The 120,305-nt window shown below is 34.7% G+C and overlaps 23 protein-coding genes and 1 long non-coding RNA gene across 38 annotated transcripts; 14 read left to right on the forward strand and 10 right to left on the reverse strand.

Annotated features, from left to right (window-relative positions):
- The first annotated feature begins 1,535 nt into the window (after positions 1-1,535).
- LOC102611726 (folate-biopterin transporter 1, chloroplastic) lies at positions 1,536-5,721 on the forward strand. Its single transcript, XM_006489351.4, has 9 exons — positions 1,536-1,857; positions 2,571-2,806; positions 3,156-3,220; positions 3,324-3,486; positions 3,816-3,964; positions 4,052-4,306; positions 4,436-4,604; positions 4,688-4,780; positions 5,174-5,721. The coding sequence occupies exons 1-9, from the start codon at positions 1,587-1,589 to the stop codon at positions 5,471-5,473; spliced, it is 1,701 nt and encodes a 566-aa protein (XP_006489414.2). The 5' UTR covers positions 1,536-1,586; the 3' UTR covers positions 5,474-5,721.
- Positions 5,722-16,613: 10,892 nt separating this feature from the next.
- Positions 16,614-17,350, forward strand: LOC102611425 (hypothetical protein). The gene has a single exon (XM_006489350.4). It carries the CDS (start codon positions 16,860-16,862, stop codon positions 17,205-17,207), a length of 348 nt encoding a protein of 115 aa, XP_006489413.1. The 5' UTR covers positions 16,614-16,859; the 3' UTR covers positions 17,208-17,350.
- A 5,529-nt stretch (positions 17,351-22,879) lies between these two features.
- Positions 22,880-24,479, forward strand: LOC102613223 (uncharacterized). Its single transcript, XM_006489527.4, has 3 exons — positions 22,880-23,594; positions 23,675-23,821; positions 23,928-24,479. The coding sequence occupies exons 1-3, from the start codon at positions 22,944-22,946 to the stop codon at positions 24,213-24,215; spliced, it is 1,086 nt and encodes a 361-aa protein (XP_006489590.2). The 5' UTR covers positions 22,880-22,943; the 3' UTR covers positions 24,216-24,479.
- Positions 24,480-24,664: 185 nt separating this feature from the next.
- LOC102611137 (pentatricopeptide repeat-containing protein At4g14820) lies at positions 24,665-27,188 on the reverse strand. Its single transcript, XM_006489349.4, has 2 exons — positions 26,455-27,188; positions 24,665-26,371 (listed from the first exon to the last, which is right to left on the reverse strand). The coding sequence occupies exons 1-2, from the start codon at positions 27,027-27,029 to the stop codon at positions 24,778-24,780; spliced, it is 2,169 nt and encodes a 722-aa protein (XP_006489412.2). The 5' UTR covers positions 27,030-27,188; the 3' UTR covers positions 24,665-24,777.
- Positions 27,189-29,083: 1,895 nt separating this feature from the next.
- Positions 29,084-32,098, forward strand: LOC102610645 (uncharacterized). 3 transcript variants are annotated; one of them, XM_052441844.1, is made up of 6 exons: positions 29,084-29,268; positions 29,633-29,738; positions 30,164-30,208; positions 30,332-30,440; positions 30,922-31,213; positions 31,750-32,098. In XM_052441844.1, the coding sequence occupies exons 1-6, from the start codon at positions 29,221-29,223 to the stop codon at positions 31,903-31,905; spliced, it is 756 nt and encodes a 251-aa protein (XP_052297804.1). In that variant the 5' UTR covers positions 29,084-29,220; the 3' UTR covers positions 31,906-32,098. The 3 variants fall into 3 exon arrangements, with proteins under 3 accessions (XP_052297804.1, XP_006489410.2, XP_052297808.1); XM_006489347.3 differs by having other exon boundaries at positions 29,086-29,268; positions 31,686-32,098; XM_052441848.1 differs by having other exon boundaries at positions 29,088-29,268; positions 31,477-32,098.
- A 2,213-nt stretch (positions 32,099-34,311) lies between these two features.
- LOC102610341 (hypothetical protein) lies at positions 34,312-35,508 on the forward strand. The gene has a single exon (XM_006489346.4). The coding sequence runs from the start codon at positions 34,488-34,490 to the stop codon at positions 35,220-35,222; it is 735 nt and encodes a 244-aa protein (XP_006489409.1). The 5' UTR covers positions 34,312-34,487; the 3' UTR covers positions 35,223-35,508.
- A 1,456-nt stretch (positions 35,509-36,964) lies between these two features.
- On the reverse strand, positions 36,965-41,741 carry LOC102609438 (protein OBERON 1). Of its 8 annotated transcripts, none has more exons than XM_015533666.3 (7): positions 41,586-41,741; positions 41,341-41,493; positions 40,852-40,949; positions 40,188-40,674; positions 38,970-39,538; positions 38,788-38,854; positions 36,965-37,854 (listed from the first exon to the last, which is right to left on the reverse strand). In XM_015533666.3, exons 4-7 carry the CDS (start codon positions 40,585-40,587, stop codon positions 37,415-37,417), a joined length of 1,476 nt encoding a protein of 491 aa, XP_015389152.1. In that variant the 5' UTR covers positions 40,588-40,674; positions 40,852-40,949; positions 41,341-41,493; positions 41,586-41,741; the 3' UTR covers positions 36,965-37,414. The 8 variants fall into 8 exon arrangements, with proteins under 8 accessions (XP_015389152.1, XP_024958381.1, XP_052291287.1 ...); XM_025102613.2 differs by having other exon boundaries at positions 41,341-41,415; positions 41,586-41,660; XM_052435327.1 differs by lacking the exon at positions 40,852-40,949 and having other exon boundaries at positions 41,370-41,493.
- A 1,947-nt stretch (positions 41,742-43,688) lies between these two features.
- On the reverse strand, positions 43,689-46,687 carry LOC102609149 (uncharacterized). The gene is given in 5 exon segments (XM_025092199.2): positions 43,689-43,974; positions 43,976-44,253; positions 44,471-44,896; positions 45,268-45,593; positions 46,450-46,687. Coding segments are annotated over 5 exon segments (1,152 nt in total). The 5' UTR covers positions 46,482-46,687; the 3' UTR covers positions 43,689-43,884.
- A 1,732-nt stretch (positions 46,688-48,419) lies between these two features.
- LOC127903789 (uncharacterized) lies at positions 48,420-50,238 on the reverse strand. Its single transcript, XM_052444753.1, has 3 exons — positions 49,699-50,238; positions 49,474-49,565; positions 48,420-48,669 (listed from the first exon to the last, which is right to left on the reverse strand). The coding sequence occupies exons 1-3, from the start codon at positions 49,913-49,915 to the stop codon at positions 48,616-48,618; spliced, it is 363 nt and encodes a 120-aa protein (XP_052300713.1). The 5' UTR covers positions 49,916-50,238; the 3' UTR covers positions 48,420-48,615.
- A 484-nt stretch (positions 50,239-50,722) lies between these two features.
- Positions 50,723-55,162, forward strand: LOC102608673 (pentatricopeptide repeat-containing protein At4g14850). 2 transcript variants are annotated; one of them, XM_006489340.4, is made up of 4 exons: positions 50,723-52,422; positions 53,125-53,753; positions 54,328-54,420; positions 54,550-55,162. In XM_006489340.4, exons 1-2 carry the CDS (start codon positions 50,828-50,830, stop codon positions 53,588-53,590), a joined length of 2,061 nt encoding a protein of 686 aa, XP_006489403.2. In that variant the 5' UTR covers positions 50,723-50,827; the 3' UTR covers positions 53,591-53,753; positions 54,328-54,420; positions 54,550-55,162. The 2 variants fall into 2 exon arrangements, with proteins under 2 accessions (XP_006489403.2, XP_024947997.2); XM_025092229.2 differs by having other exon boundaries at positions 54,328-55,162.
- Positions 55,163-56,015: 853 nt separating this feature from the next.
- On the forward strand, positions 56,016-57,194 carry LOC127902405 (uncharacterized). Its single transcript, XR_008054731.1, has 3 exons — positions 56,016-56,648; positions 56,731-56,812; positions 56,982-57,194. It is a non-coding gene; the product is annotated as an uncharacterized LOC127902405 (long non-coding RNA).
- A 908-nt stretch (positions 57,195-58,102) lies between these two features.
- On the forward strand, positions 58,103-70,994 carry LOC102608378 (uncharacterized). 2 transcript variants are annotated; one of them, XM_006489339.4, is made up of 4 exons: positions 58,118-58,419; positions 58,538-58,768; positions 70,418-70,493; positions 70,778-70,994. In XM_006489339.4, exons 1-4 carry the CDS (start codon positions 58,336-58,338, stop codon positions 70,813-70,815), a joined length of 429 nt encoding a protein of 142 aa, XP_006489402.1. In that variant the 5' UTR covers positions 58,118-58,335; the 3' UTR covers positions 70,816-70,994. The 2 variants fall into 2 exon arrangements, with proteins under 2 accessions (XP_024947959.2, XP_006489402.1); XM_025092191.2 differs by lacking the exons at positions 70,418-70,493; positions 70,778-70,994 and adding an exon at positions 68,418-68,979 and having other exon boundaries at positions 58,103-58,419.
- A 601-nt stretch (positions 70,995-71,595) lies between these two features.
- Positions 71,596-72,942, forward strand: LOC102608083 (late embryogenesis abundant protein D-34-like). 2 transcript variants are annotated; one of them, XM_025092190.2, is made up of 3 exons: positions 71,596-72,003; positions 72,203-72,475; positions 72,574-72,942. In XM_025092190.2, the coding sequence occupies exons 1-3, from the start codon at positions 71,647-71,649 to the stop codon at positions 72,736-72,738; spliced, it is 795 nt and encodes a 264-aa protein (XP_024947958.2). In that variant the 5' UTR covers positions 71,596-71,646; the 3' UTR covers positions 72,739-72,942. The 2 variants fall into 2 exon arrangements, with proteins under 2 accessions (XP_024947958.2, XP_006489401.2); XM_006489338.4 differs by having other exon boundaries at positions 71,597-71,970.
- Positions 72,943-74,102: 1,160 nt separating this feature from the next.
- Positions 74,103-77,430, reverse strand: LOC127902320 (zinc finger BED domain-containing protein RICESLEEPER 2-like). The gene is made up of 3 exons (XM_052441186.1): positions 76,795-77,430; positions 74,273-76,300; positions 74,103-74,166 (listed from the first exon to the last, which is right to left on the reverse strand). The coding sequence occupies exon 2, from the start codon at positions 75,441-75,443 to the stop codon at positions 74,514-74,516; it is 930 nt and encodes a 309-aa protein (XP_052297146.1). The 5' UTR covers positions 75,444-76,300; positions 76,795-77,430; the 3' UTR covers positions 74,103-74,166; positions 74,273-74,513.
- Positions 77,431-80,285: 2,855 nt separating this feature from the next.
- On the forward strand, positions 80,286-82,220 carry LOC102607787 (late embryogenesis abundant protein D-34-like). The gene is made up of 3 exons (XM_006489337.4): positions 80,286-80,709; positions 81,265-81,552; positions 81,656-82,220. The coding sequence occupies exons 1-3, from the start codon at positions 80,377-80,379 to the stop codon at positions 81,818-81,820; spliced, it is 786 nt and encodes a 261-aa protein (XP_006489400.2). The 5' UTR covers positions 80,286-80,376; the 3' UTR covers positions 81,821-82,220.
- Positions 82,221-85,078: 2,858 nt separating this feature from the next.
- On the forward strand, positions 85,079-86,167 carry LOC102607495 (hypothetical protein). The gene has a single exon (XM_006489336.4). It carries the CDS (start codon positions 85,267-85,269, stop codon positions 85,900-85,902), a length of 636 nt encoding a protein of 211 aa, XP_006489399.2. The 5' UTR covers positions 85,079-85,266; the 3' UTR covers positions 85,903-86,167.
- Positions 86,168-89,632: 3,465 nt separating this feature from the next.
- Positions 89,633-91,093, forward strand: LOC102607200 (preprotein translocase subunit SECE1). The gene has a single exon (XM_052440240.1). The coding sequence runs from the start codon at positions 89,739-89,741 to the stop codon at positions 90,372-90,374; it is 636 nt and encodes a 211-aa protein (XP_052296200.1). The 5' UTR covers positions 89,633-89,738; the 3' UTR covers positions 90,375-91,093.
- Positions 90,944-92,664, forward strand: LOC127901939 (protein FAR1-RELATED SEQUENCE 5-like). The gene is made up of 2 exons (XM_052440235.1): positions 90,944-91,093; positions 91,462-92,664. The coding sequence occupies exon 2, from the start codon at positions 91,473-91,475 to the stop codon at positions 92,589-92,591; it is 1,119 nt and encodes a 372-aa protein (XP_052296195.1). The 5' UTR covers positions 90,944-91,093; positions 91,462-91,472; the 3' UTR covers positions 92,592-92,664.
- Positions 92,665-96,611: 3,947 nt separating this feature from the next.
- LOC102606705 (prefoldin subunit 2) lies at positions 96,612-98,404 on the reverse strand. Its single transcript, XM_006489333.3, has 2 exons — positions 98,216-98,404; positions 96,612-97,366 (listed from the first exon to the last, which is right to left on the reverse strand). The coding sequence occupies exon 2, from the start codon at positions 97,360-97,362 to the stop codon at positions 96,916-96,918; it is 447 nt and encodes a 148-aa protein (XP_006489396.1). The 5' UTR covers positions 97,363-97,366; positions 98,216-98,404; the 3' UTR covers positions 96,612-96,915.
- A 935-nt stretch (positions 98,405-99,339) lies between these two features.
- On the reverse strand, positions 99,340-101,032 carry LOC102631304 (uncharacterized). Its single transcript, XM_006489332.4, has 2 exons — positions 100,865-101,032; positions 99,340-100,421 (listed from the first exon to the last, which is right to left on the reverse strand). Exon 2 carries the CDS (start codon positions 100,301-100,303, stop codon positions 99,587-99,589), a length of 717 nt encoding a protein of 238 aa, XP_006489395.1. The 5' UTR covers positions 100,304-100,421; positions 100,865-101,032; the 3' UTR covers positions 99,340-99,586.
- Positions 101,033-102,153: 1,121 nt separating this feature from the next.
- Positions 102,154-106,444, reverse strand: LOC102630395 (cysteine synthase-like). Of its 3 annotated transcripts, none has more exons than XM_006489328.4 (11): positions 106,285-106,444; positions 105,824-105,877; positions 105,623-105,732; positions 105,378-105,435; positions 104,903-105,166; positions 104,689-104,826; positions 104,490-104,541; positions 103,613-103,692; positions 102,990-103,049; positions 102,763-102,843; positions 102,154-102,588 (listed from the first exon to the last, which is right to left on the reverse strand). In XM_006489328.4, exons 2-11 carry the CDS (start codon positions 105,863-105,865, stop codon positions 102,496-102,498), a joined length of 978 nt encoding a protein of 325 aa, XP_006489391.2. In that variant the 5' UTR covers positions 105,866-105,877; positions 106,285-106,444; the 3' UTR covers positions 102,154-102,495. The 3 variants fall into 3 exon arrangements, with proteins under 3 accessions (XP_006489391.2, XP_006489392.2, XP_024958603.2); XM_006489329.4 differs by having other exon boundaries at positions 106,408-106,429; XM_025102835.2 differs by lacking the exon at positions 105,623-105,732 and having other exon boundaries at positions 106,285-106,391.
- Positions 106,445-106,960: 516 nt separating this feature from the next.
- Positions 106,961-107,666, forward strand: LOC102630095 (ferredoxin C 1, chloroplastic). Its single transcript, XM_006489327.4, has one exon. The coding sequence runs from the start codon at positions 107,071-107,073 to the stop codon at positions 107,527-107,529; it is 459 nt and encodes a 152-aa protein (XP_006489390.2). The 5' UTR covers positions 106,961-107,070; the 3' UTR covers positions 107,530-107,666.
- Positions 107,642-109,484, reverse strand: LOC102629801 (uncharacterized). Its single transcript, XM_006489326.4, has one exon. The coding sequence runs from the start codon at positions 109,019-109,021 to the stop codon at positions 107,948-107,950; it is 1,074 nt and encodes a 357-aa protein (XP_006489389.2). The 5' UTR covers positions 109,022-109,484; the 3' UTR covers positions 107,642-107,947.
- Positions 109,485-113,091: 3,607 nt separating this feature from the next.
- On the reverse strand, positions 113,092-116,544 carry LOC102629518 (FRIGIDA-like protein 4a). Its single transcript, XM_006489325.4, has 3 exons — positions 115,545-116,544; positions 114,284-114,459; positions 113,092-113,863 (listed from the first exon to the last, which is right to left on the reverse strand). The coding sequence occupies exons 1-3, from the start codon at positions 116,434-116,436 to the stop codon at positions 113,384-113,386; spliced, it is 1,548 nt and encodes a 515-aa protein (XP_006489388.1). The 5' UTR covers positions 116,437-116,544; the 3' UTR covers positions 113,092-113,383.
- Between the last annotated feature and the right edge of the window lie 3,761 nt (positions 116,545-120,305).

Below are 120,305 nucleotides of genomic sequence, written 5' to 3' on the forward strand. Positions count from 1 at the left end.
GAACTTACCATTAGAATTATGTTGTGTATTTTTTGTCAAATTATATCTTTTCGATAGCTTAATCAGAAAATAAAAAATATAAAATGGAAAGTCGATTAAAAAAATTTTAAAAATGAAACAACTAATTTATTTGCAAAAATAATACAAATTATCATTTAGATAAAGCAGTGTGACATAATATTGTTGTCAAAGTATTGTTTCTTATCAATTCAGTACTTGTCATGTGAATATACATATTATTATAATTGGTTGAAATGTATGCGTGGTACAAAAATGAATAGAAAAAGAATAATGCTCTAAGAGCACCCTAGATTTTTTTCGTCAAAATAGACGTATTGTAGTTTAATCAAATAAATCATGTTATATACTAGTGGCAAAGCTAGCAATATTTTTCTAGATGGACTGATTTTTTTTTTTTTTTTGTTTCAATAGAAGTGCTTTCCTCTTCTAAGACCCATTAAGTCCCCTTACTTGGTGTATCTTTAATTTCCTATGAAATTATTAAATTTAGATATGATGAAATATAATAAAAAATATGTTAAACGCTAAAAAATAAAAAGACATACAAAATATTATTTAATTATAAAATTACCTCTTTTTATTGGAATTTGTATTTGCGCTTTGATTTTAATTTTGAAAGTCCAAACTTTGACAGGAAGATATTAGAAGATGAGAGCTTGAAGTTGATATAGGATAAATTCTAAAAAGAATTTAATAATAGTTGAAAAGGTTGTGTAACTAATTAATATAAAAAAACATTATATAGGTATCAATAAGGATAATTTCGTAACTAAATAAATTCTTTTTTAGAGGGTTAGGTCTCTATGAGCTACGTCTCTAATTATGCCTATGAAAAATGAATGATAATTTTTAGAATAAATGTATATAATAAGATTTTTTTTCGGTTAAATTTTTAAGAAAATGTGGTGTGCCATAATTTGTAGGGGTGAGGAAAAATTCTCAAACCAAAATCCAACTAATTAGTTTAGTTTTGAGAATAGGCTCACGGAGTCACGGTCAATTCTCCACTTAGGATAGTTTTTGAAAATAAATAATGTTATATTTACTAAGTTTGAATACTTAATTGGAATACGCACTGATATGCCACCAATCATTTAATGTTATGTGTATAATGTTAGTTGATTTTATTATTAATTTATTATTTTTACAATTCACTCACACATAAGATGCTATATCATTAAGTATTCTATTGAGTATCTAAAGTAAGTAATTACTTTGATAAAAAAATAGAACTAAAATAAAAGAAAATATTATAAAATTTAAAAATTGAATTGAATCCATTCGGTTCCCCCATAACGGTTTGAGTCATGATCGGATTCTGAACTGATTTTATGGGGCATTTGTGGGGTCCCCTGAACTGGACTCTCTTCTTGATTGGGCCTTTAAGCTTTCACAACAGCCCATTTGCTGATCCATAGCATCTTCTGGATCCTCTTAGCTGTCTATTACATGTCCCCTTTTTTTTATCAAATTTAAGGAAAAAAAAGATCATTAAAAACACCCACTTAACAGGGACATTTACGTCATTTGACGCAACAACGGTCCATCTAAAACTGAAGTACATCATGCCTCTTAAAGAAAATATTAAAATGTCTTCCTTAGCATTTTCAACAATCTCAATCTTACCCTCGCAAAATGAAATTTTCTCATTGACCTCCCTCTCTTCTCCTCTCCTCTCTCGGATCCACAGGCGACCACTCACTCACATCGCCGGAGCACGACGTTCATATCGCCGCAAACCGTTCAAGAAAAAGGACATGTCAGTTGCCGTTCCGATTACGGCACCCTCCCTTCGACGAGATAAAAGCGAAAAGTCGCTTCTCGATTACGAGAGTGGTACGTTTGTGGTCTCTCTTCACTGCCGGTTATTTTCATTTATTTTACGCGTGTAATTTTGGAATTTGAAGCATGATTAGCAGATTTGTAGAAATTTAGGAAGATAATGTTGGTTTACTGGTGTTAATTAAGAAAAAATTAAATTTAGGTGCATTCGTCGAACCTTTAGTTCAGAGAAATTGAATAGATTATAACTACGCTCACAATCCTCATCCTCTAGCATGGGATCATCATAGGGCTTGCTGATCACACTGATTGCTAATATTTAAGTTATTTGATAATTATATTAGAGTTTTTTCGCTGCTTATGAAAAATGATTCGCTATTTGACAACAGTAACTTTAAATCTGTCAGAAGCTGGTATCATCTGTAGAGCAAGATTTGAGGAATATGATGCAGTTTTCAGGTCTTATTTGTCTAGTAGGAATTATGTTTTCAGGCCTTATTTGTCCGGTATTCATGCATCATCGAAGCCATTAAGGAGACGTGAAGAAATGTTGTACGAATTAATAGCTTGTTACTCTATTCTTTTGTTTGACTATAGGCACTTCAGGCTCAGTGTGCATGTGTTTCAATGCAAGTATACTATGGAAATTTAAGTGTTTGTGGGACAGTGCAACATGAGAACATCTTCTATCTTGCTCTCCCTCTTCTTCACTCCCTCCCCTTCCCTTGTGCTCAACTTCTCACACTGTTTATACATGTTTGATCCAGGTGCTGGAAAAGGGGACATGTTAACAAGAGATACTGAAGGAGAAATGAGCACTCCTAGCAAATCTAGTCCGCATGAAAGTAGATATCTTAGTAATGGAGCCAAATTCTTTGGGGTTGATTTGTCTCCAGATAATTTTGCAGTTGCTATGGTATATTTTGTGCAAGGTGTTTTAGGTCTTGCAAGGCTTGCTGTAAACTTTTACTTGAAAGATGATCTGCATTTAGATCCCGCAGAGGTATGCTTCCTTAATTTTCCTTTTTCTGCTAATTATGAGAGAGATCATGGTGTTTATTTGGTTGCATCCCTTATGCAAAATTTTTGTAGAAAGTTCTTATGTGATCCTTTTTTTAAAATCATGCTATGCATCAAATGAAGGCGATGTACATTATTCCTTACATTATGGGTCAATTTAGCAGTTTTCCAGAAATCTATGTCAAATTAATTGCGCGCGCGCACACACACACATGTATGTATGTAGGTAGGTATGTATGTACACACACACATATATATACATATATATATGAATGTATATATGAATTTATCTTAATTTCTTTGGGACTGACAAATTATATGTGTTTGACTAGACAGCTGTGATATCTGGTTTTTCTTCATTACCTTGGCTTATTAAACCTCTTTATGGGTTCATTAGGTATGTATTCAATCACAATACGTGTACCATTCTTCCTTCAGCTTACTTGGGAGGTACCTTTTGGTTGTTGGATTTCCTTCTGAATAATTGTTTGGCTATTCAGTGATTCTCTCCCACTTTTTGGGTACCGGAGGAGATCATACTTGGTTCTATCAGGGCTACTTGGTGCACTCTCATGGAGTTTGATGGCAACTATTGTTGAGAGCAAATATAGTGCTGCCTTGAGCATACTTCTTGGTTCTCTTTCCGTTGCCTTCTCAGATGTTGTAAGTTTCTTCTGCTTCATGAATATAGAATTTGCTTAGCCATGGATGTTAATCATTCTATTGGATGAATAGTTCTTCGATAAACCTTTGTTGATGTAATTTTTATATTTCAAGTCTTATACCTTTGGATATTAGTGATCTAATTCAAGGTGGTAGGATGTTAATTGTTGCTATGGATGGTTAACTGTTTTAGAAGCTTTTGATTGTAATTTTGCATTTCAAATTGCTAGGTTTTTGAGCGGGGAAACAAATCTGTATTAATTAGTTTCATTCTTATCAGTTTGGAGTCCTAATTCTTGAATCATGGCATGAACTGATATTTGGTGTAGGTTGTAGATTCCATGGTTGTGGAAAGGGCTCGTGGTGAGTCACAAAGTGTATCAGGATCTCTTCAGTCATTATGTTGGGGATCATCTGCTTTTGGTGGAATAGTGAGCTCATACTTTAGTGGTTCAATGGTAGATGCTTATGGTGTAAGGTACCAAGGTGGTTGATTGAGACTGTAATTTTCCATGTCTGGTTTTATTTCACATTCTTTTCTTTGGTGACATTTATAATGTGACAGGTTTGTTTTTGGTGTCACGGCACTGCTACCACTGATAACATCAGGAGTTGCTGTTCTTGTAAAAGAACAACAAGTGCTTGGTCCATCAAGGAGGCAGAACCTTCCTCTGGGAGATCCTAGCTTTTTTGAAAGCTCAAAACAGAACATGTTTCAGTTGTGGGAGGCTGTGAAGCAGCCTAACGTGTTTCTTCCAACTTTATTTGTTTTCCTGTGGCAGGCAACTCCACACTCAGACTCTGCCATGTTTTATTTCACGTACGTGCAGTTCATGTGTACATAAACTTTATTTACTCCACTTTCGTTTATGATAGCTATGAATTCTTCTCACTTTAATAATGGTACTAGACATCCCAAATTTGTGACAAATTCATTTGTTGGCTTCAGCACGAATGAACTTGGTTTCACCCCAGAGTTTCTAGGACGTGTCAAGTTTGTTACCTCGGTGGCTTCATTGCTTGGTGTTGGACTGTATAATGGATTTCTGAAAAATGTTCCGCTACGAAAGATTTTTCTTGCAAACACCATTTTTGGTACAGCTCTTGGGATGACTCAGGTTTGTATCTGTTGACATTCCACAAGGCTTTTGTACTTATTTTACTTCTTCAGACTTCATAATTATTGCTTTTACTTTGATAGGTTTTCCTTGTTACTGGATTAAATCGGAAGTTTGGGATAAGTGATGAGTGGTTTGCAATTGGAGATTCTTTGATACTAACAGTTCTTAGTCAGGTAGTGCAATCTTTTTCCACCATGCAATAGCTCATTTGTAATTAAGCATCATGATTTTGGATTCATTTGTGCATACATCATTTTGAGGCAAAAGTGTTCGAAACTGGATAGTACAAGACTTTTGGGGAAGAGCTTGTAAGTGATTCTTTGCTCAAAGCTAGTATTTTTCTTAGAAGAAACAAAGAAGCCATTTTTAATCAATTTTTACCAGCCGGGGGGAAAAAAAAGTTAGATATGCCGAATGCAAGCCTGCTTTTCATGAATCTGATGTAAAACACATGCATGTAAACAGCTTTGTTCTTCCTTGGTGCTAATTTCACTGCTCATATAGTTTGCTTCTGTTTTTGCACAAAATCACTTTATACAATATTAACTCTTTGAGTTTCAATGTAGGCTTCTTTCATGCCTGTGCTTGTGCTAGCAGCAAGACTATGTCCAGAAGGCATGGAAGCGACACTTTTTGCAACCCTCATGTCCATATCAAATGGAGGTAGCGTTCTTGGGGGCCTTTTAGGTGCTGGTTTGACACAGCTCTTTGGCGTCACCAAGGACAGTTTTGATAACTTGGCGACTTTGATAATTCTATGCAACCTCAGTTCATTGTTGCCGTTACCTCTCATTGGCCTGCTTCCCCAGGACAGTCCAGATTCCACTTCGAAGGAGAGTGAGGATATTGAGATGAAATCTAATTGAAATCATAGGCATCACCAGTCTGTGATTTATTTAAAATTTTTTACTTTTTTGTCGGTTAATGTTTACAAACTTAAAAAATACAACACGCGGGGAGAGGGAAAGTCGTAAATGCTGGGGGTATGATGATTCGTCGAAATAACAGTGTTTTTGGGGCTGACATTGAAATTGTTCAAACCCACTATTTACACACGGGGATAAGCCCATTTTCCTGGATAAATTATAGAATAATTTTGATATATTATAATCAATTAATGCATACATGATATATGTGGTTAAATTTAATATAATTATTATTTAATAATTTTTTAAAATAAATATTTATGTCATAAAATTATTTATTTATTGTAGGATATAATATCTCTAATATATTTTAAAAATTTTCCTCAATTTAGATTCTGACAAATCAGTTTACTGTTATTTCCGTTCGTCTTTTTTTTTTTTTTAATTTGTTTGGGGAACTCGCGATATTTTTTCATAAACCTTGCCGTGGGCTCCCACAGTTTTTTGTATTGGACAAAACAGCAGCCCGATTCCCATGTGAGCAATTAGCGGCGCTGTTTTATTGAAACGCGGGCAGGTGTATCCAATAGGAAATATGTAGTCAAAAGGAAAAAAAAAAAGAAATGAAATATTTTCCATCCACTACGTAGGTGGCTGTTGTGGCAAATTTTGGATTTTCTCCTTTTCAATGGTTTATGGAGATCAATATTTGATAGTTTATTTATTATTAATGTTTAAAGTTTGATAATTACGAGCTAAAAACATATTCACAACCAGTTAACCTAAATTCATGAACGAATCTTTTTATAAAAAGCCTAACCCTGTTTAGATGAACCCTCAGTTAATGAATTTTTTACCTAATACGTATATGAATTATGAATATTGAGAATAATCTAATTGATTTTAGCCCCTTTTTTTTTCATTTAAAGATCAGATCCACCTCACATCAAACACTCTGTCATTACGAAACATCATAGTTGAAGGTGTAGGAACTTGAACCACGATAAATAAGTTATTTATCAATAAAATTAAATTATTAAACCTTGTACTCTTATCTCATGGTTGACCGACTCACATGCCTATCGCTGGCTACTCTGAGACCAAATGTGAAATGCTGAGAATGTAAGGACATCATTTTCCCATTTATCCTCAATTCCTCATGTGTTTCACTTTCAGATTTGAGGGCTGCCTAAGGAGGGTTATGACTTATGAGAAAGGGACAGCCATGCATGGCTCAACAATCGTCAGCCTCTTTCTCTTCCTCCTCTTCTTTCAAGTTCCAACAATGGCAGGCTGCCAGGCTTGTTGTGCATTGCACGTGGTGGGCCCTTTGAATTATCCATTGCGTTGTCATATCCCTCTCCTCTTTTTGTTCTGTCAAATTTCGCCCACTATTGATTGTGGATTCTCTTACTATTTGACAATTTTAAATCAACTTGGCTCATGCCATTGCCGCTCCACCAAAGAAACTACTTCATTTTTCTAAAAAAAATGACACCTAAACATCTAACTAATATACACGTAGACTATTAATATTTAAGGAGTGGACACATAACCCTCTAATCACATTAGTCTTATATTTTGAGATTTATTTATCCATTCTTAAAACGTTGTAATTCACATGTTCATTATGACAAATCTTAAAAGTCATGGTGTCCTTATCCTTTCTTTCTTCCCCCTTCTTCCCCATCTAAATGTGTTTAGTACTGATTGTTAGAATCCTTTAATAAGATCTTACGTACCTTGGCCAAATATTTAAATCAATCTTCTGTTATCGATTTCTGATAAATTTTAATGTTATCATAACATTCTACTATCTTATAAGAGATGTTATATGTATTTTTTTTTTTTACCATAGGTTTCATTAAAATTTCTTACAAATTTATTTTGATAATATTCATAAGGGTATCGTAATGTAAACATTCTTTAAGATTCTACTATGATATTTGTAATTTTGAGTTTGTTTAGGAAAGCCGAGATTTGATATGATCACTGTGTCAATGTGGCGGATTTGTCGAATTCTAGCCGTGGATCCTTGACCATACAGCTGCGTGTGAAATTCGAATCATATGATAGTGGTTAGAGATAAAAAGAATTTGCATTACTGCAAATCAGAAAGTGTTAAATACAAGAAAGCATCATTATTGTTTATATACACGAATTCTACATTTCAAAATCTTAATAATATATATTGCAAGAACGGTTCAAGGAAAAGTTGATAAGCAACAGATCACTTTCTTTTTAATTCCATCATCCAATTATATACTTTTCTATTCACTCATGCATTTGGGTATTGTAAAGCTTGCATATGTTTGTTTCATTAATAACAATTTATAAAAGAAATAATAGTATATGAGTGATTGGGTATTGGCACACTGGATTCTTCATTGTACAGACAGCAAGCAATTAAACAAACATCCTAAAACTTTTAGTATGAGAAAGAAGATGGGAGTTGAAGTAGTTGTTGAGTCTGTAATGATTGAACCTGATTTAATTAAAAAAGGGAAAGATACCAAAATAAAATAATAATAACCAAAATGTCCCACATAATGTGAAACTAGGACATTCAACACAGTTTCACAACCGATAATATGCCAACCCTTTAGCAATCCTAGTCCTTTGATCAACATATATGCAACCAAAATTATTTATAGTTTATTAGAAGCATTCTATATAGTTAAATTGTTAAATATTTATTGTTTCATCTTTATCACTGAAATTAATTAGACACTCAGGCAAAGGAGATTAATAAGAAATTATTATAAATATATAATTAAATGAATTCACTTGACATTTAGATGAATCCTAATTACTTTAATAATCTGTGTAGTAATACTAAATAATCTATTATTAAAAGAACAACTGTGATAATGACAATAATTAAAGCGTATATAGATTTATTATGATCAATAAGAGTTTGTGATTATAATCAATCAACAACTAATTATAAGCACACAAACTTATGAAATAATTAAGCATATAATATGCATGCTTGTTATCTTATGAGAAAGGAAACCAAATTGTTAAGGATATAATACCAGTTGAGTAACTGCAAATGCCAAATGATTGACTGCAATTGGTTTGAAGGTAAGGGCATGTGGGTTGCCATGTGAAGTGCATTAAATTTTTGAACAAACTCAGCCTCCCACTAAATTTTTAACATACTTGCATATGATAATGGAGGAAAAAAACAAGACCCCATGTGAGAATCATTGACCATCAGAACAATGCATATAGAGCTAAAACTTATTTATATTTGAAGTTAATGATTGTGCAGAAGAAGATTAGTGAACTTAATTAATTAAATGATTACACACACACAACCAATTACAACGCAGGTGAATTCAATTAATTTATTTTCTTGCTTTTTACATCTTTGTAAATGGCTTGGCTAGCCTGAATCTTGAGCCAAGTCTAAGCTAATTATTGTGAAGCAATCCTGTATGTCTACACAGAACATATATAATCCATCGTCCAGTAAAAAAAAAAAATTCTCTTAATTCACTTCAATGACATCATCAATTAAAACCCTGCAAATTACGAAAAATAGTCAGTTGGTCTCTTACAATGAAAAAATGTTTGACACTTAATTTTAAGAAGAAAAATACTCCAAAGTTGATTACTTTCGAGTCCAGTAGGGTTAGGAATTAATTTAATTCTCAATAGTTATCATATTTTTAAAGAATGACCTAAAACAGTCATATCATTATTTCTATTAATGCAAGTGCGAGGGTTCTTTCTCTGTCTCTCTCTCTTTCTTTTTCATGCAAATAAGCTGTTAATTCATATGCTTTTATTGTTAATTGAGTACTCACTCTATTAAATTACATTGTTTCATAGTAAATTAAATACTGATTCTACTAAATTATATGACTTAATAATGTATTCGCATTAAAAAAAAAAAAAGAGAGCGTTTGCATGAGAAAATGACTATATATGTATGTGTGTATCCTTAAATTGGAAATGTCAACAGCAGCAAACCTATATATTCTTCTTTTTTATTCATATACAAAATTTTCAAAATATTAATCTTTTGGATCAACTTTTGACCGGCCTCTTCGAAGACATGGATATGAAAGAGCACAGTGGCCATTGGAATTGCCGCACATCTACCGAACAAATTCTCGCGTGTTGGTTCGCGTGACAATGATCAAAGTTTATGTGGTCGATATATACATTGATACTTGGATATATCATAAATATATGTATTTTGTGGGGTTAAAGCTTCAGGGCTGATCAGGCTGAGCAAGAACAAGATTAACCCCACATGATAGGCATGGCCTTCTCTCTCTCTCTCTCTCTCTCTCTCTTCATTAAGGACAATGTTTGAATATGCTGTTTTATGATTTCACATGCTTTGACAATATTTGGGTGGTGACCAATAGGTTCATGTAACCTGTTTTTGGTTCACACAAAGCATGCAACTTGCTAACTTGAATTGGGTTAGTTAATTAATGCTTATATATGTATAGAATAATTTTTTAATTAGGGATTTTTAAATTATTTGATGTAGGATGCCTGTGTATTACAAGCGAGGTATTTTTTGGAGGACATAATTTAGATTATATGTGTCTATTTTCGGCGTATAATATACTATTTCGAAACTTACATTGTTTTACCTTGTGGTCAAACTAAAAATTTCATTTCTTTCATGGTTGTTTATCAGCTTTAAGATATTTTCTTATTTTACCTATTTCTTCTAGAAGTTTATCTTTTTTTTTTAGAATTCAGATTTGAATACTCTTTGTTTTCCTCTTCTTATTTTGATTAGTACAATTTCATTATAAAATAATATTTTAGATTTGTCTATTTTGGTAAATCCACAATATTTAGGGTTATTATATAAAGGGGTCAAAACCCTAACTTTGTCAATTCAGAATTATTCAATAAACTTCTTTAATCAAAAATTTTATTTCAACTATTTTCAACCAGTTTACATTCCGTTTCGTCATTGTTAAAGTAAGAGATAAGTTAAAAGACCAAAAAATAAAAAAACAAAAAACACACACACTATTTCCATCTAATACACTACGTAACAAAGTACACTGTACATTAGAGTATATGTTTTGTTTGTCTTTTACATTATCTCTTACTTTAATAACTTAAGACATCTCTTTTAGGACATCACAAATCCTTCACAAATTTTAATTACAGATTAAAAATTTGTTATGTGTGTGTGTTGTATATGTATACACAAAAATTTTAAAGTTTAAGATTTTACACTAGATCGGCACTATATATATATATATATATAGGAAGAGAGAGTCAGTGAGTGACACATACACACAATTGATCGTGTGAGCGATGTGCTCATCTTATGGTGGGTGATGTCACCACGTAGCAGTATCTTATTACAATACTACGGATCCCACGACATAGCCTCTTAATAAGAGACTCCTACGTCGCGACGTCACTGACGTCATCATTACCCTCTATATATAAACACACACACACATTGCTAATATTTAGCCATGACATTAATTAGGGTTTGAGATAAGATGAGTCGATGAGTACCAAGAGTAGTATATCTGTCTAATCAGCCACATATATGTCTAATTAATTCACTACATACCATTGTTCTAGCAAGGAGTTAAATATTAATTCTACTAGACAACACACCAACTAAATCCCAGCTACTTCTGATTAGACATGTCTCATGAGTCATGCACCAAGCATTAGTAAGACGATGGGGTTAGGGTTCTTCGCTTATTTTAATAATTACCTTAGTTTTAATTTGAAGGTGTTAACATGTGATTATTATTAATAATGTATGATTTTGTTAACTAAATGGTAACAACAGCTCATGCTTCATGCATGAGAGGATCTGAGAAAGGATTTTATTCCAAATACATCTCTTCCTTTGTATATAGGGTAGAAATCTCCATTATCAAGTACAGATTTCGAAGTATGTTTGGCAGACTTATTCTGAATTAATTATGCAATAATTGCAAATCCAAGTTACGTTGAGTGTAACTTGCGCCTTTCACAGCAACAGTACCATTAGTGGGATCGGGTACTGTTGTTGTGAGAGGCCCATAAGTTACACCCAACGTAACTTAGAGACTCCCGTATACGTATACCGCTTTGAGTTTATATGTACTCAGAGTAAGGGCTAGCTCACTTTTACAAAGCAGTTGCTTTGAAAAAGTAAGTGATGCATGATATGACATGCAAAACAGGTTTGTGGATGATATGATCAGATGGGCCATCAAAATTTTGTTTTGGTATATGATTATAGATTCCAACAATGAATTATTGCAGTCATATGTGCTTTCTCTTGCTCTCCTTGTTCAAGCATTTTCTTATGTCCATTTATGTATAAAACGACTAAGAAAAGCCATTTCTTTCATCTTGGTCACTTTTGCTTACTATTAGTGTCCTCTTAATTCAGTAACTTACGAACGAGAGTATAAATATCTCGAGCAGAATAAAGTTTTGGCCAGTACTCTTTCTTTTATTGAATTTTTGTGGTCATATGTATTTTTCCCTTGCATTAAGATTTAAGAACAGTTTAGTTAAATAAAAAATTCTTTTACTAACCATCTTATTCTTGATAATGAATGATTTGCCGTAATGAATTAACATAATCCCTAACTTATTTCAATAAATAAAAATATGTTGCTACCTCAATTATTTGAATCGTCTAGTTGTATCAATAAAAAAATGTCTATATGCTAGTCTCTAACTAGCTACGCTATGAGTAATAGTACCTCTAGGGACATAATATTATCTCACAACATCTTCATCAATAGATTTTCTTGTCAAAGGAGAAGTAAGATTTTGTTTAATAAGGAGTACAAGTTTTTGTCATTCAAGCAAAAAAGTTTACACTAATAATTGATGAATAAAAAATTAAAAGAAACATAAGGATATATAAAAGATCATGTGCATTTGTGCAATAAATCAGTTTATTCTTTGTGTTGGGGACTTCATTAAAGTTTTAGTAATTGATGGATGGGCCAATTTTCTCGAGAGAAAATCTTTTAAAAGATCTTCTAAATCAAGAGTGAGTGGTGTAATTAAAAATAATGATATGTTTATAAAATTGATACATAATTTTTATATTATAAATAATGTATACGTCACTAATTAATAATTATCACGTGTTAGGTAATAATTGATTTTAAGGTTATTATTAGATGCAAAAATACTAGAATACATTAAAAATACTAGAATATATAAGAGGTAATACAATCAACTAATGTATGTATGATATATGTAATTAAATTTAATATAAGTATATAACTACCATTTATATGATAATTTTTCGAAATAAACACATCATGTCATAACATGATTTACTTATCGTATGATTGAGATAATATCTCTAATATATTTTAAAATTTCTCGATGAGATGTATCTCAACTTTATATACATATTATTACTTTTTATGTCATATCAAATGTTACAAATATATCTCAACTTAAGTCTGTCATTACTATGCAATAAATTAAGTTTGTTTTTGCAACCTCTTTGATTCATTAGTTCAAAGTTAATGTAACCATTATTAATTATATATGCTTAGTTAGTTGACTTCTCATAATTGTGCACGTTGAGTAGAAAGAATTCTTTTAATAAAGTACATTAGTAATTACACCAACTCAATAATTAACTTCATTTAAAGAATTAAGGCTAAACATACATTATGAGATCATTCTTGAGTGAAAGCTAATCACGTTGTTTGCTTTCTAAGAAAGAATGGTGCAGATACATCTATTCCCTTTGGTACTACATGTTGCAAGGGTGACAAGAAGTTGATTGCAACTAAAAATATTAATGTAATGGTTTAATAATTTTTCTCAAAATGGACAAAATATTAGAAAAAAGAATTTTAAAAAGTTTCAAAATATAATATGATCACGTAAATGTTGGGGGGGGGGTGTGTTTGTCTATATATATTTCAGATTTTATGAAGACAAAGGTTCACATATAATTATTAATTAGAAAATAGATTAATAATTGGCATATTAAATAAATTTTGTGAATTGAGTGAGCTTGAATTTATAGCATGACTACTTATATTCATCGACTCTTAGAAACTTTAAGTATCTTATTAGAGTAATATTACACATATTAGAACAGCTGCCTTTAGAGTATTTAAGACCCTAGATGAACATTTTTTTGAGGCACACTTTCAGTTAGTAACTTCAATACTTAAAGAAATATAAAACAGGTCAAAATTCATTAAAGATCCTAAAAAAATTTAAAAAACAAATTCTAAAAAATGGTCAAGAAGATATTTTATTACTTCTACTAGAATATTTAGAATAGTAGCACTTAGAAAGTTGAGATAATGAATTGATGATCAAATGATGACTATGAGCTTTGTATTTAAGAAACTAATTTTTTTTTTAAAGCAAGCCAATGAATGCAATAATTTTATTTAATAGAGAAGTGAGAAAGAAATTTTACTAAAAATCAAAAATAAAAATTCTAGCATTAAATAATTATTTTTTTTAGGAAACTAAAAATGTAAAAAAATGATAATTTTTTTTGTTTGAAAGACTAATAATAAATAAATAAATTAAGGGTTAGATAAAATTATTAATTATATCTTCAGCATTGAGGTTATAAAATATATATTTTGTATAGAAAAATGAATATTAATTACAGGATAATTATTGATTAGAGAGCTATCTAAAAATAGGCTTAATTTCTACTATAGGTAACTTCAAAAAATTCATTACTTAAGAGTATTGAAAATACTCAAAAAACAAGACTTTCCTAAAATATATGCCTTAGGCAACCACCTTATTCACTTATTGCTTATACTATTATACTTAAAGACACTCTTATAGAATGACTTATAATAATTATTGTATCATCTCTTTCAAGAAACTTTTATGAACGAAAATTATCAAGTATGTTTATGTGCTTTTAATATATGGACATAAGCAATTGTAAGTGACTAATTGATAACGATAAAAAAAAATTACAAACTCTAATGCACTGCAAAGGGACAAAAAATCCCATTGCAGTTTGTTATTCTTTAGCATTAGTATTAGATAATTCCATCATGTACATTGCAAAGAAATTGATATTACATATTCTCAAATTTATCTCAAAGGATTCATTCTAGATGCAATGGTGCATTAGGGTTTGACTATGGTACTCATGGGATACCATACCTCATCCTTGTAGAGTTGGACCCTTAAAAAAAAATTGTGAAAAATCATCTATCATCATTTGAGATAACTCTTTCAAGATAAGTTTTCAGATATTCACTGTTATTGTTTAAAAAAATGAAGACTTGGCATGCCACCTTATTAAATTTTATATAAATCTTTTAGGATAAGTTTTGAGATATTTGGTATTATTATTCAAAAGATTGCGGATTTTTATTGACCTTTGTGTTCTTACAGTTTCCTTCCACTCATGTCCAAATAATGCAGTTACCAAATCTTAACTCAGATTAGCAAAAAAGCAGCCAATGCTATTCGGACACCTGGCCTAATTAGAGAAGTTTGATATAAATTTAAGTCATCAAGACTAGTAACTACAGATTACAGTGAAGTGAAAGCAACCCTGTGTATCTGGAAGACTGGGATGAAAGTAGCCCTCAACCAACCACGATCATCTTTTTCTGTATCATTCTTCAATAATAGATAGCTTCCCTTTTCATGAATGATGCTAAGACAATATCAGTATCACGTCATGAGAAAAGAAAATAAACAACCATTTTTTTATTTTATTTTAGAAAACGATTGCAGATTAAAAATAGAACAATGCTTTGTTCATGGTGATTTATTTATTAATTTTTTTTCATTTAATTATACAAAAATTTTGATGCATTTGGCTAAAACAACATGCAGCACATACGTGCAAAATTTGACTACAGAACATGAACATACCTTCTCCATTGAAAAAAAAACATGTTTAGTCGTTTAAATCAGGCCAAAAAGTTGTTAAAATTATTGCAAAACACCTTGAAAGCAAGTTCCATATACTATATCCTTGTTGTCAATTTCACTTGTTTTGTCACGTTCGAGTGCTATCAAAGTGTCAAGTGTCCATGTCCACGACTTGTGGGGCAAAAAAATGCTTGTTTTTTCCCATGTAATCAAGCCTTAACTAGATGGAACCATATATTAGCAGCAGCAATTAATTGAGGGGAATACAAATTTTTAGATAGATTTTAACAAATTGCTTAAGACGCCGTTAATAACTATTACATGAAGCAGAAAGCCAGAAAGCACAAAGAGATGATTAAGATTATAACTCTTGCAATTTGATTTAAGAGTAAAACTAAGTAAACATAGCATTATTGATTAATAAAATAGGCAAGCTCAAATATTAATTACATTAAAATCTTAATAATTCAAAATAAAAATAACAAAATAAACAACATTTAAACTAGATAATTAAATGAAAAGATAAAATGACATAAACGTTTATAAAATAACCAAAATGATATATATATATATATATAATTGGCCAAAATCTAAAGCAACTCATGGAAAAAGCACAAGTTTTCTAGATTTCGTTAAGAACTTCAAAACGATATATTAACAATAAAAAAAATTTAACATTGCACGTAAAATTTGGCCATGAATTCGAACTACACTACATGTGACATGTCCTACTACATCATAACCCAATTTCGGCGATATATCGGAACTATGCTATGTATCCTACATCATAGCCCATTGCAAATTTACAGCCATCCGATTAATTATAGGCTGTTGAACCACCCAAGTCTGCTAGGTCAAGAAAGTGTGACAATGATGTTGACTTATTTGCGATTGGAGGTTGATCCACAACATAAAAGTTTAATATATAGATCAATTAATTATTAACATGCACAAAGAATAAGAATAAGCAAGCAAACAAAGCCAAAACTAAAAGCTCCAACTAGAATAACTCAAGCCTGCAGCCATAGCTAATAAGTTTAGCCAAGACTAGCTAGCCAAATTTTTCTCCCACTATACCAACCGAAAGTAACTGTCAATCAAATAAATAAACTACCATAAAATAAGAACAAAACAATACGAATGATAAATGAAAAAAGGGATTTTAAAATTAAAAAATAAAAAAATAAAAAAAAAACCCAAAAAACAAATTGAGTTAATTGGTTTTAAATACTAGAAAGGGACAGGGTTTTGAGGCCCCCCAACAGACCAGCATTGTCTCAAATTCCACTGCCCTATGTCCCTTAGAACATGGAGTAAATTATGGCATTTGCTCCATTCTAAGTCCAAGCCACCCATAAAAGCTCTTGTGCAACACCAAACGCAACACTTTGTTTCTTTTTCCAACAAAGTCCATCAAAAATCCCAAGTGATCAAATTTCATCAACAAACTCAGAAACAAAAGAAACCCACTTTTCATTCACGCGCATATATAAAAACCCAGAACTTTGTTCTAAGAGAAAAATAATAATAATAAATGGAGATTGAGTCAGTGCAGTGTGAGTGTTGTGGACTGAAAGAAGATTGCACACAAGATTACATAAGTGAAGTGAAGGGGAAATTTGATGGGAAATGGCTATGTGGGTTGTGTTCAGAAGCTGTAAGAGATGAAGTTAATAGAGGGAATAAAAAGCCATTTGCTACCAGTGTGGAAGAAGCTGTGATGGCTCACATGTCATTTTGTGGTAAATCCAAATCAAATCCTGCGGTTCGAGTAGCCGATGGTATGAGACAGATGCTAAGAAGAAGATCAGGTGACTTGTCTTCAACACCGCCATCTACTTCTAAGAAGTATGCAAGATCAGCAAGCACTAAACTGTATTGATATATATTTCCAACGAGAGGCTGAGCTTTTTAATAAAAATGAATAGCTATATAGCTCTTAGCCTTTGATGGCTACCTAAGCTTTTAACTTCTCATTGTACAGGGGATGTTATATCGAGCTTTAATCTTCTTTTGCCATCATCAGTGCGCGATGTTCTCTTATTTTCTTGCTTCATACAAAAAAAAAAAAAAAGTTCTTCAGAGAAAAGAAAAATCTTGATTTTACCCAAAAACTAATTGAAATTTTCTGCTCTCCTAAAATTTTTCTCTCTAAAGACATTTTAATTTTTAGTCCTTTTTCTTTGTTCCTTTTTCCTCTTTTTTCAGCATGTCTGATCAGCTGTTGACATTGATATGTTAATCATTCAAGATCATTATGGTTAACGCTGCCGGCTTCTGTTATAGAAGCTATTTTTCCTTAGCTGGGGGGTTCCAGTTAATTGGTTTCAAGATCAAGAAAAATCAAGAACAAATTAAATCTGGACTTTTTTTTTTTCCATATTAAAAGACACAAGTATCGGTCAACTTCCCATTCCAATAGACAGGACTAATCGACATTTTTTCATACACAAGCATCAATTATTATAAGCTATAATATGATTTCTTTTCCCACTGCGAGTAGTGGTTGAGAAAGCATATTTTAATATAAAGTGCTTGTGTCATCATGTGCATTAAATTTCCATATTAATGATCCATATTATTACCTTTGTGGGATCACTGAAAGGCCATTGGCTTTTTGGTCCTTCAGTTGCAATCCAGAATGCGAGCAAAGCAAACGAAATGAGTTGATGAAAAAGTCGATCCCCACATTCAAACTTTGATATAGTTGTAAGACTAGTTGCAGTTACCGGTGATCAAGTTCCTAATGCGATTACTCAAAAAATTATAAATTAAGTACCAATTTCGCAGGTCAACATTTGCTTAATTATCTGGTAATTGACTGTCATTTTCTTGGTATATCGCGTCTATTTGGCCGTAGATGAACTTGCCAGGGCTTTGGGAATCAGATTCTGAGATTATACACGTGGGGCTTGTAATTAAAGGCATTTTCCAGCAGAGTATTTAGAGTTTGAAGTTTTCAAGTGTAATTATTCATCAGATGCCTTGTGCTAAAAGAACTAAGTGTCGTCACAGCCTCTTTTGAAGATTCTACGAATTATGTGCTGTTTAATTTTGACACCCTTAATAGATTAAATCAGCACAAGGGGATGAGATTCTTCAATGCTTGTGATGGTACAAAATACTTCGTAGTTTTTTTTTTCTCCTAAAATATATAACTTTAATTTGTCAACCAAAGGAATTTAGTGAACACGAATAAGACCGCCGAGTTCTTTTAGCAGAGTTGAATGCTTTGCCTAGTGGGGAATCATAATGAGTACTAAAACTTGTCAAAAAAGTTGCATTATGAGGGTATGATGTTGATGGTATTGCATTATTATAGAGCTGGATTAAAGAATCCGAAATGCAGCATTTTGTACAATAAAGTTGCTTCAAGTGTTTGGAGACTAATCTGAAAATAATGATAACAATAATAAGCAAGGGAATGTGTGTTAACATGAGTTTAAAAAACGAAATACAAAATGGAAAAGAAGATAATTCAAGTCATAAATTTTGAGATTGGACATTGGGATGGGGAAAGGATGGCCAATGGCTCCCCTCTTACCCTCAATGTGATTTGTTCACTTGTTACAGTGAAGATACATTTGAAACTTATAGTTTTGACTTAGTAATTAATGCTTTTATATATGTGTGTGTGTGAAATTTACTAAGTAGTTCAATTCAATTTATAGAGGAATTAGTCCCTAAAACTCTTAATTTTGCCCCATTTAAAACAGGAGAAAAAATTTTGGGAGATAGATCATGCCAAGTGGTAGGCTTAACCAATAATGTTGTGTTATATGATAAAATAGTGGGTCTTAAAATGAGACGAACATTGAATCTTACCATGAAACCCACCTAATATCATGTTCAGATACAAATTTATTGGAGCATACATTTATAATTCAGCATTTGTACAATAAAGTTGCTTCAACTGTTTGGAGACTAATATGAAAACAATGATAATAATAATAAGCAAGGGGATGTGTGTTGACATGAGCTTAAAAAACGAAATACTAAAACGAAAAGAAGATAATTCAATTCATAAATTTGGAGATTGGATATTGGATGGGGAAAGGATGGCCAATGGCTCCCCTCTTACTCTCAATGTGATTTGTTCACTTGTTACGGTGAAGATACATTTGAAACTTATAATTTTAAGTAATGCTTTTATATATGTGTGTGTGTGTGAAATTTACTAAGTAGTTCAATTCAATTTATAGAGGAATGAGTCCCTAAAATTCTTAATTTTGCCCCTTTTTAAAACGAGAGAAAAATTTTTGGGAGATAAATCATGCCGAGTGGTAGGCTTAACCAATGATGTTGTGTTATATGATAAAATAGTGGGTTTTAAAATGAGACGAACATTGAATCATACCATGAAACCCGCCTAATATCATGTTCAGATACAAATTTATTGGAGCATGCATTTATAAAAGGGGCAAAAATAGGTTGCAACATGGGTTTGGTATCCCTTTCTTTTGTCTTTTTCAAGGTTAATTACAATGGAGTCCTGTTATTTGTTATAAAAACAAAAAAAGCTAAAAACTTTTAAATTTTTACACATTAGTCTTGCACCAAAAAATTTTCAATTGCATTAATGCTTTTGGAAGCCACGATTTATTTCAGAAGCACTTATAAATTCAAGCACTTACTCTCTTTATACACAAACACCAGTAAATTAAAAGAAAAGTTTTTTGAGTTGTGTGATTGAATTTGAGGCGCAATAACTTTAATAAGAAATAAAGGTAACTGCATGCCTTCTTTCATGCTTTATAAAACTCCTAATATGATAACCTGTTTATGACATGATTAATTAATTATTCAATTAATTACACTAATTGACTTACATTTTAATTGATAGATATGTGTTGAATTGTCATCTCTATTGTTGTGCATGTGCGATGTTAGCAGGAGAGAAGAAAGAATAGAAAATACTTATTTTTAGTTTATTTCTACTAAGGAAATACTTAAATTATTTTCAAATAGAGTAATGATTTAGATTTTTTTTTTATCCTTCTCTTAGTTAAGTTAATGAAAGATCTCAACCGTATGGATGTCTGTTAATGACTATTTAAACTGTTGGGGTGGAGTAACAAATATCAATTTATTTAAGTGAACAATTAAATTTATTCTTTCTATTTAAGGATAAAAACCCAACCAAAAATTATTTTACAAATTCATAAACTAACACTTATATTATTATTAGTAAATTAACATATTTTTACTACATAATTAAATAATTGATAGTATGTTAAATAAATCTTACGTTACAAAAAATAATAAAACATTAACTACATAGAATATCGAATTAAATTTATTTCTGTATTTTGTACATTCCATTTACTTGAGATAGTAAAATCCCTTGTGTTGGGAAAAAAAAGTTATGGGGTTTGAACCTTAGTCACATGGGTGAGAGGAAATTGGTTGCCGTTATGTTAAATAAAAAAAATTATATTTATATTTATCATTAATTATGGTTAGTAAATGATATACATAGTTTAACTATATAATAAATTAGTTAATTTGCTAATTAATAAGTAAATTTATTAATTTAAATAGATATTAATAAATGTAAGAACAAGTCATTTAATTGGAAACCTAGTTCAATAGTGTTAAAAAATTAGAATATTATGGACTTATATGTCATAATTTTAAAATTATTAATTTTTCTTATTTTGTATGAACAAGAGGGACTTTTAATGTTAATAACCTAAAATCACATCTAAGCTATTGTACAACTCTTGGGTTACATATAATATTGAATTTGCAAAAGACAAAAAATGGAACACCAAACCTCCGGGGTAACATAGCAGGACCCTTATAAAAGATGTGTTAACTAATTGAAGATGACCAAAATGCCCTTATTTTGGAAAATTGGAAGAATATCGAGTTTGAAGAACCAGACCATAGGGCCTAAAAGCCCAGAATATGTCTCAATTCTATTTCAGTTCATTCATAATGTAATAAAGAAGATTTTTTCCCTCACACTTTCCATTCATTTTCCCTTCAACCAAACGAACAAGAACTAAGCTATACACTAAAAGAGAATAGTGAAGAATCATCCATCATAATTCAATTTTTTTTTTCCGACGAAATTAAGTTATTCAAATTTAATGTACAAGCATTGTAAGTTCACAAATTTTGGACGAAATTAAAGCGGAGGCTAATTCAGTCATTTTGCGCTTTTAGCTTACCGGTAACTCCTCCAAAAGAGAATAAAATCAGGGTTATTTTTCGCCACCCTCCATAAGAATCGACAAATATTACCGTACACCTTAATTTTTCAACAATTATCACCGCGCACCCATTCCGTTAGAAATCACCGTTAACTTTATCGGTTTTGACAGATATTTGCTAAAATTACCACACTGCCCTCTATACAAATTGAATTGACTGGGACTCTGGGACTACTAAATAACCCATACATTTATAAAATGTAAAACAAAAATGATGAAATACAGACCGAAAATAATTACAATAAATTAAGTTTTTTTTTAAGAAATTAAACTAAAACTAAAATTAATTGGAATTATCATATCTACAACCAAAGCCCAGAGTCCAACTTTTTTGCTCCAACATCGTCACATTTCCCACTTCCCTTTCACGAGCCGATGCAGAGAAATCAAGCAAGTCATTCGTTATTACCAAGATTTGAGTGAGACCCAATTGATCACAATCAGAGATCTTCTCATAGTCATGCTTACTCTCAAATCCCAAGCTCCTGCGCAGAGGAAATCAATCATGGCTACTACTCTTTCTTTCTTCTTCTATTTCTTCAAACTTTCACCCCTTTGCAAACACAAGCATCTTGAGAGAAAAAAATCTTTGAAGTAAAAAAAAAAAATTCACTATATCCCGAATATTTACTTTGAAAGCACCACAGACAACATAAACTTCCAATTTCTATGCACAATCAAAATAATTTATATATCAAACAAATTATAAAATACTCAAACCTAAAATTAGTAAACAATAACATAGAAACCCCAAAAATTCAGGGTTGTGATTTTGCAGTTGCTAGTCGCCATTGACGATGCCGCGTCAGTCAGCAGCAAGCCATGACTCTGCGAATTGCTAGAAGCCTCCAGATCTCGCATCACGCTCTTGTCGCTTGTTTCCACCCAGAAATGAGCATTAGCTATGGCAGTGCATTTGGTTATGTGACCCTTGTGACGTCGATGGAAGGGAAAAGCAAACAGCCCTTGCTGGGGAGCGTAAATGGAAAATGGAAGAAATAAGCGCTTGTTGTGGAGTGTGAATAGAGGAGAGACGAAGATGGAGCGTGAATGGCGTTGTGGTGAAGGAAGGAAAAAATCAAATTTTTTTCTTTCATTTTCCTTTATTCATCCCTACAATTTTACTATACTATCCTTGTAGCAATTAAGTTAACAGTGATTTCTAACAGAATGGGTGTGCAGTAATAGTTGTTGGAAACATTAGGGTGCATGGTAATATTTGTTGATTCTTATGGGGGGTGGCGAAAAATAACCCATAAAATCCTCAACTGACCTCTTACCACTTGACCGTTGGATTTTCAAATTTTAAAACCCTTATTGCTCTGAACATAGAGCCCCAACTAAAATACTAATTTCATTTCATCAAAACAACAAATCTACACAAAATTCAAAAGAGAACCATGAAATCACTAACACCATCATCTTCAGTGAAGTCAAGCGCCACCATCACCACCATGGACGAGAATCAAAGCGAAGCCCGAGACAGCTGCTACTACCCAGGATGCAAAAAAGATGCAAATTGCAACTGTGAAATTTGCATAGCCAGTATCAATGCCACTCTCGATCTTATGCCATTCAGTGTACAAAAAAGCTCACTCACAAAGCTCTCCGCCTCTCGTGGCCCTAATAACGTCAAAAGCACTCCAGTCTCCTTCGAGGCCTCAGTTGTGTCAACGCCCAGATCGAGTTCTTGCAAGATAATGGAGTCCCCTGTTTTGAAATCAACTGCAAGAGTGAATGTGAAAGTGAATTTGAAGGAGATGGAGAAGAAAGAGACTCATAATGGTTTTGGTTTTTTGGTTGTTTTTTCGAAGTTGGTTTTGGTTTTTAGCTTGTTTTTTGCTGTGGAATTTGGAGTTTCTTGGACGATTTCTGGGGCTTTGAAGCCAGATTTGTCGTCAGATATTGTGAGGAATCTTGGTGAAAGATCTTACTTTGTGCTTGATTTGAATGGGAGATTGAGGTTTTTGCAGAATGAGTTGAGGGGTCTTGTTGCTCATGGCAAGATCTTTAATTGCAGCTGTACGGATTCCAAATGGGAAATTAATCAGGTACTACCTGATTCTCTTTTCGTTATTATTTCTTTGTCCAAACGGGCTATTAACTGCAAACAATTTTGATTTGATCTTAGGATGGTCTATTGAATTCGCGTTGTGTGTTGTATAAATCTGCAATGGAGGAGGTGAGCATATGGGGGTGGCCTCTGCAGACAGCAGGATTGCTCACAACTGGATTTTCTTCTCGATTGTTCACTATCTTATCTGGGAGAGTGACTGAGGTAATAATCTGATCTGTAAAGAAACGTATTTGTAAAATGACATTGAATGCTATTTTTGTTATCTGTCTCGATGTTAATTTATGTTTCATTTTATGGGGCTTCAAAGTGGTCCAATGGGAAGGCTGGATATTCAATTCGAAAGGAAAACACTTCATGGGTGCACAAGAAATGGGGTGCCTCTGTCATGCAACTGGATCCTAATACATGGATTCTGGAGTATCGCCGGAACTCAATATTGGAGAACACAAGATTGTTTTCAACAGCACTCGATTTCTTGAAGCACAGGATGTCAGGAGCGGTAAGCCGGGTGAATGAGGAGTTATGGCTGTTTTCTAATTTTCAAAGCCAATACAGGGCATTCATGGCAAAAAAGCATATCCAGATACCAACTTAAAGAAGATGAGGTCTGTTCTGCATTGTCTTCCACCAACAAATATTCAGTTTCTCATCTCTTGTGAGAAGTTTATGACTTTTCTGTTCTTCCATTTCTGTTTGGCGTATTGGAAATCATTCAAAGGAATTTTCATTTAGTTTTCTTATATGTAGTTGTAGGAAGTAGAAGCTTTAGGCAGAAACAAGATTCTGATGTCCCGTATTTCGATGTTCAAAACTTAAATTGTATATGGTGAAACTAATGGAATATTGCAAATTACCTCTACATACAAGAAACTGATTTTGATTATTTTACATTTGGTAGAAAATGCGCTTATTCTCTGTTGGTGCCGCCTGCTTGTTGTTCCAGTGTTCACCATTTAATTAAGAATAGCTCCAAGAGCGTAACCTAGGACCCTAGTATATGAAAATTTTCATAACCACAGGGGGAAAGTTTGTCAGATGTTGAGCTTTTGAAAAGATCAGTAATAACCTATTAACCTTTGCCACTCAGGTGGAATATGCTTAGTGAATGTTTACATGTTTCACAGTTATGACATGAGTTCCAATTTGTTTAAAAAAGGTCACCAATAATCTTTGCAAGAACACACACCATCTTTGTAATGGTGAAACCTGGTTCTATCTCGGATGACAATCTCCCTCGCATAAACCTTGGAAACCAGTTTTATAAAGTTATGGCAGTCCTCACAAACCCTGAGATTCTTTACTATGCGAATGCATGAATCTTTTTTGGAACTGATCAGCCCATAACAAAGTGCCAACTTCTCACTGTGCCATAGAATCACTTCCCTCTTTTCTTCATCCTCTAAATCAACCAGAGCACTATGGATATCAGGAACATAGCCAGCCGGCTTCAACTCACTAATCACCTCATTTAGCTTCTCATAGATCTGATCTGTTTGTTTATGACTTCTATCTGCTGTCAGAAACTCGTACACTTCATTGTTCATTTCTATTCTACTGCATGCTCTCTCTTTAAGTATACCTCTTTCCTTCATTGATTTCCTTAACTCCCCAACATCTTGCCACCTTTTGTCTTTTGCATAAATGTTTGATAATAGCACAAGAGCACCATCGTGATCTGGATCTAGCTGGAGAAGCTGTTTGGCAGCAAACTCAGCTAATTCAATCTCACCATGAACCCGGCAAGCTGCCATCAGTGATCCCCAAATGACAACATTTGGTGCAAAAGGCATCGTCTCTACAAGCTCAAGAGCTTCTCTCAAGAGATTAGCTCGGCCAAAGAGGTCTACCATGCAACCATAGTGCTCATATTTGGGAGGAATGTTGTACTCATTAGTCATTGATGCAAAGATTTCCCGCCCCTCATCAACTAGCCCTGCATGACTACAAGCATAAAGCACACCAATAAATGTAACCCCATTGGGATCAATACTTTCATCTTTCATTTTGTTGAAGAAGATTAGCGCATTCCTAGCATCCCCGTGTATCGCAAAGGCATTGATCATACTTGTCCAGGATATCACATTTCTTCTTCTCATCCTCTCAAATACCTCTCGTGCACTTTCCAAACTCCCACATTTTGCATACATATCAATGATCGCATTGTTGACACGCAAATCTCCTCCGAACGCATTTTTATCAATGTATAAATGAATCCTTTGTGCTTGATCCAACACCCCAAGATGAGCACAGGCTGAGATAACACTGAGCATAGTAACCTTATCAGGTTTCATTCCACAGACTTGCATTTCGTTAAACAACTTAAGAGCTTCTTGAGGATGATTATTCTCAGCATAACCAGAAATCATTGCGCTCCAGCAGATCAAGTCCTTTTCAACCATCTGGTCAAAAATCAAGCGAGCATCTTCAACCTGTCCAGCCCTCGAATACCCGGAAACCATAGCAGTTGACACAACTAAATTTTTCAGCAACACTTTATCAAACAATCCTTTTGCCATATCCATGCAACCACAATTCGCGTACATAGTAATAAGTGTACTTTGCAAATGGGCATCTAGAGCAACATTATTATCAATAATAAATTCATGCACTGCTTCCCCATAACTTAAATTCCCAGCACGGCTACATGCAGATAAAATCTTTGAAAGAACCATCTCATCTGGCTCCACATTCGACATCTTCATTTCTTCAAAAAGATTCAAAACTTCATCAAAAAGGCCATTCTGAAAATACCTGCTTGTAATTTTCAATCAGAACAACATTGCAAAAGGACAAACAATACTAAAAACACAAACACATCAAAAAAATAAACATACCCATCAATCATTACACTCCACGGAACAATATCTCTATAAGACATTTTATCAAACATCAACCGCGCATCGAGAATCTTCCCACAAGCACCATACATACCAACTAGACCCGTCTGCACAAACGGGTCCGAACCAAATCCCAACTTAGTCCCAAGCCCATGAACCTGCATCCCTTCGAGCAATCCCTCAGCCCGTGCAATGGCCTTCAAAATTGGAGGGAAACTGAACCGGTCAATAGTCAATCCCTCATTCAACATTTTCAGAAACACCTTGAGTGCATGTTTTGGACGGTGACTCCATGATATCGCGCGTATAAATTTGTTGGAGACGCGAGATGGGGGAGCGGGGATTTGGGAGAATATCGACAAGGCGTAGTAGAGGGATGAAGGAGTAGTGGTAGGGAGTGAGAATGAAGTGAGCAGAAGTTTAAGGAGAAGGGAATTTTGGGAGTGGTGAGAGTGTGAGAGTTTGAGGATTTGGGCGTGGGTTTGTTTCATGTGAGTGAGGCTGGAGCAAGAGGAGATGGCGGTGCTGGTGGGGAGAGTGAGTGGTTTTGTGGGCTGGCTGAGAGTGGACATCGCACTTTCGGGACTTCAGAAATCAGAAGTGGAATTTGGGGGGAAAGTTTGTTGGTCGTTGATGTTCGTTGGTACTTGCAACTGAGATGGATTTTGAATGAAATTACGTAGGATTTGGACCTTAACAAATATTTTTTTTCAATGGCTACCTTTTTGGAGCTGTGCTCTAAGATACAATACAAATAGAAATCACAGCCACACATAAAATGATAAATAATAAAAAATATGTTATAATTTTGATCATATAATTATAAAAGCATACTTTATCTTAGAGCGATTCTGGATATATATTTTTATAATAGAGTTATTTGCACCCCTCAAAATATCTTACAGCGCTGCTATTTGCCCCGGATCAAACTCCGAATATTTCAAAAACGACGCCGTTTTAAGATTTTTTTTTTCAATCGAAAGCTCTATCTACACAGTACCAAGGATAACTTCTACTTTCTCTTAACTGTTATCTCTCTTTCTTCTCAAATACGCTCTTAACTATTATCTTCCTTATAGGCAAACGATTAAGCTTCTTTTAAATTTTGAAAATTCTTATTTACCAAGCAACATTTTAAGAAACAGAGTACCACCAACTCAATTAGAACCAGCTTATCAAACCACTATAACCCATGTTGCATATTTCTTTGTACATATTTCTAAGCATGCCAGCTTCTTCATCCATGGGCTGATCAAGCTTCTAGTCGAAGACCCATATGCTGCCCTTGTTAGTCTCACTGTCTTCATCAATCTCCACTCTAGCAACCATTCTCAATCTCAAACTCGGCTTCAAATGATTGTTTATAGATTAAACCCACAAAACATTTCCAGATTACCCCCACTTTCAAAATCCTAAAACTAAAGCAACTTGAAATAGGAAGAAATAACTTATAACTCAATTTTAAAATTTGATCTTTATTTGAAATTCATACTCCAACTAAAAAATGAAAAACCCAGAAAATAATTAAATTGAAAAATTAAGACAAAACTCTAATCAATTTAAGACAAAACAGAGAGAAAAATCTAAATAATAAAAAAGTTAAAAAACTTATTCTAATTTGACTTACAGCCAGAGTAACGAATTGATGCTCACCAAAAAATTAAAAGGCGGAGGAAAGATTACTAAAACAAGTTGAAAATGAATTAAAAGAGGTTGGACAACAAAGAACAGATGACAAAAGGCCAAAAGAGGAACTTGATGCTTTAATTCAATAAACAAAAACAATAAAAAAGAAAAGGTTAACTAAATAATCAAAGAAGGCAAATTCCCAAAAAAAAAAACAACAACAAAAGACAACAACCCAGTTGAGAAGGACAATGGCGGCAGCTGGGGTACTTTGGGATGACATTGGTTGTGGCTGGTGTGACCTCAATCAATAACGAAAAAAAGATAACTTTACAAACGGTGCATTTTTAGCTTAAGTAAAACGGTGCGTTGAAGTCGGGGTTTGATTCGGAGTTTAATTCGGTGGAAATAGCTTTTTCCAATATCTTATAAAATCTCTCCTTCATATTTACCATTTTAGGCATCATAAAAAATACATAAAAGAACAATAATAATCCTTTCATATTTACCATTTTAGTCATGATAAAAAATACATAATAATAACTCACTATAAGATCAGCGACTTTACTCACTTCAATACTTGGTTCTTGGTTAACTGATTAATTATTTTTTATAATCACTCCACGTTTTATCATTCGGAAAATTACGCATCATAATTTCATAAAGAAAAAAAAAACCATAGGGTTTAAGTCGTAGAAAATATAGGTAGAAAAAATATAAATAATAACGCAGGTTTTATTTTCAAATTTTAATAATTTTTTTCAATAAATAAAATCTCGAAGAAGGAAGGTCATATTCTGGTATCGCAACGAAACTGTGGAATTATCAGTGAAGAAGGTGGAATTAAGGGTATTTAAGAAATAAAAATAGGTGTAAAGAAAAAGTTTAATTTATTTTTATTAGGTTCTCTTAGGAAAGGGCTTTCAAGGGGTTTTAAGAGGGATGACAATATGTCAACTCGTATTTTAATTGGGCCAGGCCCAGGTTCTGACCCAGTGGGTTGTTCTTGTTTATGGCGCAATTTGGCACCCGCTCGGTCGCACAAACAATGGGGGGGCGGTAGCACAAACAATCACAGTTCGTTTGCGAGCGTTTAATGATTGAAGAAACAGCTGGTGTGTCTGATTCTGAAGAGTAATGGGTGAAGTTCTGTTTGAACTCGAGCAGGTTCTCAGGACCAAACAGGTTTTTCTTTTCCCTTAGTTTATAGCTCACCATCTGTTTGTGTATTTGTTTCTAGGGTCTGGTTAATTGTAGTTTTTTTTTCCTCGGCTTTTTTAATTGGGTTCAGCATTTTTAGTTATTTCTTTTATGGTTAATTTCTTGGGCTAAATTTGGTTAATTGAAGCATATTTTGGTTTTTTTTTATCAAAAGGGCATTTTTAGCTCTGTTGTGCTTGCTTTTACAATGCTTGGGAATAAATCGGTGATGAATTTTTTAATATGATTTTACTTTAATGTCTTGTTGCTCCTTGTTCTAGAAAAAAAAGGAAGTCATTTGCAGTTGGTACTGCTGCACTGTGTTCTGAAAACAGGTGGTTTTGTGTAGGAGAGGTTGACATCTGGGGAAGCAAATATTCTTTTGACATCTAAATCGAGAGCTCTAAGGGATTTCACGGCTGGCTTTCTTATTGGATCTGGTATTACGTGGTTGGGTATGTTTTTTGAACTTATGTTATGATATATTGGATACCTACTGGCATTATTATTGTGTGTTCCATTTAAACAATTTTCAGTTTTATTTTTGATGAAATTCTGGTTGTAGGCTCAGTTTAATCTGCTAACTTGGGTGCAATAGTAAGCTTTTTTTTTCTGAATCTGAAGATTCGATCTTTGGCTAAGAGTTGTGTTTATTTAGCAAGTAGGATTTTAGTCTACAATAGTTTTACATTCGTCATATTGTGCACAGATAACTGGTGATACTACTGCTGCTGCAGTTATTATTTCTTCTACTGCTCTTGTGGTGTATGTGTGCTTTCAGCATTCACACAATCTCAGTTCCTTTCTCAAATGTTCTTGATTACCCACTCTTCATCTTCCTTCTTGCAATATTTTGATAATTCTTAGGCTTCTCTTGCAGCAACATGGAAGCTGAATAAGTTTTTACGAGTCAACATTTCAGGAGGTAAGAAAAGCATCCTCCTCCTAAAGTTGGAAGTATTTCAAATTTTATATGCTGAAATAACATATAAACTTTCTATTTTTAATCTTATACCTTCCATGTTCAGTAAGTCCTGCTTTATTGCAGGAGCTGCTGTTGTCTTTGGATTATGGAGGTTTGGTAGGTCCATTGAGTCATCTGTTGATCAGATTCTTGCAGCTAATGGAAGCCGGCTGCAGAAAGAGTTAGCAAATATGTAGGTTTCCTCTTTTAGTTTGCTGATTGGCAGTAAACTTGTTTCTTTCCTTAATGAAATTTGTGTATGTCTGGAAGTGTGTGCACTCAACATGGACTTTTATACTATAGTATTGGCATATAAAGATCTATAGTTGCAAAGTCTTTGGTGCATCTACCAGTCTTTTCTGTTTTTCCTATTTTGTCATGCATTTGACTTGAGTGTGCAGTTTTGTTCTATGATAACTACAGCTTTTTATTAGACCAAGAACCTCACAGACCAATGGTGTATTTATTCCCCCCATCTCTTTAAACTCGAGGTGTTTTAACAAACGGGGAAGAATCTCTGACATTTGAATTCTACTGATTCTTACTGAATTTACATTTCCTGTGTTTAGTTTTGCTAGAAAACTATATTCTAATATTCACCAATATTTTTGCTTCTGTTTTGCTCTTGGCATCTTGTTCTTGTATTCACATTTTGATAATATTTTAAATGACAGAATGGTGAACAAATACCGTGATAATCCTTGGGGAATGCAGCTTATGACTAAACATTTTTATTCAGAGAAAGTTTATGATGATTCAGCTTTAGATCAGCCAAAGTTAAGGTGGCGTTATAAGAATTATTTCAGTGATAATGTTCCTCAAAGTCAAAGAACACACGAGAGTGACTCACAAGGTGAATCCCATAGTGACTCCCACACTGAGGCCTATAATGAGGCTGACAGTCGCTTAAAGAATGACCCCAGCAGCCAAAAGAATGAGTTCGGATCCAAGCAAGTTCCGGTGTCTGTGAGTTTACCAGCTTAACCTTTCATTTATTATGATTTAGTGATATCTGTGCTCCATGCTATTGAAGGGAAATCTTCTCAAAATTTTCTTACATGGTTGTAATAAATTCACCTGATTAAGAGTAATGAAGATGCTTGTGCCAGTTTATTTATCACTGTCCTGTTTAGTTCCAGAGAAAAGGAAAGGAAAAAGTGATTTTCATAAATTACCATAATTGGCAAGTTGCAACCAGCTTTTCGACTTATTGTCACCAACATATCTAGGAATTTTATCAAAGCGTATGATCCGGTGAGCAAGTGGATAAGAGTATGGCGCTATCTTTTCATTTCTTGTGTTTGTATATACATCTCAATCAGAGGTGAGATGCTCAAGCATTCCACGGAAATGAATCAAATAGCAGTTGGCAAAAATGCACTGTGTTCTATTGATTTTGAATTCGTTAACTATTAGCTAACCTGTTTCCTTCTTCTAGCTAAAACCTAATGTTGATGTGATGGGAGATCCTCTAGATTGTGTTTTTGGTTATATGGCAACAGCAGAGGAGATTCGTCATCCCAAAAGCTCAAGCACGCCAAGTGGAGCACAGTCCCGCAGTCATAAAAGATCTCATCGACGGCGTAGAATGCGCCATAATGACCTATCTCCAGATCCTGTTCGTGCATAAGCTCAGCGGCTTGGCTATTGAACATTGAATGGGGAAACTTCATAGGGGAGTGGAACAGAAATAATGTTTTATATGCATGTTTGAAAGGTGAACCTTTGTCAGCTACATTTAGTGTCGATAAACTCATTTCTGTAAAGTTGAAATTGACTGACGAATTGTAAATTTGACTGAATTCACATGATGTTTTATTTGTTAATTAGCGGAGCAAATTTGACATCTTACTTTTGAGATGAAAGCATATTGATCACTTTTGCTGAACAATTTACTGATCTGAAGTTAGGGCATAGATGATTAGTAAGTTTAACCCACTGGACATTCATGTTGGTCGGATTCAACTCTGGAAACTTAGGGTTTGACTAACAACTATTTGCGTGCTACTGTAAGTCTGCAACTTTCTTTTTTTTTCCTTTTCTTTTTTCCTCCGCTTGCTGTTTGGCAAAAGAATTAATCAAAGATTAGTCGGTCTTAATTATACAAGTATGGTGGATGTTAAATACTTAATTACATAATTTTTGGAGAGTGATTGTGTTACAAAACTGCTGTTGCCATTGATCCTCCAAGTTTGTTGGTCTGGATCCTCCACGTTTCTGTTCGGAGAATCAAAATCTTGAAAGTTTACAATTTTCCGATGAGAGGTGAAAACCTTGTACCATGTAAGCACCGCGTGGTAGCTCTGGGGCCAACATTTTGGCGGACTTGCAGATGAACATGAGTTGCATGAAACAAAACAACTGTCACCTATCACGGCTCTGGTCTTGACCCTACCCACACGGGGTTAGGCCAAAAGTAAAGCAAGAGTTTTGCCTCACTTCAAACTCTTTTGGTCATTTCTTGGAAGTTTCATCTTTCATGCCTCTTACCTCATCGCATCCTACTTCCTTGTCCTTACAAGGAAATTGTCTTGACCCTACCCCTCTCTCTCTCTCTCTCTCTCTCTTCCCACTCTCACTTAATATATTTTAAGTTATCGATTTTTTTTATAATTAGGGCTACCTACTCAAATTTTTTTTTTTTTTAAAATTGAGGTTATTGAGTCTTTCTAAATCCATATAATTATAGTAAAATCTCGAGAAGAGATGAGAACCTTAAATCTTCTTGAGATCTCGAAACCTCACCCTTTTCTAAAAAATTACGGTATTTAAAATACTCGTTATTTAAGTTTATACTAAAATTTTTAACAATATTTATTCAAAATGCTGGAAAAACTATTTTTGAAACGTTTATCTGAAAAAGACACTTATCATGTCAAGTGTCTCTTATCTGTTTCAACGGTTTATTATAAGGTAATTGCTTTTATCTATTTTAAGCGAATTGCTTGTTGATGGTAATAAGCACTGAAAGTTAAATTAATATCTAAATGCGATGGTCTTGTTCTGTGCGTCACATGCTGTAACAGAAGCTGCATATTTTTTATTTCATATGCGTAATTTTATGAGTGTTGAATTTATTTAAAATAATGCAGAATCTTTAGTAAGTTGCCAGCTTGATTAACCATTTGAAAGAGAGAAATTTTGTGCCAATAAAAACATAAAGGTTAAAAAAAATTTTTTTTTTGGGGGGGGGGGGGGGGGTTGGGATTGGAAAGTATAAGAATTGTGTGTTTCATGTGGCTTTTTTTACTTTCCATTGTAAAATGTCAAAAGAATAAAAAATGGGGGGAAACCATATAATAATAAATCCTGCGATCATGTTATTTTTTCGATGTGATGGAATAATATTTATCATGTTGCAGGAGGGCCATGATGGAGGTCAATTATTAATAAAAGTTTATTCTTTATATGATTTTATATTCTTAATGCAAATTTAACTTTTTAACAGTCTAAAAATCATTGAATGAACATCTTAAATTAAAGTTTTAAGTTCGAGTAATACAAAATCATTATATAAAGAATAAAAATGAATTAATAAGTTTGGATCCCTTATTTTTTTTTATTTCTTAAGTTAGGACATAATTTCCTCACTTGTATCAAATAGATCCTTAAGCAATTGAAAAATAATTGAAATAAAATAATTTGAGTAATCTCATAAAAGATTAAGAGATAATTATACAATAGTCAGATAATAAATTATTTTTTCTTATATAAAAAAAAATTTAAATCTTTTTTTCATTAATAAGAATTAATTTTATTTAAAAATATTTAAAAATATTTAAAAATAAACGATCTCATTTGAACTTGCACAGAAGAAATGCCCATTACAAAATTCATTAAAAATTTGCACTGTTAATAGTTAATACTAAAAAAAGCGGGGGATATATTTGATACAAATGAACAAAGCTATGTCCTAAAAATAGTTAAGAACAAATGTTGGGGATTCAGTGTCATTACCCAAACATAATAATGGCTTGGAAGAAATTTCGTAGAAGCACAGGGGCAATTATCAGTCATCATCTTCCGTTTACTTGTTCAGTGATTCCTCCTTGAAAAGGAGATTTCATTTCTATTTCCATCACCCTTTTTCCCATTTCCATTTCCATTTCCTTTCATATTCATTCCCCCACCAATTTGAAAAATAAATAAATAAATAAATTCTTTCCCATTCAACACACACAAAATTAAAAAATCCACTCTTCTATCTTCAATCTTGTTAGGGTTTAGCCACCATTCCTTTATGATTTTGCCTTTTTGTTCCAACAAAATTTTGATTCCAATCCCCAATTCATCACCTTTCTTTTCAAGAAGAGCATCTTTGGTAACATTATTATATCTCTTTGTTATTTCTTCTTTCTTGTTTTCATTCTCTCTTCTTAAAGAAAGCAAGAAGCTTGAGGAAGAAACCACCATGAAGGTTCATCCTGTGCCTACAAAGAAGCGTAACAACATCGCCATCCAATACTTTGACATGAATCTGAACAATTTTAATAGCAATTTGAGGAACCCACAAAATCTTTCTACTGGGTTTCACAATAAGAAGCTCCGCCGCTTGCCCCATATCTTCACCCGGGTCTTGGAGCTTCCATTCCGGTCGGACGCTGACGTGGCGGTCGAGGAGAGCCCGGATTATTTCAAGTTCGTTGCTGAGACGGACGGTATGGGTGAAGTGAGGGCCCACATGGTGGAAATCCATCCCGGGGTGACCAAAATTGTTATTAGGCCAAATGGGTGTGTGGAGTTGTCTTCATTGGATGAGCTGGAGCTGGATATGTGGCGGTTCAGGTTGCCCGAGTCGACCCGGCCCGAGTTGGCGAGTGCGGTTTTTGAAGATGGGGAGCTGATAGTCACAGTGCCCAAAGGTGGCGGCTTGGAGGGTTTAGAGGAGAGAGATGGTGGCGGTGGAGGTGATGGTAGCGAAAACGGGGAGTTTAGAGGAGGTATGGGGAATAACAGGCTGGTGCTTGTACAGTAAATTATGATATTTTTATTTATATTTTATATTTATGTTATGTTACTACTTGTGGAACATTAGTTTGCAAGTTTAGTTTCTGCTTCAATGAATCAAGGAATGTTGCGTTTGTTGTTGCATTATGGTGGCAATGGAACCGTAGATGGTTCTTGATTTTAGCTCTTGCCATTATTTTGAAGAACCTTTTTGCTCTTTTTTTCTCAGTCATTGCCGTTTAATTGTAAATACGAGGTGGTTTTGTTGTGCTATGGGTGTTTTGGAGAATAAAGTCCATCCTATTTTCCTCTCATTTGGTTGTTTGTGTGAAAAGAAAGGTATTCAAATCTAGTTATGAATATCGTGTCTAAAGTTGCATTGGGTGCATAATTTGAATTTTTTTTTTAACTTAGTATAATGTCTCAATAGAGTAGAGATTTTCGTATCTTTGTCTGCTGAATTATGAGAAGTGTGTCACTCGATCTTTGTTTTTTGTTCTTTCCTTCGTTTTTCTTTCAACAGTAATTGATTAGAGCCTTATATTTTTATATGATTTGTGTAGCATTGACATAGTCTAGAGATTCATAGGATATAACATGTCTTTGTTTCTTTATTTGACCTCGCGAGAAGATTCAATCAAGAAAATGTGGATTGTGGTGAAGTGAAGGCTTTATTTCACTTTTTCATTCGCAGAATTGCTCCTCTTTTACCTAACGGTTAAGGATATATCCTCCTTGTCCGCTTGTGTATTTGAGTAAAGCCATGAAATCTTGGACCTAAAAAGTGTTTAATACGCAATTTGCTTTTGGTGCTCAAGAAATGTCTTGCTTTGCCAATTAGTATATAGAATGTTATCTTTGAAGTGTTTTTGTCCGATTTCTTTCTTTTCATTAGTTTTCAATCTCTTCTTTACCTTTTGGAGTTAGCATTTCCTTATCACCTTCTTCTTTGTGTTCCTGATTTACCTAATGATCCTTGCCACTTGGATGTCTTTTTCCTTGTTACTTTTTGCCTGGAACAATAAAATGTAGTCATTCAAAATACACTTGTCTTTATGAAAATTTGTCATTGGAATTTTTTTTATTTGTTTCTAGAAGATTTTGTTAACAGATGTCTATGACTCTGTGGACACCTTTTAGTTTTATACCAAATATATTCCTGTTAACTTTCTTCTGGATCTAATCTCAATTTTCTTGTGGTGCTGAATGGCCGTTTAAATTGTACTTTCTGGTTTAGCACTTTTATGGATTACTTACACCCAGGAATAATCTACTTACATTTCCTTTAAAGTATTTTGAGTAACTTGCTTTTTGTATTGCATTCTTCAGCTCTGCTTTACACCTGTTTGAGCCTTCCATTACACTGGTCAAATCAATGGAATGAGTATTGGTTGGGCAATTAGGTGCTTGCTTGATGCTGCAAATTTAGATGCCGGCATTCATGCTTACAATCTCTCAATTCAATTCAGGATTCAAGCATGATGCAAGTGAGATCGCATTCTCACTATAATATTTGATTATATCATTTTTTGATCCTGAATTCCCAATAATATAGAATTGAATCTACGTTGTTTCCCCTGCACAATTCAACCAGGACCAAACACCTCCTATTGTTTGTAATCTAATTCATTACTTTAGTCAGTCTTTGGAATCTTTACTTAGCACAGATGCAGCCTTCATATTTTGTTGACGGCTCATTTGGGCAACTGAAGGTGGACAAGAATTTATGCCGTCGGCTCCAGGGAATGGCGGCACCTGCACTATCTCATCTACAGAATTATTCTCAATTGCATCACTTGCAGCCCTTACATTGTTTCCGTTGCATAAAAATGTTAGCACAATGCTTGCAAGAATTACGTAGACAAAATTGAACTCTTGCCCTATTTCCTCTGTCAAGTCTACCAGAAAAAAATCCTGTACAAAATTGTGCCCTCTTGACATATTGCTACAAGATGTACCATAATTTTACCATATGAAAAAATTTTGCTACACAATGAAATTTTTTTTTTTGATCTACAATCGCCCAGTACTAACTACAATGAGGCTGTGAAGTTGTAACTTCGACTTGACATGATGAGAGCCTTCTAACTTGTTAACTGCAGTCCAGTGAAGACAAAGTCCGATCAAACTGAAATAAAGTTGAGCTAAAACCTGTAAATTTGACAGCAAAAATTGTGTACAGCTGACAAACTGAACCCATCCTAAACCACACGGTTGTCTTTATTCCTCAATTTCTGTATCAAAGTATTCCTTCAGTATCCTCTTGGAGGCCCTTCCGAATCCATTGGCCACTTTTTCCATTTCCCTAAGTTTTAAGACTTCCCGTTTGATCTGATCCTCTCGGTTCAAGATAGCATTCAGTAGTTCATCTGGTTCAGCATTTGATGTGCGATGTGCCAATTCAGCCTTTTCTTTATCGAGTTGCTCATACAGATTATGAAGGTAATTTCTCTGCACATGAAGACTTTCCTCTGCAACTTTATATTCACACTCTTGTGACTTTCTCAGTGATTGAAGAACCTGATCAATCTCTTCCTCAAGCTTTTGAGATTCCTTAAGGTGATCAGAGTAAATGAGCGTTACAGGCTCTGAGTTCGTTCTACCATCTAGATCTTCAAGATTCATTTCTTCCATTATGGCATTTTCATCACGAGATGTGCCTTTTATAAACAAATAAAAAACAATGGTAAATAATAACAAAGGCAGAGAGAAGCAGACGAATAATAATGTGCAACAATGTCCTACCGAATGTGGACATACGGACTGGCAACTAATGTACCTTGCTATCAAGCAAATAATTTCCACCGTTTTTGTAAAATAACTAAAGACTCAAACAACATGGTCTATGATCTCCATTTAGGTGTCTGTAATCATAGTGATAGTATATTCAGCCAATTCCTATCATTCCATACACCCCTAGTGTACTTCAGAAGACATCTTCATATTTGGACTGACCCCTAATTAATCTTTTCACACAAAAATACATATCGCATGTCAAGAGGAATTCTCTTGATTTCTCATCCAACCTGAATATTTGCAATTATACGCATTACAAACACAATTTTCCAACTTACCTACAGGTTTTATGACATATACCTAAAGTGACCTAATCAAGAGTGAAAGCCAGTGCAGCACGATCCTTGCATGACAATTAGAGTTCTTATTTGTTGTTCCAGAGAAAAGTGCTCAGGAGTACTATTATTGTAGTGAAAGCAGGAGGTTTAGGAATGGAATTCCCTATCTCCAACCTTTCAGGGAATTAGTTTTTGTTTTTGTTGTTGACAATCTGCCAACAACAAATGTTTATTCCAGTTCAACTAATTACATTATCATCTTGCATCAAAGAATGCAGACTTGTTGGCAAGGATGGTCATGATTTCAGATAAGGGATGTGTTTGGGAGTGAGATGCTGTAGCTTTTAAGTTGCAGCTGCTGTGGAGTAAAAGCTACAGCTGTGGAGTAGAAGTTAAGAAAATTTATTAAGCTACCAAAGCCCAGCTACAAGTGTTACCAAACACTTTGGTAGCTGGGCTTTAGCAGCCCAGCTACCTCACCACACTCCCAAACGGGCTAAAGATGTACTGGAAATTTACCTTTAGAAATAGCCACGTCAATGTCTCCAACTTTCCAGATATCTTCAATAGAAGCCCCAGACTTGAGCTGAAGTAAATATTACATATGAACTGGTCATGCTGCTGGTTTGGACCAAAAAGCAGATGAAGATAAACATTTGAAGAGAGTTAGCATTCTTATACCAAAGAATCATCAGCTTTACCTTTGCAATGGCCTGTTCAATATGGATCAGCAACTCTTTCGCACTGGTTTTCTGTGATCCACGCAAAACACAGACACCAAGATTTAAAAATTTCTCGACGTCTTCCAGGGAATCAACAGATTTACAGACTTCAATAGATCTTGTAACATGTGAAACCAGATCTGTCTTCGCATCACAACGTCGGCAACAGTACTCAGCATCCAATCCAATGCTTCCTCCAACAGTCCCAGCCATATAACACCGAAGTGCACAGTTCAAGTGAGCAATGTGTCCACATACATATCCCTCACCCACAGTTGCTTCACATTTGATGTAACTATAACCTCCATGTTTCAAACTAATAGTCTTACTACAAAGAATGCAACAACAATCACGACAGAACCGAGGCTCGTTGCAGCAAAATTCACAAGGCACAGCAGCTAGGGAAGGGTTTTCTGGTTGTACCAGTAAACTGTTGCACATCTTATTTCCAGCCTTACAGCCAATGCCTTCAGACTGTAAATGAGAGAGAGAGTGTTCTGCTACTTCTCTGGAAACTGGAGGAAAGGAAGTAAATCCCTTTGCCTTACCTGTGCTAATGAAGAAAATTGAAAATGTAAAAATAAGAGAGAAAAAACAACAGCATCAATCATATACATGAGCATGGTGAACAGGATGTGTAACACAAGAAGATCATCACTGAAATGTAAAAAGTTAAACACAACAAAAAAGAGTATAAGAAGACTACAAAAGACAGTTTTTACCAGTTGCACAGATATAAGCTATGCTGAGCATCTATTGTGTAAGATTCTAATCACTCAGATCTACATGGAAACAGTTACAAGAGGTAATAATATATGTGGGTTTCATAATCTGAATTAGTACGCAGCTCACTCTTTATGGACGGTAAAGATACATTATAAATGCAAGGCATTTTTGGGGCTTTCTAGGTTCAGCAGCTATTCTCCCCAAGTGCAGTGTCTGGATAGCATTAAATGGGTAATCCTCCTCCATCCATAAAACATCTATCCCTGACCAAGGAGAGGTAGAATTTTTTTTAATTCTTCAACAGCTAATTTTCATGATCTATTTTTTACATACACTTCCATCACATTGTAAAACATGCTCCCAAAGAACAGCTCTGCAGAAACATAGTGCAATTGCTTAACATATAAAACCATAAAACTCAAGCTGCCATGCATACAAGACAACCGAAAAGACAGCAGTGATAAAGAAGACCTCTCGATAAATTCTTTACAGCAGGGATCTTCCAGCTGAATGAAGCGAAAAATGCATTAATGTCTGCTCCAGGAAATGCTGTTCGAATATACCGTTCAACTGAAAGCTTGCTTGCAAACGCGGCACCACGTTTCTTTAATAACACCTCATTTTCAAGACGCGGAAGATGTCTTGGAGCACACAGGTACCTATCCAGAAAATGGCCAGTATTGGTAACTCTCCTTCCCACTTTCCAGCTCCAGTTATCACCAGGATTGGGCCAATTAATAGGAGCATATGGCAAACCTTCACCAGACTCCTCTGGTGAAACCGGCACAAGGTTAAGACCACCTCCATCTGTTTTAGGTGTGCTTTCACTACTATCATTAGTATTATCACTCTCCCCCAGTTCAATTTCCATTTCCAGCAGACAAGTAGATGTCACAGATGAGCACTCTCCCCCAGTTCAATTTCCATTTCCAGCAGACAAGTAGATGTCACAGATGAGCTGTCATTAATTCCATTTTGGAAATCACTAAAAGTTAGCAATACAAACTTCAAGCAAAAAAACCGTATTTGACACGTGGTCTCATTTGTGATTCAAAAAAGCAAGAACCCCATTAAATTGATTTCTATAAATAACATCGTAATGCCGATTGAATGCAAAATAATTTGAGCCCTTAACTGTAAGCTTGGAGCATCAAAATTAATTGTTGTCTCATATAGTTCCACAACCTAATCGATCAACGGGCCATGTGTATAAAATCAGCCCTATGTTTGTCTCTGTGTGACAAGCAATTGAATATATTCAATCACTGTTTGGAAAACTACATACTTTAATCTCAACAGTAAACCCATACAGAACAACAATCACTCAAAAATAAAGGTTCTGCCAAGCTTCCTTATATATATGTTGCGAAACAACCTAATTATGATAGTTATTGATTCACATAGATTTGTTTTGGATATGGAAATATATTCATGAAACCATGTATGAACTTCTTAAACAACGATCATACCAAGCTCAAATAAATAATCATTTTCAACCAATGGAATCTTTAGATTCTCTTTAAGAAAAAAAAAATAACCGAATAAAAGAACACTTAAGTATATGAATTACTTATCAAGAAAAGAAAAAGGACATGAATTCTGAACAAAGAAAGCAAAATTTTACCGGAGACAAGCTTTGTTCTTGAAACTTACGAATCAGTTAGCGGACCAAAAAAGAAAAAAAGTTAGGGTTTTGGATCTGAAAAAAGAAAAACAAGATTAAATTTCACATAAGCAAAAGAGAGAAATGATCTCGATGCTTCAAGCAAACACTGCGCTGAAAACAAATAAACAAGATGATTCAGAAGAGTTTTACGGATTACGGATTTGTTAAACTAAATATGTACAGATATGCAAATACAAGCTGACCTGGTGAAGCCATGAAGAAAGGGCGACAGTGAGGGATGGCTCCAACGGCATTGTTCGCCAGGTATCGGCACCTGCGATTTAAATACTGGAAAATGACAGAAGGGTTATAAGGACGATTTTACCCCTAGCAGTTTCCGGAATATTTCAAGTCATCATAGTGACTAGTGACCTTCCTATCATAGTGATCAGTGACGTGGCAATAAATTCATATTATCGTGAATTTATGAGATTAGTACTGCAGTTAAATGACTAAATGAGTATTTTAAAACCGCTACAGATATGGAGTCCACCTAAGTAGAACACGAATTTCAGTTATGTATATGAGTAATAAATAGTAAAAAATTTATTATAATTTATAATTTATTATTTATTACTCTCCAACATAGCCGAACCCTTTTAAAAATTATGGAAATGAAATTTATAATTAGGCACGTGATTCTGGTGATTGAAATTATAGTGACCAATCAAATAAGTTACTGTTTTAAAATAGTTGAACATTTAATAAATTACTGTAAGTTTGAAAAATAAATATATGTATTTGAAAATTTTTATTTTATTCTATAATATCAAAATGGAGGTCTCATTTGCCCTCTTCATTCATCCATTTTCTCTAATTTAAGTGACTGCCAAAAGATGTAAGTTGAGAGTATTGAGAGCTTTGAGTTCTAATTCTAATGTTTTGAGAGTTTGAATGTATTAGAGTTTTGAGTTGTGAGATAAAATAGTACAATACTTGTAATTTCTTTTAACTAATAAATATATTTCATTATGTTTTTACTCGTGGATATAGGCTAAAATTCGAACCATTTAAATTTTGATGTTCATGTGTGATCATTATTTCTCAATTACAACATAGGTTTATGTAGAAATAAGATAAATTTTTTAAAAACAATATCAAGATTATAATAAAAAAAATTTAAAAATAAGATTACTTATTTAATAAACTTATTTATTTAATAAATTGTTTATAAAAAATAATATTTTATCTACTTTGAAAATTATTATCAAAATAGAGAAATTTATGAAATAAATAAACATTAAAAAGTTTACCAAACGTTATAAATATACTCGACTCTTTTAAGTCTAAATTACTTGGCAAATCGAATTCGGTTGGACTTGGGAGAATTTTTAGTCCGAAAAATTTTGAACCAACCTGAGAACCGAATCCAACCGCCAGTTTTCTTTGTTTTTTCCTTTGTCTTTTACATTGTTTTGGTTCAACTTTCTCCCAATTTTCAAGAATTAAATCTAACCGAATTAAGCCCAAAAAAAAAAAAAAAAAAATTGATTTAAAATTTTCTGAACTAAATTTGAACACAACTCTGAATTAAAACGGCGAAAACTGATTCAATTAAGACAAAAACGCACACTATATATTTTGGATTATACATATTCTCAGCGCCACTAAATTTAATTTAAAAATTTACATCAAGTTAACTTCGGTAAATTATTATTTACTAATACTTAGTATGATATGGTATGTAGTGCAGTTGTGATTTCGTTGTACCTACCAATTCAATGTTACATAAAAATTCATTAACTTTCTCTTTTAACTTAGATATCAACGTAATCAAATTCTCATTTATGGTATACCATCTATATATGATAAATTATTAAGCTTTTCGGTCAAAATTTTGACAATAATTTTCGCTGAGTAATATTAAGCAACAAAGTATTTGTACAAACTATCACGTATAAGATGATAAGTTATTACGATATTGGTATGATGAAAATAAAAAAATCAATGTGATTGAAAAATAAATAAATAAATATGTGAGCCCATGATAATCATCCAAGCAACTCTAGATGACACATAAATTTTTGTAAAGAATTTGTCACTAGCATTAGTATTACTCATATTTATCTCATCTAATCCAAGAAAAAGGTAATTTCGCTCATTTTCTATCCCTACAATAGGATTAATTTGTAAACAAACAGTATCTGACTAAAACATTTAAGGGGCAAAAAAAACTACATATTAGTTATGCATGTAACAGAGCTAGGATAGCTAAATTCGGAATTGATACATCACATCAAATTCTAATAGCTAAATTCTGAGGAATGAGAGCTAAATCATTAATACAGATTGCTACAACTCCAGAATTAAGAACCGACGGCACATATTATTTCGAAATTTTCAGATAATTCTACCGCTGATATCATTCTTGAGTCTTGAGATACATAGCAGTGAAACAAAATTTCCATCAAGGATAAAGCTAAAGCATCCTTACAAAGCCATAACATCAGCCTGACTTGCAAAGCATATTTACATAAATTAAAAATATAAGCATGGGATGGTTTAAATGGAAAATCCTTTTAAAGAGCCAAATCTACCAGGAATTTTAGCCTCGTGCTTAGCTGGATTTTCCTTCTTCTGCTGCCATTCAACCCTTTTTGGAGTTTGCCAGCTGAACTACATGCACAATTTTTCTAATAGCGTTGACCACCTTCTGCTGATCATTGTCCAACTTAACCTTGGCCGCCTTCCTAAACTCGATTGTTGCCATAAGCTCTGCTCGCTCAGATTGAAGCATGGCAATCTGATCATCAATTTCTTTGACAGCCAATAAGTTGGAGTCTAACTCTGATTGAAGCTGAAATATATTGTCTTTCATTTCATAAAACTCTTTCTTGAGTGAGAGAGCCTTGGCCTTCTTGGCCTCGAGGACTGCAAAGAAATTTTTAGCTTGTTCAGTAATTCTCTTGTTCTCTAAAAACACCTTCCCATATGATGGGATTTCTTCGATCAATTTTAACTTAAAAAAGTTTTCAGCACTAAGATTGGGATCCTTCCAAAGGTTTGAAGCTAAATGTATAAGTTCATAAATGTTTTTAAAGCTGACCAGCAAAGGAAAAATCCATATCAAGAAGAGAAGAGAGCTTACTTTGAGCTTCAGCCAATTCTTCTTCTTGGGAAGAACTACTGGTTCCAGCATAAGCAAAACAGGCTTCTGAAAGAGGATGAGCAAGAATGTCATCAATAGAATCGATATAGCTGTCAAAGTTCTCTGGTATACATTTTCCACGGAAATTGTTGCCCTCAATCGGATCACAGCCAGGTTGATCATCCCCGGAGTCAGAGGTACTTTTCATATCCTTGCTTAATATCGCAGCTTCATTATTCAATGAACACGAGTCAATTTTGCCGTCTGTATCTTTGGTGATGACTCCGGAAGATCGTCTAAGAGATTGCCGAGTTCGTTGCTTTGCTAATGATGCAGCTGCAGTATGTTTCCTCTTCCTCCTTACAGTAACAGGGGTTTCTTCTTTCACTTCTTCAACCTTCTTCGGAGAAAGAGAGGCAGCTTTCACTGCAATAAGTGTTACAAGTTAAAAATTTCCAATTATATCAAGATGATCTCCTTAAAAAAAGCAGGAGAGGTGCTGAACTCAACCTATTCAACTCAAACCATGATAATATACCAAACACAGACAGCAAAATACACTAGTCATCTTCTCAAAAAGTGAAAAATTATTAAACCCTAGACTAATGATTAATTTGTATTCCAAATCATCCAAGTCAAATGTTCTATGAGCACAATAAAAAGCTATATGAAAATAGCCCCTTTTTTTTTTCTTTTAAACCACTGCATAACATGGAAACGTTTTCACATCTGGAAAAGAAAAATCTTATTAGGTAAAAGAAATACGTATATCATATAAGAATAAACTTTGAGCTCACCTTTTGTCGAATGCCACAATGTTGACGGGACCCTCCAAATGAAAGAGGCAAAAAATGCATCAATATCTGCATCTGGAAATTCTTTTAGAATATAAAGTTCAATTGAACGCCTGCTGGCAAAATATCTTGGACAAGAAGGCTTCTGAAGGCTTCTTGGAGGAATCAAGAATCGATCAGTGTAGTATCCACAAGAACTTATCCTCCTTCCTACCTTCCAACCCCAAGTCTCTCCAGGTCCTGGCCAATCCGTGGGAGCATATGGAAAACCTTGACCCTGATAAAATGGCGGAACTGGCTCAAGAAAATTACCCTCCTTTACCATTTGCCTGCAACCACTATTTCAGTCAGGGATATCATTCTCCAAAAGTTTAGCAGTTGAAAAAACCAATAGTCCACAAGTATTATAACCAAGTAAAAGTGCAAGACTAGTTTGCAGTAAAAGAAAGACTTCTTCTTCCATGCTTTAGTGTCTATTTAAGATCATTTAAACAAAGTCACAAGGTGTATCTGCCATTATACCCAATTTCAGAGTTGAAGATGCCCAGGATTTTAGACTTCTCTTCCTTTCTAAGTTCATGTTCTTCAAACACAGCACCCATATAATTTGCAAATATACTCTAGAATCACATTTCAGTAAAAAGTTTTGCTCTCTCTAGTGTAAACTCTAGAGAATGCTTCGCAAGTTACCATGTAATCTGCTTGCCAAAATAATTTGAAATCAGCAGCAGGTTTTCATGTAGCAAAATGAAAACCAGTTTTGGAGCATTATTGAAAAAAGATCACAAGCTCAATCTCCATTATAACCTGTTTGGCACGTGTATTTTTGCACCCACAAGGAAAAAGAAAAAAAAATCATTTTTCCCAAAAAAGGGAAAAAAGCTTTTTTTTAGACATAACTAATCAGAAACAACCAATAGTTTTCTGATCCTTCAATTTAAAACCAAAATTGTTATCATTTGGCCTCAATTTTAAGAATATCAGAAGAAGAAGATTGAGCTTTTTCTAGTTGTGGAAGTCAAAATTGAAGCTTTTTCTGGTTACAGACTTGCATTGCAGTGCGTGCATGCTTCAATGTTCATCACTTCTTTCACAGACATAGGTTTCAATTGCATGCTCCATGTATTGACTCCATTTTTTTAAAAGGCAAAAAACCCACCAAAATTAAAAGTATAAGAAACTTACTCAGGAGGACTAAGCTGTTTAGTTTTACTCATGGAAGGCGCTGACGCTACTTGCCAAAAAGGACTTTACACCTGCAATAACAAAAACAGCAAAAAGTAAAAGCAACGAAAGTAAAATCAACGCCAAGTTTTCAATACTAGATTGAAAACAAGAAAGAATCAAAACACTGACCTTACTGTGATTGTGAGCAGTGAAGAGAGTTAATCAGATGGCCTCAACGGAGAAGAATTAACACTATGACACGATGCTCTGGTGGGTACGAATCATTATTATACTCAACTCAAACTCCCAAGTGTCCAAGCATGCACACACTTGGCGGTTGGCACTTGGCAGCGAGTGTCTGACGAGTGACATTACGAAATTATTAGATTACCCTTGTGTGTCTCTTCCACTTCGCCTTTTGTGAGGGGTATTTGTATAACTTTAACCGAAAGAGTTATGGAACCGATTTCAAGATATAATCTTGCTGCACGCGCTCTCCCTTATTCGGGCTTCTTTGCCTAAACCCAACTTCGCTATTCCTTTCTTAAGATTTGAGTCATCACGATTGAGCTGAAAGCCCATATGAGTATTGTGTGTGTGTGTGTGTGGTTTTTCTTTTTTTTACCCCTTCCCTTCATAATAATTATTATTTTTCATTTGTAAAGATTAAAGATTCAAAATTACAATGAAGTTCTTTTCAATCAAATAAAAAGATAGGATTTTACTAAGTTACTGCTACTGTAATTTTTACAATTCCTTTAAAAATCATGTGAAATCCCACCACTTATTACCACTGTTTACATCATTTTTAAGGGACTGTAAGTTACATAACTTAATAGCTCTCAAAAAGATATTGCGTGGCATTGCAGCCTTATCGTCTACACAACCCACATAAACATCAAACGTCAACCCAAATCTGAAGTCCCTTATTAGCGATGTTCGAACTCCATATCTGTTTTTTCTATTTAAGATGTTTTACCAAATGATATATATAAACAATACCAAACATGCAAAATTACATTGATCTTCAATTCTATTAAATATAACAAAACATTCATTCTTGCCCAAGAGACTATCACAACATGATTTCTCAAACCTTCATTTGACCTTACTTATACAACAACTAGAGAATGTTATATTTATTTCTCACTTGTTATGAACTAGCATAAATCGTTTTAATTATTTTATGTTTTATCAGATTAATACCTACGTAACTAATACCAAATATTAAGAAATAATTTTGATACTCTTTTTATTACGTGATCAAATATTATATTAATGAATTAATTTATTATACCTTATATAGTAGTATGTTATGGACAAATATAACCTTTTATTATATTATTATAACTCGTAACAAGATGGATACTTTTGTAAAAAATACACGAGAATTCCTACACTCAGCCAAATATAGAAGTAACTCTGATTCATTGAAGATCACTATGTGGTCATTTGCGCTTGACTAAGAATGTAGTCACCTTCATCACTCGTTCTAACTCTTTCTTACTTGACTTTGGTCTGTACTCTGTGCAACTTCAAGCTTGGATCAAGTCAGAAACCTGTAGAATTGGTTCAAGATAGAAAGCTGTAATAGGAGCTTGACAGCAACGATTGGTCATGGCTAATCAAGTTACATGATCTCTTCTCTCTCTCTCTCTATCTCTCTCTCACATGTGTTTGAATGGACATGCAAGATCATGGAGTTTTGAGTATAAATTATTTCAACAAAAAATGCATAACCCAATTTTAATGTATCCTTAGCCTGTATAAGATTAAAAATAGAATACGTATTGACATTATTTTTATATGAGTATAAACATAAGAAACATACATTATAGATATAAATTCTATTGATCAAGTCCTTTTTTGTAAAAGATATATCATTTTTACAAGACACCTTGTGAATGAAAAACTACTATACATGATACGAGTGTGGCTTTAAGCAATGACAGTATTGGTACTTCTCTGTCTTTTACAGAACAGACGCTGATAAAGGTATTTGGTAGTACTCCTAAAATATTGCTTCTTGCTCATTTATTATTTATTATGTGTGTGTGAATATCATCATGATTGATTGAAGCTTACACGTAGTAGTGAGTGATTATAAAAGATACAATGCTCTATGAATGGCTAAGAGTTTTTCCATACACAGTTGAGTAGTCTTTTGTCTACATTTTGTAACTCTTAATGATTTCCACGCAAGTAGTCTTCATGCAAAATCATCAGTTGCTCTGCAACCTGCAAGGAGCCACAACACTAAATGATGAACAAGAAGTTCAAGTTGAAACTTGAAAATTGTTTCAGAACAATAAGGTGGAGATTACATTTATATATAAAGCAGAAATAAATACCCAGTCTCCACATTTAAATTTAAGTGTTTTCAAAAATATCATTAATCAGACAGATTTTTGTTTCACATCTTAAGGAAGTTTTTTTTAAAAATTTTTTATTACATGAAACTATTGCTCAGATTACAACTCATATTACATGAAAGTATAACTGATATTTACAAATCAGACTATTACTGGGATCAACTTACATCAATGCTAATGGAGCTCTGCCCAGATTTTAATCATCACAAATATTCGAGGGATGTCCACTCCTCACTCATAGGTAAGGAAGAAAACTGCTTTCACTCAATTTTTAATTGAGGAATGAAATACCCCCACAATACTTTTGTGTGGGTTATATCTTAAAGAAGTTAGCTTAATGTGTTTAATTTATATTCTCTGAAAACGAATTAAGCGAATGAATATCATAATTAAATTAAAAAAAAAATCCATTCATTATGAGTTATGAGTTGTGGGGGTGTGATAAGTATCTATATCAATATCATGTTACAAGAGAAATATTATGTCTGAGATTCATGGCCCAATATAAACTATATTGTCACAGTGAAGAATTAATCAATAATTGCATCCACAGTTGATTAGCTCCAACATAAAACTGATATGCCCTCTCACAAAAATATACATGCATTGGCTCCCCAAAAATCGAAAACGTTATCAATTAAGGATTTAAAAGGGGAAAATAAAATAAAACCTCCTCAATGCTGCCATCTTCAATTTCTGTATTGAAAGAGAGCAGCATACGTTCATGTAGCAAAGTCTCCAAGTCTTCGACATCAAGAGGTGCTGCAGGGGTGCAAATCAACAAGAAACACACATATATATTATAGGTCTTAATTGGCTCTAAGCTAAATAATTAAATAACAAGAAACATGATGTCCATAAGAGAACGTCAATGAAATAAAATAAAATAAAATACCATTTGATTGAGAGAACCAAGAAAGAATATCAGCAGCAAGCTGGTGGAATTTTTGGATGGAGTCATGGCCGCCCCATTGATTTTGCACAGCCATTTGGAGGCCGTTCCATCGAGAGAGATGCAGTGTGATTCCTTCCTTCAGGCGATAGTCCGTCTCCGTCTTCACATTTTGGCGGGTGACACGGTTGGTTCCGTTGACGGTTTCCATCGTCAACATTGAAGACTCAGCTGCCTCCGGCCTCTGCTTCTGCTCTTGTCTATTCGTGGAATGCCACGTGGATAAGGGGGAGAGACGTCCAGCTGAGAGAGGGGAACAGAGAGGAAACGATTACTTTTTTTTTTTTTTTTTTCTGGTTCTTTCATTCTTAATAATGCATGCGAAAAACTTGGGGTAAGGTCGAGTACTGTTTTGTTGAGTCTTCGAGAAAATAATGTGAATACCGAATGCCATGCCAATTTCCTATCGTAGGCTTGAATTTCTCACCTTAATTACCATAAGCTTGTTATAGGCATGGGGGATGAGATTTCTCATCCTACTGCAAGGTTGAAATTTCATTTTTTGGACTATACAATATCTGATTATTGACTGGATGGTATTATAAAGAATTATGATGTCAATAATAAGGTGATTATATTTAAATTTTCCTTCTCTTCAATAATAAACGACTTACCGTTTTCTTAAAAATGTGATAAGGACATTTAAACTTTTAATTAAAAATGCATAAAGACTCTTAGTATTTTAAAAATAGGCACACATACGTCCTTCCATTAATAGGCTGCGGATCAATGTCGCACATTCGAATCTTTCTTTGCTCTTTTGATTATCAACCTAATCTTGTCACCAAGTAGATCTAAAATTTTGACTAAATGTTGTTCTATGTAATTTTATAAACAATAAATTCACTAACGACGGGGAGTTATGTTTCCATTCTCGAAATATTGAATCTCTTTTGTATATTTGGGTAAAAATTGGGGACCTCGTTATCATTTTCCCAAAATAAACCCTCCTTGAATTTTTTGACCCGGCTTCTAAACTCCGCATATTTCGATAAACCCTGGCTAAACCCTTTGATATGTCTACATTGGCGCCACCACCACCAGCCATGACCAAAACCCACCACCAAATCCAATGCCCTTCCACGCTCCCGACTCGCTCGGCGCCCTCCTCGAAACCGCCGTGTCGACTCGCTCATCGTCACTCGGCCGAGTCGTCCACGCTTACGTCATCAGAACCCTCGCCAACCATGTCCCCTCCACCCTCTCCAACTACCTCATCAACATGTACTCCAAACTCGACCTTCCCAACCCAGCCCAACTCGTCCTCCAACTCACCCCCGTCCGCTCCCGCACCGTCGTCTCCTGGACCGCCCTTATCTCCGGCCTCGTCCAAAACGGCCATTTCACCTCCACTTTCCTCCACTTCACTAACATGCGCCGTGAGTGCATCAGTCCTAATGATTTCACTTTCCCTTGTTTATTCAAGGCCTCGTCTGCACTTCACATTCCCGTCACAGGGAAACAACTCCATGCCCTTGCTTTGAAGTCCGGGCAGATACATGATGTATTCGTGGGATGCAGCGCTTTCGACATGTACTCCAAAACTGGGTTGAAAGACGACGCGGACAAAATGTTCGATGAAATGCCCGAGAGAAATTTGGCCACTTGGAATGCTTATATTTCCAATGCAGTGCTTGGGGGGCGGCCGAAAAATGCGATTGATGCGTTTATAAATCTCCGTCGGACTGGTGGGGAGCCAGATTTGATCACATTTTGTGCTTTTCTGAACGCTTGCTCAGATTGTTCGTTGTTGCAGTTAGGGAGGCAGTTGCATGGATTTCTGGTTAGAAGTGGGTTTGATGGGAATGTGTCGGTGTGCAATGGGCTTGTTGATTTTTATGGGAAGTGTAATGAGGTTGGTTTGGCAAAAGTGGTTTTTGATGGGATTATAGACAAAAATGATGTTTCTTGGTGCTCAATGCTGGTTGTTTATGTACAGAATTATGAGGAAGAGAATGGTTGTCAGATGTTTCTAACGGCAAGGAGAGAAGGGGTTGAGCCTAAGGATTTTATGATTTCAAGTGTGCTCAGTGCTTGTGCTAGAATTGCAGGGCTTGAATTAGGAAGGTCAGTTCATGCAGTTGCTGTGAAGGCATGTGTTGAGGGGAACATCTTTGTTGGGAGTGCACTGGTTGATATGTACGGAAAGTGTGGTAGTATACAGGATGCAGAGATTGCATTTAATAAAATGCCTGAGAGGAACTTGGTTTGTTGGAATGCGATAATAGGTGGATACGCCCACCAAGGGCATGTTGACATGGCGTTGGCATCCTTTGAAAAAATGACATCAGTGAGGTGTGAGGCGGTGCCGAATTATGTGACCTTGGTGTGTGTATTATCAGCTTGTAGTAGGGCAGGGGCAGTGGAAAAGGGAATGGAGATTTTTGATTCGATGACACTAAAATATGGGATTAAGCCTGGGGCAGAGCATTACGCTTGTGTTGTTGACTTGTTGGGACGAGCAGGGTTGGTAGACCGTGCTTATGAGATTATTAAGGAAATGCCAATGCGCCCAACAATTTCAGTTTGGGGGGCACTTTTAAATGCTTGTAGGGTGTATGGGAAGCCAGATTTGGGGAGGATTGCAGCTGATAACTTATTCAAACTTGATCCAAATGACTCAGGCAACCATGTGCTACTGTCAAATATGTTTGCAGCCACTGGCAGGTGAGGCCATCTCAAAGCTTATCTTGTTATTGCTTTCTGCATTGAAGTTTCAATAACTGCCTCAATTTCACTTTTTTGAACTTGACCAAATTTTCTAGTTTATTTTTTCTTGTTAAAATTTCTTGGAAGTTCCAGTCTTCTAATGTTTCTCTGAGGAATCCATTTGCTAAAGTATACTGAAGCACTATCAGCTTTGGATTTACTGGTGGCCTTTTCAGCATCATCATGCAAACTTATATTTTTTTATGTGGAACAGGGATTGGTCTGCATGTTCCTTCTGATTTAATGTTTGATTATCTCAAATTCAAGAACAAGCAAGAAATAAAAACTTTGTTTGTCTGAATCCTTTAAAATCTAAAATGTAGTTATTTTTGGATTTGAAGAGGTAATATTGCTTATGACATAGATATCCTAATTTTCAGCCAGGTGTTATAATAGCATGGTAGGTTATGAAGTTCTGTATGGTTATTCATAACAAACTGGAGATCGAAATTCTAAGATATCCACTTTACGAGCAATTAGCTCCTTCTCTTAGACTAAATAGTAGTCACTTATTTCTGCTGTGCTAGTCTGCCTTCGATGTCAATTGTTGGTTTATTTGAAAGTGTTGTAAATAATTTCAGGTTTCTTCTTATTTTTTCTAACCAAAATAGACGAGTATTTAGGTTATTCTTGTTTGCTAACCATCGTAGACTCATCCAGGTGGGAAGAAGCTGACCTTGTGAGAAAGGAGATGAAGGATGTTGGAATTAAAAAGGGAGTTGGTTGTAGTTGGATATCGGTAAAGAATAGGATCCACATTTTCCAAGCAAAGGATACTTCCCATGAAAGGAATACTGAGATTCAGGCAATGTTAACTAAGCTGAGGGAGGAGATGAAGGCAGCCGGCTACATACCGGACACCAATTTTGCTCTCTATGATGTAGAAGAGGAAGAAAAAATGACAGAAGTTGGGCACCACAGCGAGAAGATTGCCCTTGCGTTTGGCCTTATAGCTATCCCACCTGGAGTACCCATACGGATCACAAAGAACCTGAGAATCTGTGGAGACTGCCACAGTGCCTTTAAGTTTATATCAGGCATTGTTGGGAGAGAAGTCATTGTGAGAGATAACAACCGGTTTCATTGCTTCAGGGATGGGTACTGCTCCTGTAGCGATTATTGGTGATTGTTTGTAATTTTGACCATTTCTGTCATGGCTCTCCAGCCGAAAAGAGAAGATCTCAAGCTGAAGAAAAGGTCTAGCTGTTGAGTGCCAAGGTGAAGAAGCTGTAAACTGAAAAAAAGTGAATTTAGAGAGCACAAGATGAAAAGGTTCAGATTTAACCCAGGTATGGATTTTTTAGCTTAAATTTCTGAAATATTTAATTGAATTGGAGTTGGTGGTATACTGAGCAAGCATGGTTTGTTGACATGATAAATGCATTATTGAGCAACAGAACGGGATCAGACAAACAGGTTTTGGAATAATTAACTCGTTGTTTTTTGGGATCCAGATTTTATTTAAAGAAAAAGAGTCATGGATATCGTGTCCGTTTATATAAATTATAATAGACATCCACATGTCTCTATTTAACTACATTATTGTATCTGATAATATAAAGTATAAAGATCCGATTTTGTTTTCTGAGATAAAAAAAATGCATGCCTATCACACTTATTATTATTATTATTATGATTATTATTACTATTACTATTTTATTTCTATATCTTTGAACAGATACCGAACGAATGATGTATCTATTTGGCACACACACACATGTGAAAAATTATTTTCCCTTAACAACTGTCCAATAAAATACTGCAAAGGAGCGGGGCTTTTTTGCATTATATATATGTACGAATAAAGCAAAAATCATGAAACATATAATTAGGTGTCTTCCACTAATAATTCTGATTCTGCAGTAGCCAAAAATGCCAGTAGCTGAAGGAGTAACTCTCGATGATGTCGCCAGAGAAACCTCAGACATGAGTCGTTTCGTCAACTTCTACCAAGAGGTTTAATTATTTATTATTATTATTTTAACTATAAAGTTTGTTCAAGACTTGAAGCTGTAATGAGTTAATTAATATGCATATGAATCTAATGTATACCTCTTTTTTTTTTTTTTCTTTTTCCGAATGTAGCTATTTGGTTTCGAGGAAACAGCTTCTTTTGAAATCGAAGGAACTAAGGTGAAGTGGCTATATTTGGCGGGAGTTTACACTATGCACGTTATCCAGAGAAAGACTAAATCTCAATTATCAATGCCCTACTACTCTCCACCGCCCATTGTGAAGAAAAGAAAAGCCGTAAAATAAACAGTAGCCGCAAAATGAACAGTAGCCGCAAGATGAACAGTAGCCGCAAGATGAACAGTAGTCACTGGTGGCTATAAATAGAGGAGTGCTCCTCCTTATTGTTTGTATCCAAAATCCAAGAGAAGCAATCCAATTGAAAGCATTCAATTGGTGAATGCAAGTGAAGCATTGAGAGCTTCCAACATGGGAGAGAAATATTCTTAAGCATGTAGTTATATTGAAGGAACATTTGGCTCCTCAATATGGGTATTACGGGTTTGCTTTGTTAAGGGGTATTTCTCAGGATTATGTATTTGGGGCTTGGGTGAGAGAAAATTATTTCTGAGAGTGGTTGTAATAATTTTCCACATAGTGAATATTTTTCTCTGGTTGTCTTGTGACAACGGCCGTGGTTTTTCTCCGGATTTGGAGTTTTCCACGTAAATCTTGTGTTGTGTGATTGGTATATTCTCCATTTAATTTTTTATTAATTTGTTGCTTGATAAAATTGCTTGGAGAGATCTTGGGAGGAAACTCAATTTCCTAACAGTGGTATCAGAGCCATTGATTGAAGTTTTGGTGTCGGGGTACTATTCACGTATACGGTACTGTTCACGTGAAGTAGTGGGAGCCAATCCAAATAATCTGTGGTGAAGAGAATAGGAAACAAATATGTTAGCAGCTGGTGTTTTTCAAACTTGGTTGAAGTTTGATGTTGTTGAAAAATTAATGGGAGAATGATTTTATTGGCTTGTGGAGAATTCAAGTCAAAGGTGTATCCAATCTGGTATGCACAAAGATTTGAAGGTGTGGACAATTTTGGCACCTCAAGAAAATTGTCAAGAAGGTGGAGTGGGCTCGGCAAATTACTCCAAAATCAGTAAAGGAGACATTGATATTCTCGCAGATGGTGAGTTTCCTTTTGATAGGAGACTGGGTTAGTTCTTTTGGCATGTAGATCTCCAAGTTGCCATGAAAGAGAACATGTTATGATCAGCGGGGTCCACAAGTTTGCACGCGGGCATTGGCTTGGTATAAATGCAAGGTGTGTGGTGGAAAAGTTATGTCATGGCTGAAGAATTCTCAGGGAAACCAAGCATGAGAATTGCACCATAATTTTCAGCGAATATGTTCGACATGTGCCGGGAAAAAAAAAAAAATCTTAGAATTGGTAATTAATTCTAAGTGGCATACTCTTTATGGTGGAGTATGATAATTCTCTATGTTGAGAATTATGACTAAAGGTGAACACAACAAGGGTGGTGTGGAGATTGATTGATTATCAATCAAATCTCCAAGTGGGAGAATGAAGAAAAGAAAAGCCGTAAAATAAACAGTAGCCGCAAAATGAACAGTAGCCGCAAGATGAACAGTAGCCGCAAGATGAACAGTAGTCACTGGTGGCTATAAATAGAGGAGTGCTCCTCCTTATTGTTTGTATCCAAAATCCAAGAGAAGCAATCCAATTGAAAGCATTCAATTGGTGAATGCAAGTGAAGCATTGAGAGCTTCCAACATGGGAGAGAAATATTCTTAAGCATGTAGTTATATTGAAGGAACATTTGGCTCCTCAATATGGGTATTACGGGTTTGCTTTGTTAAGGGGTATTTCTCAGGATTATGTATTTGGGGCTTGGGTGAGAGAAAATTATTTCTGAGAGTGGTTGTAATAATTTTCCACATAGTGAATATTTTTCTCTGGTTGTCTTGTGACAACGGCCGTGGTTTTTCTCCGGATTTGGAGTTTTCCACGTAAATCTTGTGTTGTGTGATTGGTATATTCTCCATTTAATTTTTTATTAATTTGTTGCTTGATAAAATTGCTTGGAGAGATCTTGGGAGGAAACTCAATTTCCTAACACATTGTTGAATTCGCCGATCTTCCAAGTGCTCACCATTTCTGCGTCACTCTCTCCAATTTTGATTTCTTTGTCCAAACTCTCAAGGTATTTATTTATTTATTTATGTTTTCATTTCTTTGAGGCTAATTGATTGGTTATATTGAATTTTGGTTAATTAATTTTGTAGGAGAAGGGAATTGAGACTTTCTTCACGGGAAATACGCTAACGGATGAGAAGGCCAAACGAGCATTCTTCTTCGACCCTGATGGTAATTTTTTTTTTCCCCCCGAAACCTGTACATGCGCTAAAGAAAACACTGATTTAAGATTACAACATTTTTACATTTAAGTCCGAAAATTTATAAAATATGTATCTCTGCAGTTAAAAATAATTAATTTCTCCTATATTTTAAAAAATTTGGCTATGATCTGTGCCAGGTAATTTATTGGAAGTCCAGAGCACCCCCTGTTGATGGTGAATAATGGCAGCTCGCCTAAGCGCCTAACTCGCTCCGCCATGGAACATTGGGAATTTGGGACTATAATAAATTAAAAAATGACGCCGCGCAAGCATTAGTGGCTCTAATAATCATGTATCAATAATGGAGTGCTGTTTGTATTTGCTTGTTCATATTCTCTTAATTTTCGCTTTATTGTTATTTTGAAAAATGAAATTTTTTTATACACAAGTTATAGACAATATGAGTAGCACATATATCTGTTGCTACTATTAAAAGGTAGAAGAGTGGGAAAAAATAAACGAAGCCATGCAAGTATTAGTTGCTCTTAACACTCACGTATGAATTAAAAACCCAAAAAAAAATATAAAATCATGAGTGTTATTCAAAACAAAAATTTTAGTTTACGATAAATAACATGACTGCAAGCCTTGTTAGTTGTGACATTAGAGATCGATGTGAATCTTCTTCTGTACGTATAAAAGCATATTATACATATTATCACTTATATGCTTCAATTGACGTGGTATTATGAACTATCGCTAAAATGATATAATTAATGGCGCATAACTGTGGATGTGAATTTCGAGATATGAATTGGAGAGAGTACGTATACACTCAACTTTTAAGATTTTCACCAAACTCAACGGTATAATTTACCAAACGAGCAATAATATAGTTATAAATTTTTATATAAATTAATGTAACGTGATAAGATTAATTGAATTAAATATCTCTAGACCTATATAATTTATTTATGTTATTTTATATTTTCATTCAATTAATAAATTAATACCACATCAATTCATGGCTGTATCATCACTTTTACCGAATAATAAAAACAATATTATAACCTATTAATATATATCCATCCACTTCGACTTTGGCTAATTAGCATCACATCTTAGAAGACTCAGCTAAATAGCCAAGCGTATATAGATGCCTTAGCTAATTAGGTCATTAGCCAAGTTACCCATCAAGACTCAGCTAATTATTTAAAGCGTGTGGAGACAAATCATGTGAGGAGGGTCTTTTGACTATACTTTATTTATTAACTGCTTAAGACATACCAAAACGAACTATAAAAAATCCAAAACACATAATTTTTTTGGGTCCGGTGCGGTTCTACTTCTACCCACGCACGCCTAAGCCAAATAGCTTATTTTATAAGCCATATAAAAGTTGGCCTAAGAACAAAAATAACATACAGTGCGTAGGCGTTTCTGGATGCTAAATTTGTCATATTTGAAACCGACGTCGTTTCATCCCGACAAACAAAGTGAAGGAACAGAAACAGAACAAGTGAACCAGAGATTTTTCGATAAATCACAGAAATGCCGGTGAACATAGGCGCGACTCTCAACCACATCTCTAGAGAATCCTCAGACATAAGGCGCCTCGCGGACTTTTACAAAGAGGTATTAAGCATATTTTATAAAACCAAATCAAATCACTTGCGTTTTCAATTTTTTTTTTATTGAGAGAGAATGATTATAAAATCTACTGAATTTTTTTTGTTTATTTTATTTTGTGTAGATATTTGGCTTTGAGGAAATCGAAGCCCCGAATTTCGGAGAGTTTAAGGTCATATGGCTGAATTTGCCTGGAGCGTTTGCTCTTCACCTCATCGAAAGAAATCCCGGCACGAAGCTTCCGGAAGGCCCGTACAGCACCACGTCACCCACTGCCGACCCTAGCCATCTCCCCCGCGGTCACCATATTTGCTTCACCGTCTCCGATTTTGACTCCTTTCTGCAAACTCTCAAGGTATTTCTTTTTTCTTCTTTTTTTTTTTTTCTATTTTAACCTTTGTTTTTTTCTTTTTGTCGTTAGTATTTTAGTTAACATTAATTTTATTACTGAAAAGGAAAAATATTTTTACTGAAATTTGTTACTGGAAATTGCAACAATTGTAGTAATACCTGCTGATCAGGAGAAATAATGCAAATATACATATATATAAAATTTTCAATCTAGGATTTGAAAGGTGCTGGAAAGTTCGGGAAAATTTTAAGAGTAGGTATCCGGGTTATTTTGTACTTTAAAATTTTGGATCAGAATACTACTATATATATATAGCAAAATTCATAAATTTATAAATTGACAATTAAAGTTTCATTAATTAATATAAATTGGTACCAGTAGTACATGGCGTTGGATCCAGATCGATGTAGAACTTAATTTCCCTTTGGGACCATATCTGACTTAGAACAGATCAATATCCCGCACATTCTGTTTTCCAACCGATATACTAGAAGGCAAATTTAAAATTTTTAAACTACTTTAAGCAAACCTAAGCAACACAAGGCTCATAGATAATACTAGATCTGGATCCCAAAAATAGTATTCTGATTGAATGGAGGGAGAAGAGAAGATATAACTAAGGGCAGAGATTCGATCTCTTTGCCTTAGAGGAATGTGGCAGGTTTTATGAAAATTAAAATTTTAAATTAATTACAGAAATTTAATCATACAATTGAATTGTAAAACTTACAAGTGAAATTGCTTGTATCTTTGTATTCTTGAATCTTTAAGAAGATTTATTACAGAAGGAAATAGATGAGAATATATTTAAGATAGGAAAATTTCCTTGATGTCTTAAGATTCCCAAAAATTTTACAAGAAGAAGAAAATTTCCTTTAAGAGAGTGCTTTGGCCTTTGAGAGCTTCCCCGAAAACAACCTCTGCCTTCTTCCTTTCTTTAGACTCCTTAAATAGATATTTTGGACGACATGATACTATTGATTCACATGCATGGTTGGTGGAGCGGGTCCTCCTTGACATGTGGGGGACAACATCATGGGCCTTCTTTATGATTTTAGCTTTGATGGCTTGTGCTGTAACTTCACATACAAAGATAGTGGCGACAGCATTATCAGCTTTTGAAGATGCTTCACGTGAGTGAACTTTGGCAAAAGGTCTTCACGTGGCAACAGTAACTTTGGCAAAAGGTCTTTACGTGGCAACATCAACTTTTGCTTTATGAAAAATTACAAAGAAAATTCAAATGATAACTACAAGGATAAAAATACAATACAGATAAACGATAATTACAATACTAAATATGAAAAGTAAGGGAAAATTACTCTTTTTTTTTTTTTACATTCAAATAATTACAAATGGCTAATAATTACAAATGACTTTAAGAATGCTTTATTGGAGAAAATATTCTGAAGCAGTCATCTTCGTTATCATCTCAAAGGGAAATGAACGGCTCAGCTTCACCAGAAGAACTTGAATTAGAACTCGCAATTGATGGTTCTGATCTTGAGGCAAGGAGCTGTTGCATGACTTTAAAATATTCCTCTTCAGTTTTTGCACTGGCCAAGAGAGACTGAGCCTTCGTTCTTTGAGCGAGGAATGTGCTTTGGACTTTAACATCTTGAATACTTGGGTCAATGAGGCATTTTGAGGAAAGCCAAGCTTGAACTGTGGCTTCTGAAAGTTTGGACTGCTCATCAAACTTAGACCATCATTTAACTTTAAAGGTTCTTTGTAAAATAAGTTAGGCTTCGTGAGTGTAGTAATTGAAATTCCACATCCAAGCCCAATGAAGAAAGAAATTTGTACAGAAACAGAGAAAATGAGGAAATCTTTTCTTGGACTCTGAAGGAACATAATAGGCTTTAAAAAGATTTAGACAGTGGATGGCGTTAGGGGTAAGAATATCTGGGCTTGGCCCAAAATAGTTCCACCATTGTTGAAACCAGTTTGGGAGACTTTGGACAGTTATTTTTGAATTGAAGAAAAATAACCAATAATGAGTCTTTTTTGGGTTTTGAATAAAAAATGTATTAAACCAGGCTTGTTGATAATCCCAATAGGAAAAAGATAAGCAATGGTTTAAGCTTCTTTGAAAATTGGCGGGAAATGTCTTTGATTTGTGGAGTTGGTCGTTCCACTGCTTTGGGCTCAAAACTTTAAGAATGGTTGCCGTGGAATAGGCGGGCTCAGAATGAGATTCACTGAGGAAGAAATGTTTGAATTTTACAGACTCAATGAATTCTAAGATGTCTTGATAGAAAGACTATGGTTTTGACAAATCTCATGGTTTGAAAAATTAGCCTTTCGGAAAAATCTTTAAAATTGCTTGAAATTGATCAGAGTGATAAAAACCATCTTCCAATCCAATATATCTGCGTAATTTTCAGATATGTTTTTATCCATGGATTCTCTACTCTGTAAAGCATTTTCCTTTTTTAGCTCTTTTTCCGGGAAGACTAGTTATTCAAAGCGTGTTGTGAACACAGAAGAATTCATAATTGAAGACTTTAATAAAGCAATTAATTGTTGGGAACTTCCTAAGGTTTCTAAAGAAATGAGTTACAAAACAAAAAAGCTTGATTTTCCTCAGCCATGCCAATCAAGTCTTGGATTGACATAGTTGAAGAACAAGAGCAACAAGAAGCCCAGTCTAAAGCTATTGCCTCTCAAGAACAGGTACATGAATGGATGAAATCCATCTCTAAATCTACTCTGTAGAGCATCTTCCTTTTCTAGCTCTTCTTCTGGGAAGACTAGTGATTTAAAGCGTGTTGTGAACACAGAAGAATTCATAATTGAAGACTTTAATAAAGCAATTGATTGTTGGGAACTTCCTAAGGTTTCTAAAGAAATGATTTACAAAACAAAAAAGCTTGATTTTCCTCAGCCATGCCAATCAAGTCTTGGATTGACATAGTTGAAGAACAAGAGCAACAAGAAGCCCAATCTAAAGCTATTGCCTCTCAAAAATAGGTACATATGGATGAAATCCATCTCTAAATCTCCTGAGCTTATGCTCGCCTTACAATGGATGCCCTAATTTTCATAATATTCTACAAAGCCATGATATTTGCGTTTACCAATACAAAACATCTATTTCAGTCAAAAAGAGATGAAACTCTTCTCTTGCAGACTGACTTGTCTAAAGTCAATACAGTTATTCCTAGACCAATCCAATGGAAGGATGTCAACCTCCCTGAAGAATGGATCTTAGAAGGAGCCACTGAACCAGTGATTCCTAAACAACTTGAACCAAATACAGAGTTACAAAATGTGACTCAGTATTCAGATGATAAAGTCAAATTATCCTTTAGGAGATCTACATCATCTAGATTCTCTGATAAAAATTCATGCTCAAGCATTCCTTCATTAGAAAGGAAATTTTTAAAAATTCCTCCCGTTATAAATTTCCCTTTCCAACCAGTGAAGAGTCAACCTAGGTTTTCTACATCGAATATACCTAGTTCTTTTATTCACTCTGTTGACTATACCACTAGTGTTCCACACCCAATCTACACTAGCAGCCAACATGAACAAAGACAGAAAGAGAAGGAACCTTCTCCTCCAACTTCTCCTATATTTTCTGCTGTCACAAAAAATATAATTAGTGTCATTGAAAAAGATTTTGAATTAGATAAAACTCTTCTTCACAATGATTTTTATTCTGACACTAATAAAGAAAAAAGACTTTGATTTTTTTAAAATTTTCTAAACCCAAGAAAAGAAATTCAAGAAATTTATTATGAGTTTGTAAATTTGCATAAAGTCCATATATTGTTTTTTGATTGGTTTAAGATGTATGCTTCGGATAACAAAATTACTTATCCTTTTAAAGAATCAAATCTCATTACTGTTGGGAAAAAAATCATTGAATGAAATCTTTTTGATAGTGATAGGATCATAGAATCTGAACATCCTCCACTTAGGAGTCTGACTATTGACCATGGTAAACCTCCTATTGAGATTAAAGTCTCACCTTATAAAATTCATAAACCTAATGATCCAAAGACAAATTTAGGAAGCATTATCCAACAGAATAATTTCTATAATGCTAACCTAAACACATTAGGAAAACAGTTGACTATGATAGAAAACTAATTCCAGAAGTCAACCATAGTTGTTTCTCCTGTTACATCAAAATCGTATTCTGACAAAAAGTTTAAAGAACCTATTTTCAAACCCTTTCAGGTTTCGAAAACTAGTTAAAAGCTTGTTCAAGAGTCAAAATCAGATTTTGCTAAAGCCATTAGAAACCAATTGGATAGAATAGAAGCTTCTTCCTCATCCAGTAAGGTCCAAATAGCCCCTGATGGTGCCCAATCTAGTAAAATTAGTGTACTAGAACAAGACAATGTATCTATAGTCTCTTCTGATATAGAAGCCTTTAAAGAAGAACTTGTTTCTAAAGTCAATAAAATTCATTGGGAATTAGCCCTACTTACTGTCAAGTCTCCACCGGACTTAGCCATAGATAACAGACCTAGTACATTAAACCAATCACGATTTAATGCATTCTCTGTCTATGAGTGGAACATTGATGGTATGTCTGAATATAACATTTTAGGATTGTTGCAACAGATGACCATGGCAGCTAATGCTTATAAAACTCAGTCGGGAACTTCTGACAAAGCCATTGCAGAAATTCTCATTGCTGGTTTTACAGGTCAACTTAAAGGTTGGTGGGATCATCTTCTCACCAAACAGCAACAATTAGATATCCTAAATGCAATTCAAACAGATGAAAATAGAGCCCCCATCTGTGATGAATTCAATAATCCAATTCAGGATGCAGTTGCTACCCTGATTCTAATTATATCCCTTCATTTCATAGGTGATCATTCACACCTTAGGGATAAGAATGTTGAGTTACTACACGACTTGAGATGTAGGAAGCTTAGTGAATTCCAAAGCTATAAAACCACATTCTTTACCAGACTCTTCCTTAGGGATGATGCGAATCATGTAACTTTGAAGGAAAAATTCCTTGTAGGTTTACCTACTCTATTAGGAGAAAAGGTTATGAATTCTATTAAAACCCTTTATGACAACTGTATTCCTTATGATGAGCTCACTTATGGTGAACTTGTCAGTTTTATTAACAAAGAAGGTTTAAAGATTTGCCAGAACTTGAAATTACAAAAACAACTAAAATGGGAATTTAAAAAATCTAAGCAAGAACTAGGTAGTTTCTGTAAACAGTTTAACTATGACCCACTTAAAGCCTCCACTTCTAAGGATTGTAATGGTAATTGTTCTTCGCAACCTTACAAGAAACATTATAAATCTAAAAGCCATAGGAAACCTTTCCATGAGTTTAAAGAACCTTCCTATAGGAAACCTTCGAAGCCTTATAGGAAACCTCATTTCTTTAAAAAGAAAGATGCCATAGCAAAATCAAAAGCTCCTTTCAATTACAAAGAAACTACATGTTTTAAATGTGGAAAGAAAGGCCACACTACAAAATTCTGTAGAATGAGCAGAAAGCTCCATGAGCTTGGCCTTAATGAAAAAATACTTTCTAAAGTAGCTCCTTTGCTTCTGACTCTGAGTCTTCCGACTCTAAGTCTTCCATGACGAGAGACAGTGAGTCTCTACAGGTTGATGAGTTAATTGACTCAAATACATATGTATCTAGTAATAGTGATTCTGATACAGAATCATATTTAAAGACAAAAAAACTCAATGTGTTGACTAAAGAACAAGAAACTTTTCTCGAGTTAGTTAAACACATTTCTGACCTTACTCTTCAAAAAGAGTATCTTGATAAACTTCTAAAAACCTTAGAACTAGGTGATAAAGCAGAAACTTCTACAGCCCCTAACATTAAAAAGAATACATATGACCTAACTGAAATCTTGGATAAAAAAAAACAAAGAAAACAATTCCCAATATCCAAGACCTGTAAAGAGAGATTAAAGAAATCAAATTTGAGATAAAGGAGTTGAAAGAAAAACAAAAGAATGACTCTGAAACCATTCAACTTCTCCTACAAAAACAACTCCAGGATAATTATGATAAAGAATCAGAATCTGTTGATGGTGATAATGGAGAACAAAGTCTAGAAAACATTGAATCCATACCCAATGATTTTCTTTTTATGTTAAAACAAATCACCACAAGAAAATATTTGATTAAAATCACCTTAATTCTTTCTAAAGACTTTGAAATTGACACCATTGCCCTTTTTGATACTGTTGTCGATTTAAATTGCATTAAAAAAGACATTGTCCCTAAAAGATTTCATGAAAAAACAACTGAAAGACTTTCTGCCGCCAATAATTCAAAATTAAAAGTCAAATCTAAAGTTGACGCCTCTATTCATAACAATGGTTTTGAATTCAGAACTTCTTTTATTCTTACAAATGACATACACCATACTGTCATTTTAGGAACCTCCTTTATCAATCTCATTACTCCTTATACTGTCAATTATGATGGTATCTCTTTTAAAGCAAAAACCAAAAAACTTGTTTTTTCTTTTATTGAAAAACCTAAAACAAGAAATTTGAATATTGTTAAAGCTTGTTCTGTTTATCAGAACCAAATCCATGCACTCCTCAAATCAAAACAAAATGACATGATTTGTTTAAAAAAAAATTGAGTTTACAAAGAATCGAAAATCAATTACAAAATAAATTTATAAAAAGAAAAATCTCTAATTTTAAAGATCTCATTGAAAAAGAAATATGTGCGGATCTACCATCTGCTTTTTGGAACAAAAAACAACATTTTGTTGATTTGCCTTATGAAAACTCTTTTGATAAAAAACAAATACTTACCAAAGCCCGTCCAATTCATATGAACATGGAGTTGGAACAACATTGCAAAGATGAGATAAAAGATTTAGAATCAAAATGACTCATTGTAAAATCAAGGTCTCCATGACCTTGTGCCGCTTTCTATGTCAACAAAAACTCTGAAATAGAAAGAGGAACACCTAGACTTGTAATAAATTATAAACCTTTAAATAAAGCATTAAAATGGATTAGGTATCTCATACCTAATAAAAAGGATTTGCTCCAGAAACTGCATTCTGCATTTATTTTTTCAAAATTTGATATGAAATCTGGATTTTGGCAAATTCAAATTCATCACAAAGATTGTTATAAAATTACTTTTACTGTTCCTTTTGGACAGTGTGAATGGACTGTAATGCCATTCGGATTAAAGAATGCTCCTTCAGAATTTCAGAGAATTATGAATGATATTTATAATCATTTCTCTGAATTTTGCATTGTTTATATTGATGATGTGTTGATCTTTTCCCAAACAATTGATCAACACCTCAAACATCTAAAGACTTTTTACCTTGCCACTAGAAATGCTGGTTTAGCCATTTCTAGTTCTAAAGTTTCCTTGTTTCAAATAAGGATCAGGTTCCTTGGTCATTACATTTCCAAAGGAACCATTACACCTATTGAGCGATCTTTTATATTTGCTGATAAAATTCCTGATAAAATTTTTGATAAAACTCAACTGCAAAGATTTCTATATAATTTAAATTATGTTCTTGATTTTTGTCCTAACATCAACAGAATGTCAAAACCCTTACATGAAAGATTAAAAAAGAACCATGCTTCATGGACGGATGAACACACTAAAGTTGTAAAACAAATAAAAAATGCTATTAAAGAAATCCCTTTGTTTATTCTTAGCAAATCCTGCTTTACCTAAAATTGTTGAAACAGATGCATCAGATTTAGGTTATGGAGGAATATTAAAGCAAACCGATAATAATAAAGAACAAATAGTACAATATGTTTCTGCTCATTGGAATGAATGTCAGAGAAATTACTCTACTATTAAAAAGAAAATTCTTTCTATTGTATTATGCATTTCTAAATTTCAAAGCGACTTGTTAAATCAAAAATTTTTGCTTAGAATTGATTGCAAAACTGCAAAACATGTTTTAGAAAAAGATGTTCAAAATATTGCTTCAAAATAAATTTTTGCAAGATGGCAAGCCATTTTGAGCCTTTTTTATTTTGATATTGAGTTTATTAAAGGTGATACAAATTCTATCCCTGATTTTCTAACCAGGGAATTTCTCCAAAATAGATAATGCCGCCTAAAAGACGAGATAAGGGGAAGGGCGTTCTTAAAGACTCTGAACCTAAAACCACCTCACAGACCTCACCTGTAACCCCTTCTAAAGAAAAATTACTTTCCTCAGCCATGCCAATCAAGTCTTGGATTGACATAGTTGAAGAACAACAGCAACAAGAAGCCAGTCTAAAGCTATTACCTCTCAAGAACAGGTACATGAATGGATGAAATCCATCTCTAAATCTCCTGAGCTTTTGCTCGCCTTACAAAGTTTTTCTCAAAATAAAGTTCTTTCTAAAGTTCCTGAAGAAGAGAAAATTGTTTCTAAAGAAATTTCAAAATCTTCTTCTTTTAAAATTATTTATGGAGAAAGCTCATCTTCCCAAATTATTGTTTCTCAATCAAAGTTTTCTAAAAAATCTTCGGATTGGATTAATAAGACCCATTTTCAAAATGTTTTAACAATGGAAGATGATTTTTATCACTCTGATCCATTTTAAGCAATTTTAAAGATTTTCTCGAAATACTGATTTTTCAAACTATGGGATTTGTCAAAACCCTAATCTTTCTATCAAGACATCTTAGAATTCACTGAGTCTGTAAAATTCAAACATTTCTTCTTCAGTGAATCTCATTCTAAGCTTGCCTATTCCACGGCAACCATTCTTAAAGTTTTGAGCCCAAAACAGTGGAACAACCAACTCCACAAACCAAAGATCTTTTCCGCCAATTTTCAAAGAAACTTAAATCATTGCTTATCTTTTTTCTATTGGGATTATCAACAAGTCTGGTTTAATACTTTTTTTATTCAAAACCCAAAAAAGACCCATTCTTGATTATTTTTCTTCAATTCAAAAATAACCGCCTAAAGTCTCCCAAACTGGTTTCAACAATGGTGGAACTATTTTGGGCCAAGCTTAGATATTCTTACCCCTAACGCCATCCATTGTCTAAATCTTTTTAAAGCCTATTATGTTCCTTTAGAGTCCAAGAAAAGATTTTCTCTTTTTCTCTATTTCTGTACAAATTTCTTTCTTCCTTGGGTTTGGATGTGGAACTTCAATTACTACACTCACGAAGCCCAACTTATTTTACAAAGAACCTTTAAAGTTAAATGGTAGTCTAAGTTTGATGAGCAGTCCAAACTTTCAGAAGCCACAGTTCAAGCTTGGCTTTCCTCAAAAGGACTCCTTGCCCCAAGTATTCAAGATGTTAAAGTCCAAAGCACATTCCTCGCTCAAAGAACGAAGACCCAGTCTTTCTTGGCCAGTGCAAAAACTAAAGAGGAATATTTTAAAGTCATGCAACAGCTCCTTGCCTGAGATCATAACCATCAGTTGCGAGTTCTGGTTCAAGTTCTTCTGGTGAAGCTGAGCCGTTCATTTCCTTTGGAGATGATAACGAAGATGACTGCTTCGGAATATTTTCTCCAATAAAGCATTCTTAAAGCCATTTGTAATTATTAGTCATTTGTAATTATTTGAATGTAAAAAAAAAAGTAATTTTCCCTTACTTTTCATATTTAGTATTGTAATTATCGTTTATCTGTATTGTATTTTTATCCTTGTAGTTATCATTTGAATTTTTTTTGTAATTTTCCATAAAGCAAAAGTTACTGTTGCCACGTGAAGACTTTTTGCCAAAGTTCACCCACGTGAAGCATCTTCAAAAGTGGATAATGCTGTCGCCACTATCTTCGCATGTGAAGCTACAGCACAAGCCATCAAAGCTAAAGTCATAAAGAAGGCCCACGATGCTGTCCCCCACATGTCAAGGAGGACCCGTTCCACCAACCATGCATGTGAATCAATAGTATCATGTCGTCCAAAATATCTATTTAAGGAGTCTAAAAAAAGGAAGAAGGCAAAGGTTGTTTTCGAGGAAGTTCTCAAAGACCAAAGTACTCTCGCAAAGGAAATTTTCTTCTTCTTGTAAAATTTCTGGGAATCTTAAGACATCAAGGAAATTTTCCTATCTTAAATATATTCCCATCTATTTCCTTCTGTAATAAATCTTCTTAAAGATTCAAGGATACAAGCAATTTCACTTGTAAGTTTTACAGTTCAATTGTATGATTAAATTTCTGTAATTAATTTAAAGTTTTAATTTTCATAAAACCTGCTACATTCCTCTAAGGCAAAGAGACCGGATCTCTGCCCTTAGTTGTATCTTCTCTTCTTCCTCCATTCAATCAGAATACTATTTCTGGGATCCAGATCTAGTATTATCTATGAGCCTTGTGTTGCTTAGGTTTGCTTAAAGTAGTTTAAAAATTTTAAATTTGCCTTCTAGTATATCAGCTGGAGAACAGAACGTGCGGGATATTGATCTGTTCTAAGTCAGATCTGGTCCCAAAGGCAGATTAAGTTTTGCATCGACCTGGACCCAACGCCACGTACTACTGGTACCAATTTATATTAATTAATGAAACTTTAATTGCCAATTTATGAATTTTGCTTAATTCACATCTATCCTTCGATCCACATTTCCTTCTGGTATCAGAACCACAGGAAGGATAGTGTAATATAGGATAGAGACTTTGTGTTTAAAGACTTGTGTTTTAGTTGAACATTGTTCGTGTGATGAGTGTTTACCTCTGGGCGCCTTGGTAGCATTTGGTCGTAAGTCCCGATTTGGTTGAAGGGCAATAAAACCAATTCTTAGCCTTGGATTGTAGCCATACCTACAGGACTAAAACTAGAATATAGGTTTTTATCCATGGATTCTCTACTTTGTAGGGCATCTTCCTTTTCTAGCTCTTCTTCCGGGAAGATTAGTGATTCAAAGCGTGTTGTGAACACAGAAGAATTCATAATTGAAGACTTTAATAAAGCAATTGATTGTTGGGAACATATATATATATATATGAGAAATATTCCAGTTTGGAATTTTAAAATGCGGGAATGTTTGGAAAAACGCATAAACCGTGCGGTTTAAACGTTTTAAGTTTTAAGTCTTTAAAACCCTGCGGTTTTAAAATTTTTCCGAATGTTTCCTGCACTTTACAATCTGAAGAATAATTATATAGGGTGTTCAAAATTCAAGTCAAACCAGATTAATCATGAATGCAATGCAAATTGACGCAATGTTTGAAGCTGGGAGTTTACAATTCTTTAGTTTTGGAATGTCTGAAGCAGAGAGTTTACAATTCTTGAGTTTTGGTTGTTTTCTTCTTGTTGTATTGTCAAATGAGGGGTGATCAGAAGATGGTGACCTATTTGTGTTACTAGAAGTTCTGGCAATCAAGTTAAGCTACAACTTTTTGGTTGACCAAAGTTTATTATTGATTGTCATAGTCGTTGTTCATGAACTAATGTGATTGAGAGATTTCTCCTAAGATAAAAGGAGAGTATAAGATGCTTTGCTCTTAAAACTTAAACCTTCAATGCATTGGTGGTAATGTGTCTTAGAGAACTCCCAAAAAAAAAAAAAAATTGGAATTTTTATTTTCCTTTGTGAGGTTATGTATTGGTTGAATGAGAAGTGGCTAGATACTCCTACCTTTTGTTTGTAATCAACAAGCGTAGGCATTTTTGTTACTTTTATTATGGTAAACAGAGGACCTATTTTCTAGACAAAGTGGATGACTGGAATTTGATTTTGTAGGAGAAGGGAATCCAGACTTTCCAGAGGTCCCTACCGGATGGGAAGGTCAAGCAAGTCTTCTTCTTTGATCCAGATGGTAAGTCTTGTTCCCTGTATTATTTCCTTAACGCTGTTAAAAAATCCACAAGTAGAAGACTAATGGTTAATGCAACTGCTTCTTCTTTTCCCCCACCCCCCAACTCAGTTCTTTCCAAGATATCATTTCCTTTTTAGCCTTTTTGATAACGCATGTCTTGAATGTTTGGTTGAGTTTCTTTTATGGTATTCTTAACTGCTCATAAATCTGTCGGATACTCTGGATTGGAGGTTAGAGGTTTTGCAGTTACGGTCTATCTTTGAAATTTGTGTTGTGATGCGCAGGTAATGGTTTGGAAGTTGCAAGTCGCCGTGATGAATAATCTCCACCTCCAATGGTTACTATAAAATGTTGTCAAAGTAGACTGGTAACTCTGAAAGTATATATGAAGACATAAAAGTATTAGTGGCTCTAATATTCATGTATGTATGGAGTGTTGGGATATGCTACTATGTTAGATTTAATTCTAATAATGTGAGTTGTGGCCTTTTTCTATGTGCACATATTCTGTGAATCTGGAATTCTCTATCACGTACCAACAACTAAGCTGAAATTGCATTTGTGCACTTGTCAGTAAGCTTTTAGTTTCCCACTCTGTGTCTGGTCATTTTAAGCTTCATTGAGGTATTCTAGTCTAGTTCTATATAAGATTTCTGCTCTAAGCTCTCCATGCATAACAGAATATGATCTTCGATTGTGACATACAATATCAATCCCAAGAAAACTAAACTAAACTAAACTATCAGAAAGGAGAGGATCAATAAATCAACAATATTATATACATATTATGGTGTCCGGTTTGCCCTTGGAAAAAAAGATAGGAATTGGAGGGTTTTAATTCCGGGCCAAGCTACACGTTCTGAGCCAATTGTCTATCTATCAGAATTTCAGCAGCTAGATCAACGTAATCGTTTACAGCGAAGTTGACCAACAACCACGTTTACTCTTATAAACGGGATGAATTGCCACATGTAATCATCTTCAAAACAAACAAATCGATTAATCGTTTGACACGTTTCTCAAAGATGCCACTTGTAGTTAGTAGAGTCCCACTCCCGCATCAAACAGATGAAACTGCAAACATTATATATAGTCTTCTTTGTTAGTTATCACCTTTCCAGCCAACGAATTCGTCGATCGTTAGTGTTAAAAAATGAGCCAGGAAGAGCCACGAAGGCCTCGGGAAGGCCAGGAGCCGCGTGGTCCGATCAAATACGATGACGTTTTCAATGTCTCCGGTGGACTCGCTTCAAAAGCTGTTGCACCACAGGATGCTGCGATGATGCAGAGCGCTGAAACGGCGGCGTTTGGAAGCACACAGCCAGGCGGACAAGCCGAAGTCATGCGATCCGCTGCAAGAATAAACGAGCGTGCTGGTCTTGTCAGCCGTGGAGATGCCGCCGCTGATCAGGGCGTCACTATCACTGGAACTGAAATCCCTGCTGGCCGCATAATCACTGAATCACTTGACGGACAGGTCCCCACTTCTCTTTCGCTTCACACAATCCATGTAAATTCACAATAATTATCTTATGGCCACTTGAAGATTACTATTCTTCATTATGCCCCCCATCGAACTTAGAGCTTGTTTACTTGTCTAGCCATGGCACAACTTAGATGGTGTAAGTATGTGTGTGTGTGTGTGTCTCTCTCTCTCTCTCTATTTAATGCATTGTGTAATATGATGGATCGATGCTGTATTGTGCAAGGTTGTTGGGCAATACGTCCAAGTTGCAGCAGAGGCAACGACCCAACAAGGTGCGATTACGGTGGGACAAGCCCTTGAAGCTACAATGCAAACAATCGGGGACAAGCCAGTGGAATTAAGCGACGCTGCCGCAATCAGAGAAGCGGAAATGAGAGCGACTGGTAGTAACATTCTAACCCAAGGCGGTTACGCAGCTTCAGCTCAGTCTGCGGCCGCCTACAACACTGGAATGATCGGCGATGAAGACAAGATAAAGCTTAGAGATGTTCTGGCGGTAACTAATTTATTAAATAACTTGTCTAGTAAATAATGATTTTGAATTGGACGGGGCCGGGGACATATATTATAATTGTTGATGCCTGTGATGTGCAGGGCGCAAGTGCAGCTTTGCCAGCGAAGGTGGTGACGCGACAGGATGCTGAGGCGGTGGTGAACGCAGAGCGGAGGAATAGCCCGCAGTTGACGACACATCCCGGAGGAGTGGCGGAGTCTATGGAAACTGCTGCTACGCTGAATGAGAATATTAACATAAAATAATTGAGCTCTGTTAAAATTACCAATATGGTAATAATGGTACTGTCTTTATTAGTTTTACGTTTTTGTGATGCTTTATCTGCTTAAGAACTAAACTAAGCTAGCTAGTGCATGCACCTTCTGGTTGTTATGTTTAGAGTGCGGCGTTTTTTGTTTTTGTTGAATGAGAATGCCTTCTGTCGTGTAATAAATCTCTATTCTGCAGCAGTCATGAAAATCTAGTACTGTTGTTTCTTTGGGAATAAATCTGTCAGCAACAAGCAACAAGTTAAAAAGATTAAAAAAAAAAAAACACAGAATTTAATATGATGTAAAAGATTAAAAAAAATTAAAAATTTTAAAATAGTGTATTTTGTTCTAGAGTATATTGAAATATGTAATCTTTTATCTCTTATTTTATTTTCGACGTTAATATGATTAGAGATTTCTGGTTATTATTGAAAACTTATTTATTATTGAGGTATACAGTTATCAAAAAATAAGAAATTCTTGCAGTGAATCTAATTCTAAAGAAGTGCATTTTCTTGTTAGTGAATCTAATTCTAAAGAAGTTTTTAAATGCAGATTCTATGTTGAATTTATAATTATACGGTACTGACAAATAATATTATACACAACAATATAGTTGAGTTTTGATATTGTAAAACCTAAAGATGTAGGGGTGCTCGCGGATTGAATTTTACGAATTGGACATCAATCCATATCCGATCCATGATTTTACGGATTATAATTTTTCAATTCAATCCAATCCACGGATTGATTAAATTCAATCCAAATCCAATCCATACATCTGCGGATCGGATACAGATTTAACTCAATCCATATCCAATCCATACGTCTGCGGATTGGATACGGATTTAACTCAATCCATATCCAAATCCATCATTTTACAAATTGATTTGCGAATTAAAAATTTTAGTTCTCTTCAATCTATAAAATAATTAAATTAAAAAAATCTAATATAAAATAATTTTACTACCAATTAAATTTAAAATTGAATAAAATTTAAACAAATTAATTGTTTGTTTTAATAATACATTCAAAATTTTAAAATATAACACATCGAGTTATCATTTCAAATAAAACTATAATAATATGTTTAAAGTTTTAAAATATAACACACCAAAATTAATTGTTCAAATAAATTACAATAATATATTAATATAATATCAAAATTAATTGTTCAAATAAAACCACAATAATACATTGAAAGTCTCAAAATAAAACACACCAAAAGGAAAAACTTCCAGCTCCAATTTGTGCTTCGTATTTTAGCCTAAACAAAATAAACATAATTGATATAAATAACAAATAAAAAATTTATTAAATAAAAAAATTTATTTAATAAACAAATTAATAAATATTTACCCTTATATCCCATCAAATGCCATCAAACTTCATCAAATATGTTCTTGTCAGCTCCCAAAATCTCTGTACGTATAAGATAACAAAAATGTCAATTTTTAAAATAGAATAACAATATAAAGTCAAATAATAATAAAAAAAATAAAATTAAAGTTAAATTGTTACATTTTACCTGTCCCAATATGTTCAATCTCATCTATTGCTTCATCAAGATTTATCGGAGTTGAACGTAGCCAATTTTGTATGCAAATTAATGCCTCCACCGTCCTTGTAGATAGTGAGCACCGATGTGGATCAAGAACACGCCCACCAGTACTAAATGCTGACTCAGATGCCACAGTGGAAACAGGCATGCCCAAAATATCTCGAGAAACATAAGACAAAATTGGATATTTGGAAGAATTAATCTTCCATCAATCCAAAACATCAAAACTCTCATTTTCTGGGTTCTCACATGATTCTAACAAGTAAAGATCCACTTCTGTTTTGCACTCTACAAAAGTGTTGTCTTTTAAAATCCTCATATAACCTGAATCAAACACTTGCCTAGCATCAACCTCAATATCAACCTCTAAATCTTTTTCATCATTGACAACATCCGTTACTTCCACATCATTACCATAAAGCAATTTGTATTCCTCATATAAACTATGTAAATAATTCCGCACTTTAACAACCAATTCATTAACTTTAAATTCACCAAACAACACTACAAAACAATATCTCAAAAACCGTTCTTTATGTCGAGGCTCAAGCAAAATAGAAACAAACAAATAAGGGTTGATTGTTTCATAATTTCCCCAATACTTATCATACTTCTTTTTCATATTTTCAGCCATTATCTTCAAAAATAAATCCTTACTATCCCTCCAAGCTTGCAATTGTGTATGAATCAAACATAATTGGCGCAAAAAATTATTGGATGTCACATATAAAGAACCCGAAAATGTCAAAGTGGCATCATGAAAAACCTTCAAGAATTTAATGAAATAACGAGCATATTCCCAATCAATTGACGAAGGACACGTTTTTGACTCGCTCAAACAAAACTCATGAATGTATTGTGCATCATGAAGCTCTAACCGATCAAATACTTTTTCATACTTTTCAGCAGCCTCTAACATAAAAAAAGTGGAATTCCATCTAGTTACGACATCTAGACACAACAACTTATTTGAAGAAATTTTCTCTCGCTCTGCATATGCCTTAAACTTTTGTGTCCTAGAAGGTGAAGATCTAATAAATCTTACAACATTGCGAATTTTAGAAATCGACTGATGATACTCTTTTAACCCCTCTGCAACAATGAGATTTAATATATGTGTACTACACCTCAAATGCATATTTTGACACCCTAAGATTGCACTATTCCAATTGTTCACAACTTTTGACAAATAAAGACAACACCATCATTAGAAGAAGCATTATCAACCGTTACTGTAAAAACTCTCTCAATACCCCAATCTAATAGGCATGTTTCAATTTGCCTACCAATTGTTTCACCTTTATGGTCAGCAACTTGGCAAAAATTCAATATTTTTTTATGCAATGTCCAATTATCATCAATAAAGTGAGCTGTAAGACACATATAACAAAGATTTTGAGCTGAAGTCCATGTGTCTGTAGTGAGGCAAACTCTTTGATGACTACTAACAAAAAAATCAGTCAAATCTTTCTTTGTCTTTTTGTAAAGTTGCAAAATATCACGAGCAATAGTAGTGCGAGATGGTACTTTAAATCTATTTTCAAAAACTCCCAACATTTCCCTAAACCCTTCACCCTCTACAACTTTAAATGACATCTCATCTTTTATAATAAACTTAGCAATTGCTTCCCTACAAGCCTCAACATTATAGGTCATTGATACAAGGTTACACGACTCTCCAATTTTCACTGGTTGGTAAGACAAAGTTTTTTGTTTTTTGTCCACTCGAGCTCGACTAGGATATTTTAGACATCTCTCTCTTATATGACCCAATAAATTAGATGTTCTTTTATTAAAACCACATTTATATTCTTTTCCACAATATCGACATTTGGATCTAGGATGCAGTGGATCAGAACTTAATTGGATAAAATGCTCCCAAGCTTCTGAAGTAGTGGATTTATTGGGCGTACCTTCAGCATTACTGGATGATTTAGAACTTGGGGGGGCTGAATCTACAGCTACGTGTTTTCCTTTATCAAATTGAGAAGTCATCTACACCACCAATATGAAAAATCAATAGAATTAATTACGAAAAATGACAGGAACAAATTAAGCTTAAAAGAGTTTAGTTAGGAAAAGTAAAAGAAGTCAATTCAAAAAGAAAAATCACGAAATTCGTGTGTTGCATTCAGAAAAGGCAATATGATTGTTAGATCCACAGAAGCAATATGATTTAACCACCCCCCACAACAACTCTTTAATCTTCATTTTTTAAAAAAATAGCCCATCAAACAAGAAATTAACAGATTCAGTTTTACCACAGAACAAAAAGCAAATGCAACCGAATTAAGACATGCAATCAACAAATAATTCTCTCCCTCGATCCCCAACAACCTTATTATTAATAAAAGGATATCAAAATCATTATCCCAAGTCACCATTGATAAAAAAGAAGATAAATAATAATAATTAAAAAAATTAAAACAAATGTTATCGAAGATAAAATCAAAATAATAAATTAAAAGAATGTTTTACGAGCACTGTACCTGGAGAAGGAGATAGAAACACCATGGTAAAGTTTAATAGTAATCGTCGGAATCGTGCGTGTGACTGTGATGGCAGGGAAGCAGGAAGCAATTTAGGGTTTTTTTTTTCGTTTGCAGATTGTTGGTCGTGACCACTGATTTGTGATTTTGGGTTATGCTAATGCTAGTTTACTTTTGGGCTTTTGGCGTTATCTAATTTACTTTTGGCTTTATGTCATTGTTACTTTTTTTTTTTTTTGACAAAAGCTTTACATTACTTTAGTTTTGGTTTTGGATGAGGATGACTTTATTTCAAGAGTTTTTGACCGCCGATTTGATATTTTTTATTTTTTATTTTTATTAGATAATGGTTGTTATGTTACTTTACTTGATGACTTTACTTTACTTTAATTTTTTTATTATTAATTTAATCATTTTTTATTTTTTATTTTTATTAAATAATGGCTAAATTATATTATGGTGTTTATGTAATTACGTAATATCATATTTATAACATTTTTTAAAATAAATAAATAATTTTTTTTTTGGCAGATTCACGGATTTTTGCGAATTCACAAAAGTAAATCCATATCCAATCCACCGACTGCGGATTTTTAAAATTTCAATCCAATCCAATCCACCAATCCATGGATTGGATTTATACGGACCAGATTTTTACGGATCAGACGGATTAAACGGATCGGATCGGATTCTGAACACCCCTTTGAGAATATAAGCCATTGTTCGGATGCTAGGATTAAGTATAGGATTGGATTAATTTTAGAATTAAACATTTATCTTATATTTGGCAAGTTCTAGATTGGTTTGAGGGGGATTAGATTTAAATTTGAATCTAAAATAATAGGATTAATAATTAATTTATGTATGGGTTTAGACCTGACAAGATTTAAAGAACAAAATTATCCATTCATGAGATTTTTATTTATATATATATATATATTTTTATTTACACTTAATATTAATTAATTAATTTTTTATTTATGATTTACTTGAAATTTATTTATTATCTATAATTAAATTAAATTAGTACTTTTACTTTTATTAACTCTTGAGATTAAATTATCATTACTTATATATTTAATAATTTATCAACAAAACTAACCATTTAATAATTTATTTCATTATTTGATTGTTCTAAATTTAATAATCACTAGTATAATATTAAAAATAATCATGGAAATTAATAACGTTACTAATTAATTGATTTTATATAATATTTTTTAAATATTTGATAGAAATTAATTAAATATTTAGATTGCTTTTGTGTATTTATATTCGATTGTTATATTATGAATCCAATAACTTATTTACATTATATTTAATTTTTAGTAATTATTTTTAAAATTTATTTTAATTATGATTATAAAATTTCATAAGTAATTGATATTTATGTTTGAATATCAATTTAAATGCTATTTAATATTATTTAAATATAATTTAACTAGTTTAATTTCATATTGTACAAAATATAAAATTATATAATATAATCTATTTTGTAATTTAATTTAATTCAGTTTAATCTTAATAATTAGTTCAATTCAATTATATGTGACAAATGTTGCCTAAACGAGGCGATCTAGCTAATCTAACAAATTAAACTGTCAGAGAAATCCGGTGCATGATTCAATTGCAATGTACCATTTTAAAGAAATTGATTGGCAATTCACGCAAAGTGGCGATTGGTGATTAATAATACCCGAAACCTTGCAATTTCCAAGCAGATCAAAGAAAATCGATCTGATAATTAAATAAAGAGAGAAACAGAGAATATTAATATATAAAAAGTCGTGTTTTAAAATTTTTTGTTTGCTTCTTAAATTTTTGGGAAGATTTTATTGTATATAATTTTTTTTAATTCTAATTTTTCTCTAAAAAGTGATTATTAAGGCGAAAATCTTGGGTGAAATTAACCGGGATGTATACTTCATTTTATTGGCCCGCGTAAATACGCATGCGCACTATTAACTGAATATTGAACGATTAACAAGTGATTGTGCATGCATAGCTAGCTTCATCAATTATGACTTAATATAAAAATGTTCGTGAAAAGGGAATACAAGATAATGAAAATAAATAATGTGGGGTTGTTTCGGTTTACTAACAAATTAAATAAATGGGGTGATACGAAGAGTAAAATATTGGGAATTTACGTGGTTTAGCACTTAATTTACGTTTATGAGAGTCAAAATAGTAATTTTCATTATTCAATAAGAATTACAATGAATTTTTTTTAATTATTTACCAATGTCTTCTTTATACCTTTAAGGGCTTTCTGTTTATCATGCAATTTTTTGATATTTTAAGTCGTTGATATTTCTTTATATTGATTTGCTCCACCACTTAATTAGAGTTTGATTTGGAGCTTATATGTATCTCCTCCTTAAAATTGGTTTCTGAAATTTTTAGATTTTTTTTTTTGTTCACCATCACTTTGTCTTGTACGTGCATACTCTATGTTAATTAATTGTTTGACTTTTCATACTCCATTCTCCATACTCTATGCTCTTTAATTAATTATTTTCCTTTTCATCCTCCATTCTCTAAGCTCCATGCTCTTTAATTAATCATTTTACTTTTCATGCTCTATGTTTTATTCTTACTTTGCATGGCCCACTTTTACCTTTCATACTTCATGCTCCATGTTCCATGCTCCACTTTGTGCATGACTTTGCATGCTTCGTTCTTGTACATGACTTTACATGCTTCACTTTTCCTAATAATAGTTATGTTGAAAAAATTTTCTAAATTTGTTATTCGATATATTGTACAAAGAGTTTGTGATTCTAATATATATATATTTCTAAAAGTTTAGTTAATACTAGAAAGTCATAATCATAAGACTACAAATTTGATCACAGACTCGAAAGAATCATAGCAGATATATTTGAATTGTTGTTCCTTTTTAATGTGTATAATTAATTGTCACGCTTGTCAATCTATAATCCAAGATGTAATGTTAAAATCTCAAAATGTAGGTAGTGAATACTATAATAAAATAATATTTTTATTTTTATTTAAATAGATGAAATTTATTAATAAAATATTTTTAAATGTGATAAAAAATTTTAAAGATTTAGATTGCCTCTATTTTCACGTATTTTTTTTTCTTTTAAATACTTAAAACACTCGACATGAACTCGATCGGCCACCATACACAACAAATACGTTATCATCTTCATACAGGGTAAGTACTTATCATGGCCAATTCAGACGTGATTATTACAACACCAAACGAGAAAAGATCGAAAGAAAGACTGTAGGAACTTGAGCCAGATAAATCCCCCAGCCGAAGCCCAAAAATTGGTACAAAATAATGGGCGCTTGGTGTCGACGAGTATTTGGAAACCTCGACAGCTAAGAATCAATCGTCGCCACGTGTATCGCTATTGGACACAAGGAACTGTTTATGCCTAACACGTGTCTCCTAGGCCATAGCCAGCCTGAACAATGTGTGTGACACTCCTCCCATTACCTGCCTCTATATCACCTCCTTCGTTAATTTCATGCAATTGCATTTGCCAAAAGGCGCAGAGAGATGCAAGAAGCAATTCCGATAATAGTATAGTCCTTCTAACTTTGAAGATGAGCCAAGCACAGCCGAGGAGGCCAGGAGCCGATGATCAACAGCAACAACCAATCAAATACGGTGACTTCTTCAATGTCTCAGGGGATCTTGCTCAGAAGCCAATTGCGCCCGAAGATGCTGCCATGATGCAAACAGCTGAAGCCACCATCATGGGACAGACACAAAAAGGCGGACCTGCTGCTGCCATGCAGTCTGCAGCTGCCCGGAATGAGGGAGCGGGTTTTGTCGGCCACCGTGACGTCACTGATGTCGCTGGTGACCAAGGCGTCACTGTCACTGAAACGGACGTCCCCGGGAGGCGCATCATCACTGAATCAGTCGGCGGCCAGGTTTTTTTCTCTCTCTGTTTCAGTCTCACGTATACAGTATGAATGTATAATTTCAGAGGATTATGATTCTCTCTTGATTTAAGAACTTCTGATATTTTATTCAGTATCACTAGTATGAATGTATAGTTTCAGAGGATTATTATTCTCTTCTAATTTGAGCACTTCTAATATTTTATAGATTTTGTGCCATCTGTTTTTTAGTATTAATATATTATTATAATTTAATTATTTTTTTAATTTATTAACCACCAATCATATTAATAGAATTTCTTAAGAACAAGATCAAATCAAGAAAAGATTCTCATCTAATTCGAAAATCAAGATTTTAGTTTTTTTGTTGGAGTTATGATGGGATCACTATTAATTAAATAAGTCTAAAATATAAAACTTATAAATTTGAGGGTTCAAAGTACAAAATTTAGACAAATCTTAATGGTTTTCTCCATGAATTATAACTTAAGAATTCCCTCAAGCCAAATTCTAGATGCCGCCACCGGGCTACATATGAATTGTGATCGAGCATGTAATTAATCGTGTGTGTGAGATCATGTGTAGGTTGTTGGGCGACATGAGGAACCTACGCCGGTGTCTCTAGCACCGACAACTGGGAGAGTGGAACAAGGCGCCATTACTATTGGAGAGGCACTTGAAACAACTGCACAGACAGCAGGCGATAAACCGGTGGATCAAAGCGACGCCGCTGCAATTCAAGCGGCGGAAGTGAGAGCCACTGGAAGCACCGTCACTACCCCAGGTCTCGCGGCTTCAGCTCAATCTGCCGCAGCTCATAATGAAACAGTGGACCGTGATGAAGACAAAATTAAGCTCAATCAAGTTTTGGCGGTATATTAATTAGATGCCGTGCCAATAATGCATGCATGGTGTAACTATAAATCTATATATCTAATAAATAAATAATATTCGGTTATTGTACGGTGCCGTGCAGGGTGCAACTGCCAAGCTGGCCGCAGATAAGGCAGTGACTCGACAGGATGCTGAAGGGATAGCGAGTGCGGAGCAAAGGAATAACCCGAATGCGGATTCGCATCCTGGTGGAGTAGCGGCATCTGTGGCTGCAGCTGCTAGACTCAATGAGAACGTCAACGGATGACTGCCCACTACACATGCATATGCTGAAGTCATAATTTGCTTTTTAACTTGTATAATATAGGATCTAAGGGCTGGTGTTTCATGTTTGTGTTAATACAAACTAATAATAGTCTTGGATATATTATATATATGCATTTGGGTTTTAAACATAGAGCACCCTTATTTGAAGAGCGGCAGCAAAAGAATAAGAAGATAAAAAAATATGAGTATTGTTTGTGCTGTGGTGTTAATAGTGCCAATACTGTAACACACAAATTAATAGCACTGTTCATAATTAGTAATGTAATTTTTGTCATCTTATTGTTCAGATAGCGTTTCTCTGAACTTTATCTTCTTACTGCATTTTCCTTAAAACTTAATTGTAAACTTGTCCCCTTCATATTCATAAGGTCTCTTCCAAACTGATGTTATACCTCTGTTGGATAGTCTTTGACTTTGTTCATTCGCGCGTATTCTATAGGGTCTCTATTGAAATGATAGTTGTCTTATTTGTTTTTGGCTGCTTGACGTACGATCGACGCAAAAATGAAGCCATAGAAAAATCAAGTAGAGAATTTTTGTTCATTATTAATAATAAAAGCTGGATGATTAATAATAATCGCCCTCTCTCCGAATCCGGAGTAGTCGGGGCCCAATGTGGTCACCGGATACCGAATGATTTAGACAAAAATAATAATAATAATAATAAAAGCTGATGCAATTAGGATTTTGACTCTCTTTTATCAAGCATTTGGTTTAATGCACGGACTTTTATTCAGAAACAAAAAGGTTTTTAGGTTTGGCCTTCTGAAGATCTTTGGCCCACAAGTAAATGCAGTTTCCACGAGTGTGATGGGGTCCTGCAAAACTACATAGTATAAAACTGTGCTTGAATTTTCATTGATTCTTTTTTCTCCTTCTGAATTTACAAAACTTTAACGTTCCATAGTTTATGTTATTAATTGTGCATGAATTTAGAATTATCGACGTCTTTTTTTTTTTTTAATTGAGGGAAAAAATCGAGGCATTCATTAATTATTAATATTGTAAGCAATTTTTTTTTCTATAACGCTAAATTTACACGAGCATAATTTATAGAAATGATGTAGCTAGCTTAAGAATTTCCGTCCAAATTTAGAATATTTTCTACTTATGAAAGGAGGATGAACCCTACAAGAATTCGAACTCATTACCCTAGACTGCAAGGAAAAATCTTCACCTCTCGTTCATCTCGATCTCTCTCTTTTTCTTCTTTTCTTTTTTTCCTTCCTTTGGTTTGTTTCTCGAGAGGAGATACCAGTCGTTGATATAAAGGAAAACAAATGAAGTCAAAAATTAATGACCAAGTGTTACTGAGTGGTCAAAAAGAAAAGAGAAAAAATGCTCAGCCCTCTAACAAGAAGGGAAAGGAGCACCACACGTGATCACGTCAATCATATTGGATCATGAGGTAACAGTGTACTTCCATACATGAGTAAAGATAAAATACCAAAAACGTTCAGAACATAATTGAGATTGTGTGAAAATGAAATAAGCAAAACAAGCTAGCGGTACATGGTTTCTTATTAAGAGAAACAAAGAGAACAAAGGACTATTCGTGGTTCTTCTACTTTCTTATATCTTTGTTTGAAGGACTGTAATTATTAACTCTCGTAAACATCAAACTCACCTAACGATGATGTTTATTAAGAGAAACAAAGAGAACAAAGGACTATTCGTGGTTCTTCTACTTTCTTATATCTCTCTTCGAAGGACTGTAATTATTAACTCTCGTAAACATCAAACTCACCCAACGATTATGTTTATTAGGTAGGGTCACTGATGGCATAATTAGTATCGTGTATGTGAGTAATCATTCTTAAGTGCAGGTACTACTATTTTTTTAATACAGATATATTGTTTAGTTATATGATTTAATAAAATTACTTTTTAATACATTATAAAATTTGGCCGTTTCATAATAGTAAAAACTAATTTTATTAAAATACACGATTTAAAAGCATATCCATATAGAATAATAATAATAATAATAATAATAAGAGGCGCCCTCACTAAAAAGTAAATTTTAAGCTCATCAATTTTGTCTTTTCACCATATTACACACATAAGATTTTAATTATGTTTCAAGCTGTGAAAACAGAACTTTGACAGCTACAGTTCGCTCATTATTTCAAACAGGCTGAGTTCTAATAGATCTCAGAATCTTACATGAAAACGGACGATCATGATGTTGCTTCCATTCATTCATTAATTTTAAACGTTATTTATAGAGTTAAATGACAAAACAGGCTCCAGGACTCTGAAGAGCTTCTGATAAGAACATGTGTGACGAATCTCTACCTGGTTATCATTTTTGACTTAGCTGAATTTCTCATGTGGAAAGTACATGTATATAACAACTTGGTGAAAAAAAAAAAAAGAAACATATACACATGATGGTGTCTTTCTGTAGCGCACATAAATGCTTGATTTTATACACAAGATCTTAAATTTTCAATACGATTAGTCATTTTCACATTTTACTGGCACCACATTGGTGCACCGATATGTTTCATTAGAGGACTTGGATTTTTTTTTTTTTCTCACGTGATCCAGGCTTCCCCAGTGTAAATTAACAGAACACTCCAATTATTGGTTTTACGATAAAATATTTTTCTGGGGGAAATTGATATATTGTTTCCAGTAGATGGTACGTAATTGTATCACTAATAAATTCTTAATACCATATCTGATCTAAGGTGTTAAAACGGTAACAAAAAGGACACATTGTTGAAGGATAATTGTGCACAAAATTGATTAGTTTTAAACTGTGCAACACCTTTTATCTAATATCAATTTTTATATTCAAAGTTTATATTTATCTGTGCTTTATTTGTTAATTTTATAGTATCAGAGTCCACTCTTTAACTTAGTGGTTGACACCTTAATTTGTATATGTAGAGTTCATATTTATTTGTGCTTTATTTGTTAATTTTATAATATGATAGTCCACTCTCTAACTTAGTGGTTAACACCTCATTTCCTCATCTTCAAAATTAAAGAGATGAAATTTCTCCATCTAATTGTGAAAATATAATTTCTCTTAAATTATTAAGAGTAGATCCATCTATCCATTTTCTTTGGAACAGTATATATTTTGGACCAATCTTCAAATGAATAATAGGAATGCAGGTGTCAACAAATTGCCTAATATTGTGTGATCCTTATTGAATTGTAAATTCAGTGGAATTCAAATTGATGATGAGATATTCTAACATTTGATAGGATATAAGATATTTCCTCCATGCAACCACAAAAAGCACTAAAGCTTTATAATAATAAAAGAGACAAACCAAAAAATGATTAAGAAATCTCTCTTTTTGCCTTGCTAGCTCTCTCTTCTTAAACAATACTTTCTCACCAGATACAAAGGTTCTTTCTCCATCTCTTAGACAGCAGCTTAACGTTTCTATCTTTATCTCCCTCAAAATGTCTAGTATCTTTTGGAAGCACTTTCACCTCTGCTTCTCAAGCCTCAAATGCTTGCCTTCTATAACTCCATCTCCTCCATCACCTTCAAAACTACAAGATCAAGATAACAACCCTTTGTTTCCCACAAGCACATCATTCCTCATCAAGAACTTCAACTCTCTCTATGATCAATCCTCTGATTTTTCCACCTCAAAATCCTTGACACCTTCAACCGATGACTACTTCTCCTCTGACACTGAATCCGACACCGTTTCTCCCCCAGATTTCACCACCATATTTGCCTCTCAACGCTTCTTTTTCTCCTCTCCAGGCCGTTCAAATTCCATCATTGAGTCGTCGGATATTAACAAATCGGAAACCCATCATGATCAAGAAACTCCGCTCAATGGAGGGGTTGCTGTGAAGAAATACTCGCCGGATCCTTACCAAGACTTTCGTTGCTCAATGCAAGAAATGATCGAAGCAAGAAACCTAACTGATGTGATGGCTAATTGTGATTTTTTGCATGAGTTGCTCCTTTGTTACCTCACATTAAACCCAAAACACACCCACAAGTTTATCATTAGCGCTTTTGCTGATATTCTCATTTCCCTTTTGTCTTCCCAGGATTCCGATAGCCGTCAACGGAGGTGATATATTTTAGTTGCCTTTTAGCTAGAGAATAACTAAGAAATAACAACTAATGTGAGGGCTGTTGTTAATTAATTTCTTTTTCCTTTTTTTAAATCTTTTTGGTTGTTGCATGGAATTACTTTTGGCTTGGGTGAAAGAGGGATGTTGTAGTGTTGCATTATGCGAAGACAAATTAAGGGTTTAATGTATTTTGATGATCAGGATACCACGCGTGGATATGTTAATTTCTCGATGCATGTTATATAATTTATGCATAGTTTTTGTATCAAGCTATTGTGTACTGTAAAAAAAGGCATGTGTTTTCTTGTTATGTGCTCCTTTGATTGATTGACAAATTATAGTTCTTTAATTAAAAGCAAAGGCCAGTTCGATTATTGTCCTTGAATGTGTTTTGTGGTCCTGGTAGAATCTTGGGTGCCACCGTTTATGTTCAAGAAATTGCACACATAATCACGAGCCTAGCTAGCTGGCTTATACAGTTGCTTTTGATCGATCGATGTGATGTTGTGATGGTAATGGCTATTGCTATGTTAACATTGTAATTATTAACCATTTTAGAATATAGGTTGTTATTACAACTTTAGAAGCTATATATCATTCAGCAAGCAAGCTGGTAAGACTCTGGTGCCGACATCTGCACCAATGTAGATTTACACTATGCCTGCACGTTCACAGCATCACTGTAGTTTCATAGTTCAAACGCACACTGAGAAAATCCTTTTGCAATCATATTAAGGAGAAAGCTGCTCCATTGTAAAGACTTAATCCTTTTAAAGGATGGATCAGCTGAGAACTAAAAATAAAGGTGTTTGTAACATTTTGAGATGTTTATGTACATGACCAAAATGCAAATTAATAAAACTCGAAAATGTTGATTCAAAGATTTATGTTATGTCCAACCAAAAGGGATTCCTCTAAGCCTAGAGTGCTGATTGTACACAGTCCAAAAATTGGACTGTAGTATATCAACTTGAACACCATTGTTCGAAACTCGGAGTAAAGAGCATTGAAAATCCCAAAATTTCTTAGAGGAGAGCTAGGCATGGGATTAGAATTTAGAATTAAGAAATAAAGGCTGGTGGGCTTTTTGCTCTTTTTCATATTTTATAAACGACACAAGACAAACAGAGAGGATCCAAAGAGAGATATCAACTACTGCCAAAAGAATATATGAGATGCTTTGGCAATCTATATATAGAGCTAGTTGTTAATTAATTGCTTGTAAAGTTAGTTGGTTTAGGTAAATGCTTTCATTATTAAATTGAAATTTAGACCTAATTTAGGGCTACAAGTAAGGGCAGGTCCGAACCCATTTATTATTTCATATTCAATTGCAAGTGAACGTGGATTTTGTAGTCCCAACCCTAAAGTTTGATTAATTAGTGAATAATAATTGAAAAGATATAACGCACGCCAAAAAGAAAAAAGAAAAAGAAAAAGAAAAAGAAAAGTGGTTACTGAAAAAGTGATAAACGTGGATTGATGTGAGGCTAAATGCACAGGTTTGACAGGTTGCTACAAACAAGTAGGCCCATGTATATAAAGTTCAATTGTATTTAAAGTTTCAACTAACCCCCGCAGCATAGTGGGATTTTTGGCCCCGTATTGTAGCTGCAGTCTCGTATTTATCGTGAACTTTTGCTTTCCAAAAGAGGACGCCAATTTGCAACAAGAGCCTAGCAGGAATAAAGTTCAGTACTACACTGAAAAGGAGGGGGGAAAAAAAGCTAAGTAGATGTGTAGCTAGAGAACTCAAAAAGTTTCAATTAGTATATACAGATTCATTCGCAATTGGAAAAAAATAAATATTAAGATCTTTCTTTGGATTAAAGCTTAATATTTGGTGGTTAACTAACTGGCTTGTTCCCCAAGTGCATTTCCTTTCAGAAAATGGAAGTTGGTTCGGCTTGTTCTATAAACAGCATTATAACAGAGCTGATCTTGGAGAATTCTGAACTCACAATGCTTTCTTTTTTTTCTAAAAGCATGCATATTTAACAACATGAATACGAGTACGTATAAAGAAAGTAGAATTTCAAGGTGGGTCCAAACTAGAAATACGAATCCACAAAAGACGTGTCAATATGAAATCTTATTGACTGTTGACTTTAAGATTTTAGCAGCTCATTAGAGCAGTCAAAGTAAACATGCATGCATCGATCTAACAGTCTGATGTAGGTGAAATGATCTTACCTAATCTCTTGAAAATTTGATCTCGGATTAATTGTATATGTTCCCCCATCAATTCCCATTAGTGGTCTCTTCTATATAATGAAAAGAGCACGTACGTTTAGTCTCATCCCAGTAACAGTGAATCAAATAATTGAGAAACTATTAAAGATGTCCAAGAGAGCACGCGTAAAACATGAGCAAATGGAATCAATTTTGTCAGGTCACTGCATGGAGAGCTCATCTCAATCTACTCCAAACTGATTTCTCGGACAGAGATTTTTGTTTCTTTTTCTTTTGGCCACATCACCATATTGACCATTTCCACTACATTGGAAATTAACAGTAATAAAATTATAATATTAATTTAATAGAGAAGGGACCAGATTTGGTTGGTGAAGAATGCTGGTGTTTCTTCCTTCCTTCAAGAAACAGCCAAGGATTCTGTCAAAATTGTTTGCACATGCAGACTTGCTTCTTGTTATCAGTTGATTAGCCTCCCTTTCTTTTTTTTTAAACTATAAACTATAAAGCTCCATTTTCATGGGTTGTTGCCTCGGGAATGCCTTGCTTGCCTGACTTGCTGCATGATTTAAATATTTCTTGACCCTTCGCTGGTAGCTAGTCATTGTAGCTCTTGTTGGCATTATGTGCATTGAGACAGTGCAACTTAAATTATGAATTTTTAAATTAATTTGTTGATTTTGTCTTGACACCTTAATCTATTCGACATCAACCGTAAGTTAAGGGATTTGGGCTTGGATCTTCTTGACATGCGTATTAAAGTCTTGCGATTGGACGTTGAGCAGATCGTTTGGTTATCACTCCCATAATCACTCAACGTTTGTCTTAAATTATCAACTTAATTATGTCCCATAATGTGTATAATATTGAATATTACGATGCCAAAGACATATTATTTCATATTCAAAGCCGGTCCACTTCCACATCTACCATAAAATGTAAATTTGAGCAACTACAGAAAGAAACCACCGAAGTTCTGAAATTAATGCTAATAATTAACTAATTTTTCTTGTCCTCTAATGTTTATGTTTGATATAAATTTTAAAATAAGTAGAGTCGTAATTTTGAAAGATATGTCAATAAGTGGAAAAGAGAAAATCTTTTTATATATAAGATAATATAATCAATCAGTGGACATATACGATATGTCTTTTGTTTTAAAATAACTATCAACCTACTTGGTTCTTTTTTAAAATAAATACCCACGTGCCATGATGTTATTAACTTGGTTTTATGGATGGATCAGGATTCTTTCCTGATCTGATCATATTCTGAGCAAATAATTCAATCACTGATTGATTATTAATAAATAAAAAAATAAAAAAGTTAAATTTTACCTATATTCTACCATTAAAAGACACGTGGCAAAAAATTATTAAAAGTTCAATAAAGCTCAAATCATAAAAAGATTCTGTTCCTTTAAGAATAGTAGGGTACATAAGATATACCTACAGAAGAATGAACGGCATTAAATTCGATGGTCTGGGCTAAAAAAGATTTGTACGAATCTACCCGTAAACCCTAGAAGTTTGGATGTTCTTCACAAGAAATGTAACAAAGTGTATTTGCATTTTTGTTCCTTTCGTCTGGGCAACAAGCAATGTCCAATTATTTATCTGGTCCCGGCCCAATCAATCAGCACAATGCAGTTAAGCACGAACCCAGCCCATTTACTGGCCCCAACAGCGCACACAAACAAACTCATCCTAAAAAAAATTTATCCAAACCTGAGCTCTTCGATCGTTCCCATACGCAAAACTCAGAAAATGGCGCTCTCGCTGTCCCTGCATTTACCGGTGACACCCGTTCTCCCGAAAGCGTACGTACAATCAAAGCCGCCACCTGTAAGTCACTACATTTCTTTACGCCGCCTCAGACTCACAAGCGCGACTGCTCTCGGAAAAAACCGATCCGTTTTAGTCAAAGCCGTCGAACGAAGCCAAGAAAGCGCCGAAAAATCTGAAACAGTTAACGAACCGGAGTCCGAACCGGCGAATCCTGCCACAGAGTCGAGTGCCGAGTTGAGCGAGCTGGGTTCGGAAATAAAGAAGGTTTTGAAGGAGAAGAAAGAGGAGAAAGCAGGAGACTTATTGAGTGGGGTCGGGGAGGAGATTAGAGAGATCGAGTGGCCGGCGTTCGGTAAGGTTTTGGGGACGACAGGTGTCGTGCTTGGAGTGATTGCTGGGTCCAGTGTCGTTTTGCTCACTGTCAATTTCGTTTTGGCCGAATTGTCCGATAGGGCTTTTGCTGGTAGAGGTGTTCAAGATTTCTTTCGCTGAGCAAAAATAAATGATCAAGCAATGTGATTTAAACGTGGTTTTTCTTTTCTTTTCTTTTTTCGTTTTTCAATTAATTTTCTTGTCTACTGTTTTCTACACAGTTTACATGAAATCTGGACATTATTTTATCCACAGATTTAATAAATTAAATACTAACAGTGATTTGTAGTTAAAATTATCAGCACCGATATTCAGCCCACAATAAGCACCACAGTAAGTCCCGAACGGTGCGTTTTATTTGTAATATAAAAGGGCACTGTTTGAACAAGCAAACACACTGCACGCGCATCTCATCTCACGCACGCATCACTCTCACTCATGCATTTCACACCAAGCAACGAGTTCAATTGCAGCCAGTTCTTTGCCATCTTCAAGCTCTGCTCTTCATCGTGGGATTGCTCTGTCTTTCAGTTTTCTCTCTTTCTCTCTTTCTCTCTCGAGCGTGGGTCTCTCTTCGGTTGTGGCTCTCTCTCTCGCCTTGGGTCTGTCTTCGGCAGTGGCTCTCTCTCTCACCGTGGGTCTCTCTCTCTCGCCTTGGGTCTGTCTTCGGCTGTGGCTCTCTCTCTCACCGCGGGTCTCTCTCATCCGGCCTCTCACTCATCTCGCTGCTCTCTCCTTCGACTTTCTCTCGTCGTGGATCTCTCTCGCGCATCTCGTTGGGTTTCTCTTTCTCTGTCTGCCCTGTAGATAGTTGTAGCCGTCGTAATCAATTAGTGGAGGTAATTGGTTTAATTAATGCCCAATTTTGGTTGTAATAATTCCAAATGTGTGAAGATTCAATTGTGAAGTCAAATTTTTATATATTAAATCAATTGCGCAATAATCTTAAGGGTATCAATTGCGCAATAATCTTTATATATTAAATCAGCATCCATTGGAAAATTAATAAGCACATTGGGTTATATATTAAATAAAAAATCACTAAATTCCAATCAAAGGCATCTCGTATGCTGCAAATTCTGCTGGTATATATTAAATTTGTGTTCACAATTTGCATCACTAGTTAGTTTAGTTGTGTGAGGTTGTGCTGAATTATTTGTATTTTGTTACTTTCATTTTGTCAATGTGAATTATTTCAATTTTGTAGAAATAAATAATATGGAAAAAGACATCGAAGTTGAAGAGTTGGAGAAATTTGAGGAGAACGATGAGCCAATAATTGGGATGTCATTTGATAGTGATGTTGATTTGTTTATTTACTTCAAAGAGTACGGTAAAAGAAAAGGGTTTCCGATTTTGAGGAGAACTAGTAGAAAGGATAGTGGTGGGATTCTTAGAAATGTGACTTTTGCTTGTGGGAGAAGTGGTGAAACAAGAAGCAAATCTGTGAATATTTTAAAACCCCAACCTAATGCAAAAACAGGCTGCAATGCTAGATTGGGAGCTGGTTTAGGGGATGATGGAAAGTGGACAATTCGAAGCTTAAATCTTGAACACAACCATGTGCTGTTAACTCCAACCAAATCCAAGTATTTTCGGTGCAATCGTAGCCTCAATACATATGCAAAAAAAAGGCTTGATGTAAATGATCGAGCAGGAATCAGATTATGTAAGAATTATCAATCACTTGTTATTGAGGCTGGTGGTCATGAAAATGTGACATTCATAGAAAGAGATTGTAGAAATCATGTTCAAAAAGAAAGAAGATTGCGGCTTGGAGATGGGGATGCTGCTGCTCTTCAAAACTATTTTATGAAAATGCAAGTAGAAGATAATAGGTTTTACTTTAGTATGCAAGTGTATGATGAGGGACGATTAAAAAATGTTTTTTGGGCCGAGCCAAGGAATAGGGAAGCGTACAAGGAGTTTGGAGACGTTGTTACATTTGACACCACGTATCTTACAAATAAGTATGATATGTCGTTCGCTCCATTTGTAGGAGTTAATCATCATGGGCATTCTATTCTGTTTGGGTGTGGATTGATTTCACACGAAGATATTGAGACATTCACGTGGTTATTTCGAACATGGCTATCTTGCATGTCTAATTCAGCTCCTAATGGAATCATTACAGATCAAGACAGGGCAATGAAAGTTGCAATTCAGAATGTCTTTCCCAATACTCGACATCGGTGGTGTTTATGGCATATAATGAAGAAAGTTCCAGAGAAGCTAGGGGGTTATTTGGTCATGTGCTATTGGATTGGAATTGAGGGAGATGCTGCAAATCTGTTATTCCTTAATTGTGTGCTACTGGAATGGTGGATGGATAAATGATATTCTGTTATTTTTTAATTCTATGCTACTGGAATTCTGATATTCTTTAAAGTGCAGAAATTGTTTTATGTTATTCTGGAATTCTGGATGTATTCTATGCTACTGGAATTCTGTTATTCTTTAAAGTGCAAAAATTGTTATGCTACTGGAATTCTGGAATTATTTAAAGTGCAGAAGTGCATAAATTGTTATGCTACTGGAAAGTGCAAAAATTGTTTAAAGTGCAGAAGTGCAGAAATTCTGTTATTGTACTGGAATTCTGGAAAGTACAGAAATTGTTATGTTACTGGACTTCTGGAATTATTTAAAGTGCAGAAGTGCATAAATTGTTATGCTACTGAAAAGTGCAAAAATTGTTTAAAGTGCAGAAGTGCAGAAATTCTGTTATTGTACTGGAATTCTGGAAAGTGCAGAAATTGTTATGTTACTGGACTTCTGGAATTATTTAAAGTGCAGAAGTGCAGAAATTATTATGCTACTGGAAAGTGCAGAAATTGTTTAAAGTGCAGAAGTGCAGAAATTCTGTTATTGTACTGGAATTCTGGAAAGTGCAGAAATTGTTATGCTACTGGAATTTTGGAATTCTTTAAAGTGCAGAAGTGCAGGAATTATGTTATTGCTTTTTATTTGGTCAAAATATTATAATTATAAATGATTATATTTGGCTTTGCAACAGAGGAAAAATTAATTGATTCAAAGAAGCAAATGACACAGGAGTTATGGACTACCAACAAATTTTTTGCAAAAAAAGGAATATCATTTCCCCATCAATACCAAAGTTATCTTAAAAACTGGTTCAACAAGTCATTGCACTAACAATACATTAATTAATTACACAACTTAAATATAATACATATTAAAAGAGTTATCATTATTTGCGGGACGTATGTTACAAGAACACTTGGTTGTTGTCTTCGCTGAAATTCTTGCTCAAGCAACTGAAATTTAAGAGATATGCATTCGATTTGATGGCCCAACTTGCGGACTTCTGCTAACAACATGTCAATTTTATTCTGATTTATAATACGATCTTCCATCCCTCTAAAATCATTACATTCACTGCTCTTCCAATCATCATCCCATTCAAAAGCCCCACATCCTTTGCACTTCCAAAACCTACGATTCGGATTTTCTTTTGTTCGTGAAGTTCGCAAGACCTTATTGTTGTTGCAGCATTTATCACAAGCTTTCAGTTGTGTTTGAATTTCGTTTGTGCTTGAAGACATAATGATTGAACAAATTCTGTTCAATATACACTTCAACCCAGATTCCTTCCAGAAAGAAAAAATGGTAGCCAATATATTAAAAACCAGCTTATTGATTTTTTTTCTCCCCCCCAAAAAAAGAAATACATCTTACTGCATTCATTCAGCTCAAATAAAATTATTTAATTTCAACTACAAAGAAAACAAAAAGAAGAAAAATATGGTCAAATGAGAAGAAGGGGCATGGCTCTGTTCTTAGAAATGAAAGTGAATTGATGGAGTTGACTAGTTGGGGGTTAGTGTAAGTAACTTTAGACCATCAGCACTTGCAGGATTAGTGTAAGTAATTAAAATATGATGTTATTTTTTATTATCTCTTGTAACTTAAAAATAACTACGGGATAGTAACATAATGGCTAAAGATCTTAATGTTTCAAAACCTTAGTTGCACTATTACAACTCCATAATTAACTTTTTATTTTTCCTACCTGATTTAACATATATATTTGTTTTCCAGAGAAGTATTAAAATATGGTGACTTGATAAACTCAAATATCATGGGTAGAATGTTACTCTACGGCTTTTAACTCAAGTGGGTTGAGTCATGCTGGAGGTCAACCAAAACCCAAAATGTGGAATGAAGAATACTCAGCTCCAAACACACAGCTGACATATGCTTCAGCAGACTCTCGCACTAACTTAATGCGTGCATAGCTTTTTAACAGAAATTCACTTCAGGAATAGCTAAAGCTATAATACTTTTAACCTTGATTCAGGACATAAAACCCCAAGCTTAAACAGATTGGTTTCAACTTGCATGACTAACTTCAACACGTGGAGAAAAAATTTCTAATATGGTAAAATTAGAGATTGGAAGTGTTTTTGTCTGTGCTTACTGTAAGTGAATTACCTAGGGGTTTTAAAGGGCTGAAAGAAATTTTTCTTTAGTTCAAAGCTTTGAGTATGCATACTTAATAATCTAGCAATTATTACTTACCAGTATATCAATACAATATTTTCATCTTTTAGTCCTATAACTTGTTGTATTTGTTAGAAATCATGTCAATACGGAAATCTAAATCAAGGGCACTGCAAAATTTCACACATCCGTCATGTAAAACAAAAGGGCCTTCCAACTAAACTAAAGCTATTTTTCCTGCAATTATGACCCAGCAAACATGAGAGGAACTAGGCAATCACATTTACAATCTTTACTAACTGATGTGATGAATAATCGAAATAAACTAGCTTTTGGATAATGCTATCACTCTCTACTCATCTTCAAACATAAAAGAACAAATTTCAAACTTAAATCTCTCTCTATCACTATGAACAGTTGCAATTTCACCCCTTCCAAAAGAAAATCATCCTTGTCCGGTAACACACAAATAAATAATTCACAATAGTCAATGACAAGCAATACTCACGAAATTTGCCATTACCTACACAATTTGAGAGCAGCAGAGACGATAGAGAAGAGAGAAAGCAGACCCACGGTGAGAGACCAACGACGAGAGATCCACGGCCAGAGACAAATGCCAAGCACCACCGCCGAGAAAGTTTGAGAATAGAGACGACAGGGAAGAGAGACAGCAGACCCACGGCCAGAGACCAACGCCGAGCACCCTCAGAAGGTTTGAGAACAGTGAGATTTCTGTGAGAGCAAATGGAGAAAAGTTGTGCGTCGCGTGAGATGGATTGCACGTGTGTTGGGATTGCTATGTGTATTACACGTGAGTTGGCTCATTTTATAGTATGTCCAAAACGCACCGTTTGGTGCTTATTGTGGTGCTTAACGTGGGAAGAATCTCATTTTCCTAAAATTATAGCAGACTTTCTGCTCTCTAATTTATTTTTAATTTTTTTAAAAAATTAAAATGCATAAACGATCTCTAATTTATTAAAGACGACATTGGAGTATAAAGTTACATGGATGGCTTCCTTCAAGTCACTGACAAAAATTTAATCTTCGAATGTGAGGAACAAAGCATTATTTGACGAGGATACGGGATGCATCATTGCTACTTTCAGCAAATGAAGAATTAAAATACAGGGCAATTTGGACTCTATAATTCACTCTTGAATACTTATTTCATTTTATTTTATTTTACACACTCTCAATAAATTAAAAAAAAAATTCATTTTCTCTTTACACTCATAAAATAGTTATGTTTCTCAAGTCACGTTACATTAACTAACGATTCCCAAGCGGCCAAGCCTGTTATCAAGATTCAAGATCTGATTGGAAAGCGTTTCAATTGGGATTTGATCCTGAGCCCTAGCTATATAGATATCTATTCCTTCAAATATTGAGCAGGTTTGGGAATTAAAATGTTGCATGCCGTACCAAATATAATAAGTACTTTTATATTTAATTTGTACCTCTTGTTTCAAAATTTTTTTTCTTACTTTTCTATGAATTTTCTTCCCAGATTTCATCTTTCTTTATTCTTTCTCTCTATCTTTAGTTTTCCTTCGACGTCCTATCATCATGCGATTGGTGTATGTGAAATACTGAAATTCATTTATCCTGTTGAGATTTGTTCATCCCCAGTAATAGTATTTTTCTTAAATTATATTAATATTCTCAATAGTAAATTCAATGCGGGTTATTTTAGTAATACAGAATTTTCTCAAAATAATTGTGTTCAAAGTACACGTTAGAATGAAAATAGCCCTACCCAGAATTAAAACTGATGATGCAACCTACACCTGATGATGCAATGTGCAGTGATCAGTAAAGAACCCGTTCTGCCAAAGGTCTAGGAGCCTTCACAACGCAACATTCGCGCACAGGGACAATAGAAACACTTGATTCTGGGAAATTTTTACTATATCAAGACAAATACCTAAGCAAGTAATCTGATAAATCCATATTACTGCATCCAGCCTAGGCATGCATCACTCAGATCCTAGTTTTCTTACTTGCAGGACTTGTCACAAAAATCCATACTTTGAAACAAACACATTCAGAAATATCAAGCACAAATTATCATTCAGCAATATCTGTTACACTCCATTAGCAGGCCCAGCTCTCTAACAGCAGGTGTAATAAATATCCAAAATACTTCCATCCAGCAAGTTCAAGAAATCACGGTGGAATTAAAATACAACACCTATCACTCACTTGAACCAGCAGGGCCAACAAGGACTCCTTGAGCCGAACCTTCCTTCCGGTTACCATCATCCTTGGACTCACTTTCAGGCTTTCGAATCCTAATTTTATATTTAGCTTCAAAGTCGGAAATTTCTTTCTTCTTCGCTGCCAAGGCCTCGTTGAGCCTTGCAATTACCTCCTCTATCCCCTCTTTATTGCGTTGCACAGCAGGAAGGACTTCACTGATTGTTCTCTCCACCAGCACACCTCCAATCATCCGGTAGCACTTTCTAGAAGGGTCAAGTGGCTTAATAGCATTAATAACCAATGAGTGCTCACTTGCCTCCATCTCCAGTTCGGTAATTTTCGAGTAGATTTGATTTAGTTCAGATCTCATAGATGTGTACATATTTGCCACTATTTGTTCATTTACCGGTTCCCTGCGCTCAGTTTCAGCTCTGCCAGCCATGATTCTGCAAGAAAAAAAGAAGATTTTGAAGAAAGTGACCACTTACAAAATTACATCTCCACCTTATATGAATAAAAAACAGAGGGCTAAAAAGTTGGAAGCATTGGCAGACATAGGTTCCATTTCCAGCAAACAGCAAACAACTCATTGATTAGATGTAAATGTAACTTTCTAGGAAGTAACAAGAGCAATCAAAACAATATTCCTTCATATCAGAAAATAAAATTTCTTTAAAGCAGAAACAGAAGGTGCCAAGATTTAGGATCATTGCCCAAACACGTTAGATGTATCGAAAAGACACGGTAAGCAAAAATATGTACATACAACACTTATTTGTCAAGGAATCCAATATACAAGCAAAACGCTCGAATTTTACGATGCCCATGCTGAAACAAAGGTCCAAGCAGAATTTGACTGCTTCAAACCCTTTTAAACTATAACCAAGTCGTATCCATCAATCAAGTTGTTACCTTATGCTTGGATACACACAAGATAGTTTAGACTGTCTCAATGGTTTCAAGTGTCAGATATGTCAAACTAATGCGATTAAAATTTGCACAACGTAAAACATCTCTTACCCAAAACATCTGTTTAAAAAATGCCCAAAAAGAGAAAAAGCATAAATGAAAAATGGGCCTACAATGAACAACAGAAAGAATTTCAAGTATTCAATAACTACTTACAAATTATATCAACAGAAATCGATGGAGACAGCATGATAGTGAAGGGATCATCGACATTACATATCACTTAACTTCTTATATCTTAAACACAACAAGATTTAGAGAGCCAAGCAATATCGTATTCGTGAGTAAGAGAAAAACAAGAGTGAGTGAAGCTTAAAAAGGCATACCTGATTCTTGAATCTAATTTAAGTGCGTGAACCCTCCCTAGGTCCTAACCCTAGACAAGAGGGAGCAGAAACTCAGGTCTCAGGACTTGAAGAGAGACGGAGAGAGCAAACCGGAAAAACCAAGATAAACGGTGACGTTTAAGTCCAGCAATTTAAACCTAGAAAGGTCTACAATGAGGTTAATGACTTAATAATAATGGCTTCACTTTCCAGATATTTATAAAATTCCGCTAAATAAAAGTCGCAAATTTTTTTTGAGATATTTTCATCAGTGACCCTGACATTTTTATTAATAACAGATATAACCCCAATTCTAGGAATTCCCTCCAATGCTCCAACCTTCAGACGTCAGTTATGATGCATTGATGTTAGATCTCAGTACATGATTTCCGTCTCTTACTTTAATTATTAATTGGGATTGGGAGTTAGTTTGCCTTTTACCAGTGTTCTCTTAGCTTTTTCTTTTTCTTTTTCTTTTTCTTTTTTTTTCTCCACTTTCTTCTCTCTGAATAACAGACGTAATTTGCCAGTCTCTTTGTTTATTCATCCGGTAGTTCAACAGTGACTAATTAATGATTGAATATGTCGAATATATAATGATATATTGAGTTAAAATTACTTAACAAGTATTATAGGTAAAGATTAAAATATAAAACTGGTGTGATACAAATGAAAAAAGAAAAAAATTATTTCTAGTTCTAATTATCGCATTTAAAAAAAAATGGTTAAAATTTCATTCCACTGAACAGAAGTTTACAATACCATAACAGATGACATCATAAGTTCCATAATAAACATCAAGATCTAAGTCTTACATTATCAGTCTGTCAAACTATTGTGGTATTATTGAAGGAAGACCAGGACGAAACAAGTGCACTGGAGATGCCTTAGACTTGAGCAATGATATCTTCAAATATCTTAATCGGATGTTAGATAAAATCTGAAGAGAAATGCTCAAACAAGGCTGCTATTATCAATCCATGCATATAAACGATGACGATGATAAGCAAAGGAGGAATTCAAAGGAACAGATACACAAGCAAAAGCGATGCGATCTCTATATATAGCAGTTAGGATGGTATTTTCAGCAAAGGAGGTTATGATATCCATACGAAAAGCGAGGGTTGTGGGTAGATGCTGTTAAATTCAAACACGGATACATAAATTTGCTTACACCCATAATTTCAGCAGAAGTTCAAATGTTAAATTCCCCAAAATCTTCTGATAAAAGTTACATCAATCAGATTATTCCTGTTCTACATAATCCTAAGCTACAAGGGAAGATGAGCTCCAGTATGCAACTACTACTTACTAATATGGTAGTTTGCGAGGCTGACCAAACTCAATTCATTCTCAAGCCACTTTGCAGTATTACGAGGTCTCTTCATCATCTTGTGTGTCATCCTCACTTACAAGATGCTTAAGTACTAATTTTGCCTTTTTCGGTTCTGACGAGGCTTCTTCCTTAATATCATCTTCATCCCCCTTCCTCTTTAGGTTTTCATCTCGCTTTCCGTCAGGACTGGAAGCTGAAACTTCAACACCAGAGTCCCCTAGTTTGGTCTCAGATTCCCCAGCTTTCTCTTTACCATTCAAATTTGGTTTCTTAGAAGATTGTTCCCATTCTTCCAAAAATGAGCGAATTTCTTCATTGCGTGCAAGATCAAGAGGGGTCTTTCCTGCTTTTGTTTTGGCAGTAAGACTGGCACCTTTCCTTAACAAGTACTTCACAAGCTCCAGATGAGACCCCTGAACGGCATAATGCAGTGGATTCAGGCCCTTGCGAGTGCAAGCCTTGATGGAGACACCAGAAGAAACTAGAGTCCGGACAACTTCTAGATGGCCCTTCTGGGACGCAAAGTGAATTGCACTCATGTCATCCATTGCAGCAGCACCAACATCTGCCTTATTCTTGCAGAGATAACTGACCACCTCAGTCTGCCCAGACCATGCAGCTAGATGTAGAGGAGTTCTCGAATGCTTATCTCTCGAGTTGACAGACAAAGGGTTAGAGATGAGTATTGACTGGACTGCTTTCAGGTCACCAGACCTTGCCGCTGCGTGAAGTTCTTCTTCTCGGTTGCCCATCACCAAACACACATGCACACGCACGAGAATATTATACTAGGTTCGTATGCTGATCAATTTTATATAGGATCCCCGAATAGTTTAAAAACTGGGTTGGATTGTTTAAGCGTCAGTATACCTGAAACAACCGGAATCACATTTTCATATGGTAAAGTTGTGTTTGCAGCTCTTGTGCTTTTGCTTAATTATGAAAGCGGCAACAGAACAGCTAAAGCAATTGGTAAACTCCCACTTTTATTCAACAGCTTCAGAAACAAACCCTAAACAACCTCATCGCCCAAATAATATATGACATATATACTGGCAGCAGATACCACACGCAATGTGGAGATGTAATATTGAGAGCAAGGAACTAAATGCAACAATAAGTTCATAAATATAAAATAGAAAAATCAAATTGATGGAGATGACAAGCTCAGTTATGGAACATTTTGAATATAGCCAACTTGTTCAAGAAACAAAACGTTCACAATTCTTAAAGAATAGATGAAATTGTTAACTTCTACTTTGCTTGTTTTTACTTCAATTGATTTTAGAAGAAGAGAAAAAGCGAACGCGTACCCGTTGTGATTTGTGACACGGAAACCGCAGAGCGAATCTAATAAGTTATCGAAAACCCTAGCCCTTCGAATTTTAAAGGCCAGTTCGCCCCTCCAGGAGATCATAAATTAATTGAAGTCGACATGTAGACTCTAGTGGAGAGGGCGATATAATTATTATAAGCAAGGCAGGTTGAAGCAATTGAAAACATAAAAAAGCTCAAGACACGGCGACGTTTTGGCCACCCACAAGGCCACAACTACCAGGCTTTTCAAAAAAAAATTTCTTTTAATATTTTTATACAAGTACTCCTGTACAAACTAAGGTGGCGTTTGTTTTTTAACTTAATAATTTAAAATGATTTAATTTAATTAATTAAGTTAATTAGAGGTGTTTGTTTTTATAACTTAATGAGACTTTTTAGATAATTTTGACTTAATAAAATAAGCCAATTTTTTTAACTTTTTACTTAATGAAGAAATTTGAATTAAGTCAATTACTTGCTAATGTCAAAAATATCCTTACTTTATAATTTATTTTTCATGTCTATCCCAAACTTATCCATAGACATTTACCTTATATAAAAATATCCATATTTTTTCTTTCTTATATTATATATGATAAAATTTAAAATTTATGATATTTTATATATTAAAATTTCAAAATAATTATGTATTCACTTGAATATAGTTTTACTTATAAATGTTAAAATATTATGGTATTTAATATATTATTTATTTGACATTCAAATTTAATAAGGATACAAATGTAAAAGTACATATTTTTAGCTTTTTAAGTTGAAAAAAACAAACAACTTAATACTTATTTTCTGAGATTCAGACGAAAAAATAAACATATTATTCAGATTCAGACATTCAGATCTATTCAGAATTCAGACTAATTCAGGTCTATTCAGATTTCAGACAAAAAAACAAACGCCACCTAACTCTTAATACAATTGAACCGTGCACTGAATCCTCCGGCATAATAATTAATTAGTAATGATATAGTTACAAATTTTTGTATAAATTTATTTTGTATAAACTGATATGGTATTACAAAATTAATTAAATTAAATATCACTTGGCCCACATGATTTGTTTTTATTATTTTTTATTTTCATTCAACCAATGAATTAATACAGTGTCAATTTGTACAAGAATTTGTGATTGTATCATCATTCATAATTAAATTATCACATAACGATTTGAGTGATGCATAAGAGAAAGAAACTACTTTTATTTCTAAGTTCTAACGCTCAAGTCTCACCTTTGCTGGAAAGGGGATTTGGATAAGTTTTAAGGCAGGCCTAACATAACAGCAGCATTTGCTTTACATAATTCAAATAAATATATAAAATACAAAATATTAGTATTTATTAGGTGAAGTTACAAGATGGTCAATATGAATCCACATCCATAAATGGACTGGTTGGAGTGGGAAGCAATGTCTTTGTGCGTTCTGGAATTCCAAAAAACAATAGAAGAGGGGAATTCATCTTATGACATTATTAGCAGTAGCAGAAGCATTAGGGAACCACCAAAGCACAATGCGCAGCTGTGACGCACATTTGTGTTTTCTAACAATGTTCTCAAAAAAAAAAAAAAAAAACCAAGCAATTTTCTAATAAACTAATCAAATTCAGCGACAGCTCAGGCCTCGAAAGTCATGCTTTCCGCCTCTTTCCTCACTGATTCAAACAGCACGGAAGAGAGGTACCTCTCTCCAAAGCTAGGGAAAATAACCTGCATAAGTTAAGCGTACAGAACTTTTGAGTAGGTAGATCCAATCAAGACTGAAATCTTAAATGAGTAAAGAGAGAGTGAGAAATGCAGAAATCAAAAGATGAATGAAAAGGACATGCAAGTTATTGCTATGAGCCATGAATCAGATGTAATGCATGCAAATTGTGAACATACGACAATGAGTTTCCCAGCATTCTCTGGTCTCTTTGCAATCTCAATTGCAGCAGCCGCAGCTCCACCAGATGATATTCCCACCTGCAGTAGATGCTCGCACAATTAAAGGATAACTAGGGAAAAGGCTCTTTGCAGTGACAATAAACAAGAATGAGATTCCATTAGATGACCACAAATACCAGCTTTAAATCCACAATTAGATATTTTCAGAAAAACTACAAACTTACAAACAAGCCTTCTTTCAGCGCAAGAAGTTTTGCAGTCTCAATTGCTTCATCACTCGATACCTGGAAGATTACATGAAAGTGAAATTTAGTAACTAGATAACAGTTGCGGTTATCAGAGGTGATACAGAGACAACTTGCACCAGACATCAGGGAAACTGTACTAATATTAGAAGAAACATGACCAATAGACATGGTCGCTGGAAGAAGTTAACAAACTTCTCTATGCAACATATAATCATGTGTTACACATACAGATATGCTTGCTACACTTCAATCTCCGAACATTTTGAGACTCAAAGTTTCTGTTTCTATTAAAATCTCTTATGTATTTCAATTTTGGCTTAGTCAATATGCCTCTAATTTGGATAGAGTTGGTAGTCACTTGCTGAGGAGAAGTTAGAATCATGCAAGATTACCTTACGTTGTCTAGTAACACCAATTTAAGGGATAATGTTAGGAAAAATTGTTAACCCTTTACACCGGTTGTATAGTGTTTAACAAACTCAATATCAAATTTCTAAAGGACTACCAAATTTTTGGAGGACTCAAAAAAAAAAAAGCACGAAGTGGACAAACGAAGTTGCATGATTTAATGCATCTGGAGAAAGATTTGTGGACTTTACTTGAACAACTTCATCAATGATATTGACTTCCAAAACACCAGGGACAAAACCAGCACCTATTCCTTGGATCTTATGAGGGCCTTCACATTAAGACAGAGAATATGCTTGAGGTTAGTCACATCCAATACTGAAGAAATTACTGTATCACACAAGTCTGCATAGACGTACATATGGCAAAGGGGTATATCAGGTTTCATGTGTTGAGTAAAATATACATCTACCAGCCCAAATAAACAAGCATGGACTCTAAATAAACTAAGTTACCAACAAAATAATCGGAGGATCCAAGATCATTACACACTGTGGCATCGGACTTAATGTTATATGTTAAGAAACTATGATGCATGTACAAGGAGATTATATCAAAGACAATCACATTACAACAACAAAAAACTTTTTTAAAAATGTTTTTGAAATATTAACAGAAAAAACCAAACTATTTGTTTCAGAAGAAATAAGAAACGGTTGCGTTTTTATTGTTCTTAATGAACACATGCACACAGAAAGAACTGATAATATGCTTCAATAAGCACAAACAATATGATATGATCTTTTCCAATATAAGTTGGCCAGAGCACCATAGAAAAGGTCTTGGTCCATAAGCATAGCTAGGACAACAGACATGCTGCAGAATTCAGTTTCGAAATTTTAAAAAAGAGTCTTTCTCTGTAAAGTTTGAACTGTGTTGCTAGCTTTTACTACTACACCTACTACAAGGGTTCCTCTCCTTTATTCATATGATCGTTCAATGCCAAACTGCGTGACCAATACTTGTGCATCCCAGTTACTGATTTCATAAAACGATGCAGAGTGCAGAAACTGGAATATGCAAAGAGAAAAGATCATCCAAGGAGTCTAGTTATTAAAAATAACTCACCAGGTTTTCCTCCAGATAGAACAGGACTTTCAGTTGGCTCTATACCATAGAGCTATTCAGGAAAGGGTAAAATAATCAGACGCCACTCTAAGAAAGGAGCAATAATTCAAAGCAGAAGAGAAATAAAATTTCATTTTTCCAAAACTCGCATATGTACATTCACTTTTAAATTGATATTTGAAATAAATCATCATCTTACCTTTATGTTGGGGTTCTTCTCTTTGAGAAATTTTCCTGCACCTGTTATTGTGCCACCAGTACCAATTCCGGAAACAAGGGCATCGATTCTCCCTCCTGACCCTTTCCATAACTCTGGTCCAGTAGTTTCATAATGGATCTGCACTAACAACATCGATCACTTAAACTTTTCAAACCACCAACAGCTTCCACTTGATTTTTAATTAAGGAAATACCTTTGGATTGGCAGGGTTTTCAAATTGCTGCAGCATGTAAGCATTGGGGGTTTTAGCCAGAATCTCCTCTGCCTTCTGAACAGCCCCTTTCATCCCCTTAGCAGGATCGGTGAGAACTAATTCAGCTCCAAATGCTCGAAGAATGATTCTTCTTTCAAGACTCATTGAAGCTGGCATTGTAATGATAAGCCTGTATTGCTTGGCTGCCGCCATGAACGCCAAACCAATCCCAGTATTTCCACTTGTAGGTTCAATGAGTACACTCTTCAACAGGCACAATAAAACATTGTCAACACCACAAACAATTCAGCAGATACAAAAAAATCTCACCAAATAACAATCGCCCAACTTTCTTTCATTCAAATCCAGATCAAAATATTACCATAAAAATATAGAGGAAATCAAATTCATTTATCTCCATCAAATTATTATTAATGCCACACCAGCTGTTTTGAAATAAGGAAAAACAACAAACCTCCCCTGGTGTTATTAGACCCTTCGCCTCCGCATCAGAAATCATGCTATAACCAATCCTGCACATTGGGAAACAAAATTTAGGATTCCTAAAAAAGAAACATCACTCAGTACTTTATTCGAAAAACCCAAAATCAGAGGCTCAATGAATGGTAAAAACCCACTTCTTGACAGTTAAAGCAGACAGTTAAAGGAAACAGCAATATAATAATCAGACAAAATGTTCCAAGGGATATACAACGACACCTGTCCTTGACACTAGAGCACGGTTCCATCATCTCTAGCTTAGCAGCAATGCGGGCAACACACCCATTGACAATATTGTTGAGATACACCAATGGTGTATTGCCAATTAACTGTACACAAACATAGAATTTTGAAACTTCCTACTGAGCAAACTATTACGCATAACAATGAACAATTAAATTTATGTCAACAAAAACTTACTTCTGTAACATCTTTTGCAATGTTGCTACTCTCAACCGCCATGTTTTATGATTACTGCAATCAATCAAACAAAATATTTAAGCATCATCATCATAAGACAATTTAGCATACACCTATAAAGGGGAAAAAAAATTACCTAAAGTTAATCCCTTAGTTAGTTAGTTTGTGACGGAGTTAGGGTACATTTTAATTTTTAAAATAAACAAAAACTCCATCTTGTTTTCATTAGGTCACTAAATTTTCCTGACAGCCAAACGGTTAATCCATTCTAATCAATGACTGTTCAATCAGAGACAATAGAGAATCTTAAATATACAGATATTATAAGGTCGTTGATGGGTTCATTTTAAATTAATAGACTGATTTGAATAGTGAAAACGGCAGTACTTAAGTGTCATAAATCAAATAAACATAAAATCGAAGCGCAAAAACAACTAAAATTAAAAAAAAAAAAAAATCACCTTGACTTGTGTAGAAGGTGGTGGTGAGGCTTACGGATAACAATTAATAAAAATGGTGGGTAATAAAGAGAGAGGATTTATATTGAATTTAAAGAACAGGATGCAAAAGACAAGTGATTGAACCTGACTTGAATTGAGGTCTCTATTATCAGTGACTGTCATGTAACCAAATTTTTTTGGCGGATTCACACAATTGTCAATTGCCATGCAGTGACGGGTAGAAAATACCAAAAAAGGAAAAGTCATATGAAAACAAACTTAATTTAGAAAAAGGAAAAAAAAAAAAAACCCGTCAAGTAAAATTAGTAAAGATTTATGTGAGATAGAATCATAAAAATAGTAATTTAATTTTTACATTGAATAAGATATGAATAAAAATAAATAAAAGGTAGCGCATTTAGAAATTACTTAATTCTGTTATCTAAAATGTAATATAATTTTTAAAGACATTAAGTTTATTATAATTTGTCCATTTATTTATCATGCACAAACATATATGAAAGAATTCCTCAATTTCCTCCAAAGTCTTAGCGTAATGCTGAAAGAAACCAACCCAGCTATTTCCACTTGATGATAGGGCTAATAAATTCATCTAATGGGACAGAAAATAATTTGTAAAGAGGAGATGCTACAATCATTTTTTTTTTTTACCAAATAATTACGTAAGAAAATTAAAAAAACAAATTGACTGCCAAAACCTTATCTTATCAAAAACCACGTCCACACATCCTAAAACGCTCGCAACAAAGCTCAGCTTTGATATCTCTCTCTTGAGTGACAAAAACAATGGCAACTCTTCATTTCAGTCCATCTCCTTCCTTCGCACTCGCAAAGCAAAACCAACCCACCACCACCAAGCTTTCATATATCCACTTTAACCCCGGAAAACGGTTAGCATCACAAAGATTACTAAAATCAGCAACAGTTGTGAGATCTTACAAGGTGGTGATTGAGCATCAGGGTCAGTCCACAGAGCTAGAAGTGGACCCTGATGAGACCATTTTGTCCAAGGCATTGGACTCTGGCTTGACCGTGCCGCACGATTGTAAGCTTGGAGTGTGCATGACTTGCCCCGCTAAGCTTATCAGTGGCTCCGTTGATCAGAGTGAAGGCATGCTTAGTGATGATGTTGTGGACCGCGGCTATGCATTGTTGTGTTCTGCGTATCCGAGGTCGGATTGTCGTATCAAGACCATTCCCGAAGAGGAGCTGCTGGCACTGCAGCTGGCTACTGCTGATGATTGAAGCTTTTGTAATGTGTTAGTTGTTGAATTGAGAGTTCTGTTTTGCATATTCAGTGTTATTCTGATAATGCCGCGGGGATGCCGAATAGAGTATATTTGTGCTTGCACGTATGTTCAAGCATAAAATAATTCACTTTATTATGTCCTTTTGGATTTGATGCATATGTTGAATTATGCACTAGAACTAACAATAACTGAATTGAATTAACTTATGTACTATTTTAGAACAAAATCTTGCAAAAATCTAAGAATACCAGAAACAAAAGCATAAAGCAAGACAGCCTAGTGCACAATAGAGCAATTCCTGGCGGTAATTTTGCTGTAGGCAGAGGAAGAAGCCAAGCGCAGGCACAAAGTCTTGATATGTAATCTTTTAGAACAAAACCCCTAATAGAACAGCGATACAGGCAGCAATGTTACTAAGAAGCAGGCCGATAGCTAGCCTTCTTCTGTTTTCTCTGCTTAAGCTTCACCTTGACATTAACACCATTATCAATAATAGCCTGAAGCACGATCTGAAGCTTCCCCTCCAACTTTTCTCCTTTCCTCGGTGTGTAAACCACATCATGAATGTCATCAGCCAACGCCCTCTGAGCTAGAATACCTCCCACTGCAGCACAAGCAGTTGCATTCCGAGTTGAATCCAGGTCAAATTTCATATCTTTAGAAATCGAATGAGCCACAACAACCACCTTGCTAGTAACGCGGTGAACAATACAGGCGCGAACAGAGGCTTTCGATATGTAGATATCCAGGCAAAACGGTTCGTGGTAAGGAGCCGTAAGCTGATTAAAAGTTGGGGTTCTAACTCTCTTCTCCACGTTGTCATCACTCATCACGATCTTATTGAATTCATCATCTCTAGAGGCTAGATTCGGACGTGGGCTTTCCTTCCTCTTGCTTTCTTTAGCGTCACTCTTTCTCTTCAAAGCTTCTTTCTTTTGACATTCTTTTTTATCAGTCTTTGCCTTTGAAGCTTCCTTCTTTTCACTATCTTTATTACCCTCCTTTGTCTTCGAAGACTTCCTTCTATGAAAATCAAAACTATACTCCTCGAACTCCTTGGAGTCCTTATCAAGTTTATAAAAAAGATCCCCACGAATTCTCATATTATCAATCTCATCAAAATCCGAGTCACCTTCAAAAGATGTAGCATCATCGTCATCATCAACCACGTTAACATCAGATTTTGCTTCCTTGTCCTCGTCTAATCCTCTCCACGCGTGTGCTAACCCTGCTGAAACTTGCCAGGTTTCATCATCTACAAGCTCAACATTATAACCACCAAAATGAGGTCCCTTGCTGCTTAACAATGGCGAAAGATTAGTCCTACTGGAGTAACTTGTTGATGAAGTGGGACTTTCATTTTCCTCAATAAAATCGTTCGAGGCTCTTGAGCAATAACTAGTAACTCTAGAAACAAAATGGGAATTCACTACTAGTGATCTAAGAGTAGTAGTGCTTCGCTGCAAGAAAGTAATCGTCATTTTCATTTCAGGGCAGGCGTCACTTTAGAAAGCTGCGTGGAAAACAGTTATGGGTCATAGGAATACTGGGTTTCGTAGAAGCAAAACAACAAACGGTTGGTGTGCAAAGAGTGATTTAACTCTTTCGAGCTAAACTATTCGCGAGGACTGCTGCCTTTGTGTACACTCCAGAGTGATTCAAATGTCACGAAATCAAGTAGAATCGAAGAAGGATTTGATATTTCAGTGGGCAGTATCCGAAGTTGAGTGCGCAAGTTTGCTTTTGCACTTCCTTTTATCGTGTTTGGTATATGCTTAAAAGATGCGCGCATGTTAGTGTCAGGGACCAGGATCCGGTGCTCGGCACAAGCTCAGCTGAGCACCGGATCTGTTTCCGTGTGTCACAACCTCCCCACTTTTCATTAAAAACCTCAGGAACCTAATTTTCAGATATACCGCCAAAAGACCCAACTTTATAAAGACTTGAAGAAGATTGTTATATAGCATATCATAAATAATAAATAAAAATTAAAACTTATGGAGAGAGGGCAATGCAAGCACAATGTAACTACTAGAGTTTGACAAAATTTGACATGATTCGATCCCAACATGAATAAATAAGTATAACTCATTAAATTTAATATGATTATTAAATGGATTAGGTCTGGGTTGATATAATTTTTTTCAGTGTCGGGTTAGGGTTAAAGTTTTTGACCCATTTATCCAATCAATAACACAATTATATTTTTTTACTTTAAATTAGTTTTTAAGTTCTTATCATCAAAACTCAAATATTGGACATGATTCCCATTTTAATCTTTTATTTTTTTAAGGATGAACATATATACAGTAATTTATTTATAAAATTTATTTGGATTTAAAATTTCAATAGTATAAATATGTAAAATGTTAGTAGACATGTATATTTTATAATATTAATATATTTTACTATTTTCATATATATAATTAAAACTTCAATAGTATAAAACGTGTAATACTTTAGTAGATATGTATAATTTATAATATCAATAAAGTATGTCTCTGGGTGTGTGTGTTTAATGTAAATTTTGTTAAACATATAAATATTAAGTGCGTTATTGGATAACTCGTTTATTTTACGTGCTGAATTTGGGTCTTAATATTTTGACACGATTATTAAATGGATCGTGTTTGAGTTGACTTAAATTTGATACGACAGGCACACAACCCGATGATCTATTTTTTCAGTTCTAATAACTATAGTAATTTTATATTGTTAGTAATGAAACGAAAATTTACACATAACTTCTTTTTGTTGATAGGTGAAAAGAATTTTTAGGAGATTTATTGAAAAAAAAAACAGAAAATGAGGTAGAGGAAATACACAATGCCTCGAATGTCTAACAGATGCTATAAGACGACAATGTGTGTTGCTCGGAAAATACCGATGATGGCCATGACAAAGTCTTTAGTACCTTTTAGGAAGCTTGCAAAAGTAAAGAAATTAATATAAATGACCACAGACAGAAGGAAGTACATTGTGGCTAGATTGGACACGTAATTAAATCGATAAGAACACCTCTCTGTCTTATTCTTAAGATTAAGGATTTAATTTTCTTTGTGCAATGTGTGAATGTAATTTCTTAAAAAAAAATTGAGTTGGACTTTAGTTATGATTGATTCTGAATTAGGCTTATGTATCTGAAGTAGTGCTAGTGTGTTACTGGCACCCCTCTAAAGTGTTCGTTAGTCCTAAACTCAAAGACTTATTCAAAGGCATTTGTTTATTAATTTTAACAATTTGTTCGCAAAGTTTTTATGACAATATTCTTTTACTGTTCATTTTGGTAATGGAGTTTTCAAACGTGACATCTAACTTACTAAAAATTAATAAATAAGTAATAATAACGTGGGAGTTGGATTTCATTAGAGGATCCAGCTATCTTGCGTCATAAGTTTGGTACTCCAATCATTTGTCTCATAGCGAATGAGTCGTCAGATTGGGAAGAAAGGTATCTAACAGCTGAGATTTAACATTTGAAAAACGGATAACCGGCTGAAGGCGTAGCACCTGTAAATCGAAAATAAAAAAATAAAAAGGTTTGTACGTGTAACATCATCTATGATCTTTCCGCCGGGTGAAGTTTATAGGTGATGGTTCTCGGCATTATTGTCTTGATACTGTCTTCTGAAAGCTATGATGAAGTATTGAATCTTCTTAATCTGGGTTTTGTTTGAGAAAAAACAAGGTTTTCACTCATAAGGTTAGCGTGACAAAAATCTTTCGCTCATAATCACCCATAACACCATACCATTGCCTATATTCAAGCGACAATACTAGTTGCAACCTTCTTAAATGTTCATTCAAGTAAAATAATAGCAAAATTAAGGCTAAACAACAAATTGTATTCTTTGAGGCATTTTAGCAAACATTTGTATTGACGTATTTTAACAAACTTATTTCCATAAGCGTTTTATCAATTTTCATTCCCAATTCAAGCCTAATGTTAAAAAACTAATCGCTCAACAAGATCTAACCTATAATCATCAACAATTAGTACTAAAACAATAAATTCATTATCCATTTAAGAATTTGGACAAACTCAGCGAACTAACTCAAATTAAAGATGCTGCTGTTGCGGAAAGTAGCCATTGTTGTTGTCGTCTCGATTAGCCGCTGTTGTTGCTATTAATTTATTTGCTTGATAAAAAATTGCAGGTTTCTTCGATTTTTGTCGAAAGTAGCCAATTATTCATAAATTTTTAGGTTAATTTTGTTATTTTCCCTGTGCTCAATTACCAATCCAGGTGCGGTGCAGTGGTTTCTGCCCTCCCAATGAAAATTGAAAAAAAAAAAAATTACCAATCCAGCTAACCGATCCGGCCCATTACTTGTTTCTCTAGTTACTCTTATTTCTCTCTGTGTTTCTTTTCCAGCCATCAGATGAAATCCAACGATAACTTTGGTAAATGACAAATGAGTGGGGTACGAATCACACGATGCAAAGTAGTTTTTGCCTTCATTAGAAAGGAAAAAAATGAAGTAAACCGAACACATTCAAAAAAATTTAAAATGGGCATATAAAAAATTGAATTTTTTTTAAAAAAATAATTTTTAAAAGGGGTATTAAGAAGACTTTAAGAGGGGTTCCAATATTTCATCTCATGTATCTATTTGTAATGTACATCGAAGATAATTTTGAAAAAAAAGAGGGGAAAAAAAACGTTGTAGAATGGGCTTAAATCCCTTAATTGTATAGGTGGGGTAAATAAATTCACAATTTGTTTGTATGTGGGAATAAAATTTTTCTCACAATTTCGCAAAAAAGATGCAACCAAAGCGTCGTCCATATTTTACTAAAAGTAGAAACGAATTCAACGAGCTGTGTAAGATTTGCCTAATTAAAACTTTTCTTCCCTCTCTAGAAACCTCCAATCTCGACCAAATCCTTTTAATATGTTGATAGATATTATTATTATTATTATTATTATTATTATATACTCAGTCACATAAATTAAGTATATACTATATTTTCTAATATCAATTTTGACCTCTTAATTTTGGTATCAATCCTGACCTATTCCCGAATCGTGGAGAAGCAAACAAGCCCTCACGACAATGAATACGAATATCGTTGTTGTGGTGCACAACGGGAGTACTAAAATACTAAAAACTAAAACCCTACAATCACTTAAAATATACATTTTTGACGACCATCGTCCGCAATCCTTGAGGGGGAAAAAAAAAGGATCGTGCCAGATATTCTACCGCCGAAAGGTCATCCTCGTGGTTCATGTATGGCTCGACCAAAGCAGTTAGCATGCATTCATTGAACACTGTAGTAAAGTTCTGGGATAGCATCGAGTCGCCGGCCAAAAAAAGACAGCCTGGCAGAGTGAGCCGCAAACTAACTCAGCGACAATCAATGATCAGATGGAACTAAATACCATCGAACTTTGATTTAATGTTCAGATAATTAGTCTTTTCAAAAAAAATGTTCAGATAATTAGAAAATATCGAGCCACCTAATTCTGTTAAATGGGCTACCATGTCGAGACCCAAACTTCAGGTAAAAGAAGACACACGAACACCAAAAAAAAATAAAACCGGCAAGACATTCTTTTTACAGCTAATCTACAAACATTGATGGCATTTAATATTCAACATTGTTATCTTCCATCATGATTACTTTCCACAATCACCTAGTACTACTAAAAAGTTTTGATCAATACTAGAAAATACAGATACTTCTCACCAAGACAACGTAAGAAGCATGATAACAGTTATAATTAACACACAGCCATTGCTACCGTTAAAACGGTTAGTGAATTACAAACCATTTAGAAAGCAAATGAGGTTTAGTAGTCATTATCATATCAGTGGTTACCATCTTCAAAGGGTAGTCATGTCTATCGGTAGTAAGCCTGCTGATAAGCTGGTGCCAAACCATTGCCATAGCCCCCGTATGCAGGATAGTTCATGGGAGCACCAGGGTATGATCCAGCAAGGGGAGGAGCTGCTTCTGGTGAGTAAGCATAGGGAGGACTCCTGCTGCCATACACCGCAGGTGGAGATGCATATGCTGTCACCCCAGCAGGGTATTGAGTGTGTGAGGGAGACCTGACAAATGTAGGAGGTGCTGGGAAAGATGATACATATGCATTGGTCAAACGGCCAGCCTTGGCTGGAGGCATTGGACCACCATTGCTAGCACGTGTACGCTTGGTGGCAGGGACTGCAGCTGGCTTCTTTTTCTCAGTCTTGGCCTTCTCTAGCTGCTCAAGACGCTTCTTGAGGTTTTCTGGAGGGAATTCACCTTGAAGTTTGTAATCTTCAATGCACTTGATGACGGCCCGGAGAGCTGACTGCTCTTTGCGTGCAGCAAGGTGCTGCAAAATTATGTAAAGAAAAGCCACTAGTTAGCTGAAAGCATAGATTAAAAAAAAAAATTAGGTGCTACTCACTATGAGATAAAAGTACAAAAGTTTCCCACATCCTGAGCCTCCACCTTCCACAACTAATCAAAGAGAGCTATAAGTAAAACCAGTAGCTTTCAACACTAACTTGGACACTGCACTGAACACCGCAGGTAGCATATAGTTGGCACATAGAAATACAGAGAAAAAAAGGCTCAACCAAACTATAAATGCAAAAAATGATGACCCTAATCTGCATGAACTTGACCAGAAGTTAACTAGAATCAGACATTCAATAAGAGGATATCATCCATTTCCATAAAAACCAAACAAATATCGCCTCAATTAAGCGAATTCAATAAAGCATCAAGATGAGTAAGTGAAAAGATGTACCGCAGCTCGGCCAGCATTATTGGGGTCCTCAAGAATAGATACAGCAGCTTTCTTAGCATCCTTCAGAAAAGCTTTAAGCAGAGGAACTGGGGGAAATTTGTCCACAAGGCCAACTTCATATGTAAAATGCACCGCATCAAGCTGTTGTCCCCTACTGATTAATTCTTCAATCATCTCTGTGCATATTAAGTGTTAGGTAACAACTAAAAAGTATTAGCAGCTACACAATAATATTTCCAAAGACAAAATACATAGCTACTACTCGAATATACTAATAGAATACCCTGAGAGGTGATCTCCATTGAAATGAAATTCTCTTCAAATAGAGACATTCCTCAAGCATAGCCTAAGCGTCATGCTTATAGATGCAAAACAAAATCCTAAACCAATTATGGAATTTTGGATATTAGAATTATAGCGTGATTGCAAGCATGCGCTAGTATTAGAACTACCAAGTCTCAAACTCATAATTATCTAGGCCTCTAAACATCTAATGACATTAGGGTACAATATCAGCATGGAGTTGTTCATGGCACAAAATGACTTAACACGCTACTAGTTTCTCCAGCATACTACTGGTGTTGCCAACATCCAACTCCAACCCTAAAAGAGCATCGAATTTTGATTATTTCACAGTAAACAAAGACAAGCATAAAGGCAATTTCCACAAATGCAGCCTCCCCTCCAGTGTCCCAAGAGTAGTTAATCCAACATAAATAAAGCCTCAAATGATTTGAGACAAAACACAATAGATCACTTTCTTTTTTTTGGTGTGGTGTTTGGGGGGGGGGGGGGGGGGGGGGGGGGGGGGGAGCCTAACATGCACTACTAATTCCGAACTTACATTGTCGGAAACAAAGTTACAAGAAAATACCCACACCCAATTGCTGATGCATAATAAAGCAGCATGCCAAAACATACAAGCTAAAACAATCAACTGATACCATAATTACACATATACACAGACCATACTTGACCTAGAAACTCATTATGCTCTATCTCTAAACACAAACTGTTTATTTTCTACAAGCAAACAACAAATGCAGACAACATTTGTCAGGAGCTAACATTGTGACAAAAACTTAATATCCCGAAATAACTGACAGTAACCTCACAAATTAGGTTATACAAAATCTGTGACATTGTTAACCCATCAGCGATCAAAGAAGTCTACTTGATGTTTCTACTTTGTCATCTTCATCGCCCAAAATTAGTTAAATTTCTAAACAGAAGCCTAACAAACAGAATATAGCTGACATACCAGGCATCTTATCACCCAAACCAAGCGAAACAGCTAGCTTAGGCATCTGCTTCCGCCACGCAGAACCCACCACGAGCTTCCTATACAAGTCCACATCCTCCTTCTTAACGATCCCAAACGTGACCAAAAGCTGCAAGAACGTATGGACATCCGGCGTCTTCACATTCTCAATCCCTCCTCTCTCCTCCAGACTCGCCTTCCACCTCTCCGCAATCTCCTTCGCCTTCTCCTTAACACTCGGTGTCACCAACATCCTCATTTTCCCAATCACCGGGTCCACCATCACCGGTATCAAACTCTCCAACACCAACACACACGCCCACCCCAAGTCATTCCCGCTCTTGTCACTCCTCTTATCCACCGGAAACACCTCCGATATCGCCTCCATAACAAACTTAGCAGGATCCACGCACTCACTTAACGCCGCCGGCAACGCATTCCTCAACTCCTCAATTTCCTTCTTTTTTGTTACAACAAACTTCCAGAACCCCCTCGCCTCCATTTTCAAACAATAACTCATCAGAATCATCAACAACCCGTCTCCGTCATCCACCTCGCCGTCGCCGAGCTCCTGCCCCCGCGAGATAGAATTCAGCGTCGCCTCGGTCCGGTCCTCGAGTTTCTCCATTGCGATCTCCACGCTGCCGTCGATGGTCACCTCGCGCTTCTTTAGAACGTCCAATGACGCTTTCGTCTGAGTGTCCAGGGTTTGGATTTTGTGCCTGAGCGCAGCTGATTTCTTCTGGAGGTTTTGCTCGAGAGAAGTGAAGTGATCGGAGAGCTCTTTCCAGAGGAGTGTGCAGCTGGTCATCAACGAGGTCTGGCGCTGGAACTCGTCGAAACTCAGCGGATTCAACTCACTTAACTCGCCTGGATCGGGGATCGACCCCATGGTTTTCGAGTTAAGTTTGCTACTCGTTTGGTGAGTTCAGTAAAGCCGAGTTAAAAGAAAGTAAAGTAGTCCGATATTTGAAACCGAACCCTAAAGAAATGAACGAGAAAAGAGGGGCTGAATTATATGATGGTGGAGTTCAGTAGAAAACAAAAACAAGCTTGCTGACGTGGACGGTTGTTGGAATACCACGTATGAAGGCGACTGTAAAGGATGTGGTCCGCGCTGGATTCTAGAGTGAGCCGGGGGTGCGTAGGATAAGGAAGGTGGGGGCCGGGGGGGGGGGGGTTAAAGGTAGGTGGGGATGATGATGATGATGTAAGATAAGGCAGTGTTTGGATGGAGTGGGAAACTTGCTTTTCCCGGAAACCGAAGTGAGATCGTAAGAGGAAAAAAGCAGAGAGAGAGAGAGAGAGAGAGAGGGAGCGAGGAAAAGCTGGGAAAAGTGGAGGGTTGGGTGTGGGGTGGGCCAGGCCCACTGTGACCACCACATGGGTAGAGTCACATAAAGTAAGACATTTCCAGACATATTATTTTAAAATACGCGAGAAATAAAAATATTTTATTGATTGTATTGTCACTGTACAGACTGCAGGAGAAGTGAAGATGATGGACACTGACGAACAGCACTGAGTTGATCAGGCATGCCGCATGCGTGTATCCCGTTGTTTGGTAAAAGCAAGATCTAAAAGAGCATGTCTGCCCGTATATTGGCGGAGCTTCTGTTACAGCAAATAACTGGAAAGCTGACTACAAAATGAGAACTTATGACGTGGCATGCTTGGGCTGTTATTCAAGAATATTATCTGTAGTAGAAGAATTAAATTGATTGTATGCATGTGTTTCTTGCTCGGTTCATCGCATGATTTCTTCTAATGATAACACATCATGTATACGTGATATTAAAATCTCCTTGCCACGTGAGAGACGTTCAAACTTCGACGTATACTTTTGTCGTCGAATTAAATACCACCCAGAACTTAAATACGCAACTCTGGGTTCCTATTTTGTCAACGTACTTTAATTGCTTTTTAGCATTTACATCCCTAAAAATGTTTTGAGACAATAATATTGGGGACCATCGGGGAGGTTGGGCCTATGACACGTAAATATTAAAGAACCCCACTTTAATGTGTTGACATTTGGAGGTTGAGGGAGATTAGAATTCAATCATACAAGTTTGTTAATAGTTAATAGTTTCTATATTGGATTGAGAAGTTTGAATCAAGCATCCAACAATTTTCAAAATAGGCAATGATTCCATGCATGTATAATTTGACTCGCTAACAAAGGTTTAGTTGAAACTAAGCCTCAAAAACTGAAATCCTTTTAAAGTGTGGTGCTTGGGTCCACGTTAGGCCATAATTATTGAGCGGAGCTGAATGTGAGATTAAAGGGGAGTGATTTGCTTATGTTTAAAAACAAGACATAAATAGGCAAATAGATGGTGCCAAATTGGCAGCGTTCATGCAACAGGAGGCAAACAAAAGCAACCATAAAATGAAAGCTAAGGGGGGCCAACTCACGATGGGTCTTGTTGAGGTTTTAAATGAACCTGGAACAGATGACACGAGCGAGAGTGTGGCGTCAACTGATTAACAGTCAATAATATTAGGGTATGATAATATCCAAAATAAGAATAACTGGGACTTGTAATTGTAAGTTGTTGGGCCAGAGAAACTTGACAAGATGTGCGACAAACGTAGGCAGACATCTGATCGTGCTCAAGTTGGTCATGTAAATACGTATCACGTATGCTTGTTGGTGATCGGGATGCTTACCTCGTTCACGGTAGCGGCCGACACTTTTGTTATTACTAAGCTAGCAAGGTAATCAAGCTCTACTAATTCAAAGATTCCATATTTGACTTGCAAAACTACTCAAGAGTGCAGAGAACAAGGGTCACTTCCAGCGTCCTCTCCATTGAAAAATCTCAAATTTTCTAAATTTTTCGTTACTCAACCCCCGAATTGTGTCGACAACAGAAACTTGAGTGTAAAGTAAAAACTAAGAGGACGCACCAACCAACATTGAATTTTGCGTGTGTGTGTCCATATATATCGCAGACTTTCACTAACATAAAAACATATTTAAACATAATCAGGCTGGATAATTATTACATAAAAACAAGACCTAAAGTCATATTACTAGGAAAAAGAAAATCCAAAATTCTGCTCATGAACCCATGTCCACGATGGTAAATTTCCCAGCAACCAAAGGCTGATCAGTGTGATTGTGTCAAATCCCAACAGTAAGGTATCCAAAGTTCTCACACTGTGTAAAGTTATTAACTTTAATCCCCGCAGACAATGAGTGAGAAAAATAGGAGCAGACAAGCTTCCCACAGGGCATCTTCAGGCTTGGATTGCCACGAGAACCAAGACCAACAGTAGAACAATAAAATATAAAAAGACCGTAAAATATTTAAAGAAGATAAGATGGGCATGCGACATGCAAAGTGAACTGGATCACATGAAGATAGAGGACGTGTCCGCAAAAATTCTTTCCGTACTGCTGAGCCTGGTTAAAGAAACAAACATCTCACATTCGCAACATGCGATATTGATCATCATTAGTATTTCTGGCCCGCGCCAGAAGCCTCCGCACAATATAAGGGCAGAAACAGGTCTCAACGGTGTTCAATTCAAGGTATTAATACTATTTTCAACAACCCAGTGAGTCAGTAGCATCTCCTATACCTTTTCCACTTGTTTGTAACATTAGCCTCTTATAATTATATTACAATTTGGGATCCAGCTATGGTACAACTATGGTACCATACCACAACTACACTCATTTATTAGATTCAGCTATGGTGACAACTGGAGACGGGATCTAATAGTTGGATGTAGCTGTGATACGGTACTACAGTTGCACCGTAATTTTCCCCTACAATTTATTTTCAGCATTGAGTAATGTTCTACTGTGCAAGTGTGATTTTAACTCCTATCAAAGGATTGTCACATCCTTGCGGATTGAACATCAATTCATATCAAATTCATGATTTTGTGTATTATAAATTTTTAATCTAATTCAATTAACAAATTGGTGAAATTCAATCCAAATCCAATTTATATGTTTGCGAATCGAATGCGGATTTGACCAAATCCATATCCAATCCATCATTTTATAGATTAGTTTGCGGGTTAAAAATTTTTAATCATGTCCTATCCACGAACTAACTAAATAAAAAAAATAATATAAAAATAATTTTACTACGATCAAATTCAAAATCAAATAAGATTTTAATAAATTAATTGTTTAAATAAACTTAAAAAATACATTCAAAGTTTCAAAATATAACACACCAAAAAGAAAAAAATCTCATTTATTTACATTAGCACATAAAAATTAACTGCTAAGGAAATATATATTTTTATTTTATATTATTATCAGCTAAGACAGAATATACTGTTAATATAACTATATTTTAACTTATTTATTAATAAGTATAATGCCATATTTATAAGTTTAATTTTTTATTAAATAATTTTTTTACTTTTTTGTGAATTTGCAAATTTTAGTAAATTTACATAAATAAATCCCCATATCCAATCTATTGACTACAGATTTTTTTAATTTCCAATTCAATCTACCAATTTTTAAATTTTTACGGATCGAATTTTTACGAATCAAACAGATTGAGCAGACCAAATTGGATTATTAACACCCCCACTGAAAATGTAGCAATTCTCATCTAATAATTGAGTATCCATTTCCAATATTCTAATTATATCTTCTTATACTCTCCATCCCCCTCAAAATTACTTGAGGAGATGGAAATCTCTATCAATGTCGAGTTCCCAAATAAATGATACTTTTATTTTTCAAATTTGATTTAATAGTCTTCGAGTAAAAATGTAAAATCC

The sequence above is a fragment of the Citrus sinensis genome, chromosome 1, assembly GCF_022201045.2.
Source record: "Citrus sinensis cultivar Valencia sweet orange chromosome 1, DVS_A1.0, whole genome shotgun sequence".
Taxonomy (NCBI): domain Eukaryota; kingdom Viridiplantae; phylum Streptophyta; class Magnoliopsida; order Sapindales; family Rutaceae; genus Citrus; species Citrus sinensis.

Bases quoted from the DNA above. Each gene is read 5' to 3' on its own strand.
- LOC127901939 (XM_052440235.1), top strand. From the start codon at position 91,473: ATGGAAAAAGACATCGAAGTTGAAGAGTTGGAGAAATTTGAGGAGAAC.
- LOC102629801 (XM_006489326.4), bottom strand. From the start codon at position 109,021: ATGAAAATGACGATTACTTTCTTGCAGCGAAGCACTACTACTCTTAGA.
- LOC102608673 (XM_025092229.2), top strand. From the start codon at position 50,828: ATGCCCTTCCACGCTCCCGACTCGCTCGGCGCCCTCCTCGAAACCGCC. The intron at 52,423-53,124 runs GTGAGGCCATCT...AGACTCATCCAG, and splicing joins ATGTTTGCAGCCACTGGCAG to GTGGGAAGAAGCTGACCTTG.
- LOC102631304 (XM_006489332.4), bottom strand. From the start codon at position 100,303: ATGGGCAACCGAGAAGAAGAACTTCACGCAGCGGCAAGGTCTGGTGAC.
- LOC102629518 (XM_006489325.4), bottom strand. From the start codon at position 116,436: ATGGGGTCGATCCCCGATCCAGGCGAGTTAAGTGAGTTGAATCCGCTG. The intron at 114,460-115,544 runs GTATGTCAGCTA...TAATATGCACAG, and splicing joins TTTGGGTGATAAGATGCCTG to AGATGATTGAAGAATTAATC. The intron at 113,864-114,283 runs GTACATCTTTTC...ATAATTTTGCAG, and splicing joins ATAATGCTGGCCGAGCTGCG to CACCTTGCTGCACGCAAAGA.
- LOC102607787 (XM_006489337.4), top strand. From the start codon at position 80,377: ATGAGCCAAGCACAGCCGAGGAGGCCAGGAGCCGATGATCAACAGCAA. The intron at 80,710-81,264 runs GTTTTTTTCTCT...GATCATGTGTAG, and splicing joins CTGAATCAGTCGGCGGCCAG to GTTGTTGGGCGACATGAGGA. The intron at 81,553-81,655 runs GTATATTAATTA...GGTGCCGTGCAG, and splicing joins AGCTCAATCAAGTTTTGGCG to GGTGCAACTGCCAAGCTGGC.
- LOC102611726 (XM_006489351.4), top strand. From the start codon at position 1,587: ATGCCTCTTAAAGAAAATATTAAAATGTCTTCCTTAGCATTTTCAACA. The intron at 1,858-2,570 runs GTACGTTTGTGG...TGTTTGATCCAG, and splicing joins GCTTCTCGATTACGAGAGTG to GTGCTGGAAAAGGGGACATG. The intron at 2,807-3,155 runs GTATGCTTCCTT...GTGTTTGACTAG, and splicing joins TGCATTTAGATCCCGCAGAG to ACAGCTGTGATATCTGGTTT.
- LOC127902320 (XM_052441186.1), bottom strand. From the start codon at position 75,443: ATGCATTTGAGGTGTAGTACACATATATTAAATCTCATTGTTGCAGAG.
- LOC102608378 (XM_025092191.2), top strand. From the start codon at position 58,336: ATGCCGGTGAACATAGGCGCGACTCTCAACCACATCTCTAGAGAATCC. The intron at 58,420-58,537 runs GTATTAAGCATA...TATTTTGTGTAG, and splicing joins TCGCGGACTTTTACAAAGAG to ATATTTGGCTTTGAGGAAAT. The intron at 58,769-68,417 runs GTATTTCTTTTT...TTTTCCATAAAG, and splicing joins CCTTTCTGCAAACTCTCAAG to CAAAAGTTACTGTTGCCACG.
- LOC102608083 (XM_025092190.2), top strand. From the start codon at position 71,647: ATGAGCCAGGAAGAGCCACGAAGGCCTCGGGAAGGCCAGGAGCCGCGT. The intron at 72,004-72,202 runs GTAAATTCACAA...GTATTGTGCAAG, and splicing joins TTTCGCTTCACACAATCCAT to GTTGTTGGGCAATACGTCCA. The intron at 72,476-72,573 runs GTAACTAATTTA...TGTGATGTGCAG, and splicing joins AGCTTAGAGATGTTCTGGCG to GGCGCAAGTGCAGCTTTGCC.
- LOC102609438 (XM_052435327.1), bottom strand. From the start codon at position 40,587: ATGGAAATTGAACTGGGGGAGAGTGATAATACTAATGATAGTAGTGAA. The intron at 38,855-38,969 runs GTAAAGCTGATG...TATTTACTTCAG, and splicing joins TTGAACAGGCCATTGCAAAG to CTCAAGTCTGGGGCTTCTAT. The intron at 37,855-38,787 runs GTAAATTTCCAG...TGTTTATAAAAG, and splicing joins TGACGTGGCTATTTCTAAAG to GCACATCTCGTGATGAAAAT.
- LOC102606705 (XM_006489333.3), bottom strand. From the start codon at position 97,362: ATGGCTGGCAGAGCTGAAACTGAGCGCAGGGAACCGGTAAATGAACAA.
- LOC102630095 (XM_006489327.4), top strand. From the start codon at position 107,071: ATGGCAACTCTTCATTTCAGTCCATCTCCTTCCTTCGCACTCGCAAAG.
- LOC102630395 (XM_006489328.4), bottom strand. From the start codon at position 105,865: ATGGCGGTTGAGAGTAGCAACATTGCAAAAGATGTTACAGAA. The intron at 105,436-105,622 runs GTGTCGTTGTAT...CCCAATGTGCAG, and splicing joins TGCTCTAGTGTCAAGGACAG to GATTGGTTATAGCATGATTT. The intron at 104,827-104,902 runs GTATTTCCTTAA...TTGTTAGTGCAG, and splicing joins AAAACCCTGCCAATCCAAAG to ATCCATTATGAAACTACTGG.
- LOC102607495 (XM_006489336.4), top strand. From the start codon at position 85,267: ATGTCTAGTATCTTTTGGAAGCACTTTCACCTCTGCTTCTCAAGCCTC.
- LOC102610341 (XM_006489346.4), top strand. From the start codon at position 34,488: ATGATTTTGCCTTTTTGTTCCAACAAAATTTTGATTCCAATCCCCAAT.
- LOC127903789 (XM_052444753.1), bottom strand. From the start codon at position 49,915: ATGTTGACGATGGAAACCGTCAACGGAACCAACCGTGTCACCCGCCAA. The intron at 49,566-49,698 runs GTATTTTATTTT...GCACCCCTGCAG, and splicing joins TTGGTTCTCTCAATCAAATG to CACCTCTTGATGTCGAAGAC. The intron at 48,670-49,473 runs GTTTTATTTTAT...GGCTCCTTGCAG, and splicing joins AAGATGGCAGCATTGAGGAG to GTTGCAGAGCAACTGATGAT.
- LOC102611425 (XM_006489350.4), top strand. From the start codon at position 16,860: ATGGAGATTGAGTCAGTGCAGTGTGAGTGTTGTGGACTGAAAGAAGAT.
- LOC102611137 (XM_006489349.4), bottom strand. From the start codon at position 27,029: ATGTCCACTCTCAGCCAGCCCACAAAACCACTCACTCTCCCCACCAGC. The intron at 26,372-26,454 runs GTATGTTTATTT...AATTACAAGCAG, and splicing joins TGGAGTGTAATGATTGATGG to GTATTTTCAGAATGGCCTTT.
- LOC102607200 (XM_052440240.1), top strand. From the start codon at position 89,739: ATGCAGTTAAGCACGAACCCAGCCCATTTACTGGCCCCAACAGCGCAC.
- LOC102613223 (XM_006489527.4), top strand. From the start codon at position 22,944: ATGAAATCACTAACACCATCATCTTCAGTGAAGTCAAGCGCCACCATC. The intron at 23,595-23,674 runs GTACTACCTGAT...ATTTGATCTTAG, and splicing joins CCAAATGGGAAATTAATCAG to GATGGTCTATTGAATTCGCG. The intron at 23,822-23,927 runs GTAATAATCTGA...GGGGCTTCAAAG, and splicing joins TATCTGGGAGAGTGACTGAG to TGGTCCAATGGGAAGGCTGG.
- LOC102610645 (XM_006489347.3), top strand. From the start codon at position 29,221: ATGGGTGAAGTTCTGTTTGAACTCGAGCAGGTTCTCAGGACCAAACAG. The intron at 30,441-30,921 runs GTAGGTTTCCTC...TTTAAATGACAG, and splicing joins CAGAAAGAGTTAGCAAATAT to AATGGTGAACAAATACCGTG. The intron at 31,214-31,685 runs GTGAGTTTACCA...TCCTTCTTCTAG, and splicing joins CCAAGCAAGTTCCGGTGTCT to CTAAAACCTAATGTTGATGT.